This window comes from Procambarus clarkii, chromosome 80, assembly GCF_040958095.1.
Source record: "Procambarus clarkii isolate CNS0578487 chromosome 80, FALCON_Pclarkii_2.0, whole genome shotgun sequence".
NCBI classification, from domain to species: Eukaryota; Metazoa; Arthropoda; class Malacostraca; order Decapoda; family Cambaridae; genus Procambarus; species Procambarus clarkii.
In genome coordinates this window covers 9,892,890-10,037,068 of record NC_091229.1, presented here as the reverse complement: position 1 = coordinate 10,037,068, position 144,179 = coordinate 9,892,890, and the positions used below count along the sequence as shown (strand labels likewise).

The window sequence follows — 144,179 nt, the reverse complement described above, 5'->3', positions numbered from 1 at the left end:
GGCCGTCTATATCCTCCTACATTCGGGTTGCAAAGATGAGGGTGTACTTGATCCGAAGACAGTCAAAAGTACCAGAGTACCAAAGGGGGTGATCTGTCTGAATGAGAACTCTCCTGTAGGCACGAGAATAAGGTGGAAACACAGAATATAGCAAAGAGTATGGAACATCCAATCACGAGTATGACTGTGGCCACCAGACACCATGTAATCCAAAGTCATCCACCAATCATAAAATGCTACACCTGGAAAGCAAACAGTATGAAGCACCATTAATATTAGTCAAAGAATAAGAGTTCGGAAAAATTAAATTTGTAATAAAATCAAGTACAGTTACCACAACTTTAAGTGAAGGGTCTAGAAGCGACCTGAGCGAGGCTCCTAGGACAGTCCCCTAATTTGTGATGGGAAACGTTGGTGGTCGTGCAGTCTCTGTAATGCCAGTCACCAAATATTTAAAAAAAAAAAAAAAAAAAAACTTAAACTGCAAAAGTGTCTTCACAATGAGAAACTGTAGCAGAGGGAAAAAAACATTTAAAAAATATTTTACTTTAAAAATAAATTAAACAAATTACAAAAAATGTTCAGGCTTGGCTCTGATACGAATTGCGCAAAACAAACCAGATGAACAATCAAATTTACGTTACGTTAAGGTGCAAAATAAAATATAGTGCAAAATACTATGAGCTAGTCTGACTAAATCCGTTACCACACCGAGATGTGTTAACAGGTCAACTCAGTTGAACACACAGGAGAAATCTGAATCTTGGAGAGCTTGGTAGCCCTATTTATACAGAATATCGGCCGGGCAGATGGCGCTGATGGCCTTTTTAACTATGAACCGGCTCACTTAAACTGCTTGTTTCAGAGGGCGTGGTCTCCCAGTGACCCAGGTGCGAGGTGGGGCGACGGGCAGTGGTGCAGGGCGGAGACTGGTATACTGTCAAGACGTCTGGAAGTAGTTGTTATTGTTGTTCGTGGCTGCAGTTCTTTATTAAATATACATGAATGAGTAGAATACGTGATAAGGAAGCAGGCCGAATCTCTTACTACAGATTTTACCATGACAATACATACATACATATATATATATATGTCGTACCTAGTAGCCAGAACGCACTTGTCAGCCTACTATACAAGGCCCGATTTGAATAATAAGATAAGTTTTCATGAATTAATTGTTTTTCGACTACCTAACCTACCTAACCTAACCTAACTTTTTCGGCTACCTAACCTAACCTAACCTATAAAGATAGGTTAGGTTAGGTTTGGTAGGGTTGGTTAGGTTCGGTCATATATCTACGTTAATTTTAACGCCAATAAAACAAATCGACCTCATACATAATGAAATGGGTAGCTTTATCATTTCATAAGAAAAAAATTAGAGAAAATATATTAATTCAGGAAAACTTGGCTTATTAGGCAAATCGGGCCTTGCGTAGTAGGCTGACAAGTGCGTTCTGGCTACTAGGTACGACATATATATATATATATATATATATATATATATATATATATATATATATATATATATATATATGTATATATATATATATATATATATATATATATGTATATATATGTATATATATATATATATATATGTATGTATATATATATGTATATATATATGTATATATATGTATATATATATATATATATATATATATATATATATATATATATATATATATATATATATATATATATATATATATATATATATATGTCGTACCTAGTAGCCAGAACACACTTAATTATGCAAGTAATTACTTGCATAATAGACAAAACCCAAGATTCAAGAAGATTACAAATTCTCGAGGCAATTCACATAAGAATAGAGCGACCTACCATGAACACCCAAATCACGGAACTATTTACTCTACCCACCATGAGAGTAAGGACAAGACAAGAACATATCGATGCCAACACAGAAGACAATGTCCAACATAACAGGCCAATTACACTGGATTAATCTTTCTGTTTAGATAGGAGATGCCTCGTATGGGCCAATAAGCCTTCTGCAGCCCCTATGTTTATCCCTTATGTATCCCCCCATGTTTTTCACCTTCATTGTATTATCACCTGACCTAATGCGGGTATAAAATCAACTAGTATTGTAAGATTGTTCACTTGAGAATGAACCATGGAGGTTCGAAACGTCGTGCAAATTATACAAATAAGTGTAATACACTCTATAGTAAATCACTTCTTTTCTTCACCTTAAAAGTACGAAAATGAGTTTTGGAGAACTCCTATTCCAATTAAGCCCTGATGCTAAGAAAATAGTTAGAGGGATAGAAGCCCTTAACCAGAAAATAATAAATACAGAAAATGCTGTCATATTCAATGAAACATGTTTGAAAGAAAACCGGCTGCCAGTATACACCAATATATATATATATATATATATATATATATATATATATATATATATATATATATATATATATATATATATATATATATATATATATATATATATATATTAGTATATTTTGGTAGCAGTCTTTCCTGTAGACATATATTATTAAATATGACCGAAAAAGTAAGATTAATAATTCTAACACGAATTTTCTCAATCTTTCGTACATTACGCTTCACTGTTGGAGGTAAATCAAAAATCAATTCTCCAAAATTCATTTTTATTTCTATTCTGACGCGACACGGGCGCGTTTCATAAAACTTATTACATTTTCAAAGACTTTAGTTCACAAGTACACAACTGAATAGAACTTACGTATCTCCGATTTTATATCTACATTTGAGTGAGGTGGAAGGGGTGATGTGGCATTAACACAAGACAGAACAAAATGTGGTATTAATAGGGTATTAATTTCATCAACACAAGACAGAACAAGAGTATTAATAGGGTATTAATTTCATCAACACAAGACAGAACACGAAACAATGGATATTGAATAGAAGTGTTTGTAGAAAGCCTATTGGTCCATATTTCTTGATGCTTCTATATTGGAGCGGAGTCTTGAGGTGGGTAGAATATAGTTGTGCAATAATTGGCTGTTGATTGCTGGTGTTGACTTCTTGATGTGTAGTCCCTCGCAAACGTCAAGCCGCCTGCTATCGCTGTATCTATCGATGATTTCTGTGTTGTTTACTAGGATTTCTCTGGCGATGGTTTGGTTGTGGGAAGAGATTATATGTTCCTTAATGGAGCCCTGTTGCTTATGCATCGTTAAACGCCTAGAAAGAGATGTTGTTGTCTTGCCTATATACTGTTTTTTTTGGAGCTTACAGTCTCCAAGTGGGCATTTGAAGGCATAGACGACGTTAGTCTCTTTTAAAGCGTTCTGTTTTGTGTCTGGAGAGTTTCTCATGAGTAGGCTGGCCGTTTTTCTGGTTTTATAGTAAATCGTCAGTTGTATCCTCTGATTTTTGTCTGTAGGGATAACGTTTCTATTAACAATATCTTTCAGGACCCTTTCCTCCGTTTTATGAGCTGTGGAAAAGAAGTTCCTGTAAAATAGTCTAATAGGGGGTATAGGTGTTGTGTTAGTTGTCTCTTCAGAGGTTGCATGGCTTTTCACTTTCCTTCTTATGATGTCTTCGACGAAACCATTGGAGAAGCCGTTATTGACTAGGACCTGCCTTACCCTACAGAGTTCTTCGTCGACTTGCTTCCATTCTGAGCTGTGGCTGAGAGCACGGTCGACATATGCGTTAACAACACTCTTCTTGTACCTGTCTGGGCAGTCGCTGTTGGCATTTAGGCACATTTCTATGTTTGTTTCCTTAGTGTAGACTGCAGTGTGGAAACCTCCGCCCTTTTCCATGACTGTTACATCTAGAAAGGACAGCTTCCCATCCTTTTCCATCTCGTAAGTGAAACGCAGCACGGAACTCTGCTCAAATGCCTCCTTCAGCTCCTGCAGATGTCTGACATCAGGTACCTGTGTAAAAATGTCGTCAACATACCTGCAGTATATGGCCGGTTTCAAGTTCATGTCGACTAAGACTTTTTGCTTGATGGTACCCATGTAGAAGTTTGCAAACAGGACACCTAGGGGAGAACCCATGGCGACCCCATCTACTTGCTTATACATGTGCCCATCCAACGAGGCTCTTATCCCTGTGGCCCGTGTGCCCCGCAGTAAGTCAACAAATTCCTTTGGAGACTTCAGGCTGAAGGCGCAAGGAACATAAGGAGTCAGCAGGCCGTTGAGTCGCTTCGCCAGTCTGTACGTGGGTGTGGGTATCTGGCTAATGATTGGCCGAAGTGGGTTTCCAGGCTTGTGCGTCTTGACATTTCCATACGCATATCCAGGTTTATATTCCCCAATGATCTTTGGCAGGTGGAGTCCGGATTTCTTGGCGTTCACAGTTTCGATCAGTTTGTTGACCTTTGCTTTTAATTCGGCTGTAGTGTCCTTCGTTTCCCTTTGGAACTTAGTTTGGTCAGAGAGTATGATGTTCATTTTCGCCAGATATTCGTCTTTTTTAAGAATGACATATATTGGCGACTTGTCACCTCTCCTGACAACTATCTCCTTGTTCTCACGAAGGCTTTTAGCTGCCGCTTTAAGCTCGGGGGACAGTATGGTGCTTCTGTAGTTGCCTCGATTCTGTAGTTGCCTCCTTCTGCAATAAGTTCTGCTTGTAAGGTATCTTTGGTAGTGACCTTCTTTTGTGTCTCGAGGTCGAATATGTCGTCCAACAGAATTTCGACCTCGAGACACAAAAGAAGGTCACTACCAAAGATACCTTACAGGTACCTGATGTCAGACATCTGCAGGAGCTGAAGGAGGCATTTGAGCAGAGTTCCGTGCTGCGTTTCACTTACGAGATGGAAAAGGATGGGAAGCTGTCCTTTCTAGATGTAACAGTCATGGAAAAGGGCGGAGGTTTCCACACTGCAGTCTACACTAAGGAAACAAACATAGGAATGTGCCTAAATGCCAACAGCGACTGCCCAGACAGGTACAAGAAGAGTGTTGTTAACGCATATGTCGACCGTGCTCTCAGCCACAGCTCAGAATGGAAGCAAGTCGACGAAGAACTCTGTAGGGTAAGGCAGGTCCTAGTCAATAACGGCTTCTCCAATGGTTTCGTCGAAGACATCATAAGAAGGAAAGTGAAAAGCCATGCAACCTCTGAAGAGACAACTAACACAACACCTATACCCCCTATTAGACTATTTTACAGGAACTTCTTTTCCACAGCTCATAAAACGGAGGAAAGGGTCCTGAAAGATATTGTTAATAGAAACGTTATCCCTACAGACAAAAATCAGAGGATACAACTGACGATTTACTATAAAACCAGAAAAACGGCCAGCCTACTCATGAGAAACTCTCCAGACACAAAACAGAACGCTTTAAAAGAGACTAACGTCGTCTATGCCTTCAAATGCCCACTTGGAGACTGTAAGCTCCAAAAAAAACAGTATATAGGCAAGACAACAACATCTCTTTCTAGGCGTTTAACGATGCATAAGCAACAGGGCTCCATTAAGGAACATATAATCTCTTCCCACAACCAAACCATCGCCAGAGAAATCCTAGTAAACAACACAGAAATCATCGATAGATACAGCGATAGCAGGCGGCTTGACGTTTGCGAGGGACTACACATCAAGAAGTCAACACCAGCAATCAACAGCCAATTATTGCACAACTATATTCTACCCACCTCAAGACTCCGCTCCAATATAGAAGCATCAAGAAATATGGACCAATAGGCTTTCTACAAACACTTCTATTCAATATCCATTGTTTCGTGTTCTGTCTTGTGTTGATGAAATTAATACCCTATTAATACTTTTGTTCTGTCTTGTGTTGATGAAATTAATACCCTATTAATACCACATTTTGTTCTGTCTTGTGTTAATGCCACATCACCCCTTCCACCTCACTCAAATGTAGATATAAAATCGGAGATACGTAAGTTCTATTCAGTTGTGTATTTGTGAACTAAAGTCTTTGAAAATGTAATAAGTTTTACGAAACGCGCCCATGTCGCGTCAGACTAGAAATAAAAATGAATTTTGGAGAATTGATTTTTGATTTACCTCCAACAGTGAAGCGTAATGTACGAAAAGATTGAGAAAATTCGTGTTAGAATTATTAATCTTACTTTTTCGGTCATATTTAATAATATATATATATATATATATATATATATATATATATATATATATATATATATATATATATATATGTCGTACCTAATAGCCAGAATGCACTTCTCAGCCTACTTTGCAAGGCCCGATTTGCCTAATAAGCCAAGTTTTCCTGAATTAATATATTTTCTCTAATTTTTTTCTTATGAAATGATAAAGCAACCCATTTCATTATGTATGTGGTCAATTTTTTTTTATTGGAGTTAAAATTAACGTAGATATATGACCGAACCTAACCTACCCTACCTAACCTAACCTAAGCTATATTTTTAGGTTAGGTTAGGTTAGGTAGCCGAAAAAGTTAGGTTAGGTTAGGTTAGGTAGGTTAGGTAGTCGAAAAACAATTAATTCATGAAAACTTGGCCTATTAGGCAAATCGAGCCTTGCATAGTAGGCTGAGAAGTGCATTCTGGCTATTAGGTACGACATATATATATATATATATATATATATATATATATATATATATATATATATATATATATATATATATATATATATATATATATATGTGTCGTACCTAGTAGCCAGAACACACTTCTTGGCGTACAATGCAAGGCCCGATTTGCTTAATAAGCCAAGTTTTCCTGAAATAATATATTTTCTCTAAATTTTTTCTTATGAAATGATAAACCTACCCATTTCATTATGTATGAGGTCAATTTTTTTTTATTGGAGTTGAAATTAACGTAGATATATGACCGAACCTAACCAACCCTACCTAACCTAACCTAACCTATCTTTATAGGTTAGGTTATGTTAGGTAGCCGAAAAAGTTAGGTTAGGTTAGGTTAGGTAGGTTAGGTAGTCGAAAAAACATTAATTCATGAAAACTTGGCTTATTAGACAAATCGGGCCTTGCATAGTAGGGTGAGAAGTGCGTTCTGGCTACTAGGTACGACATATATATATATATATATATATATATGTATATATGTCGTACCTAGAAGCCAGAACGCACTTCTCAGCCTACTATGCAAGGCCCGATTTGCCTAATAAGCCAAGTTTTCTTGAATTAATTGTTTTTCGACTACCTAACCTACCTAACCTAACCTAACCTAACTTTTTCTGCTACCTAACCTAACCTAACCTATAAAGATAGGTTAGGTTAGGTTAGGTAGGGTTGGTTAGGTTCGGTCATATATCTACGTTAATTTTAACTCCAATAAAAAAAAATTAACCTCATACATAATGAAATGGGTAGCTTTATCATTTCATAAGAAAAAAATTAGAGAAAATATATTAATTCATGAAAACTTGGCTTATTAGGCAAATCGGGCCATGCATAGTAGGCTGAGAAGTGCGTTCTGGCTACTAGGTACGACATATATATATATATATATATATGGTACAATACTTGGATATATATATATATATATATATATATATATATATATATATATATATATATATATATGTGTATATCACGAAAATAAACACGTGATTAAGAATGTGACAATGTCAGACCACGGAGGAAAAATGAAACAGGAAATTTCCTTAAGTACTTTCGTATATTAAATACATCTTCAGAAGGTCATTTTACAGATCGAGTGATGGGTATAAATAGGCAGGAAGGAGTGGTGAAGTAAGGTGAGGTACAATACTTGGACAACGCAGACGGCCCATTGGCCCATCAGATGCACCCAATTGGCCCATCCGATGTAGCCCAATGGCCCATCTGATACAGCAGACATACAAGCATAATATATAGGTAATTATAACATAAAGAAGTAAATATATACAATAAATTAGTGAGACAAATGTTTTTCAATGATTCTACTTAAATCGCCCTTTAGCTGATCTATTAGAAATGGATCTAAGTTATATAGACCACTGCTAATATTCAAATTACTTTCTTTGGTAATCTGTATCAAAGCAGATTCAATTATGTTTCTGTTATAGGTGCTTTTACAATTTGTTACTGAAGAAGCACTCTCCCAATCAATTTGGTGAGCTTTTTCTGACAAATGCACAAACAAAGCATTAGACAATTGGCCATGTCTTACAGAGTATTTATGTTGCGATATTCTACATTTTAAATCTTTAGATGTTTGCCCGACATAGAACTTATTACATTCCTTACAAGGTATTTTATAAATGACGCAATTATCACTACGAGGGCTGTTCCTTACTAATAGCTTACCAACAGTGTTTTCGTAGCTAAACATTACATCTATATTAAAAAGTTTCAAGGCCTTGACAATATTCTCAAACCCAGAGAAATATGGTAAACATAACACATTCTTTGGGCGAATCCTTTCACTGCATACATTATTATAATATGTACGACGAGCTTTGTTACGACAAACTTCCAAAAAATTCAGTGGGTAACAAAGCTTAAGACCAATCAAATCAATATTCTTAAATTCTTCATCTAAGAATTCTGGACTCACAACTCGAAGAGCTCTTAGATACATTGAAGAAAAAAAATTGACTTTTTTACATTGTATTTATGCCCTGAAAAATAATGAACATAAGATAAATTGTTCGTAGGTTTTCTGTAAACACTAAACTTTAATGAAGAGTTTTCCCTATGAATAAGCACATCTAAGAATGGCAAACATTTATCAATTTCAGTCTCCATAGTAAATTTTATGGAGGTGACTTGGTCATTAAGTTTGGCTACAAATTCGTCTGTGTTTACATCTGAAGGCCAAATACACAAGATATCATCAACATATCTAAACCAAGGAATGATTCCAGGAGTTATTTTTGAAACAAATTTCTTTTCAAAGAATTCCATGTACAGGTTTGAGAGCAATGGCGATAGAGGATTCCCCATTGCCATTCCAAAAGTCTGTAAATAATACTCATTATTAAAGGTAAATTTACATTCTTTAATGCACAACTTAACAAGACTGACAATAATATCAGCAGAAAGAGGTAAGTCATGGCTCATTAGTTCACGAGCAAGATAATCGAGAATATCATCGACCGGTACCTTTGTGAACAAGGAACAAACGTCAAAACTGATTAACTTTACATCAGGAGTGACAGGAACACTACTCAATTTGTTAACTAAATCAAGAGAATTTGTCAAATGAGAAGAGGAGATAGTTCCTAACAAAGGGGACAAGATTTTGGTAAGCCATTTGGAGAGTTTGTAAGAAATGGATCCCACAGAACTGATGATAGGTCTCATGGGATTGTTAGGCTTATGCGTCTTGACAAGACCATATAGATATGGTAATGAAGGTGATGAAGTAGTAAATTGACTAAGAAGATCTTTATGTTTACTTAACAACTTCCTCAAGCTACTATTGAAGAACTTGATGATGTCCTCAAGAGGATTTTTCCTAAGCTTAGTGTACGTTGAAGAATCTAGGAGGAGATCATTCATTTTCGAAATATATTCCTCCTTGTTTAAAATAACAATAGTGCTGGATTTATCAGCCTTTGTTATATGAATGGAAGGATCGGCTCTTAACTCCTGTAAGCTTCGTCTGAATCTTTCGGGAAAATTGTTTGTTTGGGGCGTCAACATTGAACCATAAACAATACCTTTAACCAGGTTTAGGTTTTGTGAAGACAGAGAGTTATGTTTTTCAAGCTGTAACAATGAACTAGCAATTTTAACTGCAGAAGGTTGATTTGAAATGGCAAAAGACATACCATAACCCAAAGCAGTAACCACATTTTCACATATCGTTTTGGACGACAGATTCAACACGTTGTTAGGATTAGATTTCTTGTTCCAATCACTACTTTTAATCAAACTTTCTAACTTGCGCTTCACTCGATCTGTAAAATGACCTTCTGAAGATGTATTTAATATACGAAAGTACTTAAGGAAATTTCCTGTTTCATTTTTCCTCCGTGGTCTGACATTGTCATATATATATATATATATATATATATATATATATATATATATATATATATATATATATATATATATATATATATATATGCGAACAAGCCTGAATGGTCCCCAGGACATATGCAACTGAAAACTCACACCCCAGAAGTGACTCGAACCCATACTCCCAGAAGCAACGCAACTGGTATGTACAAGACGCCTTAATCCACTTGACCATCACGACCGGACATAATGAGGTGATAGCCGAGGCTATATGAACCACCCCACCGCCGGCACTCGGATAGTTATCTTGGGCATAGCATTTTACCAAATCACCTCATTCTTTGGGGAACACGTGAGGAACACAAATGCGAACAAGCCTGAATGGTCCCCAGGACATATGCAACTGAAAACTCACACCCCAGAAGTGACTCGAACCCATACTCCCAGAAGCAACGCAACTGGTATGTACAAGACGCCTTAATCCACTTGACCATCACGACCGGACATAATGAGGTGATAGCCGAGGCTATATGAACCACCCCACCGCCGGCACTCGGATAGTTATCTTGGGCATAGCATTTTACCAAATCACCTCATTCTTTGGGGAACACGTGAGGAACACAAATGCGAACAAGCCTGAATGGTCCCCAGGACATATGCAACTGAAAACTCACACCCCAGAAGTGACTCGAACCCATACTCCCAGAAGCAACGCAACTGGTATGTACAAGACGCCTTAATCCACTTGACCATCACGACCGGACATAATGAGGTGATAGCCGAGGCTATATGAACCACCCCACCGCCGGCACTCGGATAGTTATCTTGGGCATAGCATTTTACCAAATCACCTCATTCTTTGGGGAACACGTGAGGAACACAAATGCGAACAAGCCTGAATGGTCCCCAGGACATATGCAACTGAAAACTCACACCCCAGAAGTGACTCGAACCCATACTCCCAGAAGCAACGCAACTGGTATGTACAAGACGCCTTAATCCACTTGACCATCACGACCGGACATAATGAGGTGATAGCCGAGGCTATATGAACCACCCCACCGCCGGCACTCGGATAGTTATCTTGGGCATAGCATTTTACCAAATCACCTCATTCTTTGGGGAACACGTGAGGAACACAAATGCGAACAAGCCTGAATGGTCCCCAGGACATATGCAACTGAAAACTCACACCCCAGAAGTGACTCGAACCCATACTCCCAGAAGCAACGCAACTGGTATGTACAAGACGCCTTAATCCACTTGACCATCACGACCGGACATAATGAGGTGATAGCCGAGGCTATATGAACCACCCCACCGCCGGCACTCGGATAGTTATCTTGGGCATAGCATTTTACCAAATCACCTCATTCTTTGGGGAACACGTGAGGAACACAAATGCGAACAAGCCTGAATGGTCCCCAGGACATATGCAACTGAAAACTCACACCCCAGAAGTGACTCGAACCCATACTCCCAGAAGCAACGCAACTGGTATGTACAAGACGCCTTAATCCACTTGACCATCACGACCGGACATAATGAGGTGATAGCCGAGGCTATATGAACCACCCCACCGCCGGCACTCGGATAGTTATCTTGGGCATAGCATTTTACCAAATCACCTCATTCTTTGGGGAACACGTGAGGAACACAAATGCGAACAAGCCTGAATGGTCCCCAGGACATATGCAACTGAAAACTCACACCCCAGAAGTGACTCGAACCCATACTCCCAGAAGCAACGCAACTGGTATGTACAAGACGCCTTAATCCACTTGACCATCACGACCGGACATAATGAGGTGATAGCCGAGGCTATATGAACCACCCCACCGCCGGCACTCGGATAGTTATCTTGGGCATAGCATTTTACCAAATCACCTCATTCTTTGGGGAACACGTGAGGAACACAAATGCGAACAAGCCTGAATGGTCCCCAGGACATATGCAACTGAAAACTCACACCCCAAAAGTGACTCGAACCCATACTCCCAGAAGCAACGCAACTGGTATGTACAAGACGCCTTAATCCACTTGACCATCACGACCGGACATAATGAGGTGATAGCCGAGGCTATATGAACCACCCCACCGCCGGCACTCGGATAGTTATCTTGGGCATAGCATTTTACCAAATCACCTCATTCTTTGGGGAACACGTGAGGAACACAAATGCGAACAAGCCTGAATGGTCCCCAGGACATATGCAACTGAAAACTCACACCCCAGAAGTGACTCGAACCCATACTCCCAGAAGCAACGCAACTGGTATGTACAAGACGCCTTAATCCACTTGACCATCACGACCGGACATAATGAGGTGATAGCCGAGGCTATATGAACCACCCCACCGCCGGCACTCGGATAGTTATCTTGGGCATAGCATTTTACCAAATCACCTCATTCTTTGGGGAACACGTGAGGAACACAAATGCGAACAAGCCTGAATGGTCCCCAGGACATATGCAACTGAAAACTCACACCCCAGAAGTGACTCGAACCCATACTCCCAGAAGCAACGCAACTGGTATGTACAAGACGCCTTAATCCACTTGACCATCACGACCGGACATAATGAGGTGATAGCCGAGGCTATATGAACCACCCCACCGCCGGCACTCGGATAGTTATCTTGGGCATAGCATTTTACCAAATCACCTCATTCTTTGGGGAACACGTGAGGAACACAAATGCGAACAAGCCTGAATGGTCCCCAGGACATATGCAACTGAAAACTCACACCCCAGAAGTGACTCGAACCCATACTCCCAGAAGCAACGCAACTGGTATGTACAAGACGCCTTAATCCACTTGACCATCACGACCGGACATAATGAGGTGATAGCCGAGGCTATATGAACCACCCCACCGCCGGCACTCGGATAGTTATCTTGGGCATAGCATTTTACCAAATCACCTCATTCTTTGGGGAACACGTGAGGAACACAAATGCGAACAAGCCTGAATGGTCCCCAGGACATATGCAACTGAAAACTCACACCCCAAAAGTGACTCGAACCCATACTCCCAGAAGCAACGCAACTGGTATGTACAAGACGCCTTAATCCACTTGACCATCACGACCGGACATAATGAGGTGATAGCCGAGGCTATATGAACCACCCCACCGCCGGCACTCGGATAGTTATCTTGGGCATAGCATTTTACCAAATCACCTCATTCTTTGGGGAACACGTGAGGAACACAAATGCGAACAAGCCTGAATGGTCCCCAGGACATATGCAACTGAAAACTCACACCCCAGAAGTGACTCGAACCCATACTCCCAGAAGCAACGCAACTGGTATGTACAAGACGCCTTAATCCACTTGACCATCACGACCGGACATAATGAGGTGATAGCCGAGGCTATATGAACCACCCCACCGCCGGCACTCGGATAGTTATCTTGGGCATAGCATTTTACCAAATCACCTCATTCTTTGGGGAACACGTGAGGAACACAAATGCGAACAAGCCTGAATGGTCCCCAGGACATATGCAACTGAAAACTCACACCCCAGAAGTGACTCGAACCCATACTCCCAGAAGCAACGCAACTGGTATGTACAAGACGCCTTAATCCACTTGACCATCACGACCGGACATAATGAGGTGATAGCCGAGGCTATATGAACCACCCCACCGCCGGCACTCGGATAGTTATCTTGGGCATAGCATTTTACCAAATCACCTCATTCTTTGGGGAACACGTGAGGAACACAAATGCGAACAAGCCTGAATGGTCCCCAGGACATATGCAACTGAAAACTCACACCCCAGAAGTGACTCGAACCCATACTCCCAGAAGCAACGCAACTGGTATGTACAAGACGCCTTAATCCACTTGACCATCACGACCGGACATAATGAGGTGATAGCCGAGGCTATATGAACCACCCCACCGCCGGCACTCGGATAGTTATCTTGGGCATAGCATTTTACCAAATCACCTCATTCTTTGGGGAACACGTGAGGAACACAAATGCGAACAAGCCTGAATGGTCCCCAGGACATATGCAACTGAAAACTCACACCCCAGAAGTGACTCGAACCCATACTCCCAGAAGCAACGCAACTGGTATGTACAAGACGCCTTAATCCACTTGACCATCACGACCGGACATAATGAGGTGATAGCCGAGGCTATATGAACCACCCCACCGCCGGCACTCGGATAGTTATCTTGGGCATAGCATTTTACCAAATCACCTCATTCTTTGGGGAACACGTGAGGAACACAAATGCGAACAAGCCTGAATGGTCCCCAGGACATATGCAACTGAAAACTCACACCCCAGAAGTGACTCGAACCCATACTCCCAGAAGCAACGCAACTGGTATGTACAAGACGCCTTAATCCACTTGACCATCACGACCGGACATAATGAGGTGATAGCCGAGGCTATATGAACCACCCCACCGCCGGCACTCGGATAGTTATCTTGGGCATAGCATTTTACCAAATCACCTCATTCTTTGGGGAACACGTGAGGAACACAAATGCGAACAAGCCTGAATGGTCCCCAGGACATATGCAACTGAAAACTCACACCCCAGAAGTGACTCGAACCCATACTCCCAGAAGCAACGCAACTGGTATGTACAAGACGCCTTAATCCACTTGACCATCACGACCGGACATAATGAGGTGATAGCCGAGGCTATATGAACCACCCCACCGCCGGCACTCGGATAGTTATCTTGGGCATAGCATTTTACCAAATCACCTCATTCTTTGGGGAACACGTGAGGAACACAAATGCGAACAAGCCTGAATGGTCCCCAGGACATATGCAACTGAAAACTCACACCCCAAAAGTGACTCGAACCCATACTCCCAGAAGCAACGCAACTGGTATGTACAAGACGCCTTAATCCACTTGACCATCACGACCGGACATAATGAGGTGATAGCCGAGGCTATATGAACCACCCCACCGCCGGCACTCGGATAGTTATCTTGGGCATAGCATTTTACCAAATCACCTCATTCTTTGGGGAACACGTGAGGAACACAAATGCGAACAAGCCTGAATGGTCCCCAGGACATATGCAACTGAAAACTCACACCCCAGAAGTGACTCGAACCCATACTCCCAGAAGCAACGCAACTGGTATGTACAAGACGCCTTAATCCACTTGACCATCACGACCGGACATAATGAGGTGATAGCCGAGGCTATATGAACCACCCCACCGCCGGCACTCGGATAGTTATCTTGGGCATAGCATTTTACCAAATCACCTCATTCTTTGGGGAACACGTGAGGAACACAAATGCGAACAAGCCTGAATGGTCCCCAGGACATATGCAACTGAAAACTCACACCCCAGAAGTGACTCGAACCCATACTCCCAGAAGCAACGCAACTGGTATGTACAAGACGCCTTAATCCACTTGACCATCACGACCGGACATAATGAGGTGATAGCCGAGGCTATATGAACCACCCCACCGCCGGCACTCGGATAGTTATCTTGGGCATAGCATTTTACCAAATCACCTCATTCTTTGGGGAACACGTGAGGAACACAAATGCGAACAAGCCTGAATGGTCCCCAGGACATATGCAACTGAAAACTCACACCCCAGAAGTGACTCGAACCCATACTCCCAGAAGCAACGCAACTGGTATGTACAAGACGCCTTAATCCACTTGACCATCACGACCGGACATAATGAGGTGATAGCCGAGGCTATATGAACCACCCCACCGCCGGCACTCGGATAGTTATCTTGGGCATAGCATTTTACCAAATCACCTCATTCTTTGGGGAACACGTGAGGAACACAAATGCGAACAAGCCTGAATGGTCCCCAGGACATATGCAACTGAAAACTCACACCCCAGAAGTGACTCGAACCCATACTCCCAGAAGCAACGCAACTGGTATGTACAAAACTGGTATGTACATTTGGTAAAATGCTATGCCCAAGATAACTATCCGAGTGCCGGCGGTGGGGTGGTTCATATAGCCTCGGCTATCACCTCATTATGTCCGGTCGTGATGGTCAAGTGGATTAAGGCGTCTTGTACATACCAGTTGCGTTGCTTCTGGGAGTATGGGTTCGAGTCACTTCTGGGGTGTGAGTTTTCAGTTGCATATGTCCTGGGGACCATTCAGGCTTGTTCGCATTTGTGTTCCTCACGTGTTCCCCAAAGAATGAGGTGATTTGGTAAAATGCTATGCCCAAGATAACTATCCGAGTGCCGGCGGTGGGGTGGTTCATATAGCCTCGGCTATCACCTCATTATGTCCGGTCGTGATGGTCAAGTGAATTAAGGCGTCTTGTACATACCAGTTGCGTTGCTTCTGGGAGTATGGGTTCGAGTCACTTCTGGGGTGTGAGTTTTCAGTTGCATATGTCCTGGAGACCATTCAGGCTTGTTCGCATTTGTGTTCCTCACGTGTTCCCCAAAGAATGAGGTGATTTGGTAAAATGCTATGCCCAAGATAACTATCCGAGTGCCGGCGGTGGGGTGGTTCATATAGCCTCGGCTATCACCTCATTATGTCCGGTCGTGATGGTCAAGTGGATTAAGGCGTCTTGTACATACCAGTTGCGTTGCTTCTGGGAGTATGGGTTCGAGTCACTTCTGGGGTGTGAGTTTTCAGTTGCATATGTCCTGGGGACCATTCAGGCTTGTTCGCATTTGTGTTCCTCACGTGTTCCCCAAAGAATGAGGTGATTTGGTAAAATGCTATGCCCAAGATAACTATCCGAGTGCCGGCGGTGGGGTGGTTCATATAGCCTCGGCTATCACCTCATTATGTCCGGTCGTGATGGTCAAGTGGATTAAGGCGTCTTGTACATACCAGTTGCGTTGCTTCTGGGAGTATGGGTTCGAGTCACTTCTGGGGTGTGAGTTTTCAGTTGCATATGTCCTGGGGACCATTCAGGCTTGTTCGCATTTGTGTTCCTCACGTGTTCCCCAAAGAATGAGGTGATTTGGTAAAATGCTATGCCCAAGATAACTATCCGAGTGCCGGCGGTGGGGTGGTTCATATAGCCTCGGCTATCACCTCATTATGTCCGGTCGTGATGGTCAAGTGGATTAAGGCGTCTTGTACATACCAGTTGCGTTGCTTCTGGGAGTATGGGTTCGAGTCACTTCTGGGGTGTGAGTTTTCAGTTGCATATGTCCTGGGGACCATTCAGGCTTGTTCGCATTTGTGTTCCTCACGTGTTCCCCAAAGAATGAGGTGATTTGGTAAAATGCTATGCCCAAGATAACTATCCGAGTGCCGGCGGTGGGGTGGTTCATATAGCCTCGGCTATCACCTCATTATGTCCGGTCGTGATGGTCAAGTGGATTAAGGCGTCTTGTACATAGCAGTTGCGTTGCTTCTGGGAGTATGGGTTCGAGTCACTTCTGGGGTGTGAGTTTTCAGTTGCATATGTCCTGGGGACCATTCAGGCTTGTTCGCATTTGTGTTCCTCACGTGTTCCCCAAAGAATGAGGTGATTTGGTAAAATGCTATGCCCAAGATAACTATCCGAGTGCCGGCGGTGGGGTGGTTAATATAGCCTCGGCTATCACCTCATTATGTCCGGTCGTGATGGTCAAGTGGATTAAGGCGTCTTGTACATACCAGTTGCGTTGCTTCTGGGAGTATGGGTTCGAGTCACTTCTGGGGTGTGAGTTTTCAGTTGCATATGTCCTGGGGACCATTCAGGCTTGTTCGCATTTGTGTTCCTCACGTGTTCCCCAAAGAATGAGGTGATTTGGTAAAATGCTATGCCCAAGATAACTATCCGAGTGCCGGCGGTGGGGTGGTTCATATAGCCTCGGCTATCACCTCATTATGTCCGGTCGTGATGGTCAAGTGGATTAAGGCGTCTTGTACATACCAGTTGCGTTGCTTCTGGGAGTATGGGTTCGAGTCACTTCTGGGGTGTGAGTTTTCAGTTGCATATGTCCTGGGGACCATTCAGGCTTGTTCGCATTTGTGTTCCTCACGTGTTCCCCAAAGAATGAGGTGATTTGGTAAAATGCTATGCCCAAGATAACTATCCGAGTGCCGGCGGTGGGGTGGTTCATATAGCCTCGGCTATCACCTCATTATGTCCGGTCGTGATGGTCAAGTGGATTAAGGCGTCTTGTACATACCAGTTGCGTTGCTTCTGGGAGTATGGGTTCGAGTCACTTCTGGGGTGTGAGTTTTCAGTTGCATATGTCCTGGGGACCATTCAGGCTTGTTCGCATTTGTGTTCCTCACGTGTTCCCCAAAGAATGAGGTGATTTGGTAAAATGCTATGCCCAAGATAACTATCCGAGTGCCGGCGGTGGGGTGGTTCATATAGCCTCGGCTATCACCTCATTATGTCCGGTCGTGATGGTCAAGTGGATTAAGGCGTCTTGTACATACCAGTTGCGTTGCTTCTGGGAGTATGGGTTCGAGTCACTTCTGGGGTGTGAGTTTTCAGTTATATATATATATATTATTAAATATGACCGAAAAAGTAAGATTAATAATTCTAACACGAATTTTCTCAATCTTTCGTACATTACGCTTCACTGTTGGAGGTAAATCAAAAATCACTTCTCCAAAATTCATTTTTATTTCTAGTCTGACGCGACACGGGCGCGTTTCGTAAAACTTATTACATTTTCAAAGACTTCACAAATACACAACTGATTAGAACTTACGTCTCTCTGATATTATATCTACATTTGAGTGAGGTGGGAAGGGTGATGTGGCATTAACACAAGACAGAACAGGAGGGGATATTAATAGGGTATTAAAAGTATCAACACAAGACAGAACAGAAACAATGGGTATTGAATAGAAGTGTTTGTTTAAAGCCTATTGGTCCATATTTCTTGATGCTTCTATATTGGAGCGGAGTCTTGAGGTGGGTAGAATATAGTTGTGCAATAATTGGCTGTTGATTGCTGGTGTTGACTTCTTGATGTGTAGTGCCTCGCAAACGTCAAGCCGCCTGCTATCGCTGTATCTATCGATGATTTCTGTGTTGTTTACTAGGATTTCTCTGGCGATGGTTTGGTTATGGGAAGAGATTATATGTTCCTTAATGGAGCCCTGTTGCTTATGCATCGTTAAACGCCTAGAAAGAGATGTTGTTGTCTTGCCTATATACTGGGTTTTTTGGAGCTTACAGTCCCCAAGTGGGCATTTGAAGGCATAGACGACGTTAGTCTCTTTTAAAGCGTTCTGTTTTGTGTCTGGAGAGTTTCTCATGAGTAGGCTGGCCGTTTTTCTGGTTTTATAGTAAATCGTCAGTTGTATCCTCTGATTTTTGTCTGTAGGGATAACGTTTCTATTAACAATATCTTTCAGGACCCTTTCCTCCGTTTTATGAGCTGTGGAAAAGAAGTTCCTGTAAAATAGTCTAATAGGGGGTATAGGTGTTGTGTTAGTTGTCTCTTCAGAGGTTGCATGGCTTTTCACTTTCCTTCTTATGATGTCTTCGATGAAACCATTGGAGAAGCCGTTATTGACTAGGACCTGCCTTACCCTACAGAGTTCTTCGTCGACTTGCTTCCATTCTGAGCTGTGGCTGAGAGCACGGTCGACGTATGCGTTAACAACACTCCTCTTGTACCTGTCGGGGCAGTCGCTGTTGGCATTTAGGCACATTCCTATGTTTGTTTCCTTAGTGTAGACTGCAGTGTGGAAACCTCCGCCCTTTTCCATGACTGTTACATCTAGAAAAGGCAGCTTCCCATCCTTTTCCGTCTCGTAAGTGAAACGCAGCACGGAACTCTGCTCAAATGCCTCCTTTAGCTCCTGCAGATGTCTGACATCAGGTACCTGTGTAAAAATGTCGTCAACATACCTGCAGTATATGGCCGGTTTCAAGTTCATGTCGACTAAGACTTTTTGCTCGATGGTACCCATGTAGAAGTTTGCAAACAGGACACCTAGGGGAGAACCCATAGCGACCCCATCTACTTGCTTATACATGTGCCCATCCGGGCTCAAGAAGGGTGCCTCTTTAGTACAAGCTTGGAGTAGTTTCCTCAGAATACTTTCTGGCATGTCAAGAGGAGTACAGGCTGGATCACGATACACTCTGTCGGCTATCATTCCGATTGTCTCGTCCACAGGTACGTTGGTAAACAGCGATTCTACGTCCAACGAGGCTCTTATCCCTGTGGCCCGTGTGCCCCGCAGTAAGTCCACAAATTCCTTTGGAGACTTCAGGCTGAAGGCGCAAGGAACATAAGGAGTCAGCAGGCCGTTGAGTCGCTTCGCCAGTCTGTACGTGGGTGTGGGTATCTGGCTAATGATTGGCCGAAGTGGGTTTCCAGGCTTGTGCGTCTTGACATTTCCATACGCATATCCAGGTTTATGAGGACCAAGTCACTCTCCTAAATCTGGGCATAAACTGTCATGTTATGTCCAGACCGAGTGAAATGGCCCGGAAAGTAGAGTTGGAAATTCTGTTGGACGACATATTCGACCTCGAGACACAAAAGAAGATCACTACCAAAGATACCTTACAAGCAGAACTTATTGCAGAAGGAGGAAAGAATCGAGGCAACTACAGAAGCACCATACTGTCCCCCGAGCTTAAAGCGGCAGCTAAAAGCCTTCGTGAGAACAAGGAGATAGTTGTCAGGAGAGGTGACAAGTCGCCAATATATGTCATTCTTAAAAAAGACGAATATCTGGCGAAAATGAACATCATACTCTCTGACCAAACTAAGTTCCAAAGGGTAACGAAGGACACTACAGCCGAATTAAAAGCAATGGTCAACAAACTGATCGAAACTGTGAACGCCAAGAAATCCGGACTCCACCTGCCAAAGATCATTGGGGAATATAAACCTGGATATGCGTATGGAAATGTCAAGACGCACAAGCCTGGAAACCCACTTCGGCCAATCATTAGCCAGATACCCACACCCACGTACAGACTGGCGAAGCGACTCAACGGCCTGCTGACTCCTTATGTTCCTTGCGCCTTCAGCCTGAAGTCTCCAAAGGAATTTGTGGACTTACTGCGGGGCACACGGGCCACAGGGATAAGAGCCTCGTTGGACGTAGAATCGCTGTTTACCAACGTACCTGTGGACGAGACAATCGGAATGATAGCCGACAGAGTGTATCGTGATCCAGCCTGTACTCCTCTTGACATGCCAGAAAGTATTCTGAGGAAACTACTCCAAGCTTGTACTAAAGAGGCACCCTTCTTGAGCCCGGATGGGCACATGTATAAGCAAGTAGATGGGGTCGCTATGGGTTCTCCCCTAGGTGTCCTGTTTGCAAACTTCTACATGGGTACCATCGAGCAAAAAGTCTTAGTCGACATGAACTTGAAACCGGCCATATACTGCAGGTATGTTGACGACATTTTTACACAGGTACCTGATGTCAGACATCTGCAGGAGCTAAAGGAGGCATTTGAGCAGAGTTCCGTGCTGCGTTTCACTTACGAGACGGAAAAGGATGGGAAGCTGCCTTTTCTAGATGTAACAGTCATGGAAAAGGGCGGAGGTTTCCACACTGCAGTCTACACTAAGGAAACAAACATAGGAATGTGCCTAAATGCCAACAGCGACTGCCCCGACAGGTACAAGAGGAGTGTTGTTAACGCATACGTCGACCGTGCTCTCAGCCACAGCTCAGAATGGAAGCAAGTCGACGAAGAACTCTGTAGGGTAAGGCAGGTCCTAGTCAATAACGGCTTCTCCAATGGTTTCATCGAAGACATCATAAGAAGGAAAGTGAAAAGCCATGCAACCTCTGAAGAGACAACTAACACAACACCTATACCCCCTATTAGACTATTTTACAGGAACTTCTTTTCCACAGCTCATAAAACGGAGGAAAGGGTCCTGAAAGATATTGTTAATAGAAACGTTATCCCTACAGACAAAAATCAGAGGATACAACTGACGATTTACTATAAAACCAGAAAAACGGCCAGCCTACTCATGAGAAACTCTCCAGACACAAAACAGAACGCTTTAAAAGAGACTAACGTCGTCTATGCCTTCAAATGCCCACTTGGGGACTGTAAGCTCCAAAAAACCCAGTATATAGGCAAGACAACAACATCTCTTTCTAGGCGTTTAACGATGCATAAGCAACAGGGCTCCATTAAGGAACATATAATCTCTTCCCATAACCAAACCATCGCCAGAGAAATCCTAGTAAACAACACAGAAATCATCGATAGATACAGCGATAGCAGGCGGCTTGACGTTTGCGAGGCACTACACATCAAGAAGTCAACACCAGCAATCAACAGCCAATTATTGCACAACTATATTCTACCCACCTCAAGACTCCGCTCCAATATAGAAGCATCAAGAAATATGGACCAATAGGCTTTCTACAAACACTTCTGTTCAATACCCATTGTTTCTGTTCTGTCTTGTGTTGATACTTTTAATACCCTATTAATATCCCCTCCTGTTCTGTCTTGTGTTAATGCCACATCACCCTTCCCACCTCACTCAAATGTAGATATAATATCAGAGAGACGTAAGTTCTAGTCAGTTGTGTATTTGTGAAGTCTTTGAAAATGTAATAAGTTTTACGAAACGCGCCCGTGTCGCGTCAGACTAGAAATAAAAATGAATTTTGGAGAAGTGATTTTTGATTTACCTCCAACAGTGAAGCGTAATGTACGAAAGATTGAGAAAATTCGTGTTAGAATTATTAATCTTACTTTTTCGGTCATATTTAATAATATATGTCTACAGGAAAGACTGCTACCAAAATATACTAATATATATATATATATATATATATATATATATATATATATATATATATATATATATATATATATATATATATATATATATATATATGTCGTACCTAGTAGCCAGAACGCACTTCTCAGCCTACTATGCAGGGCCCGATTTGCCTAATAAGCCAAGTTTTCATGAATTAATGTGTTTTCGTCTACCTAACCTACCTAACCTAACCTAACCTAACTTTTTCGGCTACCTAACCTAACGTAACCTATAAAGATAGGTTAGGTTAGGTTAGGTAGGGTTGGTTAGGTTCGGTCATATATCTTCGTTAATTTTAACTCCAATAAAAAAAAATTGACCTCATGCATAATGAAATGGATAGCTTTATCATTTCATAAGTAAACAATTTGAGAAAATATATTAATTCAGGAAAACTTGGCTTATTAGGCAAATCGGGCCTTGCGTAGTAGGCTGAAAAGTGCGTTCTGGCTACTAGGTACGACATATATATATATATATATAACTGAAAACTCACACCCCAGAAGTGACTCGAACCCATACTCCCAGAAGCAACGCAACTGGTATGTACAAGACGCCTTAATCCACTTGACCATCACGACCGGACAAAATGAGGTGATAGCCGAGGCTATTTGAACCACCCCACCGCCGGCACTCGGATAGTTATCTTGGGCATAGCATTTTACCAAATCACCTCATTCTTAGGGGCACACGTGAGGAACACAAATGCGAACAAGCCAGAATGGTCCCCTGGACAATATGCAACTGAAAACTCACACCCCAGAAGTGACTCGAACCCATACTCCCAGAAGCAACGCAACTGGTATGTACAAGACGCCTTAATCCACTTGACCATCACGACCGGACAAAATGAGGTGATAGCCGAGGCTATTTGAACCACCCCACCGCCGGCACTCGGATAGTTATCTTGGGCATAGCATTTTACCAAATCACCTCATTCTTAGGGGCACACGTGAGGAACACAAATGCGAACAAGCCAGAATGGTCCCCTGGACAATATGCAACTGAAAACTCACACCCCAGAAGTGACTCGAACCCATACTCCCAGAAGCAACGCAACTGGTATGTACAAGACGCCTTAATCCACTTGACCATCACGACCGGACAAAATGAGGTGATAGCCGAGGCTATTTGAACCACCCCACCGCCGGCACTCGGATAGTTATCTTGGGCATAGCATTTTACCAAATCACCTCATTCTTAGGGGCACTCGTGAGGAACACAAATGCGAACAAGCCAGAATGGTCCCCTGGACAATATGCAACTGAAAACTCACACCCCAGAAGTGACTCGAACCCATACTCCCAGAAGCAACGCAACTGGTATGTACAAGACGCCTTAATCCACTTGACCATCACGACCGGACAAAATGAGGTGATAGCCGAGGCTATTTGAACCACCCCACCGCCGGCACTCGGATAGTTATCTTGGGCATAGCATTTTACCAAATCACCTCATTCTTAGGGGCACACGTGAGGAACACAAATGCGAACAAGCCAGAATGGTCCCCTGGACAATATGCAACTGAAAACTCACACCCCAGAAGTGACTCGAACCCATACTCCCAGAAGCAACGCAACTGGTATGTACAAGACGCCTTAATCCACTTGACCATCACCGCCGACATCACGAGTGCCGGCGGTGGGGTGGTTCAAATAGCCTCGGCTATCACCTCATTTTGTCCGGTCGTGATGGTCAAGTGGATTAAGGCGTCTTGTACATACCAGTTGCGTTGCTTCTGGGAGTATGGGTTCGAGTCACTTCTGGGGTGTGAGTTTTCAGTTGCATATTGTCCAGGGGACCATTCTGGCTTGTTCGCATTTGTGTTCCTCACGTGTGCCCCTAAGAATGAGGTGATTTGGTAAAATGCTATGCCCAAGATAACTATCCGAGTGCCGGCGGTGGGGTGGTTCAAATAGCCTCGGCTATCACCTCATTTTGTCCGGTCGTGATGGTCAAGTGGATTAAGGCGTCTTGTACATACCAGTTGCGTTGCTTCTGGGAGTATGGGTTCGAGTCACTTCTGGGGTGTGAGTTTTCAGTTGCATATTGTCCAGGGGACCATTCTGGCTTGTTCGCATTTGTGTTCCTCACGTGTGCCCCTAAGAATGAGGTGATTTGGTAAAATGCTATGCCCAAGATAACTATCCGAGTGCCGGCGGTGGGGTGGTTCAAATAGCCTCGGCTATCACCTCATTTTGTCCGGTCGTGATGGTCAAGTGGATTAAGGCGTCTTGTACATACCAGTTGCGTTGCTTCTGGGAGTATGGGTTCGAGTCACTTCTGGGGTGTGAGTTTTCAGTTGCATATTGTCCAGGGGACCATTCTGGCTTGTTCGCATTTGTGTTCCTCACGTGTGCCCCTAAGAATGAGGTGATTTGGTAAAATGCTATGCCCAAGATAACTATCCGAGTGCCGGCGGTGGGGAGGTTCAAATAGCCTCGGCTATCACCTCATTTTGTCCGGTCGTGATGGTCAAGTGGATTAAGGCGTCTTGTACATACCAGTTGCGTTGCTTCTGGGAGTATGGGTTCGAGTCACTTCTGGGGTGTGAGTTTTCAGTTGCATATTGTCCAGGGGACTATTCTGGCTTGTTCGCATATATATATATATATATATATATATATATATATATATATATATATATATGTCGTACCTAGTAGCCAGAACTCACTTCTCAGCCTACTATTCAAGGCCCGATTTGCCTAATAAGCCAAGTTTTCCGGAATTAATATATTTACTATAATTTTTTTCTAATGAAATGATAAAGCAACCCTTTTCTCTATGTATGAGGTCAATTTTTTTTTATTGGAGTTAAAATTAACGTAGATATATGACCGAACCTAACCAACCCTACCTAACCTAACCTAACTTATATTTATAGGTAAGGTTAGGTTAGGTAGCCAAAAAAAGCTAGGTTAGGTTAGGTTAGGTAGGTTAGGTAGACGAAAAACCATTAATTCATGAAAACTTGGCTTATTAGGCAAATCGGGCCTTGAATAGTAGGCTGAGAAGTGCGTTCTGGCTATTAGGTACGACATATATATATATATATATATATATATATATATATATATATATATATATATATATATATATATATATATATATATATATATATATATGTCGTGCCTAGTAGCCAGAACGCACTTCTCAGCCTACTATGCAAGGCCCGATTTGCCTAATAAGGAAAGTTTTCATGAATTAATTGTTTTTCGACTATCTAACCTACCTAACCTAACTTTTTCGGCTACCTAACCCAACCAAACCTATAAAGATAGGTTAGGTTCGGTTAGGTAGGGTTGGTTAGGTTCGGTCATATATCTACGTTAATTTTAACTCCAATAAAAAAAAATTGACCTCATACATAATTAAATGGGTAGCTTTTTCATTTCATATGAAAAAAATGAGAGAAAATATATTAATTCAGGAAAACTTGGCTTATTAGGCAAATCGGGCTTTGCCTAGTAGGCCGAGAAGTGCGTTCTGTCTATTAGGTACGACATATATATATATATATATATATATATATATATATATATATATATATATATATATATATATATATATATATATATATATATATGTCGTACCTAATAGCCAGAACGCACTTTTCAGCCTACTATTCAAGGCCCGATTTGCCTAATAAGCCAAGTTTTCATGAATTAATGTTTTTTCGTCTACCTAACCTACCTAACCTAACCTAACCTAGCTTTTTTTGGCTACCTAACCTAACCTTACCTATAAATATAGGTTAGGTTAGGTTAGGTAGGGTTGGTTAGGTTCGGTCATATATCTACGTTAATTTTAACTCCAATAAAAAAAAATTGACCTCATACATAGAGAAAAGGGTTGCTTTATCATTTCATAAGAAAAACATTATAGTAAATATATTAATTCAGGAAAACTTGGCTTATTAGGCAAATCGGGCCTTGAATAGTAGGCTGAGAAGTGAGTTCTGGCTACTAGGTACGACATATATATATATATATATATATATATATATATATATATATATATATATATATATATATATCTATGGCTATATCTCTATGGCTATATATATATATATATATATATATATATATATATATATATATATATATATATATATATATATATATATATATATATATATATATATATATATATATATATATATATATATATATATATATATATGTCGTACCTAGTAGCCAGAACGCACTTCTCGGCCTACTAGGCAAAGCCCGATTTGCCTAATAAGCCAAGTTTTCCTGAATTAATATATTTTCTCTCATTTTTTATATTATATATTATTATATTATTTTATATAATATATATTATAATATATATTTTTATATTATTTTTTATATTTTCTCTCATTATATATTATATGAATATTCATACCATATATATTTTAGTAAGCCTCATCTAACTTTATTGAATATGATCCATAGTTTGTAATTTCAACCCTTGCTCTGAATTTTCCTCGGACTTAAACTAATCCCCAAGGTATCCCCTGACATATCCCACAATATCTCCTATAGACCCGTTATTATCCTGTACTACTTTTTCCCTCCATGTACTTGAATAACCTAAGTGTTTAGTCTTATAGTGCTCTTATGACTGTGGGAGCCAGTACACTTGTTAATTATTACACTTCTTAGTGTAATACTTTCACACCTCCTACATACAATGCCATCTTATATATATTTTACATTTTATCCACAACTTTACCCCCACTGGATATATATGATATTTTTCTTCCGATAATATATTATTTGCTTGAAATTAACAGCCTGGTCAATCAGGCTGTTGGATGCAACTCCTCTCAGTCTTGATACATGATAAATGTGACAGGGCTAGTGTGGGAAGGCAAGTACTCTCCTAGTTGTACTCATCTCGTTGTGCTTGCTGGGGTTAAGCTCTGGCTCTTTGGTCGCGCCTCTCAACTGTCAATCAACTGATGTACAGGTTCCTGAGCCTATTGGGCTGTCATATCTACACTTGAAACTGTGTATGGCACCTGCCTCCACCACATCACTTCCTAATGCACTCCATTTGTCAACTACTCTGACACTAACAAACAAAATTCTAATGTCTCTATGGCTCATTTTAGCACTCACTTTCCACCTGTGTCCCCTAGTGCTTGTGCCCCCTTGTGTTAAATAGCCTGTCTTTATCTACCCTATTAATTCTTTGAGAATGTTGTCTGTGGTAATCATGTCTCCCTAACTTTTCTGTCTTCCAGCGACATGAGGTTTAATTCCTGTAGTCTCTCCTCGTAGTTCATACCCCTCAGTTCAAGAACTAGACTGGTGGCAAACATTTGAACCTTTACCAGTTTAGTCTTATGTTTAACTAGATATGAACTCCATGCTGGGGCTGCATACTCCAAGATTGGTCATACATTTGTAATATACAAATTTCTGAATGATTCACTACACAAATTTCTAAAGACCGTTCTTATGTCAGACAACTTGTCATATGCCGCTGATGCTATCCACTTGATATGGGCTTCAGTGGACAGATCTGGCGGGATATCAACCCCCAGGTCTTTCTCTCTCTCATTCTTGAAGAATTTTATCTCCCAAATGATACCTTGTATCCGGATTCCTGCATCTATCTTATTTACATTACATTTGCTTGTGTTAAACTCTAACAATCATTTGTTGGATCATTCCTTCAGTTTGTCCAGGTCTTCTTGAAGCCTCAAGCTGTCTGTCGTCCTCTTTCTTAACCACACTAACCCTGCCGCACTTACCCTGTCACACTTATGGGGTACTGTGTCAAAGGCTTTCCGGCCGTCCAAGAAAATGCAATCCGCCCATCATTTTCTGTCTTGCTTAAGGTTTGTCACTTGATCCTAGAATTCTAATAAGCCTGTCGGGCAAGATTTACCCTCTATGAACCCATGTTGGTGGATTGTCACGAAGTCCCTTCCTTCCAAGTGTGTTACTATGTTTTTTCTCAAGATCTTCTCCATCAACTTGCAAAGAATACAAGTTAAGGACACTGGCCTGTAGTTCAGTGCCTCTTGTCTGTCGCCCTTTTTGTATATTGGGATTACATTAGCCGACTTCCATATTTCTGGTAGGTTTCCCATCTCCAGTGACCTACTATACACTATGGAGAGTGGCAAGCAAAGTGCTTCGGCACACTCTTTGAATACCTATGGTGAGATTCCGTCCGGACCAAAAGCCTTTCTCACTTCCAGATCCAAGAGATGTCATTTATCCTCATCACTTGTAATTTCGAACCCTTCCAAGGCCGCCTGGTTTACTTCTACCTCTCCTAGTGCAGCCCTAACCTCGTTCTGTTGTGAAGGCCTCATGGAATCTCTTGTTGAGTTCTTCACACATCTCTTTGTCATTCTCTGTGTACTTGTCCTCACCCATTCTAAGTTTAGTCACCAGTTCTTCCACTGCTGTTTTCCTCCAGATGTGACTGTGGAGTAGCTTTGGTTCAGTCTTGGCTGTATTTGCTATATAATTTTCATACTTTTTCTCTGCTTCTGTTTTTACACTAACACACTCCTTCCCGGTTGTCAAGTATCTCTCTCTGCTGTATGGTGTTCTGTTATTTCGGAAGTTCCTCCACGCCCATTTATTCAGTACTTTTGCTTCCATACATGTCTTATTAAACCACGGATTCTTCTTTCGCTTCTCGGTTTTTTCCTTTTAGGCCGGAATAAACCTGTTTACTGCCTCCTGACACTTTTGGGTGACATAGTACATTATGTCTTGTACAGATTTAATTCTGAGTTCTGTGTCCGATGGTATATCCCTTAGGAATTTTCTCATCTCATAATTTCCCTTTCGGTACACCAGCCGTTTGTTTCCTAGTTCTTTTTTGGGGGAGATATATCCTAGCTCTACCAGGTACTCAGAGATCAATACACTGTGATCACTCATTCCCATGGGGCTTCCAACTTAACTTCTCTTATATCCGACTAATTTAGGGACAATATCGGATCAAGCATGGCTAGTGCACCTTCTCCTCTCATTCTTATCGGTCCCTTGATGTGTTGACTTCGAGATTTTCTTGCTGTCACGTCCAGCAGCTTAGCTCTCCATGTGTCTGGTCCTCCATATGGGTCTCTGTTCTCCCAATCTATCTTCCCGTGGTTGAAGACTTTCATGATGAAGAGTCCAGATCCGTTCCTGCTAGCGACAGAAGCTGTTCTCTCTCTGTTATATTAATGGTGGCCATGTTATTTCTATCATATTCCTGTCTGGGTGTTCTGTCGTTTGGTGGGGAGTTATACATGACTACTACTATAAGTAGTTATAGTAGTAGTCAACACAGCACACCAAGTCAAGAGAGAGTCAACACTAGTCGACTCACAACACCTAGAACCTCATCTGATGGGGGAGAACTCCTATGGGCTTCCAGCAAGTGTGGCAGGGTAAGTGTGTCTGGATAAGTGTGGCAGTGTAAATGTAGCTGGGTAAGTGTGGCTGTGTAAGTGTGGCTGGGTATGTGTGGCAGGGTAAATGTAGCTGGGTAAGTGTGGCAGGGTAAGTGCGGCTGGGTATGTGTGGCAGGGTAAGTGTGGCAGGATGAGTGGTTGTGTAAGCGTGGCAGGGTAAGTGTTATTGTGTAAGTGTGGCTGGTAAGTGTGGCAGGGTAGGTGTGGCAGGATAAGTGTGTTTGTGTAAGTGTGGCAGGGTAAGTGCCCTATTGTAAAAAAGGCATGAGAGGGAGAAAGAGCGAGAGAGTAATAACGAAATGCCGTCTAGTAATAACTAGACAGCATGATATTGCAAGTGGGACGAGAATACACATAAGTGGAAAACCTAGTGCTCAGTGACGAAGTTGACATCTTGGGAATGAAGTTCATCTCATCAGTGACCAGGAAAAGTCGCGTGTTAGACCTAGCAAACATGGCAGCCAAGAAACTTACTGCCTTAAAGGGAATCTCATACCTTCTTGACAGAAGGGTCTGCAAAACCTTATACGAGGGTCAAGTTTGCTTTCATCTTCAGTAAGCACTGTTCTCCTGGATGGCCTGCCCCCTCATCGTTCAACAGTATTTTGGCCAAAGTGGAGAACCAAGTCTTGGCCTTTTTTGAATGGATTGGTCATTGTGAAGAGATGGTTCACCAGCTCACTTACAATAGTGCTCTTATGCCTGTGGGATCCAGTACACTTGTTAAGTGTGTGGACTTAAGTTTTGTAACCAGCAACCGAAACATCTAGTGTTTGGGCTCATGTGCGAGCCCCAGTCATCAGCAGTCCAGAAATGTTACCCTGGCCGGGGTAGCACGTCTGTGAACAGAGATATGCCGATAGCATCATCTCATTGTATGGCTTGAAGCGAGACTCGAGTTTGAGCAGGAAATAAGCTAGGCCCCAGGCGTGGATGAGCTAGTCGTCGTCATGGAAACAGCCGCCATCTTAGTAAACATCTTGAGCCGCCATGTTGGTCGGCCATCTTGGAGTTACCCTAGGGGCCTTGCTACACCGTCGCTGATTAGTTGAGAGGGGTAGGCCGCTGTATGCCTTCCTCTCATTGGTTATTTTGAGGAGGACACGGGAATCGCCAGTGCAGGCGCCATTCTGAACCCAGCTGCCACTTTGTCAAGACGCTCTCTGTACTTAATTCGGCCAAATTGAGTATAAGGCGTCGTGGTGGCTTGATTACTCAACTGCTTCATCTACGACAACGGTCGTCACAGAATCCGGCCGAAGTCGTCGCTTGAAGGGGAGAAAGACATTGTGTACAGTGGGTAGAGGAGATCTTGTGATCTGAGACTGTGGGGTAATGTGCATACGAGCAGTAACAGACTCGTAGATCCCATACCAGTGAATATTAATAATGCCTTACTAGTGCTCTGTAGCAGTCGATGGGAACGGGGAAATTCGTGTCAGTGTTTTAAGGCTTGTTTCCCATGTTTGTGTAAGACGCTATCGTTGTGCGCGTCACCTGGGTACGAACGCTTCACTTCACCGGTGGGTCGAAGGTACGAACCGAGCCGAGTTGTGAGGGGGGGGGGTTCGAGTGCGCGCCAAGTGCACGTAAAATACCACGTGAGGAACCAGCACCGCCTATTCTCCACCACTGTGAGCCAGCCACCCGTAGCGGGGTGCCTGATGTATGGGAATGGTGTGTAAGCCGGCAGTATGAATGAGTAAGTACCTATGTGTGTATTTCTGGTGATCAGTTAGTCTCTAAAAGCTTGAATTCGAAGTCAAGTGTTCCGTCACATTGTCATGCAGCACCTGCAGAGGTGAAGTGAAGTGTGGACGAGGAGATAATCACCCTTTATTGTCATCTTGTCAGTCCAGAGTGACTTACGTCTTGTGTACACAGTCGTACAGTGTGTGTGTGTGTGTGTGGGTACACACGGGAACAGAGTATACATAGATTAGCCAAGGACTGAGAGGATGTCCATGTAATATTACATAATTCCATTGTGGTAATTAAATCATTTTTGATTGTCCGTGGGACGGAGTGATATTATTTCCATGTGTAGTCTTGCAGGTGAGAAATTCCAACACTGAGCGCTCAGGTTAGTGTGTGTGTAACGTCAGTGATTCCTAGCAATGATTATTGGGGAGTGTACCACAGTGTGGTCTTAATTTCTTGTATTGTTCCCAGGGCCGTGACAAGTGTGATTTATATATATATGTATTGTGGTTGCAGTATTAACGTAATTTTGGTAGAATTTGGTGAGTGACGAGGCTGTCTGCAGAGACCGCCGTCGCTCTGTCGACCTATGTTCTAGGGATTATTGACAGCACTGGGGTCAGTTGCAACAGTAAGTGTGCGCAGTATTCTAATACTTGGAAATTAGAGTACTTGCCGTGTGTGTTATTGCAAAGGGGTTGTCATTGTTAGTGATTGTTGCTAGAGTTGAGCAATCACCGTATGTGATTGCAGTTCAGTAAAGCCATTGTGGGGCAGTGTTCTAGAGGGTTCATGTCCTGTATGTTCTTTTACTAGGTTCTGCAGTATTGTCATTGCAACCGGATTGTAACGTAAATCAGTGATTTGTTAGTGTGATTTGTCATTGTCGTGGGTGAACTCGGCTGTACACGAGTAATTGGGTACACATATATTTTCCTATTTATCTGGTAGGACATCGAAGTCCAGTATTCAGTGAGGTGATTGCGGGGAAATTAATATAACGTAACCAAGGGAACGCCCATTGCTTTAAGAGAATTTGTTCTTTGACAATTTGAGTAACGTAGAATACGTTTGGGTTAATTTACTTTCCTGCCAAGCAGCTACGGTAGTCTCAAGGAGCCTAGCCATTAGCCAGATAAGAATTAGAGTATTGTCTGTCGTAATTAACGGTCAGTGGGCCGGGTAATTGACGTGTTTCAGGAAGTCAAGGTAATTAACCTCGATCCATGTTTGATCGACTCACACGAAGGCTCCATTGTTCCATTAACGTAAAGTCGTTATTTATCTGCCCGGAAGTACCGGCACTTGATTGACTCGTGGGAGGAGTAACGTCATTTTAGAATAACGTAAACGTGGGGCTAATTACTGTTATTAGCCACCTGAATTGGTCTGAGTATGGAAGGCTTAGACCGAATTCATACCTTAATGTAAATTGCTGAGCCAGTGTGAAAGGTTGCGTATTTTAATTGTTTAATTATTGATCTTGAGGATTGTAATTAATTACTTTAAAGGTAATCACGAGTGATTACCGTTCTCTTAGCACGTTGGACATTGTAAATCAGAGTTTACCATTGCTGAGTGATTAGTAACCGATTAACGTAAATTAACGTAACCAGTAAAGAGATTAATCAGCTTTCTGGTAGGAGCAGGGATTAATGGGATTTTCTCACTGAATGCTCGACGGGTAGAGTGTTGTATAATTTCCGCGTTACTAGTGACAGTTGTAAAAGTTATCAAATTAACGTAAATGTTATTTTGTTATTAACGTAAATGTTATTGTGTTATTAACGTAAATAAATTGTTATTGATTGTTGATCGTCCATGGGACGGAGTATTAACGTAAGGATTAATTTGAGGAAGGGTTGCTGGAGTTGCCAGTGAACCCATTAGTTATTGCTGTCATTGAAAGACTACTGATTTGATTGCATTGCATCCGCCATTGCAGGTGTAGACTGCACTGAGGCGTAGAACAGTTAGGAGGTTACTGGAGACGTGTTTCAGAACCTACTGTGTCATTTGTTGTAATTGTGATTATCGATCTGTTAGTTTTTGTTTCGTGTTGATTCCTCTGTGTTCACGCTTATGTTCGAGTTAGTTCATTATGCAGTCCGAGGGGCTGGTGTCTAGCTGTCATTGATAGTGTCACAGGAAGGATTTAGAGTAACGTCATTGATATTTCTTTTGTTTTGTTGTAGTAGTTAGTACTTTATTGAATAAACTAAGTTGTTATGTTTAACACTGTCTTTTCGCTACACCCCCACACATTATTATTGTTATGCAAGTGGTCTGACACACTCGACTAATAAAATTGAGACTGATTCTGAGTTTTGGACCAAATATACGTCACCACACAATAATAAATTATTGTTGTGAGAGCCCAGGACTTACTCGTTAGATTCGCTTCGGCAAATGGCGAAGGTCAGCGACCTAAGCGGGGGGATTTCAATTTTCATTGGGGTCTCGGCGTTTGCTCGCGCCTAGTCAATTGTTCATATATGGTCCCAAAGTGAGGAATGAGCTGCTTACTACACTGGTGCGTTAGCTAAGGAAGTCCTTCCTCAGGCGACCTAATTGAATATCACGACAGGAATAAAGGTTAAAGAATAAAGAAAGTTCTTAGAAATTTTCCGAGCTCAATTCCTTATACCAACTTCATTTATTCCAACTCATCTTAGTCAATCTCTCCCAGTCATCGTATCAGAATCTTCAACATTGCAGAGATGTCGGAGGACTTACTGTTCAGTACAAGGCAAATGTTCTCTAGGTTCCCCATTTGTCCCAACATCGTGGACTTCCACAAGTTAGCAAATACAATGCAAGGGGCTCAGCAATCTACAGTCATATGTTGGCTGTGCCTGTCTCAAGCACTCACTCCGTCAGCGATCATTCCTTCCTAGACTGACTCGCATTTAGAATAAGTAAGCTCAACATGTAGATATACGTGAAATCAAAACAGCTGACCAGATGAAGTCTTCAGCACACAGTTAACTTATGATTCATTTTGTTCCCTTCTTGATTGTCACTTAGCATTAAATTTAAAGTTTTCAAACTAAACAATAAAAAAAAACACCAACAAATTATTTCTAAGAACAAAATTATTTCTAAGACAGGGGAAAGGAACGGTGTGGAAGTACTCCCATATCCTTCACGTGGTCAGGCAGGACCACGGGTGGCTGGCCCGGTGTTACGACACAGGCCACAGGGTGTCGGAAGGTACCACCAGTGCTCTAAGCTGGGCACGGTGGAACGAGACAGAAGATGCAGCTAGTAGCCCTACACAGATAGCGTTGGTACCACGCCCTCAGCACGGCGCGATACGGAACTGCACAGTGCGGTACGGAACTGCACTGCGTGGTACGGAACTATACGACACGGCTTGGAAAAAGCTATGACACGGCTAGGAAAAAGTTATGAGTCCCCACTGTTTCACATGTAATTCCCCGGAATTACGAATTCTAGGTTCCCTTCACAACACTGGAAACCTTCCCGAGTTCGTCTCTCACATGTACCTTCTGACTAAGGCACAATTGACGATGGATGTCACTACCACACGCAGATAACAGCCACCACAGTCCACTTTCTCTGGGAAGCGTTCAACGATCACGGGAAGGTGACGATCCCAATAAAGTTCACTCCATTGTATTTCGACGATAACCCTCTTCCACGATACCGGATTCTTACTCTAACGGTTCTGGGACGATGGTACGACTATCGAGAGTGACTTTTGTGTCGATGCAGGCGGTATTTCCGTTGCTTGGCTTAACATGGAAACGACACAGCCTCTTCGAGCAATTGACACCGTAAGAATGAATTTCCCGCCAAGCGAGGACTCCCATCTAAGCCGGCACCCCTCAGCTCCTCTGCACCAATCACAGACATGCATCTTCAGAGGCCTGGTGCGTCGACGAATCACAGCCCTCCTAATATGACGCAATCCTCATGGCACGAGGGGGCTGGTGGTGGCGGGGATCGGCCTACGACCATTAACCCCCCAATCCCCCCTCTCCTCTTGAAATTGTACAAAAATTTACCTGAAATAAACGTCTTGCTATATCTTTCTCTACAGACTCGCTACAGCGACCACAATGCCTCTGTTGAAAAGCTCTTGTCAGGGGCTGTCCGTAGACACCCAGCATGACTGTGTGGGAGTTGTATTTCTTAAACTTGTGCTCCTGTATTCACCTAGTTGTATTCACCTAGTTATGTTTGCAGGGGTTGAGCTTTGCTCTTTCGGCCCGCCTCTCAACTGTCAGTCAAATGTTTACTAACTACTTTTTTTTCCCCATACCACACACACACACACACCCCAGGAAGCAGTCTGTGACAGCTGACTAACTCTCAGGTACCTATTTACTGCTAGGTAACAGGGCCATTCAGGGTGAAAGAAACTTTGCCCATTTGTTTCTGCCTGGTGCAGGAATCGAACCCGCGCCACAGAATTTCGAGTCCTGCGCGCTATCTACCAGGCTACCAGGCCCCCAAAATCAACATCACTACGGACAAGATTCGAACCTGTGCGGGCAGAGCCCAAAGGATTTCAAGTCCATCTCCTTAACCACTCGGACACCGCAGCTCTGTAGACACCCTCCTGTGCACACATACTCCTGTGCACACATTACAGTAGACAAGGGAGCGGGAAAATCCATCTCCTGACATCTGGTTCAGAAGTTCAGGAGAAGAGTGAATCCCTCTCTCTTGGTTCAGGAGAAAGAGACTCGTCCCTCCTGGTGTGTCCACTGCTGCGGTTAATGCTGAGATACGTGAGGTTGACATAGGTCTGGAGGTTGGGCAGAGTAAGCGTTTGGGTAGGTTACCTTGAGATGGTTTCGGGGCTGAGCACCCTCGTATTGTGGATATTGTGTATTGTCTATGGGATTGTTCCCGGAAGCCGGTAAAGGTTGTACTACGTCGGTAGATAATAAACAGGGAACTTACAAACATTCCATGGGGAACTGTTCTAAGTAATACAAGTCCTACAGAAGGAATAGAAAAACTGACTTCAGAAGCGTATCAAGTCTGTCTGAAACATGTTCCTTTGAGGAAAGCCAGAAAGAGATCTAACGTAGAAAGAGAACGCAGACGACACTATAAACGCAGGAAAAAAACAACGGAACTGCTTATGCAGACACGAATTTCCCGTCAAAGAAGGAATAATTTAAATAGGGAGATTGAAGAAATCGAGCGGAAATTGAAACACTCATATGAAACTGAAGAAAGGCAGTTAGAACAGAAAGCAATTCAGGAAATAAAGAAAAATCCAAAATATTTCTTCTCATATGAGAAATCAAAAGCAAAAACCACTGCCAGTATTGGACCTATTCGTACAAGTGAAGGTTCATACACGGAGGATGACAAAGAAATTAGTGAAATCCTAAAAAAGCAGTATGAGGACATGTTTAGCACTCCAATAAACAACATGAAGGTGGAAGATCCAGACAATTTCTTTATGCGGGATATTCAAACCCCTGTAAATATAACTGATATAAACACGTGCGCATTAAATTTTGAAAAAGAAATTGAAAACATGCCCATGCACTCGGCCCCAGGTCCAGACTCATGGAATTCAATATTTATAAAGAAATGCAAAGTGCCGGTAGCACAAGCACTCAGTATAGTGTGGAGGAAGAGCTTGGACACGGGGGGAGATACCAGATGCACTTAAAGTAGCAGACATAGCCCCTCTACACAAGGGAGGGAGCAAAGCATTGGCAAAATATTATAGACCAGTTGCACTAACATCGCACATCATAAAGGTATTTGAGAGAGTGATTAAGAGTTAGGTCACCAATTTCATGGAGACCAATGACCTTCACAACCCAGGCCAACATGGATTTCGAGCGGGAAGATCGTGCCTCTCACAGCTACTTGAGCACTACGACAAAGTCACTGAGGCATTAGAAGAAAAACAGAATGCTGATGTGATATACACGGACTTCGCAAAAGCTTGCGATGAATGTGACCATGGCGTGATAGCACACAAAATGAAGTCAATGGGAATAACCGGTAAAGTAGGACGCTGGATACTCAGTTTTCTGTCAAACAGGACTCAGCGAGTAACGGTCAACCATATAAAATCTAGTCCAAGTGCAGTGAAAAGCTCTGTACCTCAGGGTACAATCCTTGCACCGCTGCTTTTCCTTATTCTCATATCAGATATAGACAAAAATACAAGTCACAGCTTCGTATCATCCTTTGCAGATGACACAAAAATCAGTATGAAAATTACCTCGGCTGAGGACATTGAAAAACTTCAAGCTGATATTAATAAAGTTTTCGACTGGGCATCAGAAAATAACATGATGTTTAACAGTGATAAATTCCAGGTACTCAGGTACGGTAAAAATGAGGACCTTAAATATAATACAGAGTACAAAACACAATCAAATGTACCCATAGTAGGAAAACAGCATGTAAAGGATTTGGGAATAATAATGTCTGACGACCTAACGTTTAAGGAGCATAACCAAGCAAATATTGCGACAGCCAGGAAAATGATAGGATGGATTACGAGAACTTTCAAATCCAGGGATCCCATCACAATATTGTACTCTTCAAGTCACTTGTGTTGTCCCGTCTTGAGTACTGCTCAGTACTCACTTCCCCCTTCAGAGCAGGAGAGATTGCTGAAATAGAGGGAATACAGAGAACATATACGGCACGCATAGACGCAATAAAGCACCTAAATTATTGGGATCGTCTCAAAGCCCTCCAAATGTACTCACTAGAAAGAAGACGAGAGAGATATCAAATAATATACACCTGGAAGATACTGGAGGGCCAAGTACCAAATCTACACAGTAAAATAACAACGTACTGGAGTGAACGATATGGAAGAAAATGTAGAATAGAACCAGTGAAGAGCAGAGGTGCCATAGGCACAATCAGAGAACACTGTATAAACATCAGAGGTTCGCGGTTGTTCAACGTCCTCCCAGCAAGCATAAGAAATATTGCCGGAACAACCGTGGAAATTTTCAAGAGGAAACTAGATTTATTCCTCGAAGGAGTGCCGGACCAACCGGGCTGTGGTGGGTATGTGGGCCTGCGAGCCGCTCCAAGCAACAGCCTGGTGGACCAAACTCTCACAAGTCAGTATTCTCGGGGAGTAGAAGAACTCCCAGAACCCCATCAACCAGGTGTCGTTATTCATGGTTTTGTGGTGATGGAGAGGTTGATATGGATGGAAAGCAGATTTAACGTCTGGTTTGGAGATTGTGCGAAGTGGGGTAAAGGGCGGAGATGGTGGTGTTGTTAAAGGTGGTGGTTTAAGAGTCAGCTGCCTGGTTGTTTGAATTATGGTGGCGTAGTTTCGGTGTTCCACATCGAATGTATACTGTCAGTGTGACGTTCGGAATCAAGTTCTCTTGAGTGTGTTCCTTGGCCCCTCCTTCTTGATGCTCTATTGGCTTAGGAAAACGTTGTTAGTGATTTGGAACGTTAACGATAGTTGGAACAATCCTTTCAACTGGCCTTTCAGGTGTAACGCCGTGTGAAGAGAGTAGTGTTGTTTGAGAGTCGACCTAGTTCTGGGATGATTTTTGTTGTTGGTGTTGAACTTTCTCTAAAGCAGATACAACCTACTGAAAATAAGGTCTCCATGTTTGGATATGTTACGGACCCGAGTCCAGCGTCCGAGCACGGAGCAGTGACGACCACGCCATCTGTGGGTCAGCTCCCGAAACCCCCTCCAAACGGACGACGACACCTGGTGAGGACGACGTGTACTGGCCACAAGGGCCAGTTTCCAGTCCTGTTCGGCTCACAACACAGCCACCGCTGACCTCTGGTGAGGTGGTGCTCAGACAACAACGCCATCTATGGAGTGGATATGTCGGGCGTTTGTGTCTGAGCCTGTAAGTGAGGTGTTTTTGTGTGTACCTGTTATTGATGACGTGTCTACTTACAGAGTCGACCTGGGACTGCTGTAAGGGAAGTTGAGTCAGTCTAACCAAGGCAGCCGTCCCCATACCTTGTGCTTTGCTGCAGCAGCTGTGAGTCGCCTCCCGGAGGAACACTGTGGTGTTACCCTGCCAGTGAAGTGGCAGTAGAAGGATTGTCGTACCCGGGACCGACTGCTGGAGACGATTGACCACTGGGGTATTGAGGACAGGAGAGTGATTTGTGGTATCACACGAGGCTCCTGACTAGGGCGCTACCCTAGTATCGCTCGTGGAGTGGCCTGACCAGCGTTGCTGATCCGGAACCTGCCAGCTGTTCTGCTGGACTTGTGGTTGACAGCCTCCACGGCGGTGCCCCAGTGGAACTGTGTCTTGGCTGGCCTGTGTCTGGGGTAGACTCAGCTTGATCGAAGGATTCGTCAAGAGACCACGAAAGCACCGAGGACTCGGCACCGAGAGGATCCCGCGTCTTCAGGAGAAGACAACCATGTATATACTTCCCTTGTGTAGTGTTAATACGCCTCCCCCTGTGTAACTTTTATATATTACTTATTGGTGAAGGTAATTATAATCTTAAGTTTTTGCCTTTCTTTCCCTTCCCTCTTTTATTTTACTTGTGTCACGGATCTCATCCCTTGAAAGCCACTACTGGCTTGGGGCAGGATACAACTTCCTCTAACGACATCAGAGTACGAACCCAGTTGCGACCCGAGAGGGCCGTAACAGGATACAATAGTGGAAATGAGCACCAGAGATTATAACAGTTACATAACTACATTCTTTTTCTTTATGTCAAAGATTTCTTTGACTCTTCCTGGGGTTTGGTTGGCTTTTTTTTTTTTTACCCACTTGTTGTGCAACTTTTAGTGGTTAGCGGATTCTGACTCCAAGGTCCTTATCTTAATAAATCTGCTGCAAGGTGCTGTTAATGATCTAGTAGATTTTGGGGGTGCATTTTTATGCCAAATACAAAGCCTTGTACTATTTCATATTAAAAAGCATTTTCCAGTCTTCCCACCATTTGTGAAGTTCTCTTAGATATCTTTGTGAGATCTCAGTATCATTTTCAATTCCTACTTTGCAGAAATCCAACCCATAATCCTCTGTATATAGTATTTTTTGTATCTATGTGGGCCATCGTATATATATACTGTATTGACATATTGGACAATTAGATAAAAAGAATTTGGTACAAATTCACTTTATAGAGTCAAGAAAAATATAGCTGAAATACAAACCAAAATATTTCTAGGCATAGTACATCATATATATATATATATATATATATATATATATATATATATATATATATATATATATATATATATATATATATATATATAATATATATATATATATATATATATATATATATATATATATATATATATATATATATATATATATATATATATATATATATATATATATATATATATATATATATATAATGTAATTTATTAGGCCTCATACAGTGTGTATTAGGCCTAGGTTGGTTAGGTTAGGCTAAGTTTTGTTAGCAACATATATAAAAACCTTTTCCGATTTGCCCAAATTTAATAGCACCAATCTTTACTTTCTAATTGTGCAGTACGTCACAATATGTACAATGATCCTCGTCGTTTCTCTGAGTACTATCTAAACAGGAGGATCGGCTGCATAAATCTTAAGAGACATCTACTATCATGATAAAGTTGGTTGTAATATTCTCGTGTATGTGACTGATATATATGACAAAAAGGGTTTGCCCCAATAGCCTTGTGGCGCCCCACTCACTACATATCTCCAGTCAGATTCATTTCCATTTAACTCAGAGGGAGGGATAGATAGAAGGAAATATGAATTGATAGATAGGTAGGTGGAAACATAGGTGAATTGATGGATGGTTAGATAGATGTATATTTATATATATTGATGGAAGGCTAGATGGATAGATAGATAAATGGGTGGATTGATAGACACATGAACAGATGGGCAGATATGTTGATAGTCAGATGGACTGGTATATGGATAGGTAGATAGATGGGATACAGACCCATGCAACACCGGGTATCCTTAATGTATAGAAAATATTAAAAATATATAAATATGTTCAGACGATGAGTCATAATAACGTGGCTGAAGATGTTATGACCAAACCACACATTAGAAAACAAAGAAACGTCGACCTTTCGGTCCGCCTGGACCATTTATGAAGTGTTGTGATCAGCTTGATAATGGTCCTAGACGGGCCGAAACGCAGTTGTTTCGTCGTTTTCTGGTGCGTGTGGTTTGGTCATAATAGGCCTAGTATTGCTTACTTAGGCCTAGCAGCTCCTCGAGATCACACTGGCTTGGGGAGTATCAGGCAAACACTTAAGTGCTTAAATCAGATATTTTTTTTTACTAAATTATATATATATTAATATTTTTCTACCAGAATATCAATGAATAAAAGGTTGAAGAAAACAAACAGAATCTTTAATTTTGCTTGTTAATTCAGCCATTGTCGGTCAACAACTGGCTGGTATTTAATATATGGATCTTGGGTAAGACACGATCAGAAGAGGACGAGGGTCATGATAACTATATATATGCAGAAATTCAATATATATAGGTTAAGAGGATAGACAAGTATAGTTACTTATAAACCTGTTAATAGTTACTAATCTCCCAGTTTAAGTTAAAAAGAAATCTAGAAATCTTCAAGCAAAGATGTTATGATCTAAGCTGAGGTAAAACCTAAAGTGACAATATAACACTATGAAAATGTAAAGCCTAATTATAATAAAAGTATAATGCAAGTGATTATACCACTAGGAAAATGTCAATCTTTCTCATTATACAAGTATAATGCAAGTGCCAGTACAACTTGGAAAATGTCAAACTTAATCTTTAATACAAAATTAAAGGTTTGGATACACGAACTAAAAATTTCACTAATTCCTAAAAGGTTATTTTATGGTGGTGTGCTGTCCTGCCTTTATTGTGGGCTGTCTTTCACTTATTGTGGGCTGTCTTTCATTTATTGTGGGCTGTTCTGTATTTATTGTACGTTTTCTGCATTTATTTAATGTTGTTCTTTTTTTGTCTTTTGCCTTATTCTTTAATTATTGTGTGTTTGCTATTTTTCTGGTCTTTTGCAGTATTCTTCGTTTATTATTTGTTGTTCTGCATTTACTATATATCTTTTCCATTTATTGTGCGATTTTCTGCATGCCTTGTGTGTTGTTTTGCATATCTTGATACGTTCATGTCAGTTGTGCCATCTTGAGGTTGATAGTTGCTGGGAGACAACTGTGGAGTCAAGGTGTCAACTCGTCCAAGTGAGCTGGAGCATCTTAGGGTGTGTTCCCCGGACAGGTTCCAAGCACTCGTGATAGATGAAAATATTCTAGACGTGTGTAATGCTTGTTTTATTAAGGAATGTTACACAGCGCCTCCACTGGCTGAAATAATTTTATTGATAATATAAAAACGCTTTTACAACTTGCTCCTATTGCGTGTCATTCTGGCCGTCCTGAAGCATGCTCTTCTGCTCCTCCTGCAGCGTGCTCTTTGTTCCTTCTGACCTTAGCTCCTGCACTCCTTGCCACAGCCAGCAACAAGACAACACTTGCAGCCCCAGTTATTCCTCTGACACTCCTGGTCAGAATGACACGTGTCGACGTACCGAATGCAGTACCTTCCGTACGAGAGGTGTGGGAACCGACCTGTGAGATTTATATTTATTTAATTTATATGAATTTATATTTACGTTAATTTGTATACTTCGATAGCAATTTGTATGATAATGAGTGGACTGTATTTCTGCAATAATCTCACAAATCGATCCTCTACACATTAGGGGGGTTTATATTATTGAATTTATATATATGCAGCCAATCAAACTACAGTATTAGACTACATACATTGAAGAGGTTCCTTATCTTATTTGTACAGCAGGCCTTAGTCCAACAGGTATAACCAGGATGTAGACACCACATTTTCCCTCTTTGATGTAGCTTCCATCACCCTGGTAACTGATGAACAAAGCATGCTTCCTCGTCTTGACCTGTCAAAAGGGCGCTAGCTATGAAGCCAGAATCCTTATATATGACAAGCTATATCAGAGAAAACACTGTACATGGAACAATGAAGACCTGGCTTAATTACCTTTAGTATGAGGCTATCTCGTGCTCTAACCGTTTCACCCTATATCCACTGACATTAATGGCCATAAATGAAAGATAAATGGGTTTCGGAAGAACACTTAACTTGAATTTGTTGACAGCGTGTTGAAGATGGTACACCTTTGGTTTCCATAACACTACGTCCAAGTAAAATTAACAGGAGCCGTATTTGCTCCCGTGAGCCTCTGGTCTAATATAAACAATGGCTGGCCACTCCCTCACCCTGACGCCTGGCCTACATTGTCTAGATGTCAATAAGTGATAGAAGGGTCACATTTACTCTACTTTAATTCTGATAATTAAGTTAATTTATATGAGATGTTTTTATGATGGTAAAGTCCAAAGACTAATGTATTTAAGAATAATTCCCACCATAATAGGTGGTGGTTTATAATAGTATGTGGTAATGATATTCCGTTTTCTATAGACGGTAATTCCACTACAAGTTACGTTTTCTATGGGTTAACTTGTTTATACAATACAGCAACTATTATCTGTCTGTATGATTATTAAATGGTGTCGGATTTTATGACATAATTCCCCAGGGGCTGCTCACGGGTCGAAGTCCTAATTAGAACAGACGAACACTGATACTCCTCCTTCGAATTATTAGAGTAATTTGATGTTAGTAGTTAGTAATCACACATTTGTGCGTCTGTTCGTACAGGACGGATGTCCCGTACTAGAGTTGCAGGGGTTAGAAGTCTAATGCGATTTCATTTCCCTGTCAACTCTTGAAAGGCTAATATTCAAGCCTAAATACATATTATTTAACCCAGAAGACTGGATGTGATCAAGTACTACAGTCAAGTATGATTCAGGGACTGCAGTGAGATCAGTGACATTAGATATAACTTGAAGTTTGTTCAGGTAACTGGTCACTGATATATAAACACTGAGGCCCATGGAATACATCTTGATTAAATAATAAATGTATCAAATCAGTCATCAGATTTATTGGGGTTTAATTTAGTTCATTGATTCAGAAGATTGAATAGCTCATCATTAAAGTAAAGTATGGTTCTGAGACTGCAGTGGGTTCAGTGACATTGGTCGCAGTGACTTGTAGCTGTTTAAGCTACTGTTCACTGATTTGCCACTGAGGCCTCATGAACTCATCTTCAGCTTTAAATGATGATACTAACATCAACCTCTGTTGGTATAGTCAGCTGTAATCTCCTTAGTATAATGCTACTGGAGAAATATAATCAGCTGACAAATTTAGATTTCTACTAGTATTGTTTATCTGCAGGCATAGGTCTCCTCAGGCTTGATACTGGGCCTGAGAGTAATTTACCTCCTGCAGAGTTTAACATGGTTATGCCCTGATATTTAGTAGGGCTACCGATGAATCGATGGCAATAGTCTGTCCCAACAAGGAGACCGAAGTCGGTGAGGTGATCAGACTTAATATTATCTGCCAATTTTATTCCTCTATTTCTCAGGAATTTGGCTGTTGCTCTCAGACCTTGAACTTGTAGGTCTACTGGTATTTTGTCCACCACAATGGCTTGTACTCTACAGACGTACCTGCCTAAACGTAATGATGGTTGTACCACCTGGTAGACTTGAGGTCCTGCATCTGTTACAAACCCTGAGATATTGAATGACATCTGGGCTACAGGCCTTAATTGTAGTTCATCTGCCAACTTTTTAGTGACATATGTTCTCTGGGACCCTTGGTCAAACAACCCACGGGTATGGACCTAGGCCCTCTTATTCTGGATGGTAATTTGGGCAGTAGGCAAAGTCGTATTACCTTTAGACTTCGCCGATTGGACACTCTTTGTTGGTTGCACCTTGCAGTACTGTACTGTGGTGGGAATGCTATCTTCCACCTTGGGTCTTGACTACGTTAATTTCGTATATTTGCACAGTGCTGCATGGTGCCTACCTCTTCTAAACCTGTTGCAGGTGTTGAATTGGGTATCACAATAGTCTATGTTGTGTGACTTGAGACACCTTGAACATCTCCCTAATTCCTGGAGTCGCTCCATACGAGTGTCTGGTTGGATAATTAGCACAACAGTATGTTGAATGTTTCTTTTTGTAGAACATACATGTCCCCCAGCCTACTGCACGCTTAGAAGTTACCGGTTTGGGTGAACTAGTAACAGTAGGCTTGGAGGATTTTGCTGCATTGTCAGATTTTCTGCAACTTGATGTTTGAGTAATTGGCTGATGTTTATTTGGGGTAGTTGTTTTACCCTTTAATTGACTATTTTCTATTACTGAAGGCTTGCATGAGGCTTTAACTTTCTCATTTGCACGTCGTTTGTTTATGATGGAATGTAAACCTTCAGTGATGTCCTGTACTGTCAGGATGGTGTTATGTTGATGTGCATATAATTCATCTAGTATATCGCTGGACAATTTTCGTTGAAGGACTACTTTGGTCATCCATTCACTAGTAGTTATATCAACCTTAAGATTGAATGTTCTGTTACGAACCCGGATCCAGCGTCCTAGCCTGGAGCAGTGACAAACACGCCATCTGTGGGTCAACTCCCGAAACCCCCGCCAAACGAACGACGACACCTAGTGAGGACAGCGTGTACTGGCCTCGAGGACCAGTTTCCAGTCTGGTTCAGCGCTCAACACCGCCGCTCCTGACCTCTGGTGAGGTGGTGCTCCGACGACAGCGCCATCTATGGAGTGGATATGTCGGGCGTTTGTATCTGAGCCTGTGAGTGTGGTGTATTAGTGTCCCGGTTATTAATGACGTGTCTGCTTACAGAGCCGACCTGGGACCACTGTGTTGAAGGTGGAGTCAGTCTACCCGAGGCAGCCAGTCTCCATACAGTGAAGTTTGCTGCAGCTTTTGTGACGTCGTCCCCCCGGAAGAACACTGTGGTGTGTTAGCCTGCCATTGGAGTGGCAGTTAAAGGATTTACCCGGGACCGACGGTTGGAGACGATAATCCACTGGGGTATTGAGGACAGGAGGGTGATTGGTGATATCACACGAGACTCCTGTCTAGGGCGTACCCCTTTTATCGTTCGTGGAGTGGCCGTACCAGCCTTGGTGGCTCAGTACCTGCCAGCAGACCTGCTGGACGTGTGGTTGACGGCCTCCACGACGGTGCCCCCAGTGGACCTGTGTTGTGGCTGACCTGTGGCCAGGGTAGACTCGGCGTTCTCAGAGGACACGTCTTGAGGCCACGAAGAAAGCACCGCGGACTCAGCACCTAGCTTCAAGGATCCATAGTCTCCAGCAGAAGACTACAGTGTTGATCCCCTTTGTAAAGTGTTAATACCCCTCCCCCTTGTGTACGTTTTACTTTTATATATTTAAATGGTGAAGGTTATATTATATTATATTAAGTTCTTACCTTTCTTTCCCTACTCCCTTTAAGTTACTTGCGTCACGGATCGCATCCCTTGATAGCCTCTACTGGCTTGGGGCCGGATATATATCTTCCTCTAACTACATCAGAGTAAGAACCCCGTTGCGTCCCGAGAGGGCCGTAACATGTTCTTAGTAGTGACGCAAACTCCATGCTGAAGGATTGTAATGAGTCAGCAGTCTGATCAGGTTGAGGTAAGTCCAGCAATTGTAGTACTAGATGTATGACAGTTTTCTCATTGCCAGCATTATTCCTAGGATGCTGGACTGGGAAATTAGTGCTGTCGCTATTTTCATTTACATTTTCTACTACTGGTTCAGCTTCACCTCTAGCTTGGAGGCATGTTAACTTAGTAGCCTCAGGTATTGGGGTTTCAGAATCATCAGAGACTGTGGATAAATTGTCTGAGAACTGCTTAATTTCTGGTGGTATAATATTGGGTGAAGCTGTAGTGGGTGAAGCTTTACTGGGTGAAGCTTTATCCTTGTTGATTAAAGGATCTTATCTGGCTTGACATTTATTCTCAAAAAGATCCAGATCATCCATAACATTATCTACTTTATTTGATGTACTGGCTAATTGTTCTGATTCAATTATCCTGTGTAAATGTTCCAACCTGCCTTGAGTTTCTTCTTTATATTGTGCTAGGTCAGACAGGAATGGTTCCACATCTTCAACTACTACGTCGTGGACCTGATTTTGGTAAGATTTCCTATTTGCTTTCAATATATGCAATTGGGTTTGAATCTGTAACAGTGGTATTTTCAACCGACGATAATTAATTACAGGCTCATATATCAACTGTTCATATTGGTCGAGATCTCTTGTCAGTTGGCGTTTACTTGCTATTAAAGCACGCTTTGCTTTCTGTGGATTAGTCATGGTAACTTGTTAATTGGGCACCACTGGCTCATAAATTGTGAGCAAGTACTGATGGTAGCCTAGGGTAAAATTCTGCACTCACTAGGCAATAATCCTACCTCTACAAGAGGTTAGCACTTAAAATTAATACACATTATATATATATATATACAATCATACACACTAATGATTTGAGTGATAAACCAGTGTCACTGGAAGTACCTTTAGGTTAGCTCTTCTATATCACCCTAGGATGGTAGAGACACTAATTAATCACTCAAAGGTGTAATGATCATAAGTAAATTATTATATATACACAACTCAACTCGAGTTGATAAAAATTACACCCAAAATAGGGTCTGGACCATTCATTAATGGTGTTAGGTTGTTGAATATAGTACAACTGACTATGGTAATAATGGGACTAAGATGAACAATAATAGTTCAACTAGTCAATTTTAATATCCTACCCTGTTGTGGGTTGGCAATTAGTAAATATTATACTGTGAACACTAGTGCAATATATATTAAATAATTCTCTATTTTGGAGAAATAATATACACAATTATTGATAATAGCCTCTTAATTAGCTCTATAAAACTTCTAATATTATCAAGAAGTATTAAATATTATTAGTGACCTCGCGAAATAACTCCACAAAATTCGTGGATAATCTCTCGCGAAATTTAACACCACGAAATCAGTGAACAATCTCGCGACACAGCCACTAATTTGGCTGGCTTCTATATTAGCGCTGTCATTTCACAGAATAACACGCCATCAAATATCTGTGGGTGTGCATGAAACCGCTGACGCGGCTGATCTAAACTGAGCGGGGCTTGTGAACTTGTACGAGGCCACGCTGCCGTCTTTGACTGCTGGCTTTGTTTAAATCACACTGCACTAGTTTATTTAATGAATCCACTGGTTAACTGGTTCATCCGGTACTAAGATGACCAAATGTGGGTTCATAGGACCAATAATCTGTCATCCGGTTCGAAGATGACCAAATAATGTGGGAACAGACCTGTGAGATTTATATTTATTTAATTTATATGAATTTATATTTACGTTAATTTGTATACTTTGATAGCAATTTGTATGATAATGAGTGGACTGTATTTCTGCAATAATCTCATAATCTCACAAATCGATCCTCTACACATTAGGGGGGTTTATATTATTGAATTTATATATATGCAGCCAATCAAACTACAGTATTAGACTACATACATTGAAGAGGTTCTTTATCTTATTTGTACAGCAGGCCTTAGTCCACCAGGTATAACAAGGATGTAGACACCACATTTTCCCTCTTTGAGGTAGCTTCCATCACCCTGGTAACTGATGCACAAAGCATGCTTCCTCGTCTTGACCTGTCAAAAGGGCGCTAGCTATGAAGCCAGAATCCTTATATATATGACAAGCTATATCAGAGAAAACACTGTACATGGAACAATGAAGACCTGGCTTAATTACCTTTAGTATGAGGCTATCTCGTGCTCTAACCGGTACACCCTATATCCACTGACATTAATGGCCATAAATGAAAGATAAATGGGTTTCGGAAGAACACTTAACTTGAATTTGTTGACAGCGTGTTGAAGATGGTACACCTTTGGTTTCCATTACACTACGTCCAAGTAAAATTAACAGGAGCCGTATTTGCTCCTGTGAGCCTCTGGTCTAATATAAACAATGGCTGGCCACTCCCTCACCCTGACGCCTGGCCTACATTGTCTAGATGTCAATAAGTGATAGAAGGGTCACATTTACTCAACTTTAATTCTGATAATTAAGTTAATTTATATGAGATGTTTTTATGATGGCAAAGTCCAAAGACTAATGTATTTAAGAATAATTCCCACCATAATAGGTGGTGGTTTATAATAGTATGTGGTAATGATATTCCGTTTTCTATAGACGGTAATTCCACTACAAGTTACGTTTTCTATGGGTTAACTTGTTTATACAATACAGCAACTATTATCTGTCTGTATGATTATTAAATGGTGTCGGATTTTCCGACAAGAGGGGATCCGGACAGCCTCTCCTGTAGGAAGTTTGTGTTATAAGATGGAAATGCAAGAAAAGGGGTTATGGAAAAACTGATAATTAGGACACATTAAATTAATACTTACTCGAGCGAAGAAGTGAAATGCATGCAATTTGTTTTTTCTCAAGCTTTGCTATCTTCTGTATACAACATTCACTGCTGGATAATTTGGCAACGAAATCAAGTTATTATAAGGGCGTGTGATCGTTGAATTCTTTCACGTTTAGGTTAGACATACATATGAATGTATTTTGGTGGATATAAATATTATATTCCTGGAAAGGACCAATTAGGAGTTACTTCACTTGGACTATTTATTGCGGTAGATTTTATACCCCCTCCCGAAGTTGATAGGCCTTAAGCCCAAAATTAAACTTGCTGGTTCATTAGGTAACTATTGTGATTAATAATCCATCAGCGGTTGATTGGCCATCAGCACAGCACCAAACTTGCTGCGTCATCAGGAAGCTATTGTTGTGGCCTTTTGGGATTATGTGGTTAAACACTCAAAAATTTATATTACCTTCAGTGGACTGTATAATGGGTTTCATATGTGCTCCACTCAACTCCACAGGGTTGTAATTTATTTGTGTATCTTGAGGTTATCTTGAGATGATTTCGGGGCTTTAGTGTCCCCGCGGCCCGGTCCTCGACCAGGCCTCCACCCCCAGGAAGCAGCCCGTGACAGCTGACTAACACCCAGGTACCTATTTTACTGCTAGGTAACAGGGCATTCAGGGTGGAAGAAACTTTGCCCATTTGTTTCTGCCTCGTGCGGGAATCGAACCCGTGCCACAGAATTACGAGTCCTGCGCGCTATCCACCAGGCTACGAGGCCCCTGTAATATATAATTAATTTAGAATTAGTCCATTCAGTACAGAATTATTTAGTTGAACTTAAACTTATATATTTTGTCAGCTCAGATGACCGAAGATAACTCAAATTTTTTAATTTTCCAAGGATCAGCATTTTGCCATTGACTCTACATCCTGTATGTATGATTGTCATTGAATTGACTAAATAATATTTGTGAATTAATAATTAATTATGGTCTTTTTTATCAAAATTATTAAATGAATAATTAAAACGAGACTATCTGCGCCACAGGAGTGACGCCCCAGGGTGGTGAAGCGAGTCACCCACGATGGTTATTTGTTTTTTGTTCTTTTTATTGTTAAAACAAAGTAAACAGCCTACATACAACCATATAAAACAGTAAAGCATATAATAACAAGGAACATAGAATGACAACAACACAAAACAAGTAACACAGAGCAACATAACATAAAATAGAAAACAAAGAACAAAAAATACATAGGAAAGTACATTAAATACACACAAAAACATCTAGTCAAAACAGCACAAGCAGTGAACTATAAAGCACAAAAAAACATGTGAACAACAGAAAAGAAGCATAAAACAGAAAAACAAATAATCGTACAACAGGAAACAAAAAAAGGACATAGGACTACATGGTACAAAATAAAACAAATCTAGTAACAATCTAGCCTGAAGGGCTACACAAGCATTACGACAAGGCAAGACAGACAGGAAATCATAACCGGAACACGCAGGAACCGGCAATCACACACACACACACACACACACACAGCCCTAAAAACAACACAAGTAACAGAACATAAGACACACACACAGCACAGCACAACCAAAAAAAGTGCACGCAGAGCACACACCCAAGCACACCCACAAGCACACCGCCCAGCAGGGCGAATCCAAACACGGAGACAAACCAGACATAGAACCGCAGACACGGTAACAAATTAAACAGACAGAGAACACAAGTAAACACACGGCACTAACGATACTTGTCCGGAAACTCCTTGGCTGGGAAGCGCAAGCAGTACGCCTCCCAGACCAGCTGGACGAATTCAGGCACTGGCTTACCAGGAGACGCACAAGGCCGAGGCATCCAGTCAGGCACCCCATAAAGAAACCATTTCAACTTTGGTACCCAAACAGTCGACGAGCACCACGGGCCCTCACGCACCCTGTCGTCCCAAACGATGTCCAAAACCCGTGGCTCACGGACCACGCTCCCATCGGCCGCGAGCACAGGGGAGGGGGCCCACACTAAGTGGTTTCACACTGGTATCGGCACTGGGAGGTTCTCCGGGCGCCGCACAGGGCTGCGTATCAACCGGCGCACGAGGTTCCTCCAGAGGCCTCTCACGAGGCCCCACATGGGGCTGCACACTAAGGGAACCCGCAGAGGACACAGACGAGTCAGGGCCCCCGCCATCGAGCATAGGAGCCGAGGCACAGTGGCGCACATCCTTCCGTAAAACCACGACGAAGTCCTGTTTAGCAGGAGCAACCTCCCACCGTGTGGAGTCACCAGCAGTAGGCACAGGGGGAGACTTTGGAGGCAGCACAGAGCCCCTCACAGCACCGCCAACCTCGGCAGGAGACGCCGGATCAACGTACTCCTCCACCTCCACCCAAGGCACCCCACGAAGGGGAGACACACTCGGGACCCGCCTCGAGCGCTTGGAGACGGGCTGCCGGTCATCTGAGCTGTCACCCCCATCATCCTGTAACAGAGCAGAACACTCCGATGGACGCGCCTTCAAGGCCCGGCCCCTGAGAACCGCAGCCTCCACTACCGGGGGCACCGGACCACACACCGCAGGAGACTCCACGCTGCAAACATCCAAAGGGACGGGAGACGCCACATGTAGGGACGGAGGCACGGGCGGCTGAGACAGATCAGGCTGGGGCGACAGGGGCAGGGATGCCGGAGGTTGGGAACCCGGTGGCGGGGGTGGGGCCACCGCAACCCCCCACGTCAACATCCACACCACCATCCAACACCGGGACAGAAACCAGCAGGGAATCAACACCCGGACCATCACGGTGAGACAGATCCGGGGCCGACAGCGGGGGAAAATCCTCCTCCTGGAAAAGGTTAACAGGGGTGACCCGACGCTCCGCACACCCCGCGGCCAGATGACCCGGGAGGCCACACCGGAAACAAGTCCGAGGATGTCCTGCGTGAAAAACACGAATCGGGAACCCCAACAGCACGACGGAGAACGGCACAGAATCCTGGAGGCGCATGGCGAGAGTGCGGGTCTCACACGGAACCCCCTTCCATCTCCCAGTAGGAACAGCATTCATCCTCACATGTAGAACCCGCCCAAACCGGGCAAAGTACCGACGTAGGAGATCCTCAGGGAAATCAAAAGGCATTCCATGCACCGCCACAAACGTCGTGGCTCCACAACGGCCGGAAAGGGTTACCGACCCACCATCCCCAGGAAGATCGAATGAGCGCCCATCATAGCGCATGACGAGATCTTGATAAATCGCCGGAGAGTCGAACTTGACTATCGCCCGCCTGCCGGCAAGCAGCTGCACACCACATACAGACTCCACTGGGACACGTAACATATCAATCATTACCACCTCCACAGCGTGATACGAAGCAATCCCAGAAAACCCCAGGCCAATGGAGGCCTGCCTGTAGACAGGGGGCACAGGCCCCCCATGATTGCAAACTGTCACGGCCCCAAGGGCCCCTCAGCAAAAAAAACCCACGATGGTTACTGATGGCTGGTGTGGCACTCTGAGACGTGCCAATAACCTCGGACACCACCTGCCGCTAGTTGTAACATTATGCTCACAATATCAATGTGTGATTACTTGTGTGTTGTAACACTAATTACATAGTGTTTTAACACTTTCGCGCTCTCCGCGAAGGTCAGTCAGCCTACCATAAGTGCTCACTGCGTTTTGCCGCGTAAGCGTAAAAGCGTAAAACGTAAGCGTAAAAACAAAAATGTGTATACTCTTTTTACTCACATGACCTTAGTTCTCGAGCTACGTATTTCATTTTGGTACCAACGTGTTCGCAATAAAATTCTCTAGAAGAACATCAGTAAAAAAAGTCACGAAACGTATAGGGATACCAGCACCAAATAAATAACTACGAAGATGACTCGCCGTGAGCGCCCAACAGCAACAAAATGTTTTTACTCTTGGGATTCTTATCACCTCCACACTTGTTCTACAGCGTTAATTTTGGTATCAATGGACTCGCAACGAAATTCCCAACACGGTGATATGAATATAAGCGTAGAATAATAATGCGGCCCGCCCGCAAGAGTGTGGGAAGTGGTAAAATTGTTACCCGGTATCGGTGACGGGACGACGCACGGCGCTTTGAAAGTTTATACTTATTTCACTCTCATGACATTAATTTTCTATGTACGTCATTCATTTTTGTGTCAATGTGTTCGCAATAGAATGTTCTATGAGCCCATAGGTAAAACAGATCAACAAAGCGTAAGTTAGAATAGCGCCAAATATAAAACAACGCTGGAACATATCAGTGAGCGTCAAACACACACGAAATGTTTTTACTTTTGTTATGTTTGTCAAGTTTATACTTGTTGCACACAGTTATTTTTGGTTGTACATTGATCGGAATAAAATTCCCTAAACAGACATATGCATATAATACATGATATGGGGGAAGCATTACCAGTATAAACAGCTAAAGTCACCCACCTGCAACCCGTTTGGGACATAATACCATTTGATCGAAGTTATCCACACCTTTCATGAACTTATTGTACCATGCAGCCTAGTGGTGAGAAAGAGAGCCTCATGGCGCGCAGTTTGAAACAAACCCAAAGTAAATCGGATAAAAATTGAATTTTATACAAATATTTTAAAAGAGGACATAACTTTATGTCCACTATGCGGTAGCGTTAGACGAAACAGGACTCACCGGTGAGTCCTGATAGCACGAAAGTTAATAAAGTGTTGACACACACTGGTGTGTTGTTTTAATGTACTATAACAAGCCCAACCACTCCCTTACTCCCAGGATGTACTAACTGCCCAGATAATATACAACCAAAGGAGCTAGAGGACTTAACGTTTGAGCAAGGGTCGGAGAAGAACTGTTTCCGTCCTGGAAGTGTAGAACGACTGTAAACCAACAAGCTGAACTATAGTTACAGTGTAAAACCATCCACAGTTTGAGCTTCAGTTTACTCCTTGAGCAACGATGAACTGTGAACAATGGCCTCGAGCCATCCTCATTTATCCATCTCCAGCGGGAGAAAATGATTTCCGTGTTATTTAATTATTCGGATCACAAAGCCGCTCCTTTGGTGAGCACACTCACGGGGACAAAGTACAAAACAGGCACACATGGGGGCAAAGTATTCACATGACGCTCACTGGAACCAAGTACTAACTAGAAACTCACGGGGACAAAGTACCAACAAGGCACTCACAGCGGCGAAGTACCAACCAAACGCTAACTAGGTTCTACTCGGGGGCAAAGTATCAAAGAGGTACCCACTGGGGCAAAGTAGTAACCAGGTACTCACGGGTGCAAAGTATCAACCAGGTACACAGGGGAAAAGTATCAACCAGGTTCTCGAGGGAACGAAGTATCGACCAGATTATCACGGTACGCATGGCATCAACCTTGCACTCAAGGGGAAGAATACCAAACAGGCATTTACGCGGACAAAGTACCAGCCAGGCACTCACGGAGACGAAGTACCAGCCAGGCACTCACAGGGGGCAAAGTACTCACCATTCACTCACTGGAAACAAGAACCAAACCAGGCATTCATGCGTACATAATACAAATCAGGCACTCATAGTGGCCAAATACAAACCTGGCGCTCATTGGGGTAATTTCTCAACAAGGCACTATCAGGAGCAAAGCATCAAGATACATAAAAAATTCCACCAAGGGAGCAAAGTTACAAGGTACTCACGGGAGCAAAGTATCAAGGTACACACGGGAGCAAAGTATCAAGGTACACACGGGAGCAAACTACGAACCTGGCACTCACAGGGTTAAATTACCAATGAGACACTCAAGGGTCACACATAGGGACAAAGTACCACCAATAAGACATTAATGGGAACTCTAACTAGGCCAAAGTGCAAACCAGACACTCAAGGGGTCACACAAAAGGTCAAAAGTCCACCAACATGACATTCATGGGAACTCTGACTAGGCCAAAGTGCCAACCAGACACTCAAGGGATCACCCACGAAGATAAAGTGTCGACCAGACACTTAACGACTCACACACGAGAACAAAGTACGAACCAGGGGCCGGATTCAGGAGGGTACTTACAAAGGTTTTTCTTCTTAGCTACGAATGTTTTCCTTCTTAGCGCCTTCGTGGCGGCTACGGCGGTATTCAAGTAGCTACACTAAGTGGAAAAACCTTTGTAAGTTCATTCCGGGATCTAAGTGTGGTTTCGACCACTCGTAGCTTTAGGTAAACTGGATATAACTCAATTTTTCTCTACTACATAACACTGGGATCGATTTTAAGATTTTGGAACATAAACTAAAGATTATAAAAATTTAATCTAGTGAAGAGGAGTCCTTCGTGTTTGTTATATATGCATTCTCTGCTTGAAACTTAAAGTAAATATGTCTTTTATGAGAGTAGAATGAGTTGTATAATAGCAAGATATTATACCCATAGTTATTAAGTAAATAAACACTGGTGAACATGAAATATGAGAGAAGGTGATGAGCCCTGCCTGATGGGATCATTTACTATCACCAAATGCTCCTGTTCACCTAGTAGTAAGGGTGTACCTTTAGCTATACATACCCATTTCTAATTTATTTAGTTTGGTTTTATTTTGAAATTAAATCTGGGTGAGGCATAAAATAAAAATATGCTGCACAAATTATGTTAGGTAAGGAGAAGGGTAAAAATGTCAAAAACTTTATTCATTGAATACTTAAAGCTATAATTATGACTATATAGACTATTAAAAAAGAGAGAAGGAAGTAGAGGTCCAAGACCTCTTCCTGTTATACAATTTGGGTGTGGAACAAGTAATTATCAAAAGAAGGCACCATGCCGGGAAGGCTATGTAGTAGTAAGGCAGTGAGGTGAGGCAGCTACTTATTTGTGAAATGCTTATTTTATTTACCTTATAAGCTGAGGCAACTTATTTTATTTGAGGAATACTCAGCTGATTCCTCTACATTTAGCATGGAACAAATTTGTGTCCAAGACCTCTTCCTGTTACACAATTTGGCTGTGTGTAACCAAACTAGAAGTGCTCTACAAATCAAGGGACCCAGAATGTGGAATGACCTCCCGAATCATGTCAAAGGCTGTACCTCCCTCAACCAGTTTAAGAGTTAAACCAAGTACTGCCTAATTAATTCCATGTAATCTAACTTACCTCCTAAATGTCAACCCATGTCTTGCTATTTTTTAAACAACGCTGTTCACCAACATGTGCAATTGCTGATTTATGCCATGTTACCCCCCTTTTTGTATTTTATTCCTTCTTTCAACACACTTTATACCTAATCCCGATTACTATTAAGTTTTAGTCTGTGTTTTTCCCCCATACCTTGCCCGAAATGCTATGAGTATTAGTGGCTTTAGGTATTGTATGTACTAGCTTTGTCTATAAATCCAACATTATGTTTGTAAATCAACTGTATGTACTTTTCCTGAATAAAATGTATATATTATATATTTTTTAATCAGTAAGTATTAAAAGAAGGCACCAAGCTGGGAAGGCTATGTAGCACCATTGTAACAATAAACCTAATTTTTTTTAACAAATAATGCACCTGTATGGTAAAACAAATCCTGTCAGCTGTAAAATATTGATGCAGTTATTTAAATGAAAAATATAATGAAAGAAATATTACTGGTTTATTTTTATCCTATCTTTTTGTACTGTACAGTATATCCAAGGATGAAAAATTGAGACATAATGCACAATTTAATGAATGATTAGCATGGATTAGCAGTTCAAAAGAAATATGACTATTTATCAACATGAGATCTTAATGATCCATGGTCAACATGATTTAATAAGGATAATGCAGTACTGTATTTGTAATAATACAAACTAATTTAAAATCTTTATTACTGATTTTTTTTATTAAGAAGATTAGGTATATACAGCAATGTTACGGCCCTCTCGGGACGCAACGGGGTTCCTACTCTGATGTTGCTAGAGGAAGTTGTATCCGACCCCAAGCCAGTAGTGGCTTTCAAGGGATGTGATCCGTGACGCAAGAAACTTAAAGGGGGGAAGGGAAAGAAAGTTAAGAACTTAAGACTATAATTGTTACCATCACCAAATAAATAATATATATAAAAAAAAGTGCACAGGGGGAGGCGTATTAACACTGTACAGGGGAAATACACAATGGTCTTCTGCTGAAGACTCTGGATCCAGGCTCTCGGTGCTGAGTCCTCGGTGCTCTTGATCCTCGTGGTCTCTTGACGAATCCTTCGACCAAGCTGAGTCTACCCCAGACGCAGGCCAGCCAAAACACAGCTCCACTGGGGGCACCGCCGTGGAGGCCGTCAACCACAAGTCCAGCCGGTCTGCTGGCAGGTTCCGGATCAGCAAGGCTGGTCAGGCCACTCCACGAACGATATAAGGGTAACGCCCTAGACAGGAGCCTCGTGTGATACCACAAATCACTCTCCTGTCCTCAATACCCCAGTGGATAATCGTCTCCAGCAGTCAGTCCCGGGTAATCCTTCTACGGCCACTCCACTGGCAGAGTAACACCACAGTGTTCTTCCGGGGGATGACTTCACAGCTGCTGCAGCAAAGCACAAGGTATGGAGACGGCTGCCTTGGGTAGACTGACTCGACTTCCATCACAGCAGTCCCAGGTCGACTCTGTAAGCAGACACGTCATCAATAACAAGGACACACTAAGGCACCTCACTTACAGGCTCAGACACAAACGCCCACCTATCCACTCCATAGATGGCGCTGGTGTCTGAGCACCACCTCACTAGAGGTCAGCAACGGCTGTGTTGAGCGCTGAACCGGACTAGAAACTGGCCCTTGTGGCCAGTACACCTTGTCCACGCCAGGTGTCGTCGTCCATTTGGTGGGGGTTTCGGGAGCTGACCCACAGATGGCGCGGTCGTCACTGCTCCGTGCTCGGACGCTGGATCCGGGTTCGTAACAAGCAATGTGCTGCTTCCCTATTCTGTATAAAGGACCACACAGTGTAGATCAAAAACCAGCTACAAGCTTATCCAACATCCTCACCTCACAGGATGGCCAGTCATACATGGAATCAGGAGAGAACAAAATACTTAAGGCTGATCTATTAGCGTTCACTGGCAAAATCTGGGTGCAGCACAAGAATATCTTCCAATATTCCTGAGTGTATGAAGTAATTACAGAGCTCAAAATACCTCATACCATTTGGTATGAAGTCACTGATAATAGGGCAATCACAGATATAGTGTTGGAGAGTATGTTCTCTCAAGTAGGACTGAAAACAGATGTTTTTTTCCACCAAGAGGGCTATAAACCCATGGAACCGCCTACCCGCTGAAGCCGTAAATGCCAAATTCCAGCTAAAAAATATCATTAAGACAATTGGCGGGCCCTTTAACAAGCCGCCGGCTTTCTGTCCTCTTCGAGGCCACTAGATAGTTAGTGGCCCTTGGGTAAATTCAGTAAATATATACAATAATTGTCAGCGCATCTTCCGAGCAACAAGGACAGCTACACAGTATCTCTTAGAATTACGTAGGTAAACAACATATGTAACATATTTGCTTACTACAATGTCGGTGCTGGCTGTAGAAGTTAAAAAAACAGTTTTACTTCGAAATATACTAATTTTATAAAAAAAATTCGACGTAAATAGGAGGCAGTAGAGCTCCGATAAACCAGCGATAAATCTTCAATATGAAGAATGTTGCTGCTCTACGATTGGCCAAACGAAACACAGTAGTGACCTCTATCGGCACGCAGGTGAACCAACAAATTTCTTCCTAAGTGGACGTTATTGAATTGCACCTAAGCATCTTCTTAGGGCACACTTAGGAACCTTAGTAGCAAACCCACTTACGAAGAAATACACAGAGCTTACTGAATCTAGGTCCAGACCCTCAAGGGGCTCGCACACAGGAACAAAGTACCAACCAAACTCTCAAGTGGTAACACACACGGTTCAGAGACTACATTACAGGCACCATGAAGATGGGAAGACCAAGAGTAGTAATAGCAGTGATATATAGCCCTCCACCAAACGACAGAAGACCCAGACAAGAGTATGATAGAAACAACATGGCAGTTAACTCTATAACTGAGAGAGCATCCACTGCTGCCTGTAGAAATAGATCCCATTTGCTCCTCATGGCGGACTTCAATCAAGGGTGGATATACTGGGAAAACAAGCAACCACATGGGGGTGAGGAAAGATGGAGAGCTAAACTGTTGGAAGTGGCGACAAGAAACTTTTTAAGTCAGCTGGGGGAAGGGACCCAGAAGAATGACAGGCAACGATGAACCAGCGAGACTCGACCTAGTCTTCACTCTGAATGAGTCTGACATAAAGAATATCGGTTTCGAAGCCCCCGTGGGAATGACCGATCACAGTGTACTGATCTTTGAGTATCTGGTCGAAGAAGGGTTAATGTACCCAAGAAAGGGCACAGAAAACAAAAGTATGGCCTTCCGAAACATAAACTATGAGGAGATAGGAACATTCCTAACAAATGTAACTTGGGAAATAGAGCTTAGAGGTAAGATGGTCCAAGACATGATTGACTACATTACACAGAAATGTAAGGAGGTAGAAGTTAAGTTCTCTCCCATTCCAAAAGGAAAGAAATGAAATGTAGACGAGAAAGCCATGTTTTAATCAGAGGTGTAAGCTAGCAAAGCAACTAAGAACAAGGGCGTGGAGAAACTATATAAATAATAGGACACTTGTAAGCACAGAAAGATACCGGAGCACCAGGAATTAATACGTCAGGGTGAGAAGAGGGGCAGAAAAACAATATGAAAATGACATAGCAATCATGGCAAAGACTCAACCTAATTTGTTGCAGAGCCACATCAAGAGAAAAAGGAAAGTGAAGGAACAGGTAATGAAACCGAGGATAGGGGTAGACAAATTCATTATAAACGACAAGGAAGTGTGCGAGGAATTCAATAAGATATTCCAATAGGTCGTCACAGTAGAGCAAGGGGAAGTCCCAGAAATAAGAGAGGGAATATCTAACCAAACACAACTAGATGAGATTTTGATTACCAGTGGGGAGGTGAGGAAGCATCTGCTAGAGTCGGAAGTGACAAAGGCTATAGGCCCGGATAGAATCTCACCTTGGATACTGAAGGAAGGAGAAGAAGCTCTGTGCTTGCCACTCTTCAAGGTGTATAACAACTGCTAACAGGTGAACTGTCAAAAATTTGGAAGACGGCTAATGTAGTCCCAATATTCAAGAAGGGTGATAGACAGGAGGTACTGAGCTACAGGCCAGTGTCACTAATTTACGTACCATGCAAGGTGACGGAGAAGATTGTGCGAAAGAAGCTAGTGGATCATCTGATCCACTAGCTTCTTCAGATCCACTAGGTTCAGGGTTGGCAGATCGTGCCTCACGGGATTGATTGAATTAAATTACCAAGCAACTAAAATCGGGCAAGAAAGAGAGGGGTGGGCAGACTGCATATTTTTTTTTTTTTTTCCAGAAAGCCTATGACACAGTACCACATAAGAGACTAGTGCACAAACTGGAGATGCAGGCAAGAGTGAAAGGGACGGTACTCCACTGGATAAGGGAGTACCTAAGCAAGAGAAGACAGCCAGTCACCGTGAAGGTTGAGGTCTCGGAGTGGCGTGGCGTCACCAGTGGAGTACCTCAGAGATCAGTTCTTGGACCTATACTGTTCCTGATATATGTAAATGATATCCAGAGGGAATAGACCCGTTCCTCTCAATGTTTGCTGATGATGAAAAAATTATGACGAGGATTAAGACTGAGAAAGATAGTATGAGGATACAAGATGACCTAAACAAACTGAAGGAATGGTCCAACAAATAGCTACTAAAGTTCAACCCAAGTAAATGTAAGGTAATGAAACGAGGAAGGAAATAGGAGGCCAGACACTGGATACCGAATGGGAGATGAAGTCCTTCACTAAACGGACAGAGAGAAAGATCTAGGTGTTGATATCACACCAAACCTGTCTCCTGAAGCTCACATCAAAAGAATAACATCGGCGGCGTTTGCAAGGCTGGTTAACATCAGAACTGCCTTCAGAAATCTGTGTAAAGAATCTTTCAGAACCTTGTATACCACGTATGTAAGGCCAATCCTGGAGTATGCGGCCCCAGCATGGAGCCCGAACCTTGTCAAGTACAAGACGAAGCTAGAAAAAGTTCAGCGGTATGCCACTAGGCTAGTTCCAGAACTAAGAGGCATGAGTTACGAGGAAAGGCTGAGAGAAATGCACCTCACGTCGCTGGAAGACAGAAGAGCTCGGAAAGACATGATCATCATACACAAAATTCTCTTCGGAATTGACAGGGTAGACAAGTGTCGGAAATTTTCGACACCTCAGATACTAATCTAACAAACTATACTAACAAAAATTGTTGAACATGCTAGGGACAATTGCGTCAGCCACCACATGTACGCGGTGACTATTCCTTTGCCTAGCACTTGATAGAAACTCTGTCATCAATCTGCTTTGATTTGCGTTTGATTATCTTAGATAGACTAATTAATGTTCATAGTATTCAAGAAGAGTAAATTCGCATATAAATCAGCATTTATCTCCTTTCATTGGTAAATTTGCTCCAAAAATGTGTGCAGTGACTATCAGCTGATGAGACGTGGGGGGTGGGGGGGGGGGGGCACCGCGCCTCGCAGTTGTGGCCGAGCAGCTGGCGAGATAGGCTGACGCATCGCCATGCTCTCCAAATAAGCGCCATATTTGTGCTTATAGCCGCAGAATTGTCTCATTCGAAGGGGCAAATAGTGCAGCAGAGTCGGGCCGTTGAATGGACTACCACATATCAAGCTGTTGCATTCTTTAAGGACGTATCCCGGTTGTATAATATTTATATTTCTTTGTTGTGAGCTCGTAACATTCAAATTTCAACCGTGTTATGAGGCACAATTAATAACAAAACCCAGTTTACGTTGGCGACGTGAGAGAGAGAGAGAGTTCTTCCGGTTCCAACACTTTGGAGTTCAGGGCTGAGAACAGTTCGCAGTGACCACGGAGTCAATATTTACTGCATAACTCACCTGATGACTGCTCTCGTGTTACTGCTGGACTAGGAGGAAATCTTCAGTCCAGCTAAGCTGAAAGTTTATAACTAATCAGTTGTAGTGTAGTCTACTAACTCTTTAACCCTGATTTATCTATAATATTATTATTTAAATTTATTCAATATTTTCACGCAATACGTAGATTAACATTAAAGAATTTACGCCGCCCCCCCCCCCACCTCGAAAAAAAATGTGTAGGGAATCATTCCACTTTATAAAGATGTTTATATAGTCTACTTTTCTAAGTTTATTTTGAATGAATTATTTGCTCAAATATTATATGACATTAAATAGTGAAGAAAAAATCTCCCACAACAAGGAAGGATTATTTAACATGGGTTGTACACGCACAAGGGGACACAGGTGGAAGCTAAGTACCCAGATGAGCCACTGAGACATTATAAAGAACTTTTTCAGTGTCAGAGTAGTTAGTAAATAGAATGCACAAGGAAGTGATGTGGTGGAGGCTTACTCCATACACAATTTCAAATGTAGATATGATAGATCGAGCAAGAGAAGCCCAGGAATCTGTACACCAGTAGATTGACGGTTGAGAGGCGGGACCAAAGGGCCAAAGCTCAACCCTCGCAAGCACAATTAGGTGAGTACAACTAGATGAGTACACGACCACAACGTACCAACCAGACACTCAAGGAACACTAACAAGGACAATGTACCAACCAGACACTCAAGGAACACTAACAAGGACAACATACAAACAGTGTACTTACCCAGGGTGAGAGGTTGTTCCCACAACAACAATCTGATAAAACAACAAAACAATTTAATATTAATTTATATGTCTCTGATAACTGAAAGTAATTTCAAAGGATTTTATAACTTTAAATTTGTTTAAATGTTTGCAAAGTCCATCTGGTCATACTTACTCACGGTCTCGCCCAATGTCTTGTCCAACCTCTAGTCCAGTCTCTCACCCAATGTCTTGCCCAACTTCTAGTCCAGTCTCTCGCCCAATGTCTTGTCCAACCTCTAGTCCAGTCTCTCGCCCAATGTCTTGTCCAACCTCTAGTCCAGTCTCTCGCCCAATGTCTTGTCCAACCTCTAGTCCAGTCTCTCGCCCAATGTCTTGTCCAACCTTTAGTCCAGTCTCTCACCCAATGTCTTATTCAACCTCTGGTCCAGTCTCTCGCCCAATGTCTTGTCCAACCTCTAGTCCAGTTTCTCGCCCAATGTCTTGTCCAACCTTTAGTCCAGTCTCTCACCCAATGTCTTGCCCAACTTCTAGTCCAGTCTTTCGCCCAATGTCTTGTCCAACCTTTAGTCCAGTCTCTCACCCAATGTCTTATTCAACCTCTAGTCCAGTCTCTCGCCCAATGTCTTGTCCAACCTCTAGTCCAGTTTCTCGCCCAATGTCTTGTCCAACCTTTAGTCCAGTCTCTCACCCAATGTCTTGCCCAACTTCTAGTCCAGTCTCTCGCCCAATGTCTTGTCCAACCTCTAGTCCAGTCTCTCGCCCAATGTCTTGTCCAACCTCTAGCCCAGTTTCTCAATAGTTGACTGCTGTACCACTGAACCACCACACCACAACGGTTGACTACTGTACCAGTGAACCACCACACCATAATGGTTGACTAATGTACCACTGAACCACCACACCACAACGGTTGACTACTGTACCACTGACCCACCACACCACAACGGTTGACTAATGTACCACTGAACCACCACACCATAATGGTTGACTGCTGTACCACTGAACCACCACACCACAACGGTTGACTAATGTACCTCTGAACCACCACACCACAACGGTTGACTACTGTACCACTGAACCACCACACCATAATGGTTGACTGCTGTACCACTGAACCACCACCCCATAATGGTTGACTACTGTACCACTGAACCACCGCACCGCAATGGTTGACTACTGTACCACTGAACCATCACACCATAATGGTTGACTACTGTACCACTGAACCACCACACCACAATGGTTGACTACTGTACCAGTGAACCACCACATCACAAAGTTGACTGCTGTACCATTCAACTCTTTTTTTTTTTACTCACACGAAGAGTATGAGATGCACTGCCACACAGGATGGGTATGCGGTCCATCACCTCTCAATGAAGGTATATGAGGGTCCAATATCACTCACAGGAGGTATAAGGGGGTCAATTACCACTCACAAGAGGTAAATGGGGGCCATTACCTCTCACAGGAGGTATAGGGGGTCCATTACCACTCACAGAAGGTATATGGGGGGTCCATTACCAATCAAAGGAGGTATATGGGGGTCCATTACCAATCACAGGAGGTATATGGGGGTCCATTGAAACTGAAATGATATTGGTATGGCATCCCTTAGAGGTTGTGTGTGAAGTTCACTACTACTCAGAGGATTGATATGAGTTTTACTACTACCCAATGGAAGGCTTTGGGATGCTCTATCCCCCTCTGGATGGAGTTGCACTTCATTACCACCCACAAAAGGGATATGGAGTTCATTACCAGTTACAGTGTGTGTATGGGGTCCATTAGCTCTCACAGAATGGATAACTTTTACTTTTATCCACAGCATGTGTTTGCAGTTCATTACCACTCACAGGAAGGATATGGGGTTTATAACTACTCGTTAGCCTCTTGTTGACTCACTTGTGATATAAAAAGATTGTCGATATATATATATATATATATATATATATATATATATATATATATATATATATATATATATATATATATATATATATATATATATATATATATATATATATGCGAACAAGCCTGAATGGTCCCCAGGACAATATGCAACTGAAAACTCACACCCCAGAAGTGACTCGAACCCATACTCCCAGAAGCAACGCAACTGGTATGTACAAGACGCCTTAATCCACTTGACCATCACGACCGGACATAATGAGGTGATAGCCTAAGCTATTTGAACCACCCCACCGCCGGCACTCGGATAGTAATCTTGGGCATAGCATTTTACCAAATCACCTCATTCTTAGGGGCACACGTGAGGAACACAAATGCGAACAAGCCTGAATGGTCCCCAGGACAATATGCAACTGAAAACTCACACCCCAGAAGTGACTCGAACCCATACTCCCAGAAGCAACGCAACTGGTATGTACAAGACGCCTTAATCCACTTGACCATCACGACCGGACATAATGAGGTGATATCCTAAGCTATATGAACCACCCCACCGCCGGCACTCGGATAGTAATCTTGGGCATAGCATTTTACCAAATCACCTCATTCTTTGGGGCACACGTGAGGAACACAAATGCGAACAAGCCTGAATGGTCCCCAGGACAATATGCAACTGAAAACTCACACCCCAGAAGTGACTCGAACCCATACTCCCAGAAGCAACGCAACTGGTATGTACAAGACGCCTTAATCCACTTGACCATCACGACCGGACATAATGAGGTGATAGCCTAAGCTATTTGAACCACCCCACCGCCGGCACTCGGATAGTAATCTTGGGCATAGCATTTTACCAAATCACCTCATTCTTTGGGGCACACGTGAGGAACACAAATGCGAACAAGCCTGAATGGTCCCCAGGACAATATGCAACTGAAAACTCACACCCCAGAAGTGACTCGAACCCATACTCCCAGAACCAACGCAACTGGTATGTACAAGACGCCTTAATCCACTTGACCATCACGACCGGACATAATGAGGTGATAGCCTAAGCTATTTGAACCACCCCACCGCCGGCACTCAGATAGTAATCTTGGGCATAGCATTTTACCAAATCACCTCATTCTTTGGGGCACACGTGAGGAACACAAATGCGAACAAGCCTGAATGGTCCCCAGGACAATATGCAACTGAAAACTCACACCCCAGAAGTGACTCGAACCCATACTCCCAGAAGCAACGCAACTGGTATGTACTAGACGCCTTAATCCACTTGACCATCACGACCGGACATAATGAGGTGATAGCCTAAGCTATTTGAACCACCCCACCGCCGGCACTCGGATAGTAATCTTGGGCATAGGATTTTACCAAATCACCTCATTCTTTGGGGCACACGTGAGGAACACAAATGCGAACAAGCCTGAATGGTCCCCAGGACAATATGCAACTGAAAACTCACACCCCAGAAGTGACTCGAACCCATACTCCCAGAAGCAACGCAACTGGTATGTACAAGACGCCTTAATCCACTTGACCATCACGACCGGACATAATGAGGTGATAGCCTAAGCTATTTGAACCACCCCACCGCCGGCACTCGGATAGTAATCTTGGGCATAGCATTTTACCAAATCACCTCATTCTTTGGGGCACACGTGAGGAACACAAATGCGAACAAGCCTGAATGGTCCCCAGGACAATATGCAACTGAAAACTCACACCCCAGAAGTGACTCGAACCCATACTCCCAGAAGCAACGCAACTGGTATGTACAAGACGCCTTAATCCACTTGACCATCACGACCGGACATAATGAGGTGATAGCCTAAGCTATTTGAACCACCCCACCGCCGGCACTCGGATAGTAATCTTGGGCATAGCATTTTACCAAATCACCTCATTCTTTGGGGCACACGTGAGGAACACAAATGCGAACAAGCCTGAATGGTCCCCAGGACATTATGCAACTGAAAACTCACACCCCAGAAGTGACTCGAACCCATACTCCCAGAAGCAACGCAACTGGTATGTACAAGACGCCTTAATCCACTTGACCATCACGACCGGACATAATGAGGTGATAGCCTAAGCTATATGAACCACCCCACCGCCGGCACTCGGATAGTAATCTTGGGCATAGCATTTTACCAAATCACCTCATTCTTTGGGGCACACGTGAGGAACACAAATGCGAACAAGCCTGAATGGTCCCCAGGACAATATGCAACTGAAAACTCACACCCCAGAAGTGACTCGAACCCATACTCCCAGAAGCAACGCAACTGGTATGTACAAGACGCCTTAATCCACTTGACCATCACGACCTGACATAATGAGGTGATAGCCTAAGCTATTTGAACCACCCCACCGCCGGCACTCGGATAGTAATCTTGGGCATAGCATTTTACCAAATCACCTCATTCTTTGGGGCACACGTGAGGAACACAAATGCGAACAAGCCTGAATGGTCCCCAGGACAATATGCAACTGAAAACTCACACCCCAGAAGTGACTCGAACCCATACTCCCAGAAGCAACGCAACTGGTATGTACAAGACGCCTTAATCCACTTGACCATCCACTTAATCCACTTGGGACCATGAAGGTGATTTGGTAAAATGCTATGCCCAAGATTACTATCCGAGTGCCGGCGGTGGGGTGGTTCAAATAGCTTAGGCTATCACCTCATTATGTCCGGTCGTGATGGTCAAGTGGATTAAGGCGTCTTGTACATACCAGTTGCGTTGCTTCTGGGAGTATGGGTTCGAGTCACTTCTGGGGTGTGAGTTTTCAGTTGCATATTGTCCTGGGGACCATTCAGGCTTGTTCGCATTTGTGTTCCTCACGTGTGCCCCAAAGAATGAGGTGATTTGGTAAAATCCTATGCCCAAGATTACTATCCGAGTGCCGGCGGTGGGGTGGTTCAAATAGCTTAGGCTATCACCTCATTATGTCCGGTCGTGATGGTCAAGTGGATTAAGGCGTCTAGTACATACCAGTTGCGTTGCTTCTGGGAGTATGGGTTCGAGTCACTTCTGGGGTGTGAGTTTTCAGTTGCATATTGTCCTGGGGACCATTCAGGCTTGTTCGCATTTGTGTTCCTCACGTGTGCCCCAAAGAATGAGGTGATTTGGTAAAATGCTATGCCCAAGATTACTATCCGAGTGCCGGCGGTGGGGTGGTTCAAATAGCTTAGGCTATCACCTCATTATGTCCGGTCGTGATGGTCAAGTGGATTAAGGCGTCTTGTACATACCAGTTGCGTTGGTTCTGGGAGTATGGGTTCGAGTCACTTCTGGGGTGTGAGTTTTCAGTTGCATATTGTCCTGGGGACCATTCAGGGTTGTTCGCATTTGTGTTCCTCACGTGTGCCCCAAAGAATGAGGTGATTTGGTAAAATGCTATGCCCAAGATTACTATCCGAGTGCCGGCGGTGGGGTGGTTCAAATAGCTTAGGCTATCACCTCATTATGTCCGGTCGTGATGGTCAAGTGGATTAAGGTGTCTTGTACATACCAGTTGCGTTGCTTCTGGGAGTATGGGTTCGAGTCACTTCTGGGGTGTGAGTTTTCAGTTATATATATATATATATATATATATATATATATATATATATATATATATATATATATATATATATATATATATATATATATATATATATATATAAATAACTGATAACTCACACCCCAGAAGTGACTCGAACCCATACTGCCAGGAGCACAATGCAACTGGTGTGTACAGGACACCTTAATCCACTCGACCATCACGATCGGTCAAAAGCTGATGGTAGCAGAGACTATTTTGCCCATCAGCCCGCCGGCACTCTGATGGTAATCTTGGGCATAGTATTTTATCAAATCTCATCATTCTTTTGGGCACACGTGAGGAACACAAATGCGAACAAGCCTGAATGGGTGGATTAACGTTGTCGCCCGTGGATTCATAGCTGTTTGTTGAATATTTGCAGCTGTGAAATAAACGTGTTGTCTATTTTCTTGTTTTCAAAACAAAAACACAAAATACTGACAAAATACTTAAATTCAAATGCAAATAAATCGTTCACAATTCAATTTCACCACCCATTGCACTGAAAAATAAGAACCGTTGAAAAAAAACGAAATGAAAAACAATGTAAAAAGAAACCAATTCGCTATACCCACGAATTGAACGGTATGGTAAATTAACAGCTCAATTCAAACGCAATGTCACACAAAATAATTGAATAAAAATAAAAATAAATGAAACTATGAAAAATTCAATTTATAAATGCAATCGGAAACATTGAAATGGAATCGTAACATATTTTGTATATCGTGTCTTGCTCTTACGTGCAACAGATGGCGTTGTTTTTCAAAAAATGCATGTTTTTACCTGTCACAGGTGTTGCATCCAAATAGTATGTATATAAAAACACGCACGTGTTCGAATGGAATGTTGTGTCAAAATCTCAAAGCAATCGGTGAAGAACTTTCTGAGATTACAGTGTGTGTTGCTCTGACGTCCTACAGATGGCGCTGTTTTTTTTTTAAAGCATATTTTTTCCTGTCAAAGGTGAGGCATGTATATAGTAGATATATAAAAAGACGCGCCTATTCGAAGGCAACGTTGTGTCAAAATTTCAAAGCGATCGGTAAAGTGATTTCGAATATTTCCTTCACATGAAAAGCACATGATATATTGTCGTGACGCTGAACCCCGGTTCATTCCGAACACAGCGAATACACAACACATAACACCTTGCCTCAGCAACCGTTACTACCACCTATACACCTACACCCACCAGACCCTTGAGGCGTACCACTCGGTTTGTACTGGAACACAATGAATGAACATATGGAAGGTATTTAAAGGCCGTCGGGTTTTGTCATTTAATTACAAAGAATAGACTCTGACAAATAAATACATATTAACATACTCTATTAGGTCAATACACTTCCAATACCCATAGACCACTTGACCTCCGCGATCACCACCCACACTCGTAACTTCCGCCTAAGTCCCTAATACGGAATGATTACTACAACGCTCCACACCCGGTTAGTCTTTCATTCAATACTCACATACTGCAGACTTAACTTCGTCACTAAGATCACATCAGGTTCTCGCATAGCTGTCTGCTACACTTCGCTTCTGCCGCAAACGGGGATCCAAAGGACTTGCTAGTTCAACTCCCACAATCAGACTGACTCCAGTCAGCCATGGCCTCAAACATTTCACCCCGCCTCTCAAGGAAGGTATAATCCGATTAACCTTATCCCTAGAGCGGTAACCTTGATCCTGGAAGCCTGACGAAGAATAATTCCTCTTTAAAGGAATTATTAATTTGGCTAAACAGCTTCAGTCTTAATCCATTGACCTTTCTTAGATATGTGATCCATAGTCTGTCTACTTACATGTACTTCCACTCATCATTCGTTAAGTGTTGTAGTAATGATCCTCTAGCTAATAATTCCTACTAACTTGTGGATTACAACACCACTCCCCTCCTTAAACACGCATATGTTCCCATATGCATCATTGCAATGGTTCCATTAGTGCAAGGACCTGGAGGATGCACCCACCATATGTGTACAACTAAAAAATCATCCAATATGTTCATTATACACACGATGAAATAAATTAAAATTTTCCCCGACATGACTCACAACACTTCTCCAACATATACATTTTATTCACATCATATCACAGGTTAAATAGTCTGTAATAATTTTTCCCATCTCCAACAATGCACATATACCTAAACTGCTGACAGATAATTACATACAAACAAACATAAAATTACATTGACCAGAATGCTGGCACTTAAACAGAAATGACACTAGTCATTAATATATACACAACACATATATATCTAAGGTTCTTCATCCTTAGTAATAAGTTAATTATAATTTAACATCTTGCCCTGTACTGTTGACATAAGGCTTACAATGATCACACAATGTTTAACTGGCCTCCTCCACAATATGCAGCATCACCTCTCTTGTCTTCGTGTCCCATGGTTGCTAGGTCATAGATCCTCCATGACCCAGACAAAACCCAGGCTGTCCAGCCTGGTGAATGTTGTCAATGTCCCATCGTTGCTCTGAGCTAACGTGATCCTGGCCTCCAGAGCAACGGAGATTCCTACCCTAGGGTCATGTTCCCTTGGGTCTGTGCTGACGTCTCGTTCCAGGGCACCAATCCCAGAACGCTGTAGATCCTTCACAGCTCTCTGGTCTAGGCCCATCCGCCCAGAGTGTGTCCACCTGTATTCACACCTTCCCGACCGCTGTACCTGCAAAATATTCCCTCGGAGCCCCCTGGCTCGATCCCATTATTACATAACACCCCCTCGGCTCCTTACTCTCTCCCCGTATATAGCCTGAGCGCAGCTGCAAAGCCATTGTAGCTGGCCCTTATCCCTGCTTTGATGTCAGGGGGCGAATTTCGCCTATAACGTCACGTTGGCTTCACTTCCTCCCCTCTTTTTTTTCTAGAATTACTGAGTGTAGCCTCATGGCTTCTCTTCTACTCTACCTGAGGCTCTGTGACATGATCCCGGGGGACCTTCTCAAGCCTAACACTCAGTAATGGTGCCGATGAGGTAATATACAATATATACATACACATATATTATCACAATAAATACCTCATTAACATAATTTCCAACTTATGTCACTAAAACATCATACTGCCACTGGCTTGCCTCTAGCAAGATTCCTGTAACAACTTAATAAGAAATTAGTATATCTACTTCGCTCGCCCACTGCAACCACCAACACCTGAAATTTTGAAATTCTACCTTGTAATCTTATCCATAAGACTTACCCACTCCGATATAATTAATGAAAATTTTAATGAGAATAATGAATTTTTATTAGTCTTTTATGAGTTTTGTTAGAGATATCGACTTGGCTCGCCTACTGCAGCCACCAACTCCTGCAATTATCCACATTTCATCTTATCCATAAGACTTACCCACTCCAACACACCATTACCTCTGGTCATCCCTACCACTGATGACCTCATTATAACGACACACATCCCCACAACCACTTCCTGCGTCCTAACGCACCGACCTTGCTACGCCGATACTCACCTTACCGACCACTACCTGGCGCCCCTGCGCCACCATATACTCCACAACACCACACTCCATACCAGGCGTCCACACGTCACCACACTACACCACCCAATGGCGTCCCAAATGCCATCAACTCTCGGCGTCCCCAATGCCATCAACACAACACACGGCGTTCCCATCGCCATCAACACAACACCCGGCGTCCCCAACGCCATCACCACAACACACGGCGTCCACAACGCCATCAACACAACACACGGCGTCCCCAACGCCATCAATACAACACCCGGCGTCCCCAACGCCATCACCACAACACACGGCGTCCCCAACGCCATCAACACAACACCCGGCGTCCCCAACGCCATCAACACAACACACGGCGTCCCCAACGCCATCAATACAGCACCCGGCGTCCCCAACGCCATCAACACAACACCCGGCGTCCCCAATGCCATCAACACAACACACGGCGTCCCCAACGCCATCAATACAACACCCGGCGTCCCCAACGCCATCAACACTCGGCGTCCCCAACGCCATCAACACAACACACGGCGTCCCCAACGCCCTCAACACAACACACGGCGTCCCCAACGCCCTCAACACAACACACAGCGTCCCCAACGCCCTCAACACAACACACGGCGTCCCCAACGCCCTCAACATACACACAGCGTCTTCAACGCCATCAACACAACACACACGGCGTCCCCCAACACCATTACCACCACAGGCAAATGCCTTGCGCCAGAGCGCATCAAAACACCACGAGACGTCACCACCAATAAGTAACCAGACGCCACACACACTCCCTTTTCTCTCGTAATCCGTTAATTACCTGACCAACACTCGTCAGGCATAATTTCTTGTGTAGTGGCCACCCGCCACACTCTACCACCTGCGTTAACATACTTCAACGCTAATGTCTACAATACACCCAGTGTTACAACAACCAGTTATGCTACACATGCTACACCTTGGCGCTACAATGCCAACAATGTCATGCACTATACTACATCCATAATATCAACAGTCAAAACATGCACATTTCACTACAGTAAATACTATGCATTACGCTGACGTTTAATAAGCCACTACAGGTGCATTGTACTACACACCCTTGCGTACAAGCGCCAATACACAACCATGCACTACTCCCGGCGCCACACACCCCCACCAACGGGACACGCTCCCCGTGTCCCAAGGTAACACTCTCCATAATGCTACCTGCACCCACTAAAAATCTCCATGGCCCTCTCCAGGGTACACTAGACGGCGAACCCCAGACGTCAAATTATGCGTCGCTCGCTATGCCAAGGCGTCCATAATTCACTGCGCCTATTTTCTGTATCTACTCCTGACAACGCCGGAACTCGCACAGTACTTTAGGTAATATTTCATTATCCTTAAAATATTCGATTTACACGTTACATGAAATTTAATTAACTTTAAATTACGTAGTTTTCACGCTTAATTTCACCTTAGCAACGGTTTCTCACTATTACCACCATACCGACGATATAAAACAAGCTCCAAGGTGAGGCTTGCTTGGCCCACCCATCGCTTGGCCCGCATATGGCCCACGCTGGCCCACTTTCACCCGCGCTATTTACCTCGCCACGCTGTATAATCCGCGCTACGAACACTGTATAATCCGCGCTACGAACACTGTATAATCCGCACTACGAACACTGTATAATCCGCACTACGAACACTGTATAATCCGCACTACGAACACTGCACTTGTTTTGGATCCCGATGCTTCAGTGGTCCAGGCTTGCATCTTAGCCGTCTCTCGTTGCGGGAATCTGGAAAGAAAGAAATAAACCCCACATGTGCCCCACAATGGCCTAGTCCCTTTAATTAACAAACTCCTCTGCCCTGGTCTCACCTGACCCTTCTTTCCTCCGTCTAGTAACCCCCATTCTCACCACAACCCGACGGCTACCATTTCCCGAACATTCCCTCACCAACTAAACCAGTAACACACTTCCTTCATCTCTCAAAGTGTTCCAAACCTGTTTGCGCTGCCACCAGATATGTCGTGACGCTGAACCCCGGTTCATTCCGAACACAGCGAATACACAACACATAACACCTTGCCTCAGCAACCGTTACTACCACCTATACTCCTACACCCACCAGACCCTTGAGGCGTACCACTCGGTTTGTACTGGAACACAATGAATGAACATATGGAAGGTATTTAAAGGCCGTCGGGTTTTGTCATTTAATTACAAAGAATAGACTGACAAATAAATACATATTAACATACTCTATTAGGTCAATACACTTCCAATACCCATAGACCACTTGACCTCCGCGATCACCACCCACACTCGTAACTTCCGCCTAAGTCCCTAATACGGAATGATTACTACAACGCTCCACACCCGGTTAGTCTTTCATTCAATACTCACATACTGCAGACTTAACTTCGTCACTAAGATCACATCAGGTTCTCGCATAGCTGTCTGCTACACTTCGCTTCTGCCGCAAACGGGGATCCAAAGGACTTGCTAGTTCAACTCCCACAATCAGACTGACTCCAGTCAGCCATGGCCTCAAACATTTCACCCCGCCTCTCAAGGAAGGTATAATCCGATTAACCTTATCCCTAGAGCGGTAACCTTGATCCTGGAAGCCTGACGAAGAATAATTCCTCTTTAAAGGAAATATTAATTTGGCTAAACAGCTTCAGTCTTAATCCATTGACCTTTCTTAGATATGTGATCCATAGTCTGTCTACTTACATGTACTTCCACTCATCATTCGTTAAGTGTTGTAGTAATGATCCTCTAGCTAATAATTCCTACTAACTTGTGGATTACAACACCACTCCCCTCCTTAAACACGCATATGTCCCCATATGCATCATTGCAATGGTTCCATTAGTGCAAGGACCTGGAGGATGCACCCACCATATGTGTACAACTAAAAAATCATCCAATAAGTTCATTATACACACGTTGCAATAAATTAAAATTTTCCCCGACATGACTCACAACACTTCTCCAACATATACATTTTATTCACATCATATCACAGGTTAAATAGTCTGTAATAATTTTTCCCATCTCCAACAATGCACATATACCTAAACTGCTGACAGATAATTACATACAAACAAACATAAAATTACATTGACCAGAATGCTGGCACTTAAACAGAAATGACACTAGTCATTAATATATACACAACACATATATATCTAAGGTTCTTCATCCTTAGTAATAAGTTAATTATAATTTAACATCTTACCCTGTACTGTTGACATAAGGCTTACAATGATCACACAATGTTTAACTGGCCTCCTCCACAATTGGCAGCATCACCTCTCTTGTCTTCGTGTCCCATGGTTGCTAGGTCATAGATCCTCCATGACCCAGACAAAACCCAGGCTGTCCAGCCTGGTGAATGTTGTCAATGTCCCATCGTTGCTCTGAGCTAACGTGATCCTGGCCTCCAGAGCAACGGAGATTCCTACCCCAGGGTCATGTTCCCTTGGGTCTGTGCTGACGTCTCGTTCCAGGGCACCAATCCCAGAACGCTGTAGATCCCTCACAGCTCTCTGGTCTAGGCCCATCCGCCCAGAGTGTGTCCACCTGTATTCACACCTTCCCGACCGCTGTACCTGCAAAATATTCCCTCGGAGCCCCCTGGCTCGATCCCATTATTACATAACACCCCCTCGGCTCCTTACTCTCTCCCCGTATATAGCCTGAGCGCAGCTGCAAAGCCATTGTAGCTGGCCCTTATCCCTGCTTTGATGTCAGGGGGCGAATTTCGCCTATAACGTCACGTTGGCTTCACTTCCTCCCCCCTTTTTTTCTAGAATTACTGAGTGTAGCCTCATGGCTTCTCTTCTATTCTACCTGAAGCTCTGTGACATGATCCCGGGGGACCTTCTCAAGCCTAACACTCAGTAATGGTGCCGATAAGGTAATATACAATATATACATACACATATATTATCACAATAAATATCTCATTAACATAATTTCCAACTTATGTCACTAAAACATCATACTGCCACTGGCTCGCCTCTAGCGAGATTCCTGTAACAACTTAATAAGAAATTAGTATATCTACTTCGCTCGCCCACTGCAACCACCAACACCTGAAATTTTGAAATTCTACCTTGTAATCTTATCCATAAGACTTACCCACTCCGATATAATGAATGAAAATTTTAATGAGAATAATGAATTTTTATTAGTCTTTTATGAGTTTTGCTAGAGATATCGACTTGGCTCGCCTACTGCAGCCACCAACTCCTGCAATTATCCATATTTCATCTTATACATAAGACTTACCCACTCCGACAAACCATTACCTCTGGTCATCCCTACCACTGATGACCTCATTATAACGACACACATCCCCACAACCACTTCCTACGTCCTAACGCACCGACCTTGCTACGCCGATACTCACCTTACCGACCACTACCTGGCGCCCCTGCGCCACCATATACTCCACAACACCACACTCCATACCAGGCGTCCACACTACACCACCCAATGGCGTCCCAAATGCCATCAACTCTCGGCGTCCCCAATGCCATCAACACAACACACGGCGTTCCCATCGCCATCAACACAACACCCGGCGTCCCCAACGCCATCACCACAACACACGGCGTCCACAACGCCCTCAACACAACATCCGGCGTCCCCAACGCTATCAACCCAACACACGGCGTCTCCAACGCCATCAATACAACACCCGGAGGCCCCAACGCCATCACCACAACACACGGCGTCCCCAACGCCATCAACACAACACCCGGCGTCCCCAACGCCATCAACACAACACACGGCGTCCCCAACGCCCTCAACACAACACACGGCGTCCCCAACGCCCTCAACATACACACAGCGTCTTCAACGCCATCAACACAACATACACGGTGTCTCCCAACACCATTACCACCACAGGCAAATGCCTTGCGCCAGAGCGCATCAAAACACCACGAGACGTCACCACCAATAAGTAACCAGACGCCACACACACTCCCTTTTCTTTGGTAATCCGTTAATTACCTGACCAACACTCGTCAGGCATAATTTCTTGTGTAGTGGCCACCCGCCACACTCTACCACCTGCGTTAACATTCTTCAACGCTAATGTCTACAATACACCCAGTGTTACAACAACCAGTTATGCTACACATGCTACACCTTGGCGCTACAATGCCAACAATGTCATGCACTATACTACATCCATAATATCAACAGTCAAAACATGCACATTTCACTACAGTAAATACTATGCATTACGCTGACGTTTAATAAGCCACTACAGGTGCATTATACTACACACCCTTGCGTACAAGCGCCAATACACAACCATGCACTACTCCCGGCGCCACACACCCCCACCAACGGGACACGCTCCCCGTGTCCCAAGGTAACACTCTCCATAATGCTACCTGCACCCACTAAAAATCTCCATGGCCCTCTCCAGGGTACACTAGACGGCGAACCCCAGACGTCAAATTATGCGTCGCTCGCTATGCCAAGGCGTCCATAATTCACTGCGCCTATTTTCTGTATCTACTCCTGACAACGCCGGAACTCGCACAGTACTTTAGGTAATATTTCATTATCCTTAAAATATTCGATTTACACGTTACATGAAATTTAATTAACTTTAAATTACGTAGTTTTCACGCTTAATTTCACCTTAGCAACGGTTTCTCACTATTACCACCATACCGACGATATAAAACAAGCTCCAAGGTGAGGCTTGCTTGGCCCACCCATCGCTTGGCCCGCATATGGCCCACGCTGGCCCACTTTCACCCGCGCTATTTACCTCGCCACGCTGTATAATCCGCGCTACGAACACTGTATAATCCGCGCTACGAACACTGTATAATCCGCACTACGAACACTGTATAATCCGCACTACGAACACTGTATAATCCGCACTACGAACACTGCACTTGTTTTGGATCCCGATGCTTCAGTGGTCCAGGCTTGCATCTTAGCCGTCTCTCGTTGCGGGAATCTGGAAAGAAAGAAATAAACCCCACATGTGCCCCACAATGGCCTAGTCCCTTTAATTAACAAACTCCTCTGCCCTGGTCTCACCTGACCCTTCTTTCCTCCGTCTAGTAACCCCCATTCTCACCACAACCCGACGGCTACCATTTCCCGAACATTCCCTCACCAACTAAACCAGTAACACACTTCCTTCATCTCTCAAAGTGTTCCAAACCTGTTTGCGCTGCCACCAGATATGTCGTGACGCTGAACCCCGGTTCATTCCGAACACAGCGAATACACAACACATAACACCTTGCCTCAGCAACCGTTACTACCACCTATACTCCTACACCCACCAGACCCTTGAGGCGTACCACTCGGTTTGTACTGGAACACAATGAATGAACATATGGAAGGTATTTAAAGGCCGTCGGGTTTTGTCATTTAATTACAAAGAATAGACTCTGACAAATAAATACATATTAACATACTCTATTAGGTCAATACACTTCCAATACCCATAGACCACTTGACCTCCGCGATCACCACCCACACTCGTAACTTCCGCCTAAGTCCCTAATACGGAATGATTACTACAACGCTCCACACCCGGTTAGTCTTTCATTCAATACTCACATACTGCAGACTTAACTTCGTCACTAAGATCACATCAGGTTCTCGCATAGCTGTCTGCTACACTTCGCTTCTGCCGCAAACGGGGATCCAAAGGACTTGCTAGTTCAACTCCCACAATCAGACTGACTCCAGTCAGCCATGGCCTCAAACATTTCACCCCGCCTCTCAAGGAAGGTATAATCCGATTAACCTTATCCCTAGAGCGGTAACCTTGATCCTGGAAGCCTGACGAAGAATAATTCCTCTTTAAAGGAATTATTAATTTGGCTAAACAGCTTCAGTCTTAATCCATTGACCTTTCTTAGATATGTGATCCATAGTCTGTCTACTTACATGTACTTCCACTCATCATTCGTTAAGTGTTGTAGTAATGATCCTCTAGCTAATAATTCCTACTAACTTGTGGATTACAACACCACTCCCCTCCTTAAACACGCATATGTCCCCATATGCATCATTGCAATGGTTCCATTAGTGCAAGGACCTGGAGGATGCACCCACCATATGTGTACAACTAAAAAATCATCCAATAAGTTCATTATACACACGTTGCAATAAATTAAAATTTTCCCCGACATGACTCACAACACTTCTCCAACATATACATTTTATTCACATCATATCACAGGTTAAATAGTCTGTAATAATTTTTCCCATCTCCAACAATGCACATATACCTAAACTGCTGACAGATAATTACATACAAACAAACATAAAATTACATTGACCAGAATGCTGGCACTTAAACAGAAATGACACTAGTCATTAATATATACACAACACATATATATCTAAGGTTCTTCATCCTTAGTAATAAGTTAATTATAATTTAACATCTTACCCTGTACTGTTGACATAAGGCTTACAATGATCACACAATGTTTAACTGGCCTCCTCCACAATTGGCAGCATCACCTCTCTTGTCTTCGTGTCCCATGGTTGCTAGGTCATAGATCCTCCATGACCCAGACAAAACCCAGGCTGTCCAGCCTGGTGAATGTTGTCAATGTCCCATCGTTGCTCTGAGCTAACGTGATCCTGGCCTCCAGAGCAACGGAGATTCCTACCCCAGGGTCATGTTCCCTTGGGTCTGTGCTGACGTCTCGTTCCAGGGCACCAATCCCAGAACGCTGTAGATCCCTCACAGCTCTCTGGTCTAGGCCCATCCGCCCAGAGTGTGTCCACCTGTATTCACACCTTCCCGACCGCTGTACCTGCAAAATATTCCCTCGGAGCCCCCTGGCTCGATCCCATTATTACATAACACCCCCTCGGCTCCTTACTCTCTCCCCGTATATAGCCTGAGCGCAGCTGCAAAGCCATTGTAGCTGGCCCTTATCCCTGCCTTGATGTCAGGGGGCGAATTTCGCCTATAACGTCACGTTGGCTTCACTTCCTCCCCCCTTTTTTTCTAGAATTACTGAGTGTAGCCTCATGGCTTCTCTTCTATTCTACCTGAAGCTCTGTGTCATGATCCCGGGGGACCTTCTCAAGCCTAACACTCAGTAATGGTGCCGATAAGGTAATATACAATATATACATACACATATATTATCACAATAAATATCTCATTAACATAATTTCCAACTTATGTCACTAAAACATCATACTGCCACTGGCTCGCCTCTAGCGAGATTCCTGTAACAACTTAATAAGAAATTAGTATATCTACTTCGCTCGCCCACTGCAACCACCAACACCTGAAATTTTGAAATTCTACCTTGTAATCTTATCCATAAGACTTACCCACTCCGATATAATGAATGAAAATTTTAATGAGAATAATGAATTTTTATTAGTCTTTTATGAGTTTTGCTAGAGATATCGACTTGGCTCGCCTACTGCAGCCACCAACTCCTGCAATTATCCATATTTCATCTTATACATAAGACTTACCCACTCCGACAAACCATTACCTCTGGTCATCCCTACCACTGATGACCTCATTATAACGACACACATCCCCACAACCACTTCCTACGTCCTAACGCACCGACCTTGCTACGCCGATACTCACCTTACCGACCACTACCTGGCGCCCCTGCGCCACCATATACTCCACAACACCACACTCCATACCAGGCGTCCACACGTCACCACACTACACCACCCAATGGCGTCCCAAATGCCATCAACTCTCGGCGTCCCCAATGCCATCAACACAACACACGGCGTTCCCATCGCCATCAACACAACACCCGGCGTCCCCAACGCCATCACCACAACACACGGCGTCCACAACGCCCTCAACACAACACCCGGCGTCCCCAACGCTATCAACCCAACACACGGCGTCTCCAACGCCATCAATACAACACCCGGAGGCCCCAACGCCATCACCACAACACACGGCGTCCCCAACGCCATCAACACAACACCCGGCGTCCCCAACGCCATCAACACAACACACGGCGTCCCCAACGCCCTCAACACAACACACGGCGTCCCCAACGCCCTCAACACACACACAGCGTCTTCAACGCCATCAACACAACATACACGGTGTCTCCCAACACCATTACCACCACAGGCAAATGCCTTGCGCCAGAGCGCATCAAAACACCACGAGACGTCACCACCAATAAGTAACCAGACGCCACACACACTCCCTTTTCTTTGGTAATCCGTTAATTACCTGACCAACACTCGTCAGGCATAATTTCTTGTGTAGTGGCCACCCGCCACACTCTACCACCTGCGTTAACATTCTTCAACGCTAATGTCTACAATACACCCAGTGTTACAACAACCAGTTATGCTACACATGCTACACCTTGGCGCTACAATGCCAACAATGTCATGCACTATACTACATCCATAATATCAACAGTCAAAACATGCACATTTCACTACAGTAAATACTATGCATTACGCTGACGTTTAATAAGCCACTACAGGTGCATTATACTACACACCCTTGCGTACAAGCGCCAATACACAACCATGCACTACTCCCGGCGCCACACACCCCCACCAACGGGACACGCTCCCCGTGTCCCAAGGTAACACTCTCCATAATGCTACCTGCACCCACTAAAAATCTCCATGGCCCTCTCCAGGGTACACTAGACGGCGAACCCCAGACGTCAAATTATGCGTCGCTCGCTATGCCAAGGCGTCCATAATTCACTGCGCCTATTTTCTGTATCTACTCCTGACAACGCCGGAACTCGCACAGTACTTTAGGTAATATTTCATTATCCTTAAAATATTCGATTTACACGTTACATGAAATTTAATTAACTTTAAATTACGTAGTTTTCACGCTTAATTTCACCTTAGCAACGGTTTCTCACTATTACCACCATACCGACGATATAAAACAAGCTCCAAGGTGAGGCTTGCTTGGCCCGCACATGGCCCACGCTGGCCCACATTCACCCGCGCTAGTTTACCTCGCCACGCTGTATAATCCGCGCTACGAACACTGTATAATCCGCGCTACGAACACTGTATAATCCGCACTACGAACACTGTATAATCCGCACTACGAACACTGTATAATCCGCACTACGAACACTGCACTTGTTTTGGATCCCGATGCTTCAGTGGTCCAGGCTTGCATCTTAGCCGTCTCTCGTTGCGGGAATCTGGAAAGAAAGAAATAAACACCACATGTGCCCCACAATGGCCTAGTCCCTTTAATTAACTAACTCCTCTGCCCTGGTCTCACCTGACCCTTCTTTCCTCCGTCTGGAAACTCCCATTCTCACCACAACCCGACGTCTACCATTTCCCGAACATTCCCTCACCAACTAAACCAGTAACACACTTCCTTCATCTCTCAAAGTGTTCCAAACCTGTTTGCGCTGCCCCCAAATATGTCGTGACGCTGAACCCCGGTTCATTCCGAACACAGCGAATACACAACACATAACACCTTGCCTCAGCAACCGTTACTACCACCTATACTCCTACACCCACCAGACCCTTGAGGCGTACCACTAGGTTTGTACTGGAACACAATGAATGAACATATGGAAGGTATTTAAAGGCCGTTGGGTTTTGTCATTTAATTACAAAGAATAGACTCTGACAAATAAATACATATTAACATACTCTATTAGGTCAATACACTTCCAATACCCATAGACCACTTGACCTCGGCGATCACCACCCACACTCGTAACTTCCGGCTAAGTCCCTAATACGGAATGATTACTACAACGCTCCACACTCGGTTAGTCTTTCATTCAATACTCACATACTGCAGACTTAACTTCGTCACTAAGATCACATCAGGTTCTCGCATAGCTGTCTGCTACACTTCGCTTCTGCCGCAAACGGGGATCCAAAGGACTTGCTAGTTCAACTCCCACAATCAGACTGACTCCAGTCAGCCATGGCCTCAAACATTTCACCCCGCCTCTCAAGGAAGGTATAATCCGATTAACCTTATCCCTAGAGCGGTAACCTTGATCCTGGAAGCCTGATGAAGAATAATTCCTCTTTCCAGGAATTATTAATTTGGCTAAACAGCTTCGTTCTTAATCCATTGACCTTTCTTAGATATGTGATCCATAGTCTGTCTACTTACATGTACTTCCACTCATCATTCGTTAAGTGTTGTAGTAATGATCCTCTAGCTAATAATTCCTACTAACTTGTGGATTACAACAGCATGTGAAAATAAATATTCTTTTTTTCAGAAAAAGCATGTTTTTTTACCGTCTCAAACGTGACATCTATGTAATATGTATATAAAAATCTGCTCGGATGCGAATGGAACATTGTGTGAAAATTTCAAAGCAATCGGCTAAGTACTTTTGGAGATTAGCGATTTTGAACAAACGAACATTTCCATTTTTAGTTATATAGATTTGTGTAAATGATTGAATATATATATATGTGCATGTGTTTTTGTATATGACTGAAAGGGTCATATACAAAAACAAACATACAAAAAATTAGTGATTCTAACACGTGTCTTCTCAATATTTCTTACGTTTTTCTTCACTGTCGAGGGTAATTATAATATTAACTTTCAAAAGTTCATTACCACTCACAATCCAATATATGGTCCAAAATGTGAAATTGAACTTTGAAGAGTTAATTTTTCAATTACCCTCGACAGTGAAGAAAAACGTAAGAAATATTGAGAAGATTCGTGATAGAATCATTTATCTTACCCTTTCAGTCAATTTCAACAACATATGTTTACAAGAAAGACTGCTACCAAATATACTAATATGTTCATGTATTTATAACATTAACAATTGAGTAACTAGTGTCAAAAGATTGCCACGAGCTTAGCTAAATGAACTATGGTGTTCAGTTCCTAAACTCATTATATTCCTCTGTAACCCTTTCCTTAATAGGGAAAGGATAGGGGATCTATAAGCACTTAAAGGAAATGGATTTGGAACCATCTAAAGGATGGTTACAGAGTCCATTGCCACTCACAGGTTGGGTATGGAGTTCACTACTGCTTGCAGGATGGGTATGAGGTTCACTACCGCTCGCAGGATGGGTATGGGGTTCAATACCGCTCGCAGAATGGGTATGAGGTTCACAACCGCTGGCAGGATGGGTTTGGGGTTCACTACCGCTCATAGAATAAGTATGTGGAAAGGTGGAAAGGGTTACAGAGGCACATAATGGGTTCAGGAACTGAACACCATAGTTCGTTTAGCTAAGCAAGTGACAATCTTTTGAAGCTAGTTTATTTAGATCGTATCATTTACCCAAATACATATACACATCGATTATAGTTTTTATATCACAAGTGATTCAACAAGAGGCTAACAAAAGTCACTATACAAGACACTTTTCATCTACGGTGAGTCACAATTACTAGTCTTGCTCCACACCCACCCACAGCTTCTCACTAGTCTTGCTCCACACCCAACCTCAGCTTGTCACTAGTCTTGCTCCACACCCAACCTCAGCTTGTCACTAGTCTTGCTCCACACCCACCCTCAGCTTGTCACTAGTCTTGCTCCACACCCACCAACAGCTTGTCTCTAGACTTGCTTCACACCCACCAACAGCTTGTCACTAGTCTTGCTCCACACCCACCCACAACTTATCACTAGTCTTGCTCCACACCCACCCACAGCTTGTCACTAGTCTTGCTCCACACCCACCCACAGCTTGTCACTAGTCTTGCTCCACACCCACCCACAGCTTGTCACTAGTTGTGGGAACCGACCTGTGAGATTTATATTTATTTAATTTATATGAATTTATATTTACGTTAATTTATATACTTCGATAGCAATTTGTATAATGATAAGTGGACTGTATTTCTGCAATAATCTCATAATCACACAAATCGATCCTCTACACATTAGGGGGGGTTTATATTAATTTATATATATGCAGCCAATCAAACTACAGTAATAGACTACATACATTGAAGAGGTTCCTTATCTTATAGTACAGCTGACCTTAATCCACCAGGTATAACCAGGATGTAGAGACCACATTTTCCCTCTTTGAGGTAGCTTCCATCACCCTGGTAACTGATGCACAAAGCCTTCCTCGTCTTGACCTGTCAAAAGGGCGCTAGCTGTAAAGCCAGATTCCTATATATGACAGCTATATCAGAGAAACACTGTACATGGAACAATGAAGACCTGGGCTAATTACCTTTAGTTTGAGGCTACCACGTGCTCTAACCGAATCACCCTATATAATGACATTAATGGCCATAAATGAAAGATACATGGGTTTCGGAAGAACACTTAACTTGATTTGTTGACAGCGTGTTGAAGATGGTACACCTTTGGTTTCCATAACACTTCGTCCAAGTAAAATTAACAGGAGCCGAATTTGCTCCCGTGAGCCTCTGGTCTAGTATAAACAATGGCAATGTCTAACACTCCATACTACTGACGCTACTGGCCGACATTGTCCAGATATAATAGGAGCCGAATTTGCTCCACGCGTCTCGGAGGTGACAACAACAATGGCTGCCCCTCCTTCCTCACTCCTGACGCCTGGCTTACATTGTCCAGATGACAGAAAGTGATAGAAGGGTCACATTTACTCTACTTCAATATTGATAATTAAGTTAATTTATATGAGATGTTTTTATGATGGTAAAGTCCAAAGACTAATGTATTTAAGAATAATTCCCACCATAATAGGTGGTGAATATAATAGTATGTGGTGATGATATCCCATTTTCTATAGACGGTAATTCCACTACAAGTTATGTTTTCTATGGGTTAACTTGTTTATACAATACAGCTATTATCTGTATGATTATTAAATGGTGTCGGATTTTCCGACATAATTCCCCAGGGGCTGCTCACGGGTCGAAGTCCTATTTAGAACAGACGAACACCGATACTCCTCCTTCGAATTATTAGATTAATTTGCTGTTAGTAGTTAGTAATCACACATTTGTGCGTCTGTTCGTACAGGACGGATGTCCCGTACTAGAGTTGCAGGGGTTAGAAGTCTAATGCGATTTCATTTCCCTGTCAACTCTTGAAAGGCTAATATTCAAGCCTAATTACATATTATTTAACCCAGAAGACTGGATGTGATTAAGTACTACAGTCAAGTATGATTCAGGGACTGCAGTGAGATCAGTGACATTAGATATAACTTGAAGTTTGTTCAGGTAACTAGTCACTGATATATAAACACTGAGGCCCATGGAATACATCTTGATAATAAATGTATCAAATCAGTCATCAGATTTATTGGGGTTTAATTTAGTTAATTGATTCAGAAGATTGAATAGCTCATCATTAAAGTAAAGTATGGTTCTGAGACTGCAGTGGGTTCAGTGACATTGGTCGCAGTGACTTGTAGCTGTATTAGGCTACTGTTCACTGATTTGCCACTGAGGCCTCATGAACTCATCCTCAGCTTTAAATGATGATACTAACATCAACCTCTGTTGGTATAGTCAGCTGTAATCTCCTTAGTATAATGCTACTGGAGAAATATAATCAGCTGACAAATTTAGATTTCTATTGGTATTGTTTATCTGCAGGCATAGGTCTCCTCAGGCTTGATACTGGGCCTGAGAGTAATTTACCTCCTGCAGAGTTTAACATGGTTATGCCCTGATATTTAGTAGGGCTACCGATGAATCGATGACAATAGTCTGTCCCTACAAGGAGACCGAAGTCGGTGAGGTGATCAGACTTAATATTATCTTCCAATTTTATTCCTCTATTTCTCAGGAATTTGGCTGTTGCTCTCAGACCTTGAACTTGTAGGTCTACTGGTATTTTGTCCACCACAATGGCTTGTACTCGACAGACGTACCTGCCTAAACGTACTGATGGTTGTACCACCTGGTAGACTTGAGGTCCTGCATCTGTTATAAACCCTGAGATATTGAATGACATCTGGGCTACAGGCCTTAATTGTAGTTCATCTGCCAACTTTTTAGTGACAAATGTTCTCTGGGATCCTTGGTCAAACAACCCACGGGTATGGACCTTGGCCCTTTTATTCAGGATGGTAATTTGGGCAGTAGGCAAAGTCGTATTACCTTTAGATTTTGCCGATTGGACACTCTTTGTTTGTTGCACCTTGCAGTACTGTACTGAGGTGGGAATGCTATCTTCCACCTTGGGGTTTGGAGACGTTGTTTTGGTGTCTCTGCACAATGATGCATGGTGCTGACCTTTGTTACACCTATTACAGATGTGTAATTGGGTCTCACAGTCGTTGATGTTATGTTTCCTGAGGCACCTCGTGCAATGTTGCAAATCTTTGAGTCGCTCAACACGGGCGTCACTATCAGGAAAATTAGGGCAGTGGTACATTGAATGTTTCTCATTGCAGAACAAACATGTTCCATAGCTTCCAGTACCCTTTGGTGTCACGTTCTTGGGTGACACAGTAACTATAGGCTTGGAGGGTCCCACTGCATATACGCCCACACTGCCACTGTTCCACTTTGGTGTTGAATTATATTGTCTAGATTGATTTGGAGTACCTTTGGTACTCTGTGGTTTACTATTATTGGTTTCTGAGGGTTTACTTGGTGGTTTTAATTTGTCATGTGTTCGTAATTGATGAACTACTGACTTTAAACCTTCAGATATTTCATTCATAGATAAGATGCTTTTATTGTAATGAGCACTCATTTGTCTCAATATGTCCCTAGGTATTTTCTCCTGGACAATTATTTTCAAGACCCACTCAGCCCCGTTTGTATCTGCTGTCAGGCTTAGGGCATTGATCAGTGATTCTATCTCCAGCTTGAAGACTTGGAGTGAATCAGCTGAAGCCTCCGGTGGGGGTAAATGCAACAGCTCATGAACTAAATGTGATGTTCTTACTTCTGGATCAGCATAATTATCCTTGAGGAGTTTTACTGCCAGATCATAGCCGTCATTAGTTAATCTCAGATGGGATACTACTGTTTTAGCCTCACCTGATAATTGGCCTTGCAAATAAGAGAATTTACTACTCTTTGGTAAAGATTGTTTTGAGTCTACAAGGTCAACGAATTTGTTCCAAAATTCGTCCCAATCTTCCTCATCTTTTCCTGAGAAAGTGGGTAAATTAATTGGAGGGAGTCGAGCTTCTGCTTGACTCGTATTAGATGCAACTGTTGTTGTTGTTGCTGTTGCCTTGTTCTGGGCAATTAATTTGACATAAGGCTGTAACGTGGCCTGAGTGTGATCTTCATAATTCGCAAGATCAACCATAATGTCGTCTATTTCTGTTTCTGATAAATTGGTGTTGGCGAGTTCAGCCACATATGTTGCTATTTGGCATTTGATTTGCTCAAATTTACCGGCAGCTGCTTGATAATAGCTTTCCAGGTCAGCATAATCAACTTGAGATTGTTGTGACAAATCTTCACATTTCTTGATCTGTCTTGTTAAGTGGCCTTTAAGACCTGCAAGGGTTCTTTTCATTCTCCCTGCATTATCCATACTGGCTAGTTGGTGAAGCCTTGTGGGGCTTGTACTTGGGTCGCTCATAATACTGAACAAACACTTATGGTAGCCTAGGGTCAAATTCTGCACTCACTACGCAATAATCCTACCTCTACTAGAGGTTAGCACTTAAAATTAATACACATTATATATATACAATCATACTCACTAATGATTTGAGTGATAAACCAGTGTCATTGGAAGTACCTATAGGTTAGCTCTTCTATATCACCCTAGGATGGTAGAGACACTAATTAATCACTCAAAGGTGTAATGACCATAAGTAAATTATTATATATACAACTCAACTCGAGTTGATAAAAATTACACCCAAAATAGGGTCTGGACCATTCATTAATGGTGTTAGGTTATTCAATATAGTACAACTGACTATGGTAATAATGGGACTAGGATGAGCAATAATAGTTCAACTAGTCAATGATAATATCCTACCCTGTTGTGGGTTGGCAATTAGTAAATATTATACTGTGATCACTAGTGCAATATATATTAAATAATTCTCTATTTTGGAGAAATAATATACACAATTATTAATAATAGCCTCTTAATTAGCCTCTATGAAACTTCTAATATTATCAAGAAGTATTAAATATTATTAGTGACCTCGCGAAATAAACTCCACAAAATTCGTAGATAATCTCTCGCGAAATTTAACACCACGAAATCCGTGAACAATCTCGCGACACAGTCACTAATTTGGCTGGCTTCTATATTAGCGCTGTCATTTCACAGAATAACACTCCACCAAATCTGTGGGTGTACATGAAACCGCTGACTAAGGCTTAACTGGGCTGAGGGAGGCTCCTGAGCTCCCTCGAGGCTACGCTGCCGTCTTTGACTGCTGGCTTTGTTTAAATCACACTGCACTAGTATATTTAATGAATCCACTGTTTAACTGGTTCATCCGGTACTAAGATGACCAAATGTGGGTTCAAAGGATCAAATAATCCGTCATCCGGTTCGAAGATGACCAAATAATGTGGGAACCGACCTGTAAGATTTATATTTATTTAATTTATATGAATTTATATTTACGTTAATTTATATACTTCGATAGCAATTTGTATAATGATAAGTGGACTGTATTTCTGCAATAATCTCATAATCTCACAAATCGATCCTCTACACATTAGGGGGGTTTATATTAATTTATATATATGCAGCCAATCAAACTACAGTAATAGACTACATACATTGAAGAGGTTCCTTATCTTATAGTACAGCTGACCTTAATCCACCAGGTATAACCAGGATGTAGAGACCACATTTTCCCTCTTTGAGGTAGCTTCCATCACCCTGGTAACTGATGCACAAAGCCTTCCTCGTCTTGACCTGTCAAAAGGGCGCTAGCTGTAAAGCCAGATTCCTATATATGACAGCTATATCAGAGAAACACTGTACATGGAACAATGAAGACCTGGGCTAATTACCTTTAGTTTGAGGCTACCACGTGCTCTAACCGAACCACCCTATATAATGACATTAATGGCCATAAATGAAAGATACATGGGTTTCGGAAGAACACTTAACTTGATTTGTTGACAGCGTGTTGAAGATGGTACACCTTTGGTTTCCATAACACTTCGTCCAAGTAAAATTAACAGGAGCCGAATTTGCTCCCGTGAGCCTCTGGTCTAGTATAAACAATGGCAATGTCTAACACTCCATACTACTGACGCTACTGGCCGACATTGTCCAGATATAATAGGAGCCGAATTTGCTCCACGCGTCTCGGAGGTGACAACAACAATGGCTGCCCCTCCTTCCTCACTCCTGACGCCTGGCTTACATTGTCCAGATGACAGAAAGTGATAGAAGGGTCACATTTACTCTACTTCAATATTGATAATTAAGTTAATTTATATGAGATGTTTTTATGATGGTAAAGTCCAAAGACTAATGTATTTAAGAATAATTCCCACCATAATAGGTGGTGAATATAATAGTATGTGGTGATGATATCCCATTTTCTATAGACGGTAATTCCACTACAAGTTATGTTTTCTATGGGTTAACTTGTTTATACAATACAGCTATTATCTGTATGATTATTAAATGGTGTCGGATTTTCTGACACTAGTCCTGCTCTACACCCACCCACAGCTAGTCACTAGTCTTGCTCCACACCCACCCACAGCTTGTCACTAGTCTTGCTCCACACCCACCCACAGCTTGTCACTAGTCTTGCTCCACACCCACCCACAGCTTGTCACTAGTCTTGCTCCACACTCACCCACAGCTTGTCTCTAGTCTTGCTCCACACCCACCCTCAGCTTGTCACTAGTCCTGCTCCACACCCACTCACAGCTTGTCACTAGTCTTGCTCCACACCCACCCTCAGCTTGTCACTAGTCCTGCTCCACACCCACCCACAGCTTGTCACTAGTCTTGCTCCACACCCACCCACAGCTTGTCACTAGTCTTGCTCCACACCCACCCTCAGCTTGTCACTAGTCCTGCTCCACACCCACCCACAGCTTGTCACTAGTCTTGCTCCACACCCACCCTCAGCTTGTCACTTGTCCTGCTCCACACCCACCCACAGCTTGTCACTAGTCATGCTCCACACCCACCCTCAGCTTGTCACTAGTCTTGCTCCACACCCACCCACAGCTTGTCACTAGTCTTGCTCCACACCCACCCTCAGCTTGTCACTAGTCTTGCTCCACACCCACCCACAGCTTGTCTCTAGTCTTGCTCCACACCCACCCACAGCTTGTCACTAGTCTTGCTCCACACTCACCCACAGCTTGTCACTAGTCTTGCTCCACACCCACCCACAGCTTGTCACTAGTCTTGCTCCACACTCACCCACAGCTTGTCTCTAGTCTTGCTCCACACCCACCCTCAGCTTGTCACTAGTCCTGCTCCACACCCACCCACAGCTTGTCACTAGTCTTGCTCCACACCCACCCTCAGCTTGTCACTAGTCCTGCTCCACACCCACCCACAGCTTGTCACTAGTCTTGCTCCACACCCACCCTCAGCTTGTCACTAGTCTTGCTCTCCACCCATCCACAGCTTGTCACTAGTCTTGCTCCACACCCACCCACAGCTTGTCACTAGTCTTGCTCCACACCCACCCACAGCTTGTCACTAGTCTTGCTCCACACCCACCCACAGCTTGTCACTAGTCTTGCTCCACACCCACCCACAGCTTGTCACTAGTCTTGCTCCACACCCACCCACAGCTTGTCACTAGTCTTGCTCCACAGCTTTACAGTCAGGCATGCATTACCTACAGTAAGCAAATTTTGGGTAATTCGCTGTACTTCCCGACAGTACATCATTATGAATGAAGTACTTACACATTTCTTGGACTCCATTGATGGTGCTATCTCTGAATTTCGTGATTTTTTCACATTCCATTATATTTATACTTATTATAATACTTATTATACCATTATTATTAAATTATATTGTGATTGAATACTGACCTTGTCCCTCTGGAACCAAGGTATTAAAAAGCTCCACTCACCGTCAACAACAGAGCTGAGAGCAGCAAGAACTTCATCGTGGCTTCTGCTGGAGAGGTGAAGGTGTTGACGACTGCTTGAGAGGAGGTGATACTGACCAAGACCTGTGGCAGGTGAATGGTTCAGTAGGTGTTGCTGGCGGGACACGTGAGGCTGGTGTGGGGTTCCCCGGGCGCTTAAGGATGTATTGAGAGATGTTCCCCAAGGAGATCGCTGGCACCTCTCACAGTTCACTGGGTCCGCGCTGTATAAAAACTGGAGCTGTGTTGTCAAGCCGGAGCCGCAGCTAACCTGTCCAGGACGACGCATAATATGACTCGTTTTCTTAACACATTGGTCGACCTGGCAACCTCTGGGTTCCTGGAACACTGCTGAGTCTCTCCTAAACGTGTTCCTCTTTCCCAACACTGATTACCTCACACTGCTTACCTAACTTTGTTTATATAGCAGTGTTATCCTAACAGTGCCTATAGCAGTGTTACCCTAACAGTGCTTATAGCAGTGTTACCCTAACAGTGCCTATAGCAGTGTTACCCTAACAGTGTTTATAGCAGCATTACCCTAACAGTGCTTACCTAACTTTGTTTATATAGCAGTGTTACCCTAACAGTGCTCATAGCAGTGTTATCCTAACAGTGCTTATAGCAGTGTTACCCTAACAGTGCTTATAGCAGTGTTTCCCTAACAGTGCTCATAGCAGCATTACCCTAACAGTGCTTACCTAACTTTGTTTATATAGCAGTGTTACCCTAACAGTGCTCATAGCAGTGTTATCCTAACAGTGCTTATAGCAGTGTTACCCTAACAGTGCTTATTGAAGTGTTCCCCTAACAGTGCTCATAGCAGCATTATCCTAACAGTGCTTATAGCAGTGTTATCCTAACAATCTTATAGCAGTGTTACTCTAACAGTGCTTATAGCAGTGTTACATTAATAGATCCTGGACAGGCCACCAATATCTGTTCTGGCCTGAGAGGGATTTGGCTTATGGAACTTAAACCTCTAAAGAGATCTCTGGTTGTTGCACCAGACTGTTACTTGCGTCCAGGCGGACAACGTCCCCCAGCCACTCTCTGCTGGAACAAACAACCAACCTTGGCAGCCACACTCCCACTACCGTCGGTCGACCTGTAGTGTACACTGGAGTTCTTGAAATTCACTCAGGAATCACCCTGTACACCTCTTGATCTTGGAGAGGGGGTTTCAGCATCGCACATTTAGGGGTGCACAGCACAGATAACCACGAGAAACACAGCACAGATAACCACGAGAAACACAGCAAAGATAACCACGAGAAACACAGCACAGATAACCAAGAGGAACACAGCACAGATAACCAAGAGGAACACAGCACAGATAACCACGAGAAACACAGCAAAGATAACCACGAGAAACACAGCACAGATAACTAAGAGGAACACAGCACAGATAACCAAGAGGAACACAGCACAGATAACCATGAGGAACACAGCACAGATAACCACAAGAAACACAGCACAGATAACCACGAGAAACACAGCACAGATAACCACGAGAAACACAACACAGATAACGAAGAGAAACACAGCACAGATAACCACGAGAAACACAGCACAGATAACCACGAGAAACACAGCACAGATAACTAAGAGGAACACAGCACAGATAACCAAAAGAAAAACAGCACAGATAACCACGAGAAACACAAAACACATAACCTCGAGAAACACAGCACAGATAACCAAGAGGAGCACAGCAATGATAACCAAGAGGAACACAGCACAGATAACCAAGAGGAGCACAGCAATGATAACCAAGAGGAACACAGCACAGATAACCAAGAGGAGCACAGCACAGATAACCAAGAGGAACACAGCACAGATAACCACGAGAAACACAGCAAAGATAACCACGAGAAACACAGCACAGATAACTAAGAGGAACACAGCACAGATAACCAAGAGGAACACAGCACAGATAACCATGAGGAACACAGCACAGATAACCACAAGAAACACAGCACAGATAACCACGAGAAACACAGCACAGATAACCACGAGAAACACAACACAGATAACGAAGAGAAACACAGCACAGATAACCACGAGAAACACAGCACAGATAACCACGAGATACACAGCACAGATAACTAAGAGGAACACAGCACAGATAACCAAAAGAAAAACAGCACAGATAACCACGAGAAACACAAAACACATAACCTCGAGAAACACAGCACAGATAACCAAGAGGAGCACAGCAATGATAACCAAGAGGAACACAGCACAGATAACCAAGAGGAGCACAGCAATGATAACCAAGAGGAACACAGCACAGATAACCAAGAGGAGCACAGCACAGATAACCAAGAGGAACACAGCACAGATAACCACGAGAAACACAGCAAAGATAACCACGAGAAACACAGCACAGATAACCAAGAGGAACACAGCACAGATAACCATGAGGAACACAGCACAGATAACCACGAGAAACACAGCACAGATAACGACGAGAAACACAGCACAGATAACGACGAGAAACACAGCATAGATAACCAAGAGGAACACAGCATAGATAACCAAGAGGAACACAGCACAGAAAACGAAGAAGAACACAGCACAGATAACCACGAGAAACACAACACAGATAACCACGAGAAACAGCACAGATAACCACGAGAAACACAGCACAGATAACCACGAGAAACACAACACAGATAACCACGAGACACACAGCACAGATAACCACGAGGAACACAGCACAGAAATCGAAGAGGAACACAGCACAGATAATCAAGAGGAACACAGCACAGATTACCAAGGGGAACACAGCACAGATAACCACGAGAAACACAGCACAGATAACCACGAGAAACACAGCACAGATAACCACGAGAAACACAGCACAGATAACCACGAGAAACACAGCACAGATAACTACGAGAAACACAGCACAGATAACCACGAGGAACACAGCACAGAAAACAAAGAGGAGCACAGCACAGATAACCAAGAGGAACACAGCACAGAAAACGAAGAGGAACACAGGGCAGATAACCAAGTGGAACACAGCACAGATAACCAAGAGGACCACAACACAGATAACCTAGAATAACACAGCACTGATAACCAAGAGGATCACAGCACAGATAACCAAGACCAAGGGGCCTGGTAGCCTGGTGGATAGCGCGCAGGACTCGTAATTTTGTGGCGCGTGTTCGATTCCCGCACCAGGCAGAAACAAATGGGCAAAGTTTCTTTCATCCCTGAATGCCCTGTTACCGAGCAGTAAATAGGTACCTGGGAGTTAGTCAGCTGTCACGGGCTGCTTCCTGATGTGTGTGTTGTGTGGAAAAAAAGTAGTTAGTAAAAAGTTGATTGACAGTTGAGAGGCGGGCCGAAAGAGCTCAAGCTCAACCCCCGCAAACACAACTAGGTGAATAAAGATAACCAAGAGGAACACAGCACAGATAACCAGGAGGAACACAGCACAGATAACCAAGAGGAACACAGCACAGATAACCAAGAGGAACACAATGTAGATAACCAAGAGGAACACAGCACAGATAAACAAGAGAAATACAGCACAGATAACCAAGAGGAACACAGCACAGATAACCAAGAGGAACTCAGCTCAGATAACTAAGAGGAACTCAGCAGATTACATCCTCCCAGGTGGTGGCCAACCTGTTTTATCTTGGTAATAAAACAGGAAATTTACTATTTTCCTAGTGTGAAATCTCTAGTGTTTAGATCTTTACTCCTCAAACTCAAATCTTTAATCTCAAACTCAGATTTACTCCTCAAATCTTTACTCCTCAAACTCCAGTGTTTGAAGAGTAAATAGTGTTGACATAAGTGTTAAGGTTCAGGAAGGGTTCCCACACACACGAGCATCTGCAGAAGTTCAAACAATAATACTCTGATAAATGGAAATTTCATTCACGGTCAGGGAAACCTGTTAGGTAGCTGTTGTTGTTTAAGATTCAGCTACCCGAAACAAAAGTCCCAAATAGCACGGGCTATGGTGAGCCCGTAGTGGGTTTGTGATCAGTTATCGAGGTCCTTGTAGGGAGATGACCGCCGTTCCCCCAGGACGCAACCTACAACAGTAGCCTATCTCCAAGGTCACTATTTACTGCAAGATGAACAGGCGAGTCAGAAGTAAGATCACTCTTGCCAATGACTGATCTTCTCCGTGATGTAAATCACAACAGGAGCTTTGCTCCCGGAATACCTACTTAATGCTACGAATAACCGTTCAAAAAATTGAACAAAGAATCATGCACAAACGTCTTGTGTTGCCGGGGAGCCGATCTAGCGACCTCTCAGCGGTGAACCCTCGCTGGAATATTTCCCGTCCCACCTCCTTAATTATCATTCCCTAACATTCTCCCTCCCTAATTATCATTCCCTAACATTCTCCATCCCTATCATTCTCCTTCCCTATCATTCTCACTCACTAACATTCTCTAACATCTTGTTCACACACATATATATATATATATATATATATATATATATATATATATATATATATATATATATATATATATATATATATATATATATATATATATATATATATTTGCTTTATTTGAACCTTGTTACAAAAAAAGGAGTTACATATAGGTTACAAAGATAGTTATCATAGGTTGTCGAGTTCCTCCAGCTCCTCAGATGGCGGGCAGGAACCCTGGATGCAGTGCGTATTTCTCCTCTGTATCGCCACGCTGAGGCGCTGGAAAAGAAAGCTGGCAGCTCTAGGGTCCCTTGTTGTTTCAATGAGCCTAGAACCCAGTTTCTTCAAAAAACTGGTAGCACTTTTACCCCAGGCGCCGAGTGTCTCAGAAGCAAAGGGGACAAAATTGTAGTGGTGATCCAGTTCTGTGGTACTTACGGGATTTGGCTGCTTCCCTGTGGGTGGCAGCGCCACCTAGGTATCTGGCTAATGATTGGCCGAAGTGGAATTCCAGGCTTGTGTGTCTTGACATTTCCATACGCATTTACAGAAGCACTATACTGTCCCCCGAGCTCAAAGCGGCAGCTAAAAGCCTTCGTGAGAACAAGGAGATAGTTGTCAGGAGAGGTGACAAGTCGCCAATATATGTCATTCTTAAAAAAGACGAATATCTGGCGAAAATGAACATCATACTCTCTGACCAAACTAAGTTCCAAAGGGTAACGAAGGACACTACAGCCGAATTGAAAGCAAAGGTCAACAAACTGATCGAAACTGTGAACGCCAAGAAATCCGGACTCCACCTGCCAAAGATCATTGGGGAATATAAACCTGGATATGCGTATGGAAATGTCAAGACACACAACCCTGGAAACCCACTTCGGCCAATCATTAGCCAGATACCCACACCCACGTACAGACTGGCAAAGCGACTCAACGGCCTGCTGACTCCTTATGTTCCTTGCGCCTTCAGCCTGAAGCCTCCAAAGGAATTTGTTGACTTACTGCGGGGCACACGGGCCACAGGGATAAGAGCCTCGTTGGACGTAGAATCGCTGTTTACCAACGTACCTGTGGACGAGACAATCGGGATGATAGCCGACAGAGTGTATCGTGATCCAGCCTGTACTCCTCTTGACATACCAGAAAATATTCTGAGGAAACTACTCCAAGCTTGTACTAAAGAGGCACCCTTCTTGAGCCCGGATGGGCACATGTATAAGCAAGTAGATGGGGTCGCCATGGGTTCTCCCCTAGGTGTCCTGTTTGCAAACTTCTACATGGGTACCATTGAGCAAAAAGTCTTAGTCGACATGAACTTGAAACCGGCCATATACTGCAGGTATGTTGACAACATTTTTATACAGGTACCTGATGTCAGACATCTGCAGGAGCTGAAGGAGGCATTTGAGCAGAGTTCCGTGCTGCGTTTCACTTACGAGATGGAAAAGGATGGGAAGCTGCCCTTTCTAGATGTAACAGTCATGGAAAAGAGCGTAGGTTTCCACACTGCAGTCTACACTAAGGAAACGAACATAGGAATGTGCCTAAATGCCAACAGCGACTGCCCAGACAGGTACAAGAGGAGTGTTGTTAACGCATATGTCGACCGTGCTCTCAGCCACAGCTCAGAATGGAAGCAAGTCGACGAAGAACTCTGTAGGGTAAGGCAGGTCCTAGTCAAACACGGCTTCTCCAATGGTTTCGTCGAAGACATCATAAGAAGGAAAGTGAAACGCCATGCAACCTCTGAAGAGACAACTAACACAACACCTATACCCCCTATTAGACTATTTTACAGGAACTTCTTTTCCACAGCTCATAAAACGGAGGAAAGGGTCCTGAAAGATATTGTTAATAGAAACGTTATCCCTACAGACAAAAATCAGAGGATACAACTGACGATTTACTATAAAACCAGAAAAACGGCCAGCCTACTCATGAGAAACTCTCCAGACACAAAACAGAACGCTTAAAAAGAGACTAACGTCGTGTATGCCTTCAAATGCCCACTTGGGGACTGTAAGCTCCAAAAAAAACAGTATATAGGCAAGACAACAACATCTCTTTCTAGGCGTTTACCGATGCATAAGCAACAGGGCTCCATTAAGGAACATATAATCTCTTCCCACAACCAAACCATCGCCAGAGAAATCCTTTTAAACAACACAGAAATCATCGATAGATACAGCGATAGCAGGCGGCTTGACGTTTGCGAGGCACTACACATCAAGAAGTCAACACCAGCAATCAACAGCCAATTATTGCACAACTATATTCTACCCACCTCAAGACTCCGCTCCAATATAGAAGCATCAAGAAATATGGACCAATAGGCTTTCTACAAACACTTCTATTCAATATCCATTGTTTCGTGTTCTGTCTTGTGTTGATGAAATTAATACCCTATTAATACCCTTGTTCTGTCTTGTGTTGATGAAATTAATACCACATTTTGTTCTGTCTTGTGTTAATGCCACATCACCCCTTCCACCTCACTCAAATGTAGATATAAAATCGGAGATACGTAAGTTCTATTCAGTTGTGTATTTGTGAACTAAAGTCTTTGAAAATGTAATAAGTTTTACGAAACGCGCCCGTGTCGCGTCAGACTAGAAATAAAAATGAATTTTGGAGAATTGATTTTTGATTTACCTCCAACAGTGAAGCGTAATGTACGAAAGATTGAGAAAATTTGTGTTAGAATTATTAATCTTATTTTTTCGGTCATATTTAATAATATATATATATATATATATATATATATATATATATATATATATATATATATATATATATATATATATATATATATATATATATATATATATATGCGAACAAGCCTGAATGGTCCCCAGGACTATATGCGACTGAAAACTCACACTAGGTACGACATATATATATATTTTTATGTGTTCCTCATATATATTTTTGTGTTCCTCACGTGTGCCCCAAAGAATGAGGTGATTTGGTGAAATGCTATGCCCAAGATTACCATCCGAGTTGCCGGCGGGGAAGTGGTTCAAATAGCTTCGGCTATCACTTCCTTTTGTCCGGCCGTGATGGTCAAGCAGATTAAGGCGCCCTGTAGTTACCAGTTGCTTTGCTCCTGGGAGTATGGGTTCGAGTCACTTCTGGGGTGTGAGTTTTCAGTCATATATATATATATATATATATATATATATATATATATATATATATATATATATATATATATATATATATATATATATATATATATATTACATATATATATTACATATATATATATATATATATATATATATATTATTAAATATGACCGAAAAAGTAAGATTAATAATTCTAACACGAATTTTCTCAATCTTTCGTACATTACGCTTCACTGTTGGAGGTAAATCAAAAATCACTTCTCCAAAATTCATTTTTATTTCTAGTCTGACGCGACACGGGCGCGTTTCGTAAAACTTACTACATTTTCAAAGACTTCACAAATACACAACTGATTAGAACTTACGTCTCTCTGATATTATATCTACATTTGAGTGAGGTGGGAAGGGTGATGTGGCATTAACACAAGACAGAACAGGAGGGGATATTAATAGGGTATTAAAAGTATCAACACAAGACAGAACAGAAACAATGGGTATTGAATAGAAGTGTTTGTAGAAAGCCTATTGGTCCATATTTCTTGATGCTTCTATATTGGAGCGGAGTCTTGAGGTGGGTAGAATATAGTTGTGCAATAATTGGCTGTTGATTGCTGGTGTTGACTTCTTGATGTGTAGTGCCTCGCAAACGTCAAGCCGCCTGCTATCGCTGTATCTATCGATGATTTCTGTGTTGTTTACTAGGATTTCTCTGGCGATGGTTTGGTTATGGGAAGAGATTATATGTTCCTTAATGGAGCCCTGTTGCTTATGCATCGTTAAACGCCTAGAAAGAGATGTTGTTGTCTTGCCTATATACTGGGTTTTTTGGAGCTTACAGTCCCCAAGTGGGCATTTGAAGGCATAGACGACGTTAGTCTCTTTTAAAGCGTTCTGTTTTGTGTCTGGAGAGTTTCTCATGAGTAGGCTGGCCGTTTTTCTGGTTTTATAGTAAATCGTCAGTTGTATCCTCTGATTTTTGTCTGTAGGGATAACGTTTCTATTAACAATATCTTTCAGGACCCTTTCCTCCGTTTTATGAGCTGTGGAAAAGAAGTTCCTGTCTTTTCACTCAAATCACTTAATCACTCAAATGTAGATATAATATCAGAGAGACGTAAGTTCTAATCAGTTGTGTATTTGTGAAGTCTTTGAAAATGTAATAAGTTTTACGAAACGCGCCCGTGTCGCGTCAGACTATAAATAAAAATGAATTTTGGAGAAGTGATTTTTGATTTACCTCCAACAGTGAAGCGTAATGTACGAAAGATTGAGAAAATTCGTGTTAGAATTATTAATCTTACTTTTTCGGTCATATTTAATAATATATGTCTACAGGAAAGACTGCTACCAAAATATACTAATATATATATATATATATATATATATATATATATATATATATATATATATATATATATATATATATGTCGTACCTAGTAGCCAGAACGCACTTCTCAGCCTACTATGCAAGGTCCGATTTGCCTAATAAGCCAAGTTTTCATGAATTAATTGTTTTTCGACTACCTAACCTACCTAACCTAACCTAACCTAACTTTTCTGCTACCTAACCTAACGTAACCTATAAAGATAGGTTAGGTTAGGTTAGGTAGGGTTGGTTAGGTTCGGTCATATCTCTACGTTAATTTTAATTCCAATAAAAAAAAATTGACCTCATAGATACTGAAATTGGTAGCTTTATCATTTCATAAGAACAAAATTAGAGAAAATATAATAATTCAGGAAAACTTGGCTTATTAGGCAAATCGGGCCTTGCATAGTAGGCCAAGAAGTGAGTTCTGGCTACTAGGTACGACATATATATATATATATATATATATATATATATATATATATATATATATATATATAAATATATATATATATATATATATATATATATATATATATATATTCGAACAAGCCTGAATGGTCCCCAGGACTATATGCGACTGAAAACTCACACCCCGTCACTTCTGGGTTCGAGTCACTTCTTGGGTGTGAGTTTTCAGTCATATATATATATATATATATATATATATATATATATATATATATATATATATATATATATATATGTATATATATATATATATATATATATATATATATATATATATATATATATATATATATATATATATATATATATATATATATATATGGGGAGTACCACCTCTGGCTGCAGCTGGAAGATGGGGGAACCATAGCATCGGAGGAAACCACGCATAATGCACATGAGGGAATGTTTAGATCCCCTCCAATACAGTTTCTGGGTTCTTTTCTCCTACCACCCCCTTCCTTTTTTGTGCTGTATTATGTATTTGATGTTTACAAGATATACATGGGTTGATACAAAAATAATACAAAAAGCTAGGTGCTTAAAGGTTATGGGTCTCTTGAAAAACACGACAATAGGAAACACTGATGAATGTCATAGACGGGTTCGATCATTGTTGCAAGTCAAACACTTCTTTGAATTCCTCTGAAGTTGGACTAGTGCCCAAGACGCAACAGGCATTTCCTCACTGTATCGCAACACTGAGGCGCTGGAACAAGAAACTTTTTGCTCTCTGGTTTTCTGTAGCGCTCATCAATTTGTCCCCCAATTCCTTCAGGAATGTCAATGCACAATTTCCCCACGAACCGAGGGTCTCCGAGCCGATCGGAACAAAGCTGTAGCAGTGTGCCAGACCTCTGTATTTAATAATATTCTGCGATTCCCGCAGAATATATATATATATATATATATATATATATATATATATATATATATATATATATATATATGTCGTACCTAGTAGCCAGAATGCACTTGTCAGCCAACTATGCAAGGCCCGATTTGCCTAATAAGCCAAGTTTTCATGAATTAATTGTTTTTTGACCACCTAACCTACCTAACCTAACCTAACCTAATTTTTTCGGCTACCTAACCTAACCTAACCTATAAAGGTAGGTTAGGTTAGGTTAGGTAGGGTTGGTTAGGTTCGGTCATATATCCACGTTAATTTTAATTCTAATAAAAAAAAATTGACCTCATACATAATGAAATGGGTAGCTTTATCATTTCATAAGAAAAACAATTGAGAAAATATATTAATTCAGGAAAACTTGGCTTATTAGGCAAATCGGGCCTTGCATAGTAGGCTGAGAAGTGCGTTCTGGCTACTAGGTACGACATATATATATATATATATATATATATATATATATATATATATATATATATATATATATATATATATATATATATATATATTTATATATATATATATATATATATATATATATATATGTATATATATATATATATATATATATATATATATATATATATATATATATATATATATATATATATATATATAACATATTAGAAAAGCACACAGAAACTGTATTGGAGGGGATCTAAACATTCCCTCTAATGCGTTATGCGTGGTTTCCTCTGAGGCTATGGGTCCCCCTTCTTCCAGCTAGAGGTGGTACTCCCTTCCTATATATATATATATATATATATATATATATATATATATATATATATATATATATATATATATATATATATATATATATATATATAGCTACCACCTCTGGTTTTCCAGCTAGAGGTGGTACTCCCTTCCTATATATATATATATATATATATATATATATATATATATATATATATATGTATGTATGTATATTGAAAAATCAATTCTTCAAAATTCATTTTTATTTCTAGTCTGACGCGACACTTGAAAGCGTTTCGCAATAACTTATTACATTTTCAAAGACTTTAGTTTACACACACACAACTATAACCTGCAAACACTAAACAGAGTTATACTATGTTATAATTTAAACGGCTTTCATTTTATAAGCCTGCATTTGGGTGAGGTGATATGTTACAACAGTTTTGGATGAGGTGAAAACATTCTTTCAACACAAGACAGAACATGAAACAATGGGTATAATATTGGGTAAGTTAAAGGGAAGAATGGAAGTAGCTGCACATGGCCTATTGGCCCATATTTCTTGATGCTTCTATATTGGTGCGGATTCTTGAAGTGGGTAGAATATAGTTGTGCATTATTTGGCTGTTGATTGCTGGTGTTGACTTCTTGATGTGTAGTGCCTCGCAGATATGAAGCCGCCAGCTACCGCTGTATCTATTGATGATTTCTGTGTTTTTTGTTAAGTCTTCTCTGGTGATGGTCTGGTTGTGGGAAGAGATTATATGTTCCTTAATGGAGCCTTGTTGCTTATGCATTTTTAATCGCCTGGAAAGAGATGATGTTGTCTTGCCTATATACTGAGTTCTTTGAGGCTGAAAATCCCCAAGTGGGCATTTGAAGGCATAGACGACACTAGTCTCTTTTAAAGCTTTCTGCTTTGTGTCTGGAGAGTTTCTCATGAGTAGGTTGGCCGTTTTTTTGGTTTTATAGTAAATCGTCAATTGTATCTTCTGATGTTTGTCTGTAGGGATAACATTCCTATTAACAATATCTTTCAGGACCCTTTCCTCCATTTTATGAGCTGTGGAAAAGAAGTTCCTGTAAAATAGTCTAATTGAGGGTACAGGTATTGTGTTGGTTGTCTCTTCAGAGTTTGCATGGTGTTTCACTTTCCTTCTTATGATGTCTTCAACGAAACCATTGGAGAAGCCGTTGTTGACTAAGACCTGCCTTACCCTACAGAGTTCTTCATCGACTTGCTTCCATCCTGAGCTGTGGCTGAGAGCACGGTCGACATAAGCGTTAACGACACTCCTCTTGTACCTGTCTGGGCAGTCACTGTTGGCATTGAGGCACATTCCTATGTTTGTTTCCTTAGTGTAGACTGCAGTGTGGAAACCTTCGTTCCTTTCCATGACTGTTACATCTAGAGAGGGCAGCTTCCAATCCTTCTCCATCTCGTAAGTGAAATGCAACACAGAATTGCGCTCAAATGCCTCCTTCAGCTCCTGCAGATGTCTAACATCAGGTACCTGTGTAAAAATGTCGTCAACATACCTGCAGTATATGGCCGGTTTCAAGTTTATGTCGACTAAGACCTTTTGTTCGAAGGTACCCATATAGAAGTTCGCAAACAGGACACCTAGGGGAGAACCCATGGCGACCCCATCTACTTGCTTATACATGTGCCCATCTGGGCTTAAGAAGGGTGCCTCTTTAGTACAAGCTTGGAGTAGTTTCCTTAGAATGTTTTCTGGTATGTCAAGAGAAGTACAGGCCGGATCACGATACACTTTGTCCGCTATCATCCCGATTGTTTCATCCACAGGTACGTTGGTAAACAGTGACTCTACGTCCAACGAGGCTCTGATCCCTGTGGCCCGTGTTCCCCACTGTAAGTCAAGAAATTCCTTTGGAGACTTCAGGTTGAAGGCACAAGGGACATAAGGAGTCAGCAAGCCGTTGAGTAGCTTCGCCAGTCTGTACGTGGGTGTGGGTATCTGGCTGATGATTGGCCGAAGTGGGTTTCCAGGCTTGTGTGTCTTGACATTTCCATACGCATATCCAGGTTTGTATTATTCAATAATCTCTGGCAGGTGGAGTCCGGATTTCTTGGCGTTCACAGTTTCGATCAATTTGTTGACCGTGCTCTCAGCCACAGCTCAGGATGGAAGCAAGTCGATGAAGAACTCTGTTGGGTAAGGCAGGTCCTATTCAACAACGGCTTCTCCAATGGTTTCGTTGAAGACATCATAAGAAGGAAAGTGAAACGCCATGCAAACTCTGAAGAGACAACTAACACAACACCTGTACCCCCAATTAGACTATTTTACAGGAACTTCTTTTCCACAGCTCATAAAATGGAGGAAAAGGCCCTGAAAGATATTGTTAATAGGAATGTTATTCCTACAGACAAAAATCAGAAGATACAATTGACGATTTACTATAAAACCAAAAAAACGGCCAATCTACTCATGAGAAGCTCTCCAGACACAAAGCAGAACGCTTTAAAAGAGACCAATGTCGTCTATGCCTTCAAATGCCCACTTGAGGACAGTAAGCCTCAAAGAACTCAGTATATAGGCAAGACAACAACATCTCTTTCCAGGCGATTAAAGATGCATAAGCAACAGGGCTCCATTAAGGAACATATAATCTCTTCCCACAAGCTGACCATCACCAGAGAAGTCTTAACAAAAAACACAGAAATCATCGATAGATACAGCGATAGCAGGCGGCTTCATATCTGCGAGGCACTACACATCAAGAAGTCAACACCAGCAATCAACAGCCAATTAATGCACAACTATATTCTACCCACTTCAAGACTCCGCACCAATATAGAAGCATCAAGAAATATGGGCCAATAGGCCATCTGCAGTTACTTCCATTCTTCCCTTTAACTTACCCAATATTATACCCATTGTTTCATGTTCTGTCTTGTGTTGAAAGTATGTTTTCACCTCATCCAAAACTGTTGTAACATATCACCTCACCCAAATGCAGGCATATAAAATGAAAGCCGTTTAAGTTATAGCATAATAGAACTCTGTTTAGTGTTTGCAAGTTATAGTTGTGTGTGTAAACTAAAGTCTTTGAAAATGTAATAAGTTATTACGAAATGCGTTCAAGTGTCACGTCAGACTAGAAATAAAAATGAATTTTGAAGAATTGATTTTTCAATTACCATCGACAGTGAAAAGAAACATAAGAAATATTGAGAAAATTCGTGTTAGAATTATTAATCTTAATTTTTCGATCATATTCAGAGATTCAGATTCAGATTCAGATGTTTATTCAGGTAAGGTATATACATACAAGTGATGTTACATTAATGGATTGATATATAGATAGAGCTAGTACATACAATGCCTAAAGCCACTATTACGCAATGCGTTTCGGGCAAATATATATAATTTTGGGCATATATAATAATAATATATATATATATATATATATATATATATATATATATATATATATATATATATATATATATATATATATATATATATATATATGTATATATATATATATATATATTTATATGTGTGTGTGTGTGTACTCACCTAATTGTGCTTGCGGGGGTTGAGCTCTGGCCCTTTGGTCCCGCCTCTCAACCGTCAATCAACAGGTGTACAGGTTTCTGAGCCTATTGGGCTCTATCATATCTACACTTGAAACTGTGTATGGAGTCAGCCTCCACTACATCACGTCCTAATGCATTCCATTTGTCAACCACTCTGACACTAAAAAAGTTCTTTCTGATATCTCTGTGGCTCATTTGGGCACTCAGTTTCCACCTGTGTCCCATAGTGCGTGTGCCCCTTATGTTAAATAGCCTGTCTTTATCTACCCTATCAATTTCCTTGAGAATCTTGAATGTGTTTTTTTTTTTTTAATTTTGCCCCGAGGGGCGAGTTTATTGGGCAGCGTCACTCATCTTGTGAGTGGACATACCGCCATAGCAGCATGTACAACACTCCCCAATAGGAAGAAAACCCGCTGGGTTGTTCATCCTGTCACTTGTACCCAGACACAGCTGGGACTTGCTTAATTGTCTCAAGTGAACAGCTCCTCAAACAAGAAAATTAACATCTATCAACCCTTAAAAGCTTACGTTATCTTGTGGGTGCAAAATGGGGGAATCTTTTAAGAACAGTATCAATAAACACATAATTCTGATGTCTCTCAGGTGTTAATATTCACGTAGATAGTGGTCAAGGCGGTGTCCATGACTCTCACCACAGATTCTGCAACTTCGCTTATCTTGAGGTTATCTTGAGATGATTTCGGGGCTTTAGTGTCCCCACGGCCCGGTCCTCGAACAGGCCTCCACCCACAGGAAGCAGCCCGTGACAGCTGACTAACACCCAGGTACCTATTTTACTGCTAGGTAACAGGGGCATAGGGTGAAAGAAACTCTGTCCATTGTTTCTCTCCGGCGCCCGGGATCGAACCCGGGACCACAGGATCACAAGTCCGGTGTGCTGTCCGCTCGGCCGACCGGCTCCCTGATCATCTGTTGTTTCCATTCCATATCTCCATGCATATTTGTATCCAAGACGGATTCTCGCTATTACTGATTCTCTCCCTCGTCCTTATCCTCTTAGGCCATAATGATTGGGATTGCCAGCTGCAACCATGGTGTACAATCGTACAGATTCGCTGGTTTGTGCTTCTATCCTCCTTTCCTCAGTTACCTTGTCACGGTGATGTTGCCTGACAATACCTCTAATTTGTAGTAGAGTCTTAGGTATGAAGTATTCAATATGGTCTCCTTCAGCGCCTTCAGCAGCCAGCACATCTGCTCGTTCATTCCCACGTATTCCAACATGGGAGGGGATCAACAGAAACTTGATGACTCTTCTCTGATTGGTAAGTACTCTCACAGCTCTCTTAATTTCAGCGACTATTGCAAGATTTTCTGCCCGATTTTTATTTAGGCTTTGCAGTGCTGCTTTTGAATCGGTGAAAATCACTGCACCATTAGTGTTCCGTTCAAGAATCCTTAGCGCCATAACAATGGCAGTTAGCTCTGCTTGCGTTGAAGAGGCATAGTTCTCATTACGCGCTTTTTCTTCATTTCTACGTTGGAAAGTATTATCCTTGATTACCGTGTATGCTGCACCAGCCCTTCCATTGACAGGATTAAATGACCCGTCAGTGTAGATTTGATCTAGTTCATCTCCGGCTTCTTTATAAATTACCTCAAGATACTTGTGCCTCATTTCTTGTGGAAATATGTTGGATTTTTTCATTGCCATTTCATTGATGATAATCTTGCATGAGTCATCCTCCCAGGGAGGTAACCTCTCTACAGGGAGGAGCTCACAAGCTTGCTCAAGCAGGTGAAGCTCTTCGAGGTAGCAGACTGATCTGTAATACCATTTTTTGCTTCTCCTGTTTCCCCCCTGAAAGTAGCACAGAGCTCAGTTTTTTCTTAGCAATATTATTGTAATGGGGATCTCTGGCTATCCTAATTGCAAGCTTAGCATTCAGCTCCTTAATTCTGCTTTTCACACTGGGGAGGGACAACTCGTCTCGTAGATTAGACGTTTTGGCAGTTCTTGGAACTCCAAGAATGATTGTCATGACTTCATTTTGAATGCTTTCAAGCCTTTCCATATCGCTTTAGGAGTAGGCGCACAGAACTGGTGCGACATAGTCTATGACGGAGCGCACATAGGCTGTTTACATCATTCTAAGCACGGCAATAAAGGCTCCATGTCCATTCCAGGTCATAGCTTTCAGTGCCTTGAGTCGACTTTTGCATGTTCCTATGAGTTGATTGAACTCCTCTTTCTTCCAATTGTTAGAGCCGACAGTGACGCCAAGGTACCGTTAGTGATCAACCCATTCAAGTGTTACACCATTAATTTGCAGTTCTTCATTTGCTCTCGGCTTGTGATGGGAGTATGCCTTCGTCTTGTTTGTGGAGAGAGTGAAACCGAGTTCAATACTTTTCCTTCCAAGGAGTTCAGTGGACTGTTCAATTTTTCCCAAGGTGGGACCTTGTATTAGGACATCATCTGCATATCCCACTTGTTGTGTTCCTTTCGGAAAATCAATATTTGCAATGGCGTTTATAAGTACATTGAATAGTGTAGGGCTTAAGACTCTGCCTTGGGGGGGTCCCGAGTTCCATTTTCATTGTTCTGGAGACTGCTCCATTGAAACAAACCTTGGCTTTCCTCCCTGTGAGGTAGTCTTCAACCCATTTCATGAGTCTCCCCTTGACACCCATGCATGCAAGCTCGTCCTGGATCGCAATCCCCTGTGCTTTGTCGAAGGCTCCTTTGATGTCAACAAATACAGAGTACCTAGCCGTGTCATTAGCCAAGTAATTAACTAGACAATTTGCTGTGCTCCGTCCTTTAACAAATCCATTGACCCCTCCCTTAACCTGCCTATTTTTTGCAACAGTCGGTTTAGGATGATCTCTTCAAGCATCTTGCAAGTGCATGACACGAGACTGATAGGTCTGTAACTACCAGGGTCATTGGGCTTTGGTATGGGAACAATTATTGCGTGTTTCCATTGTGAAGCCCTTACATCCTGGGCTGTGATTGGTTCCCCATTTTCGTTATCACTAGACAGCGCTCTTGTTATTCTAATTCTTCTGTCATCATGTCGCAGGAGCTGTTCCCTGCTGATTTCTGCAGGGAGGGAGGAGGAGGATGCTGCATCACTCCACTTGTGAATTAGTTCTTCAGTCTTACCCTGGGGGTCTTTGTGAGCCGCATGCCGGGTTCTGCCCCCCTCAGCTATCTGATTTTTTGCCCACACTTGTCTTGCAGATGTTTCCCGTCCAATAGAGCTAGTGAACTCAAGCCATTGTCTTTCCCGCTCTTTAATCTTCTCTTCCCTGACTACTTGACACACAGTTTTAAACAACTCTTGGTTACTTTCAGTGGGATGTCTCCGATACTCTCTACTCATGTCTCTTACATATGCGTTAAAGCATCTTTATCTAATCGTTCTCATACCATTTTATTTTCTTCCTCTGAGGGTTGCTTCGCCCAGGTGTACGGCGCGGAACTCTGAGACAGCTCTCAATTTGGCGATTAAGGTCATCAACAAATGTATCAATGTCTTCTGGGGTTTGGTATTCCGTGAACCAGTCACTCATGCAGTTTATGAAGTGCGGCCTCATATCTGGTCCGAGTGTACACTGGCGTTACTGTGTACACTGGCGTTACTGTGTACACTGGTGTTACTGTGTACACTGGTGTTACTGTGTACACTGGTGTTACTGTACACTGGCGTTACTGCGTGCCCTGATGTGCTGGTGTCCTGGTTGTGTCTGCTGACGTACCTCGGCAGTATGTGTTGCATCATCTTGCACCAGGCTCTGGCTTGCAGGACCTCCACTTGTGGGAACCGCCCTGTGAGATTTATATTTACGTTAATTTATATATTTCGATAGCAATTTGTATGATGTTAAGGGACTGTATTTCTGCAATATTTCTCACAAATCGATCCTTACACATTAGGGGGGGGGGGGGGGTTATATCAAATTTATATATATATATGCAGCCAATCAAACTAAAGTATTAAACTACATATATTAGTATAAAATTGGGGGTGCCTTATCTTATTGTACAGTAGGCTTAGTCCACCAGATATAACTAGAGTGTAGACACTATATTATCCTCTCGAGAGGCTAGCTTCCATCATCCATAGTAACTGATGTACCAAGTCCTTCTTCCTCTTCTTGTTCCTGACAAAGGGTGCTAGCTGTAAAGCCGGAATCCTAATATATGACACCTATATCAGAGAAAACACTGTATATTAGATAAGGACAAAGGCTTAGTTACCTGGGTTGATTCGATTGTTTGTGTTCTAACCGGTATTAATCATATCTACCTAACATTACTGGCCAATAATGACTTAGATAAGATTTCGGAAAGACACTTTCCTTGTGGTGATTGACAGCGTGTTGATGATGGTAGAACACTTTGATCTCCATAACACTTCGTCCAAGAGTAATTATAGGAGCTGAACTCGCTCCAACGACTCAGTCTTAACAAACAAAACATGTTACCAAACATTCTGTTTATCTCTCAGAATGTTTGGTAACATGTTTATTGTTTGTGATGTGTGTCTATGTATGTACTAACACGTTGTACTGAACGGGGTGAGAATAGCTTGAGCTAACTCATCCCTTTGTGTGTATTTTACCTCAATAAACTTATTTCAATTTCAATGGCTGACTGCTCTCCCTCCTGACGTCTTGGCTCTCCTTGTCCAATGTCAATAAGTGATAGAAGGATCACATTTACTCTATTTTGATACTGATAAATAAGTTAACTCAAACGAGATGTTTTTATGATGTAATAAGTCCAAAGACTACTGTATTTAAAATTAATTCCCAACAGAATAGCTGGTGAATTTATAGTACTATGTGGCAATGATATCCCGTTTTCTATTGACGAAAAATTCCACTACAAACTACATTTTCTATGGGTAACTTGTGTATACAACACAGCAGCAATATTATCTGCCTGTTGCATGTATTATTATTAAATGGTGTCAGGTTTTCCGACACCACTTGATGGACTCTGCTGTTGCAGAAGTCTGAGGATTTGTTCCTGAGTCGTCTTAATCTGGCAGAGTGCTTTCTCAGGTTCCGTTTGCTTTTGCAATATTTGGTGGACGACTGGATGATCTTTTATCATATGGTCTAATATTGCTGTAACACAAACCTGAGTGACGACCTCCTGGAGGGTCAGGAGTGTCTGGAGCGGGAGGCAGATGGGAGACAGTGGAGGGGTCTGGTTCATTGGTATGGGTTTGGAGATTAGGTGGTGGTGGTGTGACACCGTGGGTAGAGATTGAGGTGTGGGTGGATGGGTTCCCTGGAGGGGGAAGAGGTGGAAAGGCCAAAGGGATGGGGGAGCGGTGGTGGCTGGCTACACCGCTCCTGCCCACAGCCCATGCCTGATTCCCCTCTCCTCCCTAGGTTCCCCTGTTCACTGAGTAATCACTACCCCAGACTGCTGTCGGTCTACTGTGAGCTGGACCCTGGGCTCCACCCTGAACTGGACCCTGGCTTGCTGTGGTACTGTTCACGGAGCCATTCCCGCCCTTGTTCACTGGTCCACCTGCGGTTTGATTCGGTGGCTTCGAGCCCCGCCATGTAGGCTTCGCGCTGCAATGCCTGTTTCAGGCATGGTGAGGTTGCTTGCAGTTGACATATTTAGGTATTACTCCGCCACCCTCACCCGGTGCAAACTTAGCTAGGCACTTCTTGGTGTCGTGAGAGCCACAGCAACACCCACACGTAATTGGGCGATCACACTGCCACGTTCTGTGATCCCACCGTTGACAGTTGCCACATAGGGACGGGCTGTCAATAAACCTCTCTACTTTGCATGCCCTCATGCCTGGAACTTTAATGACCTGGGGTAGGTCTCCCTTCCACAGAGCGATTGCCTGATTTTTAGTGTGGTGATCATGTCCCCCCCTAACTCTTCTATCTTCCAGCGAAGTGGGGTTTAATTTCCGTAGCCTCTCCTCGTAGCTCAAACCTGTCAGCTCGGGTACTAGTCTGGTGGCAAACCTTTGAAACTTTTCCAGTTTGGTCTTATCCTTGACTAGATATGGACTCCATGCTGGGGCTGCATACTCCAGGATTGGCCTGACATATGCGATATACAAAGTTCTGAATGATTCTTTACACAAGTTTCTGAATGTCGTTCTTATGTTGGCCAGCCTGGCATATGCCGCTGATCTTATCCCCTGATATGTGCTGCAGGGGACGGGTCTGGCGTGATGTCAACCCCCAAGTCTTTTTCTCTCTCTGACTCTTGAAGAATTTCATCTCCCAGTTGATACCTAGTATCTGGCCTCCAGCTCCCTGTGTGTGTGTGGGAGACCCTTGGTAAGCGAGAGTGGAAGGTAACCTTAAATGTTCTGCGGTCAACGTTGGTGGTAGGAGGGTCAAACCCACCCTCCAACATCTGGGCATGATACCTGCAGACTCCACAGCAACACTCCCCCAGCCTCCAGTTGATGTTTGTAGATGCCTCATCTAACCTCACTTATGTCACACATTAACCTACAGTTCCTGTGATATTTAAACTCCTCATCACAGTGGCGTCTCCCCAATATAAACTGTATTGGATTTTGTCCCGAAATAGCAATATGCTGACTGGACAAGTATGTATGTATGTATGTATGTATGTATGTATGTATGTATGTATGTATGTATGTATGTATGTATGTATGTATGTTGTGTGTGTATGTATTCCCAATCACGTTAAAGACTGCCGTTCTATCATCCAGTTTAAGAAAAAAACAAAAACAAAGTGCAACATATATATATATATATATATATATATATATATATATATATATATATATATATATATATATATATATACATACATACATATACGTCCAGTTACAAGGAATTGTTATATATATATATATATATATATATATATATATATATATATATATATATATATATATATATATATATATATATATATATATATATAACAATTCCTTGTAACTGGACGTATATGTATGTATGTATGTGTTACGAACCCAAGTTCATCGTCAGAGCACGGAGCAGCGACATCAATGCCATCTGTGAGTCCGCTCCCGAAACCCCCACTAATTGGACGACGCCATCTAGTAGTGACAAGACTATACCAGCCAGAAATGCTAGATTCTTGTCCTATTGGCTCGAGAGGTAGATGGGGCTGACCTCTGGTGAGGTGGCGCCTAGAAAATCAGCGCCATATATTGAGCGAAAAGGTGTACGTTTACGTCAGGGTCCGTAAGTGTTGTTTCCTAATGTCCCAGTGTACTTTTTTTTTCTTTTTAGCAGGGATAATCCTGCGCGGGCCCTAAGCCTCTGGCTGGCCCACTAAGTGATGCTTGGTTCTGTTTTACCTGGGCGGAGGATGAGTATGTATGACTCGTATGGTCGCTTCAGTAAGATGTTGCCATATGTGTTTAACAACTTCCTCTGCTCTGTTGAATCGAAGGTGAAATCTTAACGGGTTTGTAACTGTGTACTGTGTTAGATAATGTTCCAGTGGTCTGTCGGGCATTTCTCCACAGTGTTGACATTTCCTCTCACCTTCCGGAACCCGTAAGCCTATTTCCCATGCACATGGGTATCCAAGCCTGATGCGATGTAAGTGCACTTCTGTTGTTCTACTGCCTCCGTTCATCAAACTAAGTGGGTCGTAGTTGGTTGAATTCTTGTACCAACCCGCAGATCCTGATGTTGCAACTGCTGTGTTGTGGTCACTGTACATCCTTCGCATTGCCCTGTTTCGAATCACTTTCTTCATCTGGGAGAGACTCTGTGGTATGTAAATGTCTACATTCCTCCTCTTAGTAGCAAGTTTTGCAGCGTCGTCTGCAATGTCATTACCTAACAGTCCCACATGACTTGGCACCCAGTTGATAAGTACCCGTCGGCCTTGTCGTTTGAGTGTGTACATGAGTGATAAGACATTGGTGATCAGATGGATGTTATCACATAGGTGTTCCTGTTGCAAGGTTTCAATGGCGGTTCTCGAATCTGTATGGATGATAACATGCTGTCGGTGTTCAGCAAGAGCATGTTCCAAAGCCTTTTGAATGGCTAGCATCTCAGTCTGTAAAGTCGAACACCCATTTGAGAGCCTCCAACTATATACAGAGTTTCCTGCGTTAACTGCAGCCCCGGTTTCTTGTCCCTGCTGGTCTACTGACCCATCCGTGAAGTAAGTGAAGATGTCGGATGCCATGTTTGCTTCTATATGCATCTGTGCAAAGTGACGGAGCAGATGAGGATGTGTCTGGTTCTTCTTCCCGTCAAGAGCCATAATCTGAAAGTCTGCTGGCAGAGATTCCCAAGGGGCTTGTATAACAAAGTCTGCATGTACGTCGTCGACACCCCTCTCAGTGACTGTGTTTGCCATATCGAATGTATCGATGGCGTTTATCGCACAATGGGTCCACCTGTTGCCATTGGAGGCTCTTCTGTCCAGAGTTAGTGCTCCAGTGATCATATCTTTAAGTGAACTGATTCTAGGTCTAGTCAATATCTTGGTCAGCATGCACGCAGCAATCCCCTTTACCCTTATTTCAATCGACGTTAGCTTTGTCTCTAGTCTTAGGTTCAGGATTTTAGTCCATCTGGGAGCACCTGTTATGACCCGCAATGCATCATTTTGAAGAACCTCAACGTTCGCCCACTGACCAGGAGAAAGAGTGAGTAAGGCAGGCGCTGCATAATCAACCAGGGAACGAACGGCGTGTATGTAAAACATTCTCAACACTGTGTCCCGCTCCTAGACGGGGCTCTGTGATTGCTCTCATTATATTTATTCGTGACTTTGCTTTCTCCTTTAGATATTGAATTTGCTTATGGAATGTCATTTTAAAATCAATCCACACTCCGAGATATCGATATTGTGTAACCCACTGAAGGTTAATGTCCTGAATGCGTAGGTGCCTGTCTGGAGCCTTGCCACCTAGTCTCATCGCCTTAGACTTCTGTGCAGATACTTTTAGCCCTAAAACACTGCATTCAGATGCCACTTGATCTAAAGCACCTTGAGCTTTATGTAGAAGTGAAGAACCCGTAATGACTAATGCTAGATCATCAGCATAGCTTAGCAATGTAACACCTTCTGTAAAGGACATGGTAACAAGGTTTTCCATAAGGATGTTAAAAAGACTAGGACTGAGGACTCCTCCTTGTGGAGTCCCATTCTCGTGCAAGTGGTAGTCCGACACTTGTCCTTGCAACTTTACTCTGGCATACCTGTGACTTAGGTAATCTTGAATCCATGCTAGCATTTTCCCCCTCACACCTTTTTTAACTAAGGTGTGTAGTATTGCTGGCGGGCTTGCAAGTTCAAACGCTTTCTCCAGATCAAGGAAGACCACTATAGCTGGACCTGAGTTAACTGTTCCTAGTAATGTCGCTATGCAGTTTGCAGTACCTACTCCTCTAGTGAAGCCAAATATGTGTTTATGAAGGTCTCCAGTCTTCCACAGTAGCCTATTTAAGACCATCCGTTCAGCAGTTTTACTAACGCATGATGTTAATGAAATGGGTCTGTAATTGCCAGGTTCATTCGGCTTAGGAATCGGGATGATGTCTGCTTTCTTCCAAGAGGGCGGTAGTTTGCCTTGCTGCCAAGACGCATTGATGACGTCCAATATCCCTCGGTCTCCAGCAGGACCTGCATGTGCGATCATTGAGTATGTAATGTTATCAGCACCTGGTGCAGTGTCCTTACCACCTTTTTTGGCTCTGCTTAGTTCCTGTTCGGTGAAGGGACAGTCACATTCGTCATTTATAGCTATGCCCTCACGAATGACTGTCATCCTCTCTTGTGTTAAGTGTTCTTGCTGCCTTCGGACCATTGCAGGAAGCTGATATGAAGCTGTTCTTTCTGCAAATTGGAGAGCAAGTCTCTCAGCCTCCTGCAATGGTTGAATACATGCCTGTGGCCGGGCTAATCGACCTGATATAGTTTTAATCTGACCCCATATCTTACCAAGACTACTATGTTCATTTAGAGTTTGACACCACTCAAACCATCTTGCCTCCTTTACTTCTCTAGAAACTCGCCTTGCTTCAGATATCACCGCTCGTAGCAGAGTTCTACCTTCTGGTGTGGGGTTTCTCTTTAGACGTTTTCTGAAGATATTGACTCTGTGGTTCTGTTCTTTAACGGCATTACTATAGAACCAATAGTTCTTTCGTTTTGTGTTACCTGCGATAATGATTGGAATAGCTGTGTTCGCAGCAGCTGCAACGGCTTCCTGCAGATTGGTCTCGTGAATGTTCAAATCCTCAGGTGGCGTGTACGTTGCATACCATGTTTCAAGTTCGCCCTGGTATACATTCCAATTGGCCTTTCCTAAATTCCACCGAGGCTGCGCAGGTGGTGTAGGAGGTCGTGCCAGGTTGAGTGTCGTGACAGTAGCATAGTGGTCACTGGTGATCACCGGGTCTACTGCCCACTTCGCCTGATGCTTGAGTGCTGTTGAGATGAATGTAAGATCAAGGGAACCTCCTAGAATGTGAGTGGGTTCCCCTGTGTTGAGAAGTGTAATTTCAGGTACTTCTGGCAGAGCTGCAGCTAAATGGCGCCCATCTGCATTGGCTGGTCCAGTTGCACCTAACTCAGGATGATGAGCATTAAAATCTCCAGCAATAATTAAATTTTCCTGCGTGGCCAAGGCAAGCACTGCCTCTGCTTCCAGTTTACGTCTAGGGGGCTTGTAGACGTTGTATATGAGGAGCTCAAAATTAGCCATATTCACTGTAACTGCTAATACCTCTACTCCATCCCCACATGAAACTGAGTCTATTTTCTTGCTGGGTATGGTGTTTCTGACTAGGGTCATTAATCCTCTTTGTCTCCCCTGCTCATACGGTAGAACATAGTGCTGATATCCAGCTAATCTGAAAGATTTCGTGGCTGGGAAAAGAGTTTTTTCCAAAACGATTATATCTGCTTTCGTGCCGATTGCAGCCTCCTGAAGTGTGTGTTTTTTATTTCCAAGACCCTGTATGTTCCACTGCAGAATTCGTAATGGCCAGACGACGGGTTCGGTTGGTGTTGCTTGTTCTACTAGAACTCCTCGGAATCGACCTCTATATTCTCCGCCTCGCAAGTCGTGTCGCTGCAAATCGGACTGCATTGACAGTTCGTGGTCATCCCCGACGTTGTTGGAATCTGTGCATAACTGTGGTCCATCGCTATGTTGTTGGAAGTGCTGCAGGTCGGACTGCATTGATTGTCCGTGGTCAACCCCGGCATTGTCGGAAACTGTGCAGAACTGTGGTCCATCACTTTGTTGTTGGTATTGCTGCAAGTCGGACTGCATTGATTGCTCGCGGCCGTTTCTTGTGTTGGCGGAACCTGCGCATCTCTGCTGTTCAATACGTCTTTGTTGGCGTTGCTGCAAATCAGACTGCATTGGCTGTTGTTGTCTGTCTCCTGTGTTGGAAGATTCTGTTGACCGTGGGTGGTCACAGCGTCTTGCAGTTGCGTTTGTGAATGTCGATGTTCCGGTGTTTTGACTAGCCGACTGTTGTCGGTAGTCAGTATGTCCAAGTTGCGTTGTTTGTCCTCTTGTGCTCCATCCTGTCGGAGACTGTCTATGTCCCGTGTAACTGTGGTCTGCTGCACGATCTTGTCCATTATCACACAAGTGATGTCTTGAGTCTGTTGTTGTATGGCGTTCTGCATCATCTGTAGGCAATTGATAATGGTCTCTGCCATGATCTTCACGATGGTTTTCAGCTGGACCTCGGTAAAACTGTAGAGGTGGGGAGTAGATTCCGAAAGTAAGTGTTTTCTGCTCTTTTGTATTTGCTGGACTTCTGCAACACTTTCGTGTAATGTCTGATTCGGAAGTGACAGATTCGGGAAATTTTGCTCCGTGAGAGCGGGTGGCTGTTGTGGCTGTGCACGAGCGTTCCAGACGTTGGTGTTGGGGTATGTATCGCTGGGCAGTGTGTTGATCCTGGCCTGAGCTGTCTGCACTTTTTGTTTCCGTGCAGAGCAGGTTGTGCTCCAGGCATGATGTTTGCCTCCACAATTTGGACATTTGGCTGTAGTGATCTGGTTTGCCTTGTGCTTGGCAATACAGTCTTTGGTGGGATGTCTCAGGCTGCACACTCCGCATCTCTCCTGTCCTGTGCAGCGTGACTGATGGTGGCCGTATTTCTGACACCTGAAGCAGCGTAGGGGTTCCGGGACGTATGGCCTCTGTCGGTATGTCCCCCAATTTCCAAGACCGAAAGTTTCCGGCACATGTCCCATGACGGTCACCAGAACCTGACGCGTCGCTGCCTTGTCTACTTTTGTGTGGCAACGTTCCGCACTCAGGACTTGCTTGTGTTCTAGCACTGGATCCAGGGGAAAGTCGATTGGGTATCCCAAAAGCACGACTCGTGTGCGTCGTTCCGAAGGGTCCAGCTTTACCAAGCACACAGCTTTCCCCTGCAGGACTCTTACCTTCTCTAAGTAATGTGCAGTCTGTTGGTCTTGAGGTGTCAGTATTATTTCTCCCTTCAGGTTGACTGTAATGGAAAGTTTGAGCTCTGGTTGTTCTTTTTCCATCGCCGTTACTACTCCATATGCTGTAGGAAAGTGGTCGGTCTGCATTATCTTGAATTTCGGAAGAAGTGCAGAGGCTGGTGAAGTCTGGTGTGAGACTGGTGGTGTCCTCCCCTGTCCCATACTGCTGTCCTGCGGCTGGGCTGTGGAGAGAGGAACAATGGCCGACATTGGCTGGCGTGAAACCGGTGGTGTCCTCTCCTGACTCATACTGCTGTCCCGCGGCAGCGTTGCGGACAGAGAAGCATTGACTGACACTGGCTGGTGTGTGACTGACGCTGTCCTCTCTAGGTCCAATACGTCCGCTGACTTGCTGGTAGAAGCAAGTGGTAAAGCCTCGATAGCAGTTTTCTTTGGGGCCTGCTGCACATCGGTCCACCGTCCTTCCTCGTCCGAAAGCTGCTTCCATTCCCTCTTGCGCTGAGCCTTCCCCATTGCTCTCTGCACGTAGTGAGAACCGATTCAAACCACCGGAGCAGTAGGCGACACGTCCTCACTGCACGGTAGCTCAGGAGCAACTCCCCCAGTGTACTGATGACGTGTATGTATTCACAGAGTCGACGTAGGGCTGCTGTGATACGAGGATAGTCAGTCTAGCCAGGGCAGCCAAGGTCTCTACACCAGTCTGCTTTACGAAAGCAGTGAGCCGCCGCCGGAAGAGAACTGTGAAGTGTTCTACTGTCTGCCTGTGGAGTGGCAGTGACGGGATTCGCCGTACCCGGGGCTGGCTAATAGAAGAGACGACTGACTAAGGTGCTGAAGAGAAGAGTAACCAGCGAGTTGCACGAAGCTCCTGCCTAGGGCTCGCTACCCTAGTATTTGCACGTGAAGTGGCCCACCGCGAGGCTGATTGGTATCTGCCAGCACCAGGCTGGACTGTGATTGTGGGCCTTCACGAGGAAGCTGTAAGTGAGACTGTGGTTTGGCTGGCCTGTGGCCTGGGTAGACTCATTGTTGTTTCCCGGTACTTGCAGAAGACAGTACTACGGATGAGGAAACACGGTAGCTTACAAGACTGCATCACCAGCATCGAAGAGCGCTTAGTGTTCCATAAGACACTTTTGGACATATTAGGTGTACTAATACTTTTGTTAGGATTATTTACGAGGCGATAGAAAAAGGTATATGTAAATATATCGACATTTTATGAAGTGTAGTATTCAATACAACCCCCCCCCCCTTTTGTTTTACTTGCATTACCGAGCTCACTCCTTGAAAGCCACTACTTACTTGGGGCCAGATACCAGAACTTTAGTACCACCAGAAAAGAACCCAGTTGTGACCCATTGTGACCGTAACAGTATGTATGTATATATGTATGTACTCACCTAGTTGTGCTTGCGGGGGTTGAGCTTTGTCTCTTTGGTCCCGCCTCTCAACCGTCAGTCAACTGGTGTACAGATTTCTGAGCCTATTGGGCTCTACCATACTTATAATTGAAACTGTGTATAGAGTCAGCCTCCACCACACCCCTTCGTAATGCATTCCATTTATTAACTACTCTGACACTGAAAAAAGTCTTTCTAATGTCTCAGTAGCTCATCTGGGTACAAAGTTTACACCTGGTCATGTTCAACCCGTGCTGAAGATTGTCTTTGTCCACCCTGTCAATTCCCTCTGAGAATTTTGTAGGTGGTTATCATGTCTCCCCTTACTCTTCTGTTTTCCAGGGACGTGAGGTTCAGCTCCTTTAGCCTTTCCTCGTAGCTCATTCCTCTCAGTTACGGGACGAGTCTGGTGGCATACCGCTGAATCTTCTCTAACTTTGTCTTGTGTTTAACTAGGTATGGACTCCAGGCTGGAGCTGCATATTCCAGGATTTGTCTGACGTAAGTGGTATACAGGGTCCTGAATGATTCCTTACACAAGTTTCTCAAGGCAGTTCTTATGTTGGCCAACCTAGCATATGCCGCTGATGATATCTTTTTTATGTGGCCTCTGGGGACAGGTTCGATTTGATATCAACCCCCAAATCTTTCTCTCTATTTGACACTTGCAGGATTTCACCTCCTTGATGGTACCTTGTGTTCAGTTTTCTGCTCCCTTCGCCTAATTTCATTTCTTTACATTTTCCTAAGTTGAACTTTAGCAGCCATTTTCTAGACCATTCCTCCAGTTTGTCCAGGTCATCCTGTAGTCTGTCTATCTTCATCTGACTTGATTCTTCTCATAAATTTTTCATCATCAGCAAACATTGAGAGGAATGAGTCTATACCCTCCGGAAGATTGTTCACATATATTAGAAACAGGATGGGACCAAGAACTGAGCTCTGTGGGACTCCGCTGGTGACATCTCGCCACTCTGATGTCTCCCCCCCCCTCTCAGTTACTCGCTGTTTCCTGTTACTTAAATACTCCCTTATCCACTGAAGCAACTTCCCTTTGACTCCTGCCTCTTGCTCCAACTTTTTTAACAACCTTTTATGGGGTGATGTGTCAAAAGCTATGTACTGTACTGTGTCAAAGTACTGTGCAACATACACATACATATGTATGTGTGTATTCCCAATCAAGTTAAAGACTCCCCCTCTATCATCCAGTTTACAACAAAAACAACTAAGTACTACATAATCAACACCTATTCTCCTAAATGTCAACATATGTCAGTTCAGTTCATGCTCCTGATCTCAATTAAGTCTTAGTTTTTCACAGATCTTGCCCAAAACACTGTGCATATTAGTACTAGGCATATAGAGTATAGGCATATAGAATATACTTGTTCTATCTTGAAATCCAAAATTCTACTTGTAACTCCCAACCACTAAAAACATCACAACTACTCCCAACACCACTCCCAACACCAACAAACCGCTCTAAACACCAACACCCCGTGGGAAGTAGTGGAATTTATATCTATCCTAGAGCTGTAGTTGACCCCAACCCTTGATCTGTAGTTGACCCCATCTCGTGAGCTGTAGTTGACTCCATGCCCCAACCCTTGATCTGTAGTTGACCCCATCTCGTGAGCTGTAGTTGACCCCATGCCCCAACCCTTGATTTGTAGTTGACCCCATCTCGTGAGCTGTAGTTGCCCCCATACCCCATCCCGTGAGTGGTAGTGGACCCCCACATCCATCTTGAGGGTGGTAGTGGACCCCATGCCCATCCTGTTGGCGATAGTGGACCCCATACCCATCCAGAGGACGGGAGTGAACCCACTATACTCATCCTGTTGGTAATATTGGACCAAATGCCCATCCTGTTGGCGGTAGTGGACCCCATACCCATTCTGTGGATGAGAGTGGACCCGATATACTCATCCTGTTGGTGATAGTGGACCCCATGCCCAACCTGTGGGCGGTAATGGACTCCATACAATCCTGTGGGATGTAACGGACCCCCGTACCCATCCTATGGGCAGACGTTGACCCCATACCCATCCTATGGGCAGACGTTGACCCCATACCCATCCTGTGGGTGGTAGTGACCCCATAGCCATCCTGTAGGCAGTAGTGGACCCCATACCCATCCTGTAGGCGGTAGAGGACCATATACTTATCCTGTGGGCGGTAGTGGACCCCATATACATCCTGTGGTCGGTAGTGAACCCCATATACATCCATTGGGCGGTAATGAACCCCCATATCCATCCTGTGGGCGGAAGTGGACCCCATACCCATCCTGTGGGTGCTAGTGACCCTATAGCCATCCTGAAGGCAGAACTGGACCCCATACCCATCCTATAGGCGATAGGCGGTAGAGGACCATATACCCATCCTGTGGACGGTAGTGGACCATATTATTGCTAGACATTTACCAACACCTACCTACCATGTCGTGACGCTGAACCCCGGTTCATTCCGAACACAGCGATTACACAACACATAACACCTTGCCTCAGCAACCGTTACTACCACCGTGTACTCCTACACACACCAGACCCTTGAGGCGTACCACTAGGTTTGTACTGGAACACAATGAATGAACATGTGGAAGGTATTTAAAGGCCGTCGGGTTTTGTCATTTAATTACAAAGAATATACTCTGACAAATAATAACATATTAACATACTCTATTAGGTCCATACACTTCCAATACCCATAGACCACTTGACCTCCGCGATCACCACCCACACTCGTAACTTCCGCCTAAGTCCCTAATACGGAATGATTACTACAACGCTCCACACCCGGTTAGTCTTACATTCAATACTCACATACTGCAGACTTAACTTGGTCACTAAGATCGCAACAGGTTCTTGCATAGCTGTCTGCTACACTTCGCTGCTGCCGCAATCGGAGATCCAGAGGACTTCTCAGTTCAACTCCCACAATCAGACTGACTTTAGCCAACCATGGCCACAAACATTTCACCACGCCTCTCAAGGAAGGTATAATCCGATTAACCTTATCCCTAGAGCGGTAACCTTGATCCTAGAAGCCTGACGAAGAAAAATTCCTCTTTCCAGGAATTATTAATTTGGCTAAACAGCTTCGGTCTTAATCCATTGACCTTTCTTAGATATGTGATCCATAGTCTGTCTACTTACATGTACTTCCAATCATCATTCGTTAAGTGTTGTAGTAATGATCCTCTAGCTAATAATTCCTACTAACTTGTGGATTACAACAACCACACAAGTGGGTCCTTGACCCCATATTTGTTCAGGAACGTGAACGAGTAAAGCAGCTTGGAGATACGTACAAAGGAACCAAAGCACATGTTGACTTGCATGCATTTCTTGTCGTAAATAGAGAGGTGAGATACAAAACGTTATACGTAATAAACATTGGAAAGAGTTCCTACAAAGCATAAGTGAGCAAACAACATTTGTTGAAGTTTGGGAAAAGATACGAAAAATCTGTAGAAGCAACCCAACCAAACCACTGCACCACAGCGCACTAGAACAAGCAAACATTCTCCGTGATCAATGGGCACTAACATCAGGTTACAACTCACTCCAAATTAACATACAACACAAAATAACAGACCGGGAAAGAAATAGTTGTTAACAAACTTAACAAACTTCGTGTGACTTGTTTTGGACCCTATATCCATCCTGTTTGCAGTAGTATTACTCTATTACTCTCTCGTCTATTCTTATCTCAAATATGGTATTTGTGCTTGGGGTTCTACTACCCAAAATCATCTACGTCCTCTAATTACTCGACACAAAGCTGCTATTAGAACAATATGTAACTCTGGCCCCAGACAGCACTCGGTACCCTTACTCAAATCTTTGAACATGTTAGATATTAAGTCACTGCACATCCTCTCATGTGTACTCTATATATTTAAGACTCGGAAATGTAATGTCAATCGTGGCCTTAACAGTTTCCTAGAAAGTTGTAACAGAACCCATGGGCACCACACCAGAAACAAATTCCTTTTTGATATTCCAAGTGCGCGTTAACCAAACTATAAATGCTCTACAAATCAAGGGACACAGAATGTGGAATGACCTCACCAGTCATGTCATAGGCTGTACCTCTCTTAACCGGTTTAAGAGAAAAACTATGTCCTGCCTAATACTTACCTTACCCCCTAAATGTCAACCTATGTGTTGCTGTTTTCAAACAATACTGTTTGTTAACCAAGTTGTATAACTGCTGATTTCTGCCATGTTCCCCCCTCCCCCCCCCTTTTTTCCTTATTTCAACTCAACTTATACCTTAACCTCAGTTAGTATTAATCTTTAGTCTAATGGGTTTTGTTCTCCTCACTCATAGCCCGAAACGCTGTGAGTATTAGTGGCTTTAGGTATGGTATGCTAACTCTATCTATAAATCAAACATTATGTTTGTAAGGGGTTGGTTCCAAGGGGTTGTCATAGCCAGGGGGTGGTAATGGGGGACGAGCTCCCATGACCTATAAAATGCTCCTATACGGCATGCGTCTCCAATAGCCTCTGACAACCAAGTCCAACTCCTGGCCTGCACGGGTGGCTTAGTCTTTAAGTCCGGCGGAACTGCTTTCACCGACAGTAGAAGGGGCGAGGGTGTGCCTCTGGGGCCTTAAAACCAGCTGCTCCGGGTAGATGGGACTCGATAGCCCGGGAAGGCAGCCCATCTAGGGAAAGGAAAACCCTGAATTTAAACCTCCGCTGCCTTGCGGCCATACCCCTTTTTTGGGAAAGGCTTCAGGAGTCAACCTCGAGGAAAAATCCGGAGTTGCAGCCCCTAAGGCAGTTCATTGTTGACTTCGACCTTTTTCTGGCAGCTCCTGCGACGTTGCTGGAACCATGTGTATTAGCATTTGCCTTTCTATTGGATAATTTCAGCAACGTGGAGAGGGGGTAACCTGCTGCATGGGTAACAGCTTCTCCTCCATATCTACCTACCCAAGCTTTGCGCCCTGTCAGGGCGCAACTCCGTAGTCTTTAGACTGAAGGATGCCTACTACTATGTTTGTAACTCATCTGTTGGAAATTTCCAACACTAATACAATACTATTGTATTATTATAAACTAGTATTATAATATACTAATTACTGTAGTTACTAAAATTTACTAACAGTAGTGTTCACATGAACTATTTATTATATCTGTATAAGAATACTGGAATTCTTACGAAACCAAGCACCAGTATTGCGTCAGATTCTACCTAGTTAAACACATTTATATCCAGTGTGTTAGAGAATTGAATGTGATTCTCTAAAATCATCAGTTTTCCGTGTGATAATTATTTACAGATAACATAACTCCCAAATAATTCCAAATCGAGAGTTTTTAGTTACAATTGTTATCAAGTAATAATTTTATTGTCACGCATGAATGCCATGGAGAAAACTAAAATCTTCTCCATTTCTTGTTTACTACCATAAGACGAGAAAGTAATAATATTTAACTCCCTAGAATTACAACCCAGTCTTTATTAAAGCATTTTAGCCACAATTGCGCGAAACAATATTATTTGTGATAAATAATTTCTATAGCGAATGCGGGACGCTAGTGGGTGAGGGAGGAGAAGCCATTGTTGTTGGTGTGGACAAGACGCCTGAGTGCGGCGTGAAGTCTAGTGTTGCGGAATTGAGCAACAAGTTCTTGGTGTCAGAGTCTGAGACACGTGACGTTGAAGTTATCAGCAAGAATTACCCTGGTACTCAACATAGAACTAGTTAATATTGTTCTACGTGATCTGCAGTGACCTGCCAGCTAATAACGCGTCGACATTCAAGCCAAGCTATCAACCACGTGTACGCCATTGCGAGAGTTGGAGCTTGGGATGCGGTTTCGGCAAGCTTCAACATAATCTGTACCCCTTAGCTAAGTATATATATCCCTTTTGATGCATCATTAGAGATTGTATATGTCGGGGCAGCTTGTCGTTATATCGAGCGACCTTAACAAAACCCATGTTAGTACCATAACTAATTTGTTTTCCCATTTTCATGAATATAGATATTTCAGTAGCCAAGTTCAATGCTACGTAATATCCCTTAAATTACAGCTCGCATGTGAGGAGTCCACGAGCTGTTACCTTACTCCGTGTTATTCATCTCCCAGTGTTTCTACGAGGAATTCCGGAGATCCCGAGGATGAGTCGTAAATGATGTCATTGAAATCGTCTTAAAGCTAAGACCTTTCGTATTCACTTATTTACTTTAAAATTCATTACTTCTATATCCTAATATTTAATTGGATGCGGATCATGTACACTGGAGATAATACGTGTTTATTAGAATGATTAATTTCTGATGTTAATGATCTTTATAATTACTGGTGATAATCTTCTATAGATTTCTTTAATTTGGTCATTAGATTAGTTATTACACAATGAACTGGTGCACGAACCCCACTAGTTCCTAGACGTATATGAAGTTCTAGCAATAACCCACCAATGTAGGTGTTTGAGGCTTTGATTCAAGTTAATTATCTATACAGCCCATTAATTAGTTAAGTGATTATACTTCCTAATATTTAACCATAGACACTGGTTCTTCCTGGAGTTTCTAATGAACACTTTTTATTAGTTTCCCTCTTTTCTTAAAAGCGGGTGGTCCTTCGTAATTACTTTCATTAATTTAATAATTAAATAAATAGAGTCAAGGCTCAAATATCCCACATTATGGTCCTTTGAACTGGATAAACATAAAATATAAATATACATACTAATTAGTAATAACTAATCACCGTGTGAAGTAGTCTAGACTAACCATTTAAATTAATTGTGTCTACCGGCAGCGTAACACATAGGTTAGCCTAAGTCACACCAAGTCATTGCTACTTACACCTCATGTATAAGGTAGCACTCGTGGGACACAGTCAATTACCCACAACACTTAGACCTATACCTCATACTGAAGTAAGAATCTTTAGGTCACCAGGAGCAACAGCTCATAACTTTTATAACAACTCCACACTAACACCTGCGTTAGAGTGGCCTCACCATCTAACCATTATTTACTTAGGTGGTAATGACATCCATCCTACTCGTCATCCAGCTGAGGCGATCAATCACCTTAAAACCATAATTTCTTCATTTAAGCTCATCAGCAATTCGGTAGTATTCACATTAGTGGAACCTCGCCAACTGAGTCAGGATAATCATTGGGGAGTAACACCAGAATATTACCAGAGAGCTGCCAAATACATAAACTTCAGGCTGAAAAAACGAGTGAGATTGGATGCCACTTATATCCAATTTACAGCCAGACCATATAGACAAAACCTGGCAAGAGATGGTGTACACCTGTCAGGTGAGTCTAGGTCACATGTAGTTGACAAATTGATCAACACAATCAATTATCACAAACGGCTGTGGCTAGCAAGCCAAATTTAACTGTTGTGACGGTAAAGCGTTGGTGTTCGGCTGTTTCAAAAGCTAGGGGCAGGGCCTCGTCACATAATAGAAAAAAAAGAGAAAAGCTGGAGCTTTCGTCTGTGGTAAGGTAATGGGAAGACACAAAACAAGTAAATTAACAATGAAATTTTAATTACTTTAGAAAAACAAGACATGAATAAAGTTAAGCACATAAAATATGAAAGACAAGTCAACAAACAAAATAATATGAATAATCACTGGCAAATGAAAAGTTACGTTAAGACATGTGGGTTACAGTGATAGCAAAATAAAATATGAATGGAGCTGGAATATTGGCTTCGAGCTTCCACCTCCCTTAGTACACGAAAGCCAAGGCTTAGTCTACCAGCGAGAGATGTCAACTGCTTGGAGCACTGAGATATTCTGATAATATTAGCGCACTGCAGCCCAGACATCAACTTGTGGCGGAGGGCGGAGGACATGTGCGACGGGACACCAACCAATCAGCGACAGGCAGGCAAAGGACGAGCAGTTTGCTGGTTACGGTGGCTGAAGCAGGTGTGCCGGTGTGCTGGATACATTTTGCCCTCTGGGCAAAACGTTTGGAGATACTTGCTGGACGTATCTTCTATATTATCTTGTATATAGACGTACTTGTGAAGGGAAGAGTAGGCTCAATCTCTCTTGAAAGAGATTATCGTCTCACTGTAAATAACTGTTTTCACTTGTATGTGCAAGTGCACACTTATAAACTATAAAATCCAAAAACCCCAAAAATACAGCACAATTATATTCACATTACTGCACCACAATAATCTTTACCAATCTTATTAGGTAGAAATTTAGGCTGTGATTGTGCTGAATTTGGCACAAACACAGACTAAATAAATTTGTAGTTTCTTAGGTAGAAATTATCACAACTAGACTTGAGCTAGTTAGTAGTATATGTATTATACCCTTTGTGCTGACCCTATCAAGGGTGGGATTAAATTTTGAGATAACTCTGATTAGAGTATATCCATATTATTTCATCTTGTACTCATTATTTTGTGTGTATCTGTTTTGAGTATTGCTGGATGATCACCATTACATCTAATGGTGATATAGAAGAGCTAACCGGACGAACGTTAATGGTGAAGTTCAAGCAGTGCTCAAAATAACTAGCTACTTGTTGTTAGGTTGGTACATTTAACCTCGAGTGAGGTAGAGTATAATTTAGCCACATTAAATTAGGCTATACTTAATATTACTTGTCAACCAATGAACAAGTAACCCAGCTTCATTAGTAATACTTATTCAAATCCCATGAAGCTTGGACTTAAACCCATCATGGCATTTAAGGAGAACCTATATTGGCCTCAAAGGTCATTTAACTAGATTAATTAACAAGTCTGAGGGCTTATCTAAAGCAACTCCCATTGATTCTTATCAATTAGAAACATCAGTGAGAGTGGCTGATCTGAAATTTGATCAAGTTAAATCTACAAGTCAATCTTATCTTGGTTTACTGAATCCCATAGAAACTGATACTGATGAAATGGATCGAATTATAGTAGATATTTCCCAGTATGAAGATGAGACTCAAGATAGACTTTACATGCTATCCAATCTAGTAACACAATCTAAATCTAATACAAATAATGCTATGTCTCAATCCAGTAATCAATTACCTGAGGTTCGTTTACCTACTTTAGACTTACCTACATTTACAAGGCTGGATACAGAAAATTGGGACAACTTTTGGACTTCATTTGAAGTTCATATACATAAGAAATCTTCTCTTGACAAGATTTCTAAATTCTCATACCTGCTTAATCTTCTCAAAGGAGAGGCTAAAAAGGTCATAAATAACCTAGCTCTCACTGAGAGTAATTATGAGGAAGCTATAAAACTGCTAAAGTTGAACTATTGCAACAAGGAGTTGAGTATAGCTAACCTTTATTACCAGTTGCTAGATCTGAATGCACCAAGTAGCAGACCAGACTCACTTCAAAGCTCCAGGCTAGAAGTAGAGTCCCTGGTGAAGGCCTTAGGTACTAAAGTTGATATACCAGCCTCAGAATGGTCGATCAAGTTACTTTTGCAGAGGAAATTACCTCGAAATATCTTAGCAGAGATCTGCTCACACTATAAAACCGAGTTTCTCACTCTTGACCAAATATTCGAGGGACTGAGGATAACGGTTAACCGGTTGAAGACCCATGATAAGATTAAACCTGAGTCTAAACCACCTGATATTGACACTTCAGTCAAAACAAAACCGACTTTAAATAAGTCTAATAAATATAAACCTAGGGCTGCTCCATCCACTGGAAAGAGGAGTGGTAATGTAGGTACTTAGTAACTCCTTCTGATGTAACCAATGACTTGTCTGCTAAAGAAACAAAGTCAACCAGAGAGAGAAGGTGTCTGTTTTGTAGTCAAGGACATGCCATCTATCAATGTTCTGTTTATCCTAACTTTAATACCAGATTAAACGGTTACAAGAAATACACAGGTGCACCAAGTGCATGGGCTCTCATGATCCCAAAAAATGTGTAGTGCAACTACGTTCATGCAGTAGATGCAACCAAGGTGCACATCACTATGCCTTATGTAGAAAAACTTCTACCCAATCCATGACAACTGGGGAGAATTCCACGAATTCTACCACAGTACAATATTGCAAAGTACATCAAGAAATAAATGTACTTGCTACTGAGTCAGGCAATAATACTACTCTGCCTACAGCTCAACTTAGACTAATAAACAGGAAATCTAGAGTTAACACTAGAGGTCTTTTTGATCAAGGATCACAGAAAACCTTCATTACACAACAATTAGTCGAGCAGTTAAGATTAAAACCTGCCAAAAGTGTGAGATTGAATATTTCTGGTTTCTTGACTAATAGTGGACCTCGTGAATACCAAGTAGTTAAGGTATTAGTGAGACTTGGATCTTCCACTAGTCCAATATAAGCGGTAATAGTAGACAAACTTCCTACAGACCTGCAGGTGACAGGATTAGCTCGCACTGCGAAATATCTTAAACGAAACCGCATGAGGCTTGCAGATTACAAAATAAATTCTGACTGCCTCACTGATGTTGGAATACTTATAGGCGCTGACCATTATTATAAATTTATAACGGGATGCACCAGACAACACGGAATGAATTTGTTGTCATCTGCTGGAGGCAAATTGCTTACTGGACCGGTGCTTTTCCAACAAAATCCAGCGTCAACCAACCAACAATCTAACAATATAATAGTGGCGTGACTAGGCTTGGAACAGTCACCCCTACATTTCAGAGAAATATCTGAAGATATTGAGTCTGATCCACTTGTACATCATCTGTGGGATTTAGACACTTTAGGTATTATCCCTGAACAACCAAGCCCTGATGATATGTGGACTTACCAGCAATATCTGGATACAGTTGTCTATAAAGATAAACAATACTGGGTGAGACTACCATGAAAGTTGAATCATCCACAACTTCCAGTTAATTATTTCATGTCAGCCTCACAATTACAGTCCCAATTAACACGACTGAAGAAGCAGCCAGACAAACTAAACATGTATCATTAACTAATCCAACAACAACTCAACAGTAAATTTATCGAGGTTGTTGATAATGATGACCGGAAAATAGGTCACTATTTACCCCATCACGCTGTGGTGAAAGATTCATTGACAACACCAATACGTATTGTCTTCAACTGTAGTGCTAAAGTGAAGCCCAACAGTGTGTCTTTGAATGAATGTCTCCAAACGGGACCTAGCCTAACCCAAAGGCTACATGATGTGCTATTACGATTCCGTACTGGTATTTTTGCTTATACTGCTGATATCAGTAAAGCTTTCCTTAGAATAGGTTTACAGGAAGAGGATCGTAATTACACCAAGTTTCTCTAGATTAAGGACCCACTGGATCCTAACAGTGATATCATCACATATCGTTTTGCATCAGTATTATTCGGAGCGACGTCTTCCCCGTTTCTATTGCAAGCAACATTAGATACACATTTGAGGAAGTCAAATAGCCTTTATAAGGCAGAAATTAGTGACAACTTGTATGTCGATAATTTCCAGGGAACTACAAATGATCAATCCAATTTGGTAGAAATCTACCATGAGGCTAACCGTGAGTTATTAGGAGCCAATATGCCACTACAATCATGGGCCTCAAATAATAAATCATTAAACCAGATAATCGAGAAAGAATTTCCAGGTTATCAGGTACCTAATCAATTAAAGGTTCTGGGCGTGGAATGGAACACAAGTACTGACGAGATGAATGTCAAGTCAGTACAAACCGATAATTCATCCCTTACCATGAGAAAATTACTCTCGTATGTCAGTCAACCGTTTGACCCTTTAGGCTTACTTAGTCCTATATTAATAAGGGGCAAACTCCTAATGCAGGAATGCTGGCAGAAACATATGGGATGGGATGATCCGTTACCAAGTGAGTTACAAGCTAAATGGCAGATACTCACAACGGATTTCAATCAGTTAGGTGTTTTGAAATTTTCTCGTAATGCTTCAGGACCAAATTTGCCCACAAATTTGCACGTTTTTTTGCGATGCCTCTGGCAAAGCGTATGGCGCTGTAGCCTACTTAGTTAATAGTGCACAATCAATTTTGCTCACATCTAAAGCAAGAGTTGCTCCCATTAAGAAGAGATCTTTACCTCAAATGGAGTTAACTGCATTGCTGGTGGGAGTCAGATTGGCTCATTGCCTGACCAAGACACTCAATAATATCCACTTTGGTGAGATTGTCGTGTGGTCAGACAATGAGGCAGTCTTACAATGGGTAAGAAACAACAACAATAAAACTCCCTACGTCAGTAATCGTGTTAGGGAAATTCATGAATTATCTGCTGGATATAAATTCAGACATGTTCCTACTAAGGACAATCCTGCAGATTATTTATCTCGAGGATTAACACTAAAACAACTTATCAAGTCTTCGATGTGGTTTAATGGACCTTCATGGCTTGTTGGTGGTCAGTGGCCCAAACAAAAGCCACAAGTCATAGTGACCAATATCACTACTGCCATGAATGAACCAGAATCTCATCGAATCTTAGCTATTGATCCTCACAATTATTCTAACTTAAGTAAGTTATTAAGAGTGACAGCACATGTGTTTAACTTTCTTGCTAAGATAGAAATCAGACATAAGTTTCCCAATCCTATCCTCTACTGGATCAAACGTGCACAGCAAGAGACCTATGGAAACGAATATGAAAATCTTCCAGATAAATTAACTAAGTCTCTAGGTATCTGGTATAATGCCAACACTCATAATATATTAAGGTGTGGAGGACGTTTGCTTCATGCAAAAATTGATCTGGATACAAAGAATCCGATCCTTCTACCACGTCACCACATCATAGCCTTACCTTGAGGTTACCTTGAGGTGCTTCCGGGGCTTAGTGTCCCCGCGGCCCGGTCGTCGACCAGGCCTCCTGGTTGCTGGACTGATCAACCAGGCTGTTAGACGCGGCTGCTCGCAGCCTGACGTATGAGTCACAGCCTGGTTGATCAGGTATCCTTTGGAGGTGCTTATCCAGTTCTCTCTTGAACACTGTGAGAGGTCGGCCAGTTATGCCCCTTATGTGTAGTGGAAACCAAACTTCTAGTTTTACATCACCATCAATATGGTACTATACATGGTGGAGTGTTAGACACTCTCACCGACCTTAGACAGAAATTCTGGCTTCCTCAAGGTCGTCAAACAGTCAAATCAATTATTAAATTCTGTGTAATCTGCAAAAGATACGATGCTCGAGTGTGTCCTTACCCAGGACCTCCACCACTCCCTGAAGAAAGAGTGGTTCATCTTCGTCCCTTTGAGACCACTGGTGTCGATTACACAGGAGCCTTGCTTCTCACTGGCAATCCAGATAAGATACCAGTGAAAGCTTACATTTGCCTCTTCACGTGTGCTACCACGCGAGGCGTACATCTAGAAGTGACTTCAGATATGAGTGCTGAAGCCTTCATCCAAGCTTTCCGTAGATTTGCAGCTCGCAGATCCTGTCCCAAACTAATTATATTGGACAATGGTTCAAATTTTGTGGCAGGAGAAGCCTGTCTACGAGAGGTATGGAATCATCCAGAAGTGCAGTCAGTCCTGCAGAGACGACAATGCCACTGGAAATTTATTGCTCCAAGAGCCCCTTGGCAAGGTGGGTTCTACGAACGTATGATAGGAACTGTCAAGAAGTGTTTAAGGAAGGCCTTACATCGACAGAAAATAAGTTACTCCGAACTCCAAACACTTGTCGTGGAAATCGAGGCGCGAGTCAATAACCGCCCATTAACATACCTGTCAGATGATTTCTCACAGAGAGAACCTCTGAGTCCCTCACACTTGATACATGGAGGCCTGCTGAGCCCACTCATACCTTTGGCAGAAGAGGACCCCGTCGACCCTTCACATGTAACCAGGAGTGACTTAGTAGAAAGTTACCAACATCTCTCAAGAGTAATTGAAAGGTGGAATGAGGTGTGGACTCGAGAGTACCTCACAGCTCTACGAGAGTACCACTACGGAGCTTCGAGTCCCTATAATAAAGTAGAACTTAAACCAGGAGACCTAGTATTGGTTGACAGTGATGGACCGAGGTCAGAGTGGCCCATAGGCAAAATTGTTGCTATCCACCCAGACCACCAAGGCATCCTAAGAGTAGTGAAAGTTTTGTGCAGAGGCAACACTACCCTGAAAACCTTAGAGAAGTTGGTACCTCTCGAATTAGCAGAACGAGAGTGTTTACCAGAACCAGCTTCACCAACAGTTTCCGAGGACAGCAATTCTGATCCACAACCGCCAACCGCCCCACTAGAGCTGTTGCTCAACAATGCAAGCGGAAACTACAAGCCTATTATAGCTCTGACCAAGAGCAAATACCTTCCCATCCAATTTAAGTAATCATGATAATACTGTGGTGTGATGTCAAGTAACAAATCGTTTCAAGTCACCATGACCCAGAACATTCTCATCACAGTAGATTCTCAGTTATTTAAATTGTGTGATTTAATTCTTAATTGTTGTATAGGCTATTAATGACAACATTATTTCGTCTAGAGTATCTGAGAGTTTACTAGACTTTAAGACTTAGTATCATAAACATTACATGTCATAGCGACACTAGTCACAGAGTTTATTGTAGACTTTCTTAGATATTAACTTTAGATAATTCATAATAACATGTTCCATTCGACATGAAATTTGCAAGACTTAAGTTTCTTGCATGTCCTTGACAATTACGGGACATCCGTTATGTGTGTACTAACATACTAACATATTAATATTAATACTAACTTCGAGATGGGTATGTCAGTACTCAACATTACACTGCGACCCGATAAATCTCCCCCCGGAGTTATGTTGGAAATTTCCAACACTAATACAATACTATTGTATTATTATAAACTAGTATTAAAATATACTAATTACTGTAGTTACTAAAATTTACTAACAGTAGTGTTCACATGAACTAATTATTATATCTGTATAAGAATACTGGAATTCTTACGAAACCAAGCACCAGTATTGCGTCAGATTCTACCTAGTTAAACGCATTTATATCCAGTGTGTTAGAGAATTGAATGTGATTCTCTAAAATCATCAGTATTCCGTGTGATAATTATTTACAGATAACATAACTCCCAAATAATTCCAAATCGAGAGTTTTTAGTTACAATTGTTATCAAGTAATAATTTTACCGTCACGCATGAATGCCACGGAGAAAACTAAAATCTTCTCCATTTCTTGTTTACTACCATAAGACGAGAAAGTAATAATATTTAACTCCCTAGAATTACAACCCAGTCTTTATTAAAGCATTTTAGCCACAATTGCACGAAATAATATTATTCGTGATAAATAATTTCTATAGCGAATGCGGGACGCTAGTGGGTGAGGGAGGAGAAGCCATTGTTGTTGGTGTGGACAAGACGCCTGAGTGCGGCGTGAAGTCTCGTGTTGCGGAATTGAGCAACAAGGTCTTGGTGTCAGAGTCTGAGACAAGTGACGTTGAAGTTATCAGCAAGAATTACCCTGGTACTCAACATAGAACTAGATAATATTGTTCTATGTGATCTGCAGTGACTGGGCAACTAATAACGCGTCGACATTAAAGCCAAGCTATCAACCACGTGTACGCCATTGGGAGAGTTGGAGCTTGGGACGCGGTTTTGGCAAGCTTCAACATAATCTGTACCCCTTAGCTAAGTATAAAATTCCCTTTTGATGCATCATTAGAAATTGTATATGCCGGGGAAGCTTGTCGTTAGATCGAGCGACCTTAACAAAACCCATGTTAGTACCATAACTAATGTGTTTTCCCATTTTCATGAATATAGATATTTCAGTAGCCTAGTTCAATGCTACGTAATATCCCTTAAATTACAGCTCGCATGTGAAGAGTCCACGAGCTGTTACCTTACTCCGTGTTATTCATCTCCCAGTGTTTCTACGAGGAATTCCAGAAATCCCGAGGATGAGTCGTAAATGATATCATTGAAATCGTCTTAAAGCTAAGACCTTTCGTATTCACTTATTTACTTTAAAATTCATTACTTCTATATCCTAATATTTAATTGGATGCGGATCATGTACACTGGAGATAATACGTGTTTATTAGAATGATTAATTTCTGATGTTAATGATCTTTATAATTACTGGTGATAATCTTCTATACATTTCTTTAATTTGGTCATAAGATTAGTTATTACACAATGAACTGGTGCATGAACCACACTATTCGAAAAACTAATCTACAAGCAGCTTTACTCTTTTCTAGCCAAACACAATATACTTAGCTCTTGTCAATATGGCTTCAGACCCAAAAAAAGCACTAACGATGCACTTATTAGTATGATTAACTTAATTCACGCAGCTCTTGATAAAAAGGAGTTTCCTGTTGGGTTATTTGTTGACCTGCGTAAGGCTTTTGACACTGTCAACCATCAAAACCTTCTTCTTAAATTACATCATTATGGAGTCAGAGGACACTCCCTGCAATACCTCAAATCTTATCTTACTGACAGGCTCCAGTATGTTTCTGTGAATAATACAATTTCTCCCACCCTACCCATCAACATTGGTGTTCCTCAGGGCAGCATACTTGGCCCTCTCCTCTTTCTCATCTACATTAATGACCTTCCAAATGCCTCCCAACACCTCAAACCAATTCTATTTGCTGACGACACATCCTTCATTTACTCCAGTCCTGACCCCCTTGCTCTAAATGCCACAGTAAATACTGAGCTAGAGAAAGTCCATCTTTGGCTAACTGCCAACAAACTCACCCTTAACATTGACAAAACGTTTTATATTCTGTTTGGCAATAAATCCTCTAATCAGATAAATCTCAAAATAAACAATACCCAAATTTGTAACAAATTAGATGGCAAATTCCTTGGCGTTCTCATCGACCACAAGCTGAATTTCCAGGGTCACATTCTAAATATATCAAAAAAAGTTTCAAAAACTGTTGGCATTCTTTCTAAGATCAGATATTATGTACCCCGCCCTGCCCTGGTTACTCTCTATTACTCCCTCATCTATCCATACCTCAACTATGGTATTTGTGCTTGTGGTTCTACTACCCAAAATCATTTACGTCCTCTCATTACCCAACACAAAGCTGCTATTAGGACAATAACCAACTCTGGCCCCAGACATCACTCGGTACCCTTACTCAAATCTCTGAATATGTTAGATATTAAGTCACTGCACATTCTCTCTTGTGTATTATACATATATAAAACGCTGAACTGTAATGCCAATCCTGACCTCAAAAGCTTCATTGAAGGTTGTAACAGAACCCATGAGCACCACACCAGGAATAAATACAGTTTTGATATTCCTAGAGTACGACTTAATCAAACTAGAAATGCTCTACAAATCAAGGGACCCAGAATGTGGAATGACCTTCCCAACCATGTTAAAGACTGTACCTCTCTCAACCAGTTTAAGATAAAAACTAAACACTACCTAATAAATTCCCTGTAACCCACCTCACTCCTTTATTGTCAACCCATGTCTGTTATTTTATTTTATTATTATTATTTTTTTTTAATCAACACTGTTTGTCAACCTATTGTATTTGTGCTGCTTTTTCAGTCATGTTCCCCCTTTTTTTTATCTTTATTTGTATTTGTTTTCAACACCTTTTATTCTTTATGCTCAATTAGTATTAAGTTCTAGATATTAATGTTTTTCTTGCCCGAAACGCATTGCGTAATAGTGGCTTTAGGCATTGTATGTACTAGCTCTATCTATATATCAATCCATTAATGTAACATCACTTGTATGTATGTACCTTACCTGAATAAACATATTTATTTATTTATTTATTTATTTAGTTTCTAGACGTATATGAAGTTCTAGCAATAACCCCCCAATGTAGGTGTTTGAGGCTTTGATTCAAGTTAATTATCTATACAGCCCATTAATTAGTTAAGTGATTATACTTCCTAATATTTAACCATTGACACTGGTTCTTCTAGGAGTGTCTAATGATCACTTTTTATTAGTTTCCCTCTTTTCTTAAAAGCGGGTGGTCCTTCGTAATTACTTTCATTAATTTAATAATTAAATAAGTTGAGTCAAGCCCCAAATATCCCACATCATCTTCTATGTATGTATTTTTACCTGAATAAACATTTTGATTTTAATTTCGATTTAATTTTAATTTAGTGTTCCCATAGACATTCCAATGTAACATCGTAATCTTTGACGTTCCTACAATCCATTCTCTTTTTTTCTTTTCAAAGATTTTCAAAGCATACACTGTTGTATATAATATTGATTTGGGAAGCACCATTATTGTATGTAATAACGATTTATATATATATATATATATATATATATATATATATATATATATATATATATATATATATATATATATATATATATATATATGTCGTACCTAGTAGCCAGAACGCACCTCTCAGCCTACTATGCAAGGCCCGATTTGCCTAATAAGCCAAGTTTTCCTGAATTAATATATTTTCTCTAATTTTTTTTTTTTGAAATGATAAAGCTACCCATTTCATTATGTATGAGGTCAATTTTGTTTTATTGGAGTTAAAATTAACGTAGATATATGACCGAACCTAACCAACCCTACCTAACCTAACCTAACCTATCTTTATAGGTTAGGTTAGGTTAGGTAGCCGAAAAAGTTAGGTTAGGTTAGGTTAGGTAAGTTAGGTAGTCGAAAAAACATTAATTAATGAAAACTTGGCTTATAAGGCAAATCGGGCCTTGCATAGTAGGCTGAGAAGTGCGTTCTGGCTACTAGGTACGACATATATATATATATATATATATATATATATATATATAATATAATAACGATATTATATATATAATAACGATTTATTTATATATATATATATATATATATATATATATATATATATATATATATATATATATATATATATATATATATATATATATATATATATATATAAAATATTGTTATTATATTATATAATCGTTATTATATATATATATATATATATATATATATATATATATATATATATATATATATATATATATATATATATATATATATATATATATATATATATATATAAGAAGGTACATTGGGATTGTAAGGATATATTGCATAGTGATTACATTCTCGTAATGCCATGTGTATTGGCAGGGTTTCGGTCAGGTCCTTAATCTAACAGAAAATTTTAAGTAGGTAAATACTAGCAAAATTTATAAAATGATAACAGATACTTTGTAAGAAAACAATGAGATAAGACAGATATGTATAAAGCACATAGGAGGGTCAGATGGATTGCACTGACAGATTGAATAGTAATTTAACAAAGATTAATTGGCACAATACAGTATATTGATAGCACGTATAAGAAAACAACAATGATCACAATGGTAAAGTTGATTGGATTAAATGCATAAAGATTGGGAGATTGGGTAACACTAGATACACAGCAATTTTAAAGCACAGAGTAGAAAACTACAGAGAAGAAATTAGGTACTTAATTATAATAATTAAGTAGTAATAAAAAACTTAAGTAATAATAAACTAATAGTGCTTATTATAATTATAAATTCCATACCCATCCTGTGGGCAGTAGTGGACCCAATATACTCATTCTGTTGGTAGTAGTGGACCCAATGCCCATCCTGTGGGCGGTAATGGACCCCATACCAATCCTGTGGGCAGTTGTGGTCCCCATACGCATCCTGTGGGCGCTAATGAACCCCATACCCATCCTGTGGATGGTAGTGATCCCCATACCCATCCTGTCGGCTGTAGTGCACTTTCCTGTGAATGATTGTGGTCCCCTAGTCACACACATCCTGTGGGCGGAAGTGGAACATAGACCCATCCAGTGGGCAGTAGTGGACCTCATACTCATCCTGCAAGCAGTAGTGGACGCCATATTCATCCTGTGGGTAGTAGAGGACCATATACCCATCCATTAGACGGTAGTGGACCCCATACCCATCCTGTGGATGATAGTGGTCCCATACCCATTCTATGGGCAGTTGTTGGACCTAGACCCATCCTACAAGTGGTATGGACCCCTTACCCACCTAACAGGTGGTAGTAGGCCCTAAACCTATGCTACAGTTGGTAGTAGACACCATACCATCTTGTTTGCAATAGTCTACCCCATATACATTCCAACGTAACATCGTTTTCTGTCGACGTTCCAACAATACATTCCTTAAAGATTTTTATAGCATAAACTAGTGTATAAATAAATAATAAATAAATATCAGATTCAGATTCAGATTCAGATGTTTATTCAGGTAAGGTATATACATACAAGTGATGTTACATTAATGGATTGATATATAGATAGAGCTAGTACATACAATGCCTAAAGCCACTATTACGCAATGCGTTTCGGGCAAGAAAAACATTAATATCTAGAACTTAATACTAATTGAGCATAAAGATTAAAAGGTGTTGAGAACAAATACAAATAAAGATAAAAAAAAGGGGGAACATGACTGAAAAAGCAGCACAAATACAATAGGTTGACAAACAGTGTTGATTAAAAAAAAAAAAAAGAAAATAACAGCCATGGGTTGACAATAGAGGAGTGAGGTAGATTACAGGGAATTTATTAGGTAGTGTTTAGTTTTTATCTTAAACTGGTTGAGAGAGGTACAGTCTTTAACATGGTTGGGAAGGTCATTCCACATTCTGGGCCCCTTGATTTGCAGAGCATTTCTAGTTTGATTAAGACGTACTCTAGGAATATCAAAACTGTATTTATTTCTGGTGTGGTGCTCATGGGTTCTGTTACAACCTTCTATGAAGCTTTTAAGATCAGGATTGGCATTATGGTTTAGCGTTTTATATATGTATAATACACATGAGAGAATGTGCAGTGACTTAATATCTAACATATTAAGAGATTTGAGTAGGGGTACCGAGTGATGTCTGGGGCCAGAGTTGGATATTGTTCTAATAGCGGCTTTGTGTTGGGTAATTAGAGGACGTAAGTGATTTTGGGTAGTAGAACCCCAAGCACAAATACCATAGTTGAGATAAGGATAGATAAGGGAGTAATAGAGAGTCACCAGGGCAGGGCGTGGTACATAATATCTGATCTTAGAAAGAATGCCCACAGTTTTTGAAACTTTTTTTGATATATTTAGAATGTGTCCCTGGAAATTCAGCTAGTGGTCAATGAGAATGCCAAGGAATTTGCCATCTAATTTGTTACAAATTTGGGTATTGTTTATTTTGAGATTTATAAGACTAGAGCATTTATTGCCAAACAGAATATAGAAGGTTTTGTCAATGTTAAGGGTGAGTTTGTTGGCAGTTAGCCAAAGATGGACTTTATTTAGCTCAGTATTTACTGTGGCATTTAGAGCAAGAGGGTCAGGACTGGAGTAAATGAAGGTTGTGTCGTCAGCAAATAGAATTGGTTTGAGGTGTTGGGAGGCATTTGGAAGGTCATTAATGTAGATGAGAAAGAGGAGAGGGCCAAGTATGCTGCCCTGAGGAACACCAATGTTGATGGGTAGGGTGGGAGAAATTGTATTATTCACAGAAACATATTGGAGCCTGTCAGTAAGGTAGGACTCGAGGTATTGTAGGGAGTGTCCTCTGACTCCATAATGATGTAATTTAAGAAGAAGGTTATGGTGGTTGACAGTATCAAAAGCTTTACGCAGGTCCACAAATAACCCAACAGGGAACTCCTTTTTATCAAGAGCTGTATGAATCGAGTTAAGCATACTAATTAGTGCATCGTTAGTGCTTTTTTTGGGTCTGAAGCCATATTGGCAAGGGCTAAGTATATTGAGTTTGGCTAGATATGAGTAAAGTTGCTTGTATATAAGTTTTTCAAAAATTTTTGACAAGTTTGGCAGGATTGATATAGGTCTGTAGTTGTTAACATCTGTGGGGTCACCACATTTGTGGACAGGCGTTACTCTCGCGTTTTTTAGAATATCTGGAAAGGTTTGGAGTTCAAGTGACTTGTTGAAGAGCAAAGCAATAGCAGGGTCTAAAGATCTGGAGGCTTTTTTGTAAATTAAAGTTGGTATCTCCTCAAGGGCACCAGACTTGGTTTTAAGGGAAAGGATTATCTCATTGACGTCAGTGGAGTTAATAGGCTTTAGGTACAGAGACTGTGGATAGTTACCTGTAAGATAGTCCTTAATGTCAGTACTGGAAGATGGAATATCATTTGCAAGGGATGAACCAATGGAAGAGAAGAACCTATTGAACTCAATAGCAGAATCAGAGGCTGAAAGCTGACCATCGTTATTAGACAGGAGAGTAGGTTTGTTATTTAAAGATTTCTTTGATCCCAATATTTGTGAAATTGTGCTCCAAGTTTGTTTAATGTTGCTCTTTATTTGAGTAAATTTATCTTCGTAGTATTTAGTTTTGGCTCGTCTAATTATCTTAGATAGCAATAATGAGTAATTCTTTGAGAATTCTTTGGAGACTATTCCTAACCTATACTTCTTCTCAAGGTCGTGTTTTTTGTTAATGGATTTCAGTATTCCCTTTGTAAGCCAAGGATTGTTAAGCCTTTTGCTTGTGACTTGTTTTGTAAGCCTAGGACAGTGGGTGTTATAAAGGCTAAGAGTTGTTTGTAGAAAAGATTGCACTGCTAGGTTGATGTCCCCTATGTTACCTAACTCGGACTCCCAGTTGACATTATCAGCAGCAGTTATAAAATTGTTTATAGCAGTTTCATTGTGCAGCCTAAAGCTTAACTCCCTTGTTTCTAGAGGTGGTTTGCTAATGTTAGTTAAGAGAAATGTGGGGTAGTGGTCTGTAGTGCTATCGGTGATTATACCTGAAGTAAGCAGAGAGGTTATGTTGGTCCAGATGTGATCTAGAGTCGTGGCAGTGCTATCAGTGATTCTAGTAGGTCTAGTGATTAAGGGTATGAGGAGGCAGGAATTCATACAGTTGAGGAAGCTAACAGCAGTAGGGTGTTCTGGCTCGCAGAGGTCAATATTAA

General features: G+C 42.3%; 1 protein-coding gene, 1 long non-coding RNA gene and 1 other non-coding gene across 3 annotated transcripts; 1 reads left to right on the top strand and 2 right to left on the bottom strand.

Annotated features, from left to right (window-relative positions):
* Positions 1 to 36,272: 36,272 nt before the first annotated feature.
* On the bottom strand, positions 36,273 to 36,354 carry TRNAS-UGA (transfer RNA serine (anticodon UGA)). Its single transcript has one exon. It is a non-coding gene; the product is annotated as a tRNA-Ser (tRNA).
* Positions 36,355 to 50,064: 13,710 nt separating this feature from the next.
* LOC138357844 (uncharacterized) lies at positions 50,065 to 93,037 on the bottom strand. The gene is made up of 3 exons (XR_011225160.1): positions 92,874 to 93,037; positions 63,919 to 63,950; positions 50,065 to 50,090 (listed from the first exon to the last, which is right to left on the bottom strand). It is a non-coding gene; the product is annotated as an uncharacterized lncRNA (long non-coding RNA).
* Positions 93,038 to 94,329: 1,292 nt separating this feature from the next.
* On the top strand, positions 94,330 to 95,403 carry LOC138357822 (proteoglycan 4-like). Its single transcript, XM_069314999.1, has one exon. The coding sequence runs from the start codon at positions 94,330 to 94,332 to the stop codon at positions 95,401 to 95,403; it is 1,074 nt and encodes a 357-aa protein (XP_069171100.1).
* Positions 95,404 to 144,179: the final 48,776 nt, after the last annotated feature.

Excerpts from the sequence above, each read along its gene's own strand:
- LOC138357822 (XM_069314999.1), top strand. The coding sequence starts at position 94,330 with ATGAGGAACACAGCACAGATAACCACAAGAAACACAGCACAGATAACC.